A 134,566-nucleotide genomic window follows, 5' to 3' on the forward strand; every position below is an offset into this window, starting at 1 on the left:
TTCACCCCCATGTATTGGTCTGGCGCAACCCGAACCCCAGTGTCAGTTCGTGCCCCGAGATAAGGCGGTCCAGTCTCTCCCGGTCACTGTCAAGGACAATCACCAGAGTACCTTGGATCAAATCCCGGGTGGACATGTCATTCTTATCCCGTGCAGAAAATAAAGATTTATTCACCAATGAAGTATTAACAGCCCAACTTTAGGAGGTTATCAAGAGTTCGTGGGTATTTACTCGTTTTGGGAATTGTCTCCAAACTTACAGACGTAATGGCATCCGGTAAAAAGTCAAAACAACGCAGCGAGTTGCAACACAAGGAAGCGATAGCATCTGACTCTGTGCTTAAGTGAAACACACCCCAAGCGGCAGACAGTCCATTTCCTACAAGTCGCGGGCGGAAAACTAGCGCAAGGAAAGCCCAATTGTTGTTTTACGGCAGAGAAGAAAATACTGCCCAGAGTTGTGTTGCATTCCCCAACGCGATGATGTCAAATAAGTTGGGCGCTTTTATTATGCTGATACCAATTACCTGCGGTTTCATTATGCTACCACCAATTACTTGAAATAACTACAGATTCCCTTCAATAAAATTGTAAGACATCTGACAAATTTTCAATGAATCTCCAAAAACAGCCGACTCTTTGTTGAAATTCCTCATCATAAATATAATCTTAATTTGGTTTTCCAATAATTTTATATATATATTCATTCCAAATACTAAGCAGCGCAATCTCGAGGCTATGTGATTTATTTCATATTATTATCTAATATCATTTGAATTAATATTAATTACGAATGGATATTTTAAAAAACATATATTCATATACGTGTCGCGCTGAAGATCGTTTACAAGTGATTATTAACAAAGAGAGGCTTAAGAAGGAACTGCAATGCTGGAACAACCGAAAGTAGCCAAAATATACTGGAAAAAATCTTAACGAGAGGATGTGATACATTTCGGGGTAAAAAATGCGGACATTTTTATCTCAATAGTCCAGAGAAATTATTTTGGAGTTGATGTGATATCCACCTGCACTTTACAGGTGCGCTCCCCTGGTCCAGGTGAGTTCGTGGTGAATTTCTCGACGCGAAATTTACCTGCAGCAATATCATAGCTGGCGGACTGTGCCATGGGTGTCGTGGGGGGGAATGTAGATGCGCATAGTTTCATCGACGGCCGTTTCACCAGTTTACAGTTTATCTAACATAGTCGTTCTAAAACAAAGTGTTTGTTCTGAGCTGGCAAGCGTGTCGTTTAGCCCGAGGGAGAGGTGTGGGGAGAGATAGATGGTAAATTCTCAGAGGCTGCCTCCCCGGTAAAGGATTGGTGAGGACCCGGAATTAGCTCCCGTTCCACCTGAACCTCCTGGTCACCACTTGGACAAGTTGCCGTAATTGGGCCGAGAGCGCCGCAGAATGGCTGCTTATAGTCGCGTCCCGCACAGGGAACTCACAGAAGTCGACATCTTCAATGGGACCTGTTCAGAAGGGGAGGGGGACTCCTTCGTGAACTCAGTTGGGAGTAACTCTGATGGGCTGCCCGGCTTCGGGGCTTGGACGCTGAGTGCGGGTTGCCCGGGAGGAGTAATCCGAGGGCCCTCGCTTCTCAAAGACAGCGAGGACATCCTCTACTCGTCAGCGTTAGTCCCGGCTCAACTCTGGGCGAGCGGGCTGGCCGCCGCCGAGAATGCACAGGGACCTCGCATTGACCCGGGAGCGGGGACAGTTTGTAGACAGACGTCTTCCATCGTAGACAATCTGCTGACGGAACTCTATGTCTCCTACACGTACAGCGGCAGGAGCATTGACAGCGTCGACAGCTCCACGGAAGCCTCCAGCTCCGATGCTTTTCTGGGGAGGAGTAATTCTGGATCTGCATTCCTGCAGGAATTTCAGGAACAGCACACGACTAAACATCAGGTGCAATACCTGGCGCAAAAAGGTACGTCGCTTATAGACACAAAAAGCTGCAGTAACTCAGCGGGACAGTCAGGCAGCGTCTCTGGAGAGAAGGAATGGGTGACGTTTCGGGTCGAGACCCTTCTTCAGGCTCTTTGCGATGTCGGCGTATAACACCCCTGCACCAAAATAAATGATTGAGAGATCATACAAAGGAACTGCTGATGCTGGTTTACACGGAAAGGCAAAAGTGCTGGAGTAACTCAGCGGGCCAGACAGCATCTCTGGAGAAAAGGAATGGTGACGTGTCAGGTCGAGACCCTTCTTCAGACTGAGAGCAATTATAATTAAGACTTATATTAGTGTGAAGAAGCGTCTCGACCCGAATCGTCACCTATTTCTTCTCTCCAGAGATGCTGCCGGACCGGCTGAGTTACTTCAACATGTTGTGTGTGTGTGTGTGTGTGTGTAAACCAGCATCTACAGTTCCTTCCTACATACAAACAATAGGCGTCGCTGCCCAGTGGCACGGCTGTATCCTGAATGTACATGTACACGAGGTGCGGAATGTATTATACTTGCGATGTAAGATCAGAGCCTCCTATTGTAATGGAATATAGCTAGAAATACTCAGCATGTTTGGCAGCATATGTGGAGGAACAATCCTGCCCCGCTGAGTTACTCCGGCATGTTGTGTTTATCTTCAGTGTAAACCAGCATCTGCAGTTCCTTCCTACACGTTCAGTGCCGTTAGACCTACTGAGTAAACGCAGACCCCTCTGCTTTATTGTAATGGAAGTTGGGAACCTGTAAAATCCTGGGAAACTGTAAACGTGGTCAAAGAGCGCCGGTGGCAATTGATGGCCTACTGACTGAGCCTTCGCAAGCTGTATCACTGACTGAGGGCGGAAAGCGCTCGTCTGTGTTTTGAAGCGTTTGTTTGCTTTTTGTTTGATTAATAAGTTAAAGGTGCAGGGCAGCGCCCGTGTCGCCCAACCTCACCGAAGCAGAAACCGTGTAACCACGAACATTTGCATTCACTGTAGTATTGCCATCAAAGTAAAGTGACAACGCTAAACACCGAGGTCAACTTGCTTTACTGGATCTTACACGGTAGTGTACACCAGCGCGGATAATAGAATTATTCTGTGAACTGAATGCGATTGTATCATAATGTAATATTGCTGGTCGACATTGAGCATCATATACTGTGCCTTCAACCTTGTTATCAAGGCCGTCCTCGTTGTTCGACATTGACCCCTCCCCCCCCACCACAATATAGTTGGAGGAAGAAGAGGTATTCGTGTTGAAGAGGTAAGGGTGAGTGAATGGACAGATTCCTTCTACCCAGAGATGCTGCCTGTCCCGCTGAGTTATTCCAGCACTTTGTGTCTATATTAGGAACAGTTACCATGGCAATGAACCGAGGTAGCCCTTAGCGAACCAAACATCTATCATCGCAGTTGGAAGTTGTATTTTAAGCTATTATCCCATTTCAAGCATCACAAATAATTCAAATTCTAAAATGAACCGCATCTGCTGAAATCTGAAAACAAATCAAGAATGCTGGTAAAACTCGTCGGGTCTGGCAATACCTGTGGAAAGAAATGGCAGTATTAAGGCATTTTTTAACACCCAGAGAAATTGTGGCATGAATCGTTAAATCACTAGCTCCCCTCCGGAGCACATAGAAATGTCATTCATTATAATGACAGGAAGGAGACTATTCAGTCCATGCTGGCTCCTGTCAAGGCACTCCCGATAGTCCCACTCTCCTCTTCTTATTTCCATGTACCATTGCAACCAGTTCCCTCTCGAGCGCCTATCAACTCCCCTTTGATTCTTGTACCACTTACCTCGGGTAACAAAGCATTTACAGTGGGAGGAGGATGCATGTGCATGTCTTTTAAGATGTTGCTTAAGCTCATGCAATCATGAAGAAAATGTGCAATCTCCACCCAGATAGCAGCCAAGGTCATGATCAAACCCCAGTATCTAGAACTGTAAAACAGAAGGCTTTCTGTGTATGTTGCTGTTTTTCTAAAATAATATAATTTTATTCATAAAAAGCTGGAGTAACTCAGTGAGTCAGACAGCATCTCTGGAGAAAAGGAATAGGTGACGTATGAAGAAGGGTCTTGACCCGAAATATCATCCATTCCTTTTCTCCAGAGATGCTGTCTGACCCACTGAGTTTATCCAGCATTTTGTGTCTATCTTCGGTTTAAACCAGCATCTGCAGTTCCTTTCTACACATAGTTTTATACATGACAGATTATGTTTTGGACTGTTTTATGGTCTCCCGAGTCCCCAAGAATCCATTTCATTATTAACCTTGATCCACATCCCTGTACTGAACTAATGATAGAGATAACATCCTACCAATGAAAGTTGCTATTGAACTTGTGACAGTGGAAATGCAACAAAGTGGAAATGCGACTCTTTTTCTTTCATCATTGCATCATCAGGTGGAAAGGGGATATTACAATGAAGAGAATAGCATGATTATTTGAAAGAGGATTCTGATATTACTGGATATAACAGTGAAGAAAAGGGCAGCACAGCAGTAAAGTCGCTCGCTGCCTTACAGTGCCAGAGACCCAAGTTTGATCCTGACGACGGGTGCTGTCTGTATGGAGATTGTACATTCAACCGGAGACCACATTGGGTTTTCTCCGGGCGCCTCAGTTTCCTCCCTCACTCCAAAAACTTACAGGTTTATAGATTAATTGGCTTTTGTAAATTGTCCCAAGTGTGTAGGATAGTGCTAGTATACAGGGTGATCATTGTTCAGAGCGAATTCGATGGGCTGAAGGGCCCGTTTCCACATTGTATCTCTAAATTTAAAAAAAATATTGAAATGAGGCATTCACGAGCTTCCAAGGAGCCCAACCCAGGCAATTATTTGTGTGCTAGCATTTGTCTGCAATCACATATTACAATTGCTCCAGACTTTTTAAATCTCTATTCCTACAGTAATATTTCTTCCCTTATCATGTATCCATACATTCACAACTTATAGGAGTAGAATTAAGCCATTCGGCCCATCGAGTCTACTCCACCATTCAATCATGGCTGATCACTGCCACCTAATCCCATTTTCCTGCCTTCTCCCCATAACCCTTGATACCCATTCTAATGAAGAATTTGTCTATCTCTGCCTTAAAAATATCCACTGACATGGTCTCCACAGCCCTCTGTGGCAATGAGTTCCACAGATTAACTACCCTCTGACTAAAGAAGTTCCTCCTCGCCTCATTTTTAAAAGAGCGGTCTTTAATTCTGAGATTATGACCTCTGGTCCTAGACTCTCCCACCAGTGGAAACATCCTTTCCACATCCACTCTATCTATTTCTTTCATTATTCTGTAAGTTTCAATGAGTCCCTTATGGAGCCTCAGCATTACATCTCTGTTTTTGTATTCCAGTCCTCTTGATATAAATACTAGCATTGAATTTGCCTTCTTTACTACCAAATTGACTTCTTGGGGGTCCTGCACCAGCACTCCCAAGTCCCTTTACACCTTTGATTTCTGTATTCTCTTTCCATTTAGAAAATAATCTACCCCTTTATTCTGATTACCCAAATGCATGACTCCGCACATTGCTATACAGGTACTGCATTTCATTTGCCACTTTTCCGCCCACTCTCCTAACCTGTCCAAGTCATTCTGCAGAGTCCTTGCTTTTAACTACACTGTCTGCCTCTCCACCTATCTTGGCATCATCTGAAAATTTGGCCACAAGGCCTTCAATCCCCTTGTCCAAATCATTACTATATAATGTGAAGACAAGCAGCCCTAGCACCAACCCTTGCGGAACTACACTAGTCACTGGCAGCCAACCTGAAAAGGCGCCTTTTATTGCAACTCTTTGCTTTCTGTCATCCAGCTAACTCACTATCCATGTTAGTATCATCCCTTCAATACCATGGGCTCCCATCTTCCCAAGTAGCCTGACATGTGGCACCATATTGATGGCCTACTGAAACATCTACAGCCTCCCCTCTATCTGTCCTGCTGTTAACTTTCTCAAAGAACTCCAGCTGATTCATCAGGCAAGATCTTCCCTTCACAACATGCCGACGGGCCTATTTTATCGTGAATTTCCAAGTACTGCGTAACCTCATGCTTTATAATTGACTCTAAAATCTTACCAACCGGCCTATAGTCTCTCCGCTCTTCTTCTTTGCTCCCTTCTTGTATAACGGGGTGATATTCGCTATTTTCCATTCTTCAGAAACCAGTCCTAACTCTAGTTATTCTTGAAATATCACAACTAATGCCTCCACAAACTCCGAGGCCACCTCCTTCAGAACCCTGGGGTGCGGTCCATCCGGTCCAGGTGAGTTATCCACACTCGGACCTTTCAATTTTCAAGCATCTTCTCCTTAGTAATCGCCACTACACTAACTTCCACCCCCTGACTCTCTAGGATTGCAGGCACATTACTGGTGAAAGACTGATCCAAAAAGGTTATTCAATTCCTCTGTCATTTCTTGATTTTCTATTCTCACATCTCCTGCATCATTCTCCAGCGGCCCACGTCCACGCTTGCCTTTTTAAAAAAAAAACTCTTTACATATCCGTAATTATTGGCTAGCTTACATTTTCACACAGAGAGTGGTGAATCTCTGGAACTCTCTGCCACCGAGGGTAGTTGAGGCCAGTTCATTTGGCTATATTTAAGAGGGAGTTAGATGTGGCCCTTGTGGCTAAGGGGATCAGGGGGTATGGAGAGAATGCAGGTACGGGATACTGAGTTGGATGATCAGCCATGATCATATTGAATGGCGAATGGTGCAGGCTCGAAGGGGCCGAATGGCCTACTCCTGCACCTAATTTCTATGTTTCTATTCGTACTTCATAATTTCTCTCCGTATTGTCCTTTCAGTTAACTTTTGTTGTTCTTTAAGAACATCCCAACCCTCTGGCTTCCCACTGATCTTTACAATGTTGTATGCCTCCTCTTTCACTTATGTTGTCCTTCACCTCCCTTGTCAGCCATGGTCGTCTTATTCTCCCCCTGGAATCTTTCTTCCTCTTTGGGATGAAATGATCCTCCACCTTCCGAATTATCTGCAGAAATTCCTGCCATTGCTGCTCTAATTTCCTGTCATTCCTACTAAAGCCCCTTTCCAGTCAATCTTTGCCAGCTCCCCCCTCTTGCCTCAATAGTCCACTTTGCTCAGCTGTAATACCGACGCATCCGATTTCACCTTCTCCCTTTCAAATTGTAGGTTAAATCTTATCATATTGTGGTCACTACCTCCTAGTGGTTCCTTAACCTCAAGTTCTCTTATTAAATCTGGTTCATTGCACAACACGGAATCTAGAATTACCTTATCCCTGGTAGGCTCCACTACAAGCTGCTCTAAGAAGCTATCTCGGAGGCACTATAAATTCTCTCTCTTCGGGTCCAGTGCCAGCCTGATTGTCCCAATCTACCTGCATATTGAAATCTCCCATGACCACTGTAGCATTGTCTTTCCTACACGCCGATTTTATTTCCTGATGTACTCTATATCCTGGCTACTGTTTGGGGGCCTGTAAATAACTCCCAATAGAGTCTTTTTACCCTTGTAGTTTTTCAGCTCTACCCACAGGGACTCCGCAACTTCTGATCCTATGTCACCCTTTGCTAAGGACTGAATTTCATTGTGAATAGCTCGATTGCAATCATGTATTGTTTTTCCACTGGTAAGTTAGCACCCAAAAAAAGCTTTTCACTGTACCTCACTGTAGACGATAAACTAAACTTAAACAAAATTAGTGGAACCCCAAATTCCAAGTGTATACATTATTATTACCAGATTTATGTATTATTCATGTGCAGGAAAGATCTGCAGCTGCTGGTTTAAATCTCAGATAGGCACAAAATGCTGGATCAACTCAATGGGACAGGCAGCATCTCGGGAGAGAAGGAACGGGTGACATTTCGAGTCGAGACCCTTCTTCAGACTCGGAATAATATGTATTATTCATGTTTTCATGCTTAGCAGCACTCAAATATAGTGCCATGGCTGTTCCATATTACAATGTTCATTCCTGTTAACAGATGTGGATGAACTGAAGCGAATTGTAGAGGAGCTAAGGTACAGAATTGCCGTGCAGTCTGCCAAGCTGGTTCGCCAACTGAGGAGAAAGGATAACCTTGCACATAAACTGCAGAAAAATAGTGACATTGTGACGGCATGTCTGCAAGCAGTTTCACAGAAAAGGCGTAAGTACATTTGACATCGAGCATTTTATTGCTTATTGTTTGGTATAATATTTGCATTTATATTGCAGTATCTTAAACAATGTTCTGGGAGTGCTGTCATTTAGTAGGTATGCAAATATATGGATTGTTTGATATTTGCTTTTCATTTTACTATTGCACGTAAAATGAGGAAGGATATTACCTCAATGGTATATGTTACGTCTTTTTGTAACAGTGGTGGAATAAATTGGTCAAATTGTTTAAAATACATGTTCAAAGTAAGGAAAAGGTTTTGTATGCCTTTTTACAATTTAGAAATTCAGCCACGTTTACGTTGTGTATTTGTTTTAGGTAGAGCCTGTCAAATGGACCAGCAAATTAAGTGATAGTGCTTTGGTACTAGCATTTATGTGGCTGAAGGGGAAAAAGAGGTTGATTGATTATAAATTATGCTCCATCAAGCATTTTAACTGCAATAAATAGAGGTGTCACTAATGGAAAGAGTGTTTGTTGCACTTTCAAGCCATATTCTATGCCTTGGCTTCAAACCATCTTAATACATGTGCATTCTGAATTCTCTTTAATTACATGCCTTGCAATGTACTCCTTTCAAGATGTTTTTATTTTTGGATCCTCCCTTGTTATGCTTACATTAACATCCTATGAACTTTTGAAAGCATTTTGAAAGCATTATGATTTATGGTAACAAATAGTCAGAAAGATAAAACGTTACTGTTAAACACATGTAAAAAGCTCTGATGATGTCCTTCAGGAGCAGAATTACCCAAAAGCTTTAAATCCCTTCCCTTCCTCCGACACAAATGGCTGCATGGAAGTTGTGTTTGGTTGGAAATTGGAAAACTTGGAATTGTTTTCTGAAACAAATGTACAGTTCTTCTTTCATGTTAGATTTTCTGGATATCACTTCAATTAAATATCGTGAAACTTCGTGAAATTACCCTTTAACTGGAATGTCACATTTTGAATATTTCTACATGATAAATACTATGGTCTCATTTTCATTTTATTTGTGGAACATTTTGTTGCTCGCCTCTCGTCCCCTCTCCCCTCCCCTCTGCCCACTTTCCCTGACCCCTCTCTCACCCCTATATATTGTATTTCCTTACTCCCTAACCTTAATCCTTCTCCCCTTCCCTCTCTCCCTGTTCCTTGCGCTCCCCCCCCCCCCCCCCCCCCCCCCCCCCCCCCCCATTCTCCCTTTCTCTCTCCCCTCTCCCCCTCCTATATTTTATTTCTTTACTTCTCTGAAACAGGTTGCTTCAATGTGGTTTATCGGTGTCAGCAGTCCTCTGGTGACCTTTGTATTTATCTACTAGGGAAAAAACATCCAATCTGCTTCTTTGTAGTCGGAGGAGTAATTTACATTTGCTTCCAATTAAAAGATAACTTCTAGATGAAATAGAAGCTCAGTAGATGAGTCGCTGACTGCTGTGCAGAACACCACCATAACAAGCTAGAATCTCCTGGCATTTCTTCACTGAGTAGCTCCCACCCTTCAACTGAATTTTTTTTCTGCCTGAACTGGACTATTGAGTTGAAGGAGGCCTCGAACTGAGTGAGATCATGGTCACTCCTCTGGTCTGGTTATGGCCGGTTCTCACGGTGTGACCTGACGCAAGATGTCACCAGAGTGAAGTGGTCGTGGTCCAGCACGAGTTCCGCACGATATAAGGGGGGGGTAGATAAAGAGTTCCCATGGTACTTGGCAATTCTGTCATTTGTTCGAGTGACTTGTCCATCTCCCGATCTTTCCCGTTAATCGTGAATGACCATCGTGGACTGTAGTGTAGTTAATCACGTGGCACAAATGATGTCACTTTTTTTCCACACACTATATAAATATCCTCCGTTCGTAGAATTGGCTCATTTGCAGACATGCCTACACAAAGTTGGTTCGAGTACAGGCTGGTTGTTATTTTCATTGTCTGTCTGTCTGCCACTACTTTTACATTGCAGCTGCAGGGAACAGACAGACTTATAAGATAAATTAAAGGTAACTGCAAAAACAGCACTTTTACATCTGTAGCATTGTATGTTTTTAAATCATGGATAACATTAAATTGTTCTCCTGTACATAAACTAATATATTGTTATAGTTACTCACATGAGCACCCGGGATACTCCGCAGCCTTCGTCTCCAGCAGGTTGCGCTTTCTCTCCCTATTTCTATAATCCTCTCTGGATTTGTCATAGAGAATCTCATTGCATTGGTACCACTCCACCAGTTCCCCCTCTTGTTCCCTGTTGAAGTTATATGGCCTTACCTTCTGCCATCTTCCCTTTATGTTATCGTCTGCTGAGGATATTGGGGAGGCAACAGCTACTGGGGAGGCAATCTCAAATCCACCTTGATCACCCTCTCCCTGCTCCAAGGAGCCCACAGGCAGTGGTATCTCTGGCATCTCCTCTTGCCTCTCCACCTGTCTTTCTTGCTGAGTTTCCTCCTCATTTACCTGTATGGCTAAAAACTTTCTGACTTTCTTTGACCCCTTTCTTTGCGCTTTTCTGAGAGGCATCTCTGCAAGTTTTACTGTGAAAAAGATTCTCAAACAATGACAATTGGGTGGGACGTCCTTGATGGACACATGGTCCATTGGCGATATTGAGACCACCTTTTTTACTCACCTTATGTCCCTTCTGTCAAGCTTCGGGTTTACTGTTCGCAGGAGTTCCCACGGTACCCACAAGAGTCATTACGGATATCGCACGGATATCACACTGGCATCTACGTTCATACAATGTTGCAACGCTGCTCAAGTCACTCTTGGAGAAATTCAAAAATGTTTGAATTTTCTCCCGACCTTACAAAGTTACACGACTACCTGCCGTTAGCGCCACGGAGGTCCTCGGTGGTCCACGAATGCCGTACTGCTATCGCAGAAGGTTCCCACGATGTTAAACTCTTGTTAAGTCTTGCTTCAGGTCGCACCGTGAGAAAGCCCTTTTACTCTTGGAAGTAGTGTCTGTATGTCTGCTTTGTAAATATTAGTCATAGCATCACAGAGCATAGAAATTGGCCACTGTCCATGCTGATCAACAAGCACCCACTTACATTAATCTTGTTCTAACCCCATGTTAATCTCCCCACATTCCCTTCAATTTTCTGCCTAAACCTGATCTTACTGCTAACCTACAACCAAGAGGCAATTTACAGTGGCCAATTAAAATAATAGCCCACATATCTTTGGGTTGTGGGAGAAACTGGAGCACCCAGAGGAAGCCCACATGGTTATGGGGAGAATGCGCAGACTTCACTCCATTAGCACCAGAGGCAGGTTTGAACCAGGGTCCCTGGAGCCGCGAGGCAGCAGTGTTCTTTGCTGTGGTGCTCTGCTGCCCACACTAATTGTTTGCCCGAAACATGAGCTAATGAGCTGAGGTACTTTTAACAAATGATTAGGAATATAATGTATGAAAAAGCAGCAGGAGGAGGCCATACCGCTCTGGGCTATGAGAGACAAACAATTCTTTCCTCAATAGACAATAGGTGCAGGAGTAGGTCATTTGGCTCTTTGAGCCAGCACCGCCATTCAATGCGATCATGGCTGATCATCCCCAATCAGTACCCCATTCCTGCCTTCTCTCCATATCCCATAACTCCACTATCTTTAAGAGCCCTTAATAATCTTATATGTTTCAATAAGATCCCCTCTCATTCTTCTAAATTCCAGAGTATACAAGCCCAGCCGCTCCATTCTCTCAGCTTATGAAAGTCCCGCCATCCCGGGAATTAACCTTGTGAACCTATGCTGCACTCCCTCAATAGCAAGAATGTCCTTCCTCAAGGTTGGAGACCAAAACTGCGCACAATACTCCAGGTGTGGTCTCACTAGGGCCCTGTACAACTGCAGGAGGACCTATTTGTTCCTATACTCAACTCCTCTTGTTATGAAGGCCAACATGTCATTCGCTTTCTTCACTGCCTTCTGTACCTGCATGCTTACTTTCAGTGACTGATGAACAAGGACCCTCAGATCCCGTTGTACTTGCCCTTTTCCCAACTTGACACCATTTAGATAATAATCTACCTTCCTGTTTTTGCCACTAAAATGGATAACCTCACATTTATCCACATTAAACTGCATCTGCCATGCATCTGCCCACTCACCCAACCTGTCCAAGTCACCCTGCATCCTCATAGCATCCTCCTCACAGTTCACACTGCCACCCAGCTTTGTGTCACCTGCTAATTTGCTAATGTTACTTTTAATCCCTTCATCCAAATCCTTGATGTATATTGTAAATAGCTGCGGTCCCAGCATCGAGCCTTGTGGTACCCCACTAGTCACTGCCTGCCATTTTGAAAGGGACTCGTTAATTCCTACCCTTTGTTTCCTGTCTGCCAACCACTTCTCTATCCATGTCAGCACTCTACCCCCAATACCATATTCTCTAATTTTGCCCACTAATCTCCGAAGTGTGACCTTATCAAATGCTTTCTGAATGTCCACGTACACTACATCCATTGGCTCTCCCTTGTCCATTATCCTGGTTACATCCTCAAAATTCTAGATTAGTCAAGCATGATTTCCCCTTCGTAAATCCATGCTGACTCGGAACGATCCTGTTACTACTATCCAAATGTGCCGCTATTTCATCTTTTATTATTGACTCCAGCATCTTCCCCACCACCGATGTCAATAATTTTTGAAATGTCTCACTTTCAATAATTTTTGCAAGTCACACCTACCTTTTTATTCAGTGAATAATTTGACAAATTAATTCTCCCACATACAATCTGAGGACATTGGAAAACTTGGAATTGTTATCTCAATCAAACATATAGTTCTTCTTTTGTCTTAGATTTTCTGGATATCAGTTCAACTAAATATCTTCCTGCACTTCAGATACTTCATGGAAATACCTGTAAATTCAGTTTACCGTAAGCTGGCTCCTTAACACATGCAACTGTGCATGGCATTGAAGCAGTCTTGTGTTAAGAAATTGGAGCAAGCGGAAATAAGACCTAATTGCCAATCAATAATTGGTAATAGAAGGTTAAATAATAATATATTCTTATTCAGAAGAAATTCAAATGGGGTTTTGACTGGTGCTGAAGAATTTATGGTTTAAATAAATATCAATTGTATCATATTCATGTTTCATATTCATTATAATCAAAAAGGATCAGCTGGTTTCAAGATTATAGTTATTAGAAATAATGATTCAAAATAATGCAAAATGTACATCTCGTGTTTTGGTTTGGGAAATATATTCAGTATTTCCTAAATTAACATTTAATTGTCTGTTTTGTTAACACGCAGCATGGCTGTGCTCTGTGATAAGGTAAATATAATAGGTTTGTATAATATTTCTATGAAAAGCATGTTGGTTCAATTTTTTGAATATTCATCTATTAGGTGATCACTTTTGTCTTGGTAATGGATAGATTTTAATTTTTTTGTGCTTGTATTAGTATACTGTTTATTAATTTTATGCACTATTATGCTGAGTAATGTAGATTTAGGTACTAAATATAAAAATAATTGTTTAATGGATCGTTTGTACATTGCATTATCCAAATGCCACTGAAATTATATGAAACTTGCCTCTAATCTTTTTAAACCAATTCCTATCATGCCTTGTATAATAGATTTGAGTTCTTTGATTGCCTTTATACCTTCCTTCTGGAATTGCTATTTTCTATTGCTGTGATTTTCTATAATGAAAGGAAATGTAGGATTTTTGTTAACGTGTGCTAAGATAATTCACAGCCTGTTGCACATTTTGACACTCTACATGGATCCCCTTGTCCAAAATATATAATGAGCATATAACTCGTGCTTTGGAAACACAATGTTGTTTATTTAAAATATTTATTTATGACAACAAATACTAGGATGTAACGGCAGATTAAAAAAACAGTATTGCAATATGTTTTTTTTTTTTTACAGATGCCAGTGTATATTTCTGTAGGAAAAAAAACGCTCAGTTATTCATTGTCTAAAATGCAGAGAGCCAGCTGGCATCAAAACTTTGATTTAAATACTTGACTACAGTCAGCAGACTGGAATAAATGGAGCAATGTCACTGTTACACGTAGCTCTTGATGAACATAAACCTTGTTACATTGACAAAGTATAATCTTTTGTGCATTTTCTTTCTACAAAAGTATTTTCTAACTACTTTTATAATTTGCTCTGTTCGAGTGGGTTAATTTTGTTCAAATAAACACTTACAGAAATTGTGGCAGAAATTAATTACTAAGAACAGGCTAGCAGCAGCAGCGGCACATGGGAGACTTTGGAGTGCAATTCCTAAGACGTGTGCACACCAATAAACGCTATTCAGCACCCAATTAATAACGTCTGACTATTAAGCTAAATGTTCATGTTTTCAGAGCATCAAGTGGTAACATGAATATTTTATACTTGTTTTAATAACATTGTGTTTAAAGCATGATTTTGGATGAAGTCTGATCTGAAACGGGACTTAGCAAATGATTGTTGATGCTTGACTTGCAATGATCATTGGCAGACTTTGGTTCGTAGTCAGTACACTATCTTAATTAACTTTCCTTGCACAGTTGCAGGTGCTCTTTGGTGAGAGGATAGTAGCTGGTCTTACTCGCAAATGCAAGCAGATTCTTCATAAAATTGCTCATAGAGAGTCGTGGGATCAACAATTAATTTGCATTGAGTAGGTGATAGGTTCGTCTTCTATAATCTCTATATTTGGAAAAAAGTGTTAATCCAAACGCTGCTTCCATAAATGTTGTCATTTTCAATTGCATGTAAATCAAAATTCAAATTTACTGATGTGAAAAATAAGAGAAGGATAAAATATATGTATTATTCCCAGCCACATTTCTGCAATGTAATTGTCAAATATATAGAGATAAATTCTTAATGCTAACATATCTTTATTATTATTATTATTATTATTATGAATAGAATAGATGTGTTCATTTTCCACGGAAGCTAACCTCTTAAGGAACTAATTAAAATGATAAAAGAACTGGTTCTTGCTGCATGTGATTACAGTAGGGGTAAAGGGACTTGTAAGCGGCATTGATGGAACAATCAAACATCAGTTACTTTGGGTTAGAGGGCTGAATGTGTTCTGGAAGACTGCACCCTGTAGAGATGAGAAAGAAGGTAGATAGCAGATAAATACAGTTGATCCGCAGAAAGGGCAATGGTACAAGATGATCTTCACTACTTAGATTTTGTTTACATTACTGATAACTAAGCCAACATTAGAGATGTACTACAGTAAACAAAGTCAAAATCGAGCAGAGATACAGTATATCAGTATAGGAACATTATTTTTACAGGAAATAAAACAAACTGAGGAAACCTAGTCACACTGTGATCAAATATTGGACAAGGTAACCATGGCATCGTCTACATGAGAACCCTGAGCTCACTTTGATCTGCAACAACATAGAATGCAGTTAATGGATCAAAAATAAAAATCACATTGCCTCAATGACTGGTGCATTTTAACATTAAAATATATCTACAATCAGGACCGAGGTATAACCTTTACTAAATTTGCTAACTTCAAATTCATAAAGAGCTTTCATATTAGTTCATGTTTTCTGACAGTATAGAAGTAGGCCAAAAACAAATTGCTGAAGGTGCTTGGTTGGTTAAGCAGCATCTGTGCAGGGAAATGGTCAGTCTATCTTTCATCTCGACTGGAAGAATAAAAGGGAGATAGCCAGTATAAAGAGATAGATGGATCCAGGTGAGGAAGGATTGGTTGGTAGATGGAGCCACATGTGGGAGGAAATAGGGGAGGTTCTGACAGAGGCTGGGAGATGATAAGGAGAGAGAATAAAGGACATGTACGGAGTTTATACGTTCTCCCCATGACCGCGTGGGTTTTCTCTGGGTGTTCCTGTTTCCTCTCGCACACCAAAGACATACGGATTTGCAGGTTAATTGACTCGATAAAGATTGTAAATTGTGTTTCGAGTGTTGGATACTGCTAGTGTACGGGGTGGACTCGGTGGGCTGAAGGGCCTGTTTCTGCACTATATCGATGAACTAAACTAAACCAAATTATGGAAACTGATAAGAACGGAAGAGGGAAAAGATATGGGTCCCACCATTAATAACTCATTACACATGTCTAATAGCTTAAGATAATAACAATTCAACAATACACCTCTGACACACTAAATATACTCATTCTGTGTCTCTAAAGCACCACGGACTGCTAGAAACTTAAATAAAGAATGAACAATTAACAAAGCAGTAACCAAATAGACTTTTCAGGATGGAGGCACATGTCCCAAAAGAGCATGTGCCACAGGCAATATTCTCGTAATTTTGTCCAGATTAAAGGCGCCAATCAGTTGCTGGAAAAAATGTGTACTATTTTTTAAATAAAATAGAGTATCTTGCTGGATGGTTTCAGAGGGGAGTTAGGAGGTGACTATATGGTGTGGGTATATATACATCAGACTTGGAAATGAACAGCAAAGTTCCTCCCTTCAAGGACTTTAGTGAACTAGAATGGTTTTGCACAATCCAGTATTTTGTTGTCAACAGTAATAATGTGAGCGTTTGATTTACATGATTTTATATTGAATGTAAATTCTCCAATTACTGTGGAGGAATTTGGATTAAAATCTGTTGTTTTTGAGGGTGTGGATATAATTTTGAGAGAATGTTGAAGAATGCATTTTAATCTGTGATTGAATGTGTACAATTTGTACACTTTTTGTAGCAGATAACTATTGTCTTTCATTTCATTTTAATATGGTCAGCTTTTAATTGAGGAAACTTTGTATATAGAGATAAATGTAGGCAGACAATAGGCCAAAGCAGCCAATATGCTAATTTGCAGTATGCCAAATTGAACTAACAGGAATTCATTTACCTTGTCATGATGTTAGTTAGTATTTTCACAAATTTTAAATTACTATTTGTAGCTATGAAAGGGAAAGCTTTCCAACTAAATGTGTGCCTGCTGATTTTAATTCATGGTTTCCAAGAAATGACAAATGATCTAACCACATGATTGTTTGTCATGAAATTTGAACATTTCTATAAAATATCCTGGTCATGGTTTTTGATCATATTTCACATGACATTCAGGATTTACTGTATGTAATATTGGTTTCATTAGTACAGCCCATAATTCACTGTGATGGACGTCTGCATTGTTGCAAATGTGAATTGTTTTAAAAATCAATTTTATATACAACTTTTATTGATATACAACTTCCATGATTGTTTTTGCTACATTGATTTGTTAAATATGAACTTAGCACAAGGTTCAAAACAAACATTGAAACAAGACGTTGAGGAAGTTTACGTGTCTGTAATAAGACATGGGGTTTGAGTAGTGAAGGTAAGGAGGACGAACAGGGATGAACAGATGCCAGCCTAGAAATGGTCTAGCTATACTGTGCAATAGAATGAGAAGACCATCACTAAACATTTGTAGGAAAGAGCTGCGGATGCTGGTAAACATCGAGGGTAGACACAATGTTGGAGGAAGTCAGCGGGACAGGCAGCATCTCTGGAGAGAAGGAATGGATGACCTTTCGGGTTAAGACCCTTCTTCAGACTGAACATTATTGCTTAGTTACGGCTTTCTTCACAGAATAGTTTCTGGGCCCACTGTGTCTGACACATTGGTACATGGAGGTGTCCAGCCATGCAGAGTGACAGCCATTAGAAATCAATGCAGGAAACTTATGCAGAAGCAAAAAAATTAGCTGCTGGATGAACTCGGAGGGTCAGGCTGCGTCTACGGATGCAAAGAGATGGTCAACATTTTTGGGATGTTGAGACCCCGCAGAAACACTGAACGTGTACAAGTGGAGATGGCCTATGTGTAGAGGTGAAGGGGAGGGATGAGACAGGGACTGGCAAGCAGTGGGTGAATCCAGATAAGGATCAACCTATTGCTTGCCCGTAATATAAGCCATTTCCCCTTGTACAGATGGATAAATGGAGCTAGGTGGTAGAGAGAAGAGACGGAGATAACGTTAGAGGTTGGGAGGTAATTAGTACAGATAATAAAGGGCGACATATTACGGAATCTAATAAGAAGGGAAGGCAATAAATGAAACCAGATGGGGTAGGGATGATGGGTACTGTATATGTGAACGTAATCCTACTGGATTGAGTGTGTGTGATAGGAGATGGAACCATATGGAAGGGGTAAAGACAGTGGGGAATAGAGGTTGGGGGAGGGGTGTTGGAAGGGAGGGTGTGTGTGAAGGGGCCTCTGAAGGAGAGAGAAAGGAAGAGAAGGGTTGCAGATTATGTGAAATTGAGGGTTACAATGTTCATGCCAATGGGTTATAGACTACCAGGACGACACAGACAGACTGGTGTGAGAAAGGGAAGATGAATTTAAATGGCTGACATCTGAGTGATCCAGATGGCCTTTGCAAACTAAGCACAGATGCTTGGCAAAGTGGTTGCCTAATCTGGTTTCATCTTGCTGATATCAAGAGAATTGAAACCAATAGACAAGACCAGAGGAAGTGCACATGCTGAAGCAAGTCTTCACAGAGAATGTGAGACGCCCTTCATTGATAATTAAATACACAATACACAATACAATTTATTTGTCACTTGAACCTCATAGAGGCTCAAATGAAATGTTGTTTCTGCAGTCATACACACAAGAAAAAAAGACCCAAGACACAACACAATTTACACAGACATCCATCACAGTGCATCTCCTCCTCGTTGTGACGGAAGGCAAAAAAACTTATCTCTCCCCTGCATTCACCTCCCAATGTCCGAGTCAAAGCCCCCGGCGGGCGATGGCAATTGTCCCGCGGCCATTAACGCCACGCCAGGTGATGCAAGGCCATGCTCCGGGTCTTGTTGTTGGAGCCCCCGGCGGGCGCTAGCAAAGTCCCGCAGCCGTTGAAGCCGCGCCAGGCGGTGATGTAAGGCCCCGCTCCAGGTACTCTTCGACCCCGCGACTCGGGCGGGTGAAGTCGCCGTTGCGGCAGGCCCGAAAAGCGGTCTCCCACCAGGGACCCGCGGGCTCCCGTGTCATTGTCCACCGGACCTGCAGTAAGCCTCCGAATCCCCAGGGTCGGGTCGCAGCAGCGTGCCACCACCGCTCCACCCGCTCCGAACTCGGCCAGCTCTACGATGGTGAGTAGGTCCGCAGCTCCGCGACTGGAGCCCTAGGTCGTTGCTGCTGGAGGCCGCTCCACGTTGCAGCCCCAATGACAATGGAGGCCCGACAGGGAAAAGGTTGGGTTCTCCGTGCAGGGGAAGATTTTAAAAGTCACACACACACACACACACACACACACACACACACACACACACACACACACACACACACACACACACACACACACACACACACACACACACACACACACACACACACACACACACACACACACACACACACACACACACACACACACACACACACACACACACACACACACACACAATCAAAAAATAAATAAAAACTACATTAAAACGGGACAAAAAATAACAAAAAGACAGACGGACTGCAGAGGCCGCTGCGACGTGAGTCACGCCGCCCACCAGAAAAGAGGATCTACTTGACCAGATCGGTCTAATGTGTCCAGCTGGAAGTGGGAACTCTTTAAGGAAGGAGCGAATATTTCAGTGTACATTAGACATTCAAGGCTGTTTTATTGCACACTCTCTGTTGGTTCTTAAGCCATGGAATTCTGAAGCGCCCAGCCACCGTGGGGTCAATCCGTTACGTCTTTGCTAGTGCAGAAGAATTTCCAGGCCATTGTGCTTTTTTATAGCGGAGGAACGAAAGTTTAGAGGAAGCCAATGGCTTATCTTTGGACCAGGAAATTGGGGGTAAACATCCAAAAATATATATTTCCTGCTTTTTTTTTACTGCAGAGTTTGAAGCCTGCAGTCAAAAACCCTCAGTTTAAACCTGTCACAGAATTGTTTCTGAGCAGCTCCCCACTGTGTCTGAGACATTGATGCATTTCTTGCAAACCCTCAGTTTAAACCTGCCCGTGTACCTCAGGCTTTTAGCAGCTTTGTCATGAGGGAAGCCTTGGATTTGCTTGGATTGATGAATAGAATGTGCGAGTAGGTGAAAAAAGCCACCCAGAAGACAATGAGGAAGAATGTTAATATTTGTTCCCAAATAAAGGAATTATTGATCTAAATTTTAAATCTATAGATTTATCTTTAGGAAAATTAATGGCAAGCCCTGCATTCAATTACTTTCCCAAAAGTTTAGTTTAGAGATACAGAGTGGAAACAGGCTCTTTGGCCCACTGGGTCTGCACTGACCAGTGATATACACACACACACACACACACACACACACACACACACACACACACACACACACACACACACACACACACACACACACACACACACACACACACACACACACACACACACACACACACACACACACACACACACACACACACACACACACACACACACACACACACACACACACACACACACACACACACACACACACACACACACACATTTTACATTTACACCAAGCCAATTAACCTACAAACCTTTACGTTTTTGGAGTGTGGGAGGAAACCGAAAATCTCGGAGAAAACCCACGCAGGTCACGATGAGTACAGACAAACTCCATACAGACAGCACCAATAGCCAGTATCGAACGTGTCTCTGGGGCTGTAAGGCAGTAGCTCTACCACTACACCACAGTGCCGCCGTCGATTGACATGCTACCACACTGAACATCGAATTCAACTGTAACACAGAAGTAATTAACTTTGCAGTTTGAATCTTAAGTCCAGATTGTGGTTTGCCAATTCAAGATTGCTTGTACCATTGGTAGATTAAATCTAAATCAAAGATAAAGGAATGTGAATGGTAATTGAGTGCATAACAATGGGACAGGGGAGGACGAAACATCTAGAGAACCTTAAGAAATAATTGACAGTGCATGCTTAAGTGACAGATTGAAAGTACAACCGGTTCAGGTGAAAAGAAAGAAAACAGAATGCTGGCAAGACTCTGTAGACTGGTGATTGGACACAGTGGGCTGTTACACCTCTTGGCAGTTGAAGATACATTTTTTTGGTTGGAAAGTTGTTAATTAATTGCCTTTGCACAACACCATCCCATAAATTAGCTGTGCAGGTGCAAGTTTGGTTTTACGGTAACTTTTTCTTGTGCATGCACAAACTCTTTACAACATTGCAGCATCATTGTAACATTGCAGTACTATCCCAGCATCAAGACGAGGTTTAGGGGTCTAGTAGCCCAGAGGGAGGGTCTCGACCTGAAATGTTGACTGTCCATTTTCCTTCACATTTTCCTTACTAATCAAGTTTTTCCAGCAGTTTCTTTTTTGGTCAATAGAAAAGTGCCTTCCTTTGTTGTGGTAACACCCTGGGATGAAGCCCAACTGATTGCACTCTCACCCCATAAACCAGGCCTTGGGCTCAGGCTTCTGTCTACAGGCTCTCTGAGGTTCTCCTGCTTCACACATCTCTCTCTTTCCGTTTAAAGCGGACCTCTTTCACCATGTTTTTGAGGCAACAGTCATAGAAACATAGAAATTAGGTGCAGGAGTAGGCCATTCGGCCCTTCGAGCCTGCACCGCCATTCAATATGATCATGGCTGATCGTCCAACTCCGTATCCCGTACCTGCCTTCTCTCCATACCCTCTGATCCCCTTAGCCACAAGGGCCACATCTAACTCCCTCTTAAATATAGCCAATGAACTGGCCTCAACTACCCTCCGTGGCAGAGAGTTCCAGAGATTCACCACTCTCTGGAGTCCTTGTGCCATCGCCTTCTGTGGCTTATCAGCCTCTTTGTTTGCCTCCATTCTGACTTTCTGACATACTCAATGCCCTGACCCATGAAGGCAAGCATACCATATGCCTTCTCTACTACTCTATCTACTTGTGTTGCCACTTTCAGGGAGCTATGAACTTGGATCCCAACATCCCTCTATACGTTAATGGTGATAATTGTTTTTCCCCTTATACTTTATAACAGTGTACTTTCCCCTCACATACAACCTCCTAAAGTGCAGCACCTCATACTTGCTACGTTTAAACTTCATTGTCCTAAATCATTGTCTCTCAAATTAATAACAATTTTGTACTTGGGGAATGTCCAGTGGCATGATTTATAATGTAATACGTTCATAAGCTGTAGGAGCAGAATTAGGCCATTTGGCCCATCAAGTCTACTCTGCCATTCAACCATGGCTGATCTATATCTCCCTCTTAACCCCATTCTCCTGCCTTCTCTCCATAACCCTTGACATCCTTACTAATTAAGAACCTATCAATCTCCACCTTAAAAATATCCATTGATGGCCTCCACCTCCTTCTGTGGCAATGATTCACAGATTCACCACCCTCTGACTAAAGAAATGCCCTCTCATCTCTTTTCTAAAGGTAGTCCCTTTATTCTGAGGCCATGGCCTCTAGTCTGAGACTCTCCCAGTAGTGGAAACATGCTGGCCACATCCACTCTGTCCAAGCATTTCACTATTCGCAGCTGCATCTCCCCATACAAAGGTTTATATTAAAATGTGTGAGAAAACATGATTTTTAAATAACCTTGGGATTTGAGGTACAATTGTGCCCTTTTGTCAAGGTCTGGAAGTGTATTTCCCAGCACATGAAATTTCTTACATGCAATTGGATTCTCATTTAACCGGGGCATTTTATGAAGTGCCGCAGTATCTGCAATCTGGAGATGTTTCCACGGTGATACAGTACTGTTGGTTACTGAATACGTCAATGGTTTCAGATAAGTCGTGCTAATTTTTTCAACTTTGCAATAGACTATTATGAAAAGAAGACGCGCGTGTGTGTGTGAGGTCCGGGGGCGGGGGTTACCCCTTGGGGCAGACGAGTTGTTATATTACATGGCCATTACATATATTACATGGGCCATTGGTTTGAAAACCACATTGAAGCGGGATGTGTATCGCAGAGGCCTCGCCCCATATTTATGTAAGGGGGGGGGGGGGGGGGGGGGGTGAATTTGCTGCTGCGAGGGCTGGGGATGAATTGCGTTCTTAATTCCTGGAGGTGCTCTTTCAGAATTTGACGTCTTCCAATTAAACCACATTAATGCATGAGATCACAACATGTAAATATTTCCAAGGTGGCAACGTTCGCTAAAATATAACGGCATTGATACCTGTGCCCAGCACAGTTATTGGTTGCTGTTTTTGGAAAGTTTATTTTATATTACACCAGGATAATCATGTACTCTGTTGCCCGAGCAGGGGGTGAGGAAGGCGCAGTGGGTCTGTGAGGAGCAATACTCGTGTAGTGTGATGCTGTGTGAAGGTGGGCGGTCACAACGGTTGCAGTGAATCCACCGTGTTACGAGTGCTGCACTGCAGATATCCCCCGACAAAGACGCCAAGGAAAGCCGCCGTGCAAACGCCACCAGTGGGTGTCTGTGCCACCGCTGGCTCTGCTAGATTTGGGCATTAAAGCCTAAGGAGGCACAAGAGCTCGAAATGCCGAAGGAGATTGGGCGCCTACCTGAACGATCTGCATACACGAAATCTGTTTCCAGGGAATAAGGCTTCGGGGTTGTGCTTTGAACCAGGATACGGAATGAAAAAGGGTAAACAGTCCCCGTCTTCAGGCAAACGTATTGGGAAGTGTTTGAAAAGGCAAAGCACGGCGAGCATGACCAACATCATCAGTAACGTTCTTAAAAAGCGGAGCTGCATTGCCCGGACCGCTCCCCGGCTGCTCTGCACACTGGAACCAGGTGAAGTATCTTCCTTCTTGTAAAACCCACAGCAGAGAACGGGACCTTGTACACCGTGTGCACGCTCCATTGTCTAGTGCCGAGCCGAGCAGGACAATGCCAGGGGTTCCATGCGCCGCAGCAAACTCCACTTCCCAACATTTAAACATCACCCTCGATCTGCCTTTATTTTTGTTTCAACAGCGGGTTGCAAAGGGCCGCGGGGCCGCAGTAGGAAGCGATCACGGTTATTGACGGGGGTTGGATGCGCATTTTGCGAAGGCCTGTTTGTGCATGAGCAGCTTTGCGAGTGTCTAGAGGCAGCAGCATCTTCAGCGGCGGGGTGTGGGGTAGAAGGGAACGGAGAGCCGTCGCTGCATATATGGCGAAGACGCCAGCGAGCCGGGAGTTTGGACAGGTCTGTACAAAGAGGTTGTACTAGGTTACAGGTGCCCACGCACAACCACCAGTGCCCGGGGCCTGGGCTACACCAGGAAGCAGCGGTCATTAGCAGCCACGTACAGGCAAGCTCTGGAGAACAACGCTGTCTGATCACAATCCGCCCCCTCTTGGCCTGGTGTAATGACGAACAGCTTTATTTATCCCCGCACTGGGGCCAATACAGCGAGACATTCAGCACCTGGTGCTCTGTGGACAGCTCATGGTGGACCTCCCAGCCGCCGCACCCCATCCTGGATATAAAGGGTCATGTTCGCCTCATCCACCTTCCACAGCCCGACCCTGCAAGCGGTTATTGCGAGGAAAACAGGCCGCGGTGTCAGTGAAGGTGGTGTGAAGTTTGGCGAGAGGGCAGGGCAGGGCCAGTGGCTACAACCTGGCGGCGGGCGGTGAACAGACAATTACTGCATTCGTGGAGCTGACAGCTCACTGCCAAATGAATCTGCTCGCCTGAAGGAATGGGTGACGTTTCGGGTCGAGACCCTTCTTCAATAAATAATTCGTGAGCCCTCTCCGCCTTTTATCGATAACCACCCTGCCTATATACTGTGAGGAAAGGCCTCGACCCGAAACGTCACCCATCCCTCCTCTCCAGAGATGCTGCCTGTCTCGCTCAGTTACTCCAGCATTTTTGTGTCTCTCTCCGGGTTAAACCAGCATCTGCAGTTCCTTCCTCCACGTCGAATCTGCTCCTGGTCCTTGCATGCACGCCACATGTATATTTATCTTTGGCATTAATGTTTTCTTTGTCCCCATTTAGGCGTCGATACAAAGTTGAAATTCACAATCGAGCCATCCCTGAGCAAGCACGGATTTCAGCAGGTACTGAACTCCTTTTGACATTCTTCCACAAATGCCAAATATTAACCAAGTGACTAAAGTCAAAACTGGGAATACAGGAAGAGTGGTAGATAACCAGATAGACTCAGTAACTCAGCGGGTTAGGTAGCATCTCTGGAGGGAAGGAATAGGTGCGTTTGGGTCGAGACCATTCTTCAGACTATAAGAAGGGTGGTTCTGGATATGAGGTAGAGAGGGCTTGCTAATTATTCTAACCCACCGACATTACTGTTGGATGTCTTTGTGGTAATATTCTTCCTCCTGTTATGCACCAATAACTTTCCCTTCATTAGAGGATATGTAATGGGGTAATTGATGATTGAGAGGGGGTTTGCTCATTTGACATTTCTTCAGACCATGAAACAATCAGAGCTTCCAAACATTTGCAATCCTGGGTTTTTATGGCTGAGTGCGAAACAACATTCACAGTAAACAATGACCATTTTCAAAAGTAGGGAGATTCCAAGACAAAGGCAACATATCTTAGATGCTAAAAAGCTGAAGTAAATACTCCTACAATTTACTGTAAGGGGGATGCTCCCTTGATATTTAATGGCATTCTACAGAAATTCACCAAACCAGCTAATACCAGCAGGGTTTTCATGATAGGTCCTTGGCCAGGCACTCCGTAGTGAGTAGTTGATCTCCTAACACCTTAAAAGGCTATGTTTCTATTACCCTCCCCCCAGTTAGAACAAGGATAAAGTTCCCCTAGGCAGGGTTTCACCCACCAGCCTCTGAATCCAACACATCATTCTCCAACATTTCCTTCATCTTCAACGTGACCTCACCACCACCCACTTCCCACTCCCACCTCTTTCTGCTTTCCACAGAGACTGCTTCCTCTGTAATTCCTTGGTTCACATCCCATCCCATCCAGTACTTTCCCCTGCATCTGCAGCAGATGTAACACCTGTCCATACATCCCTCCCTCGCATCCATCCAGAGACCACATCAGCGCTTCAAGTTGACGCAAAGGTTCACGTGCACCTCCTCTAACCTCATCTACTGTATTTATGCCCAAGGTGAGCTTCTGTACATCGGCGAGGCTGTGCAGACCACACAACAGTTTTGCCGAGCACTTGCGCTCAGTCTGCCCATGCCTTCTGGATCTCCCAGTTGCTAACCATCTTAACCCACCCCCCCAATTTGCGCGCACGTGTGTGTGTGTGTGTGTGTGTGTGTGTGCGTGCGTCTCTCTCTGTGGCAACTGATCTAAGACGCTGCATTATAGTGGAGTTGAAGAATGGTCTCGACCCAAAACGCCACCCATTCCTTCTATCCAGAGATGCTACCTGTCCTGCTGAGTTACTCCAGCGTTTTGTGTCTATTTAAGGAGATCAACTGGGTCTCAGCACAGTCAATGTATTTCCTACTGTAAAATTTAAAAGTTACATATTGTGCTTGACCAAAGTGCTTTGATATGTCAACCACTTTTATGAACACAATGGTTACATCCACAGAAAATTGATAATTGCACAAAGTCTCACATGGCTACCAGCATGAAAGGCCATCTTCACCGGCATAAACAGTAGCTTTTAAAGCACAGAGAGAGAATCTCCAGAGAATCATTTTACTGAATTGCATTTTCAGTGATTATTGCAGCAGTTTAAGTTAATCTTTTGTGAAACTGTTTTTGCTGAATTAACCCAAGGTTATACCTTGTTTTCAGTGGTATGATGCTCTGAAAGCTGTTGCTAGATTGCCAACAGGAATTCCAAAGGATTGGAGGAGAAGGGTAAGTAGTTTCCGAGTGTATGAGGTCTTCATGTATTGTATGGGCTCGATTGTAATCATGTTTTGTCTTTCTGCCAACTGGATAGCTCACAACAAAAGCTTCTCACTGTACCTTGGTACATGTGACAATAAACTAAACTAAATTATTATATTAAGTCTTTATTAATGACAATGTTTGCAGAAATATTTTTATCTTCAAAGTGGCTATACTACACAATAAGTGGCATAAATAATTTATAGGATTGTTATGTGTAGTTATCGCAGCTTTTGTAGATACAGTGCATTCATCAAGTTTGCTGAGAACTGTTTCTGTGCTTTACAACTTGTAAAGATGATGTGGAAATGGTATTTAATTCAGATCTGTAGGATACTATTATCTCACAAGCGCCTGTAAGAATGAATAACTGAATTATAAACGACAGTCAACTGCATTTTTGCTTTTGTAGCAAAGACCATTTCACTAACAATGATTTGGAAGGAAATAGTAATGGGCCTGTCCCACTTAGGCGACTTTTTAGGTGAGTGCAGGAGACTCTGCGCTTGCCACATGGTCGCCACATGTTCGCTGGTGGTCTCTGTTGAGTCTCCTTTATGGTCGCGAGGAGTTCCCGCATTCTGGGAACTAGTCGCGGCCTCAGTATGGTCACTGCAAATCTTTCAACATGGCCGCCATGGAAATAATCGATAATCCTGTAGTCGTTGGTGCGGTTGTAGTGAGGTCACCATTTAGTTGAAGGTAGTCGTTGGTAATTTTAGTTAATCGCCTTTGCTGAACGGTCATTTTCATTGGCTTATTGGGGGGGAAAAAAATGTAAGCAAGAGTTTTCAGAACCAAGGATAACCGACCGGTAATGTTAAATGTCCGCCGAACTTCACAGTTGTATATCCCTGGCTTATTAAAAGTTGTCTGGCTTCTTAAAAGTTGTCTCCACCCCTTCTACCCGTCTTGTACACCCTCTCTTTTAAAGGACCTACCGTACACTGTGCTAGCCGTCTTAATTACAGCACCAAGCTTCCTGTTCATCGCGGAATGTGTCTGTATCACCTTGACTTTGCACCATGTGCATTTCAGACGGCCCCCCCCCCCCCCCCCCCCCCCAATTTGCGCGCGTGTGTGTATGTGTGCGTGCGTCTCTCTCTGACGGTCGCCGTTCCAGTTCCCCGTTGTTCAGGCGGCTGCCAGTAACTTGACGGTCACCAGCAGTCCGTTGAAAAATCACCTAAGTGGGACAGGCGCCATAAATGTGTTCTTTCACATGAGAATAGATTTTGGGACATTGGATGGAGGGTAGAAAATACTAAAGGAGCAGTTGTTGGATTGAATGAAATGATGTTAACTTAGCCATGGAAGTCAGCAGGCTATAGAAAATAGTCAATAGCCTATTCTTGGAAATGTAGGAAAATAAATTGAGGAAGGGGATGAGAAAATAGACCAGGTGAGGAAGGCAATAGAATATGAGTTGCTAATGTATAGAATTTGGTGACACCAGATAAGCATTCATGAATATACAAAAAAAAGAGATAAGTGGAGTGAAATTAAAAGTTGGTGGGCAGTGGGGTTCAGGTTGTGGTGGTGATGGGGAGAGAAGGGGCAGTGGGTTTGTGGAAATTTGAGTAAAGACAAGAACATTTATATGACACAGAAAAGATTCAGAACCAAGATGAACCAAGGTGTAAGACTGTGTTTATGGAAAGCCTTTAGAGTATTCTCTTGAGGCTGAGAAGTGTTGGGACTGGAACCTCCACTCCTTACAGATGCCAGCCTGAAAGTTATGTCATGTAGCTCAATGTTTCTTTAGAAACATTGCAATAGAACGGTACCAAAGGTGTGTATTACTATCTGGGCATGTTCCCTGGAATTAGACCGGGGGCCTCTGGGCATGAATAGTGACGTCAAGTGGCATTCAAACTTCTTTTTGACATTCCTTGTGTGGTATAATTGGCAGAGATGAGGCCTGCGAATGGCAGAGCAAGCCTTGAAACATGAAGCAGGCATACCTTAACAGAAGATAGACACAAAATGCCGGAGTAACTCAGCGGGACAGGCAGCATCTCTAGAGAGAAGAAATGACTGGTGTTTTGGGTCGAGACCCTTCTTCATCATTCTCCAGCATTTTATGTCTGTCTTTATAGTAAATCAGCACCGGCATTTCCTTCCTACAATTGATTGATTGATTGAAAAATGCAGCATGAAAACCGACCTCATGAGTCTCGGCTGACCATTGATCACCTGTTCAATGTTATTCCACTTTCTCATCCAATCGCTACACACGAAGGGCAAATTATAAAAGCTAATTAACCTACAAGCCTGCACGTCCTTGGGATGTGGGAGGAAACCGGAGAACCCGGAGGAATCCCATGTGGTCGCGGGAAGAACGTGCAAACTCCACACAGAGGGCACCCGAGTTCAGGATCGAACCTGGGTCTCTGGTGCTGTGAGGCATCGGTTCCACCAGCTGCACCACTGTGTGGTCCCAGGCCGAACCTCCCAGTCGTTATAAAGTCCTAGAGTCATGTTGCACAGAAACAAGTCCTTCACCCCTTTGAGCATGAACCATCATCTACACAGATCCCATTATTATTTGCCCCATATTCTCCACTACTTCCTCCAGATTCTATCACTCATCGATACCCTAGGGGCAATTTATACTGGGCAATTCATCTTTCAAGCCGCACACGTTTGGGAGGTGGGAGAAAACCGGCACATTCAGAGGAAATCCACACAGACACTGTGAGACTGTGCAAACTCCACACGAAAAGCAATTGAGGTCGGGATTGAACCCGGTCTCTGGTACTGTGATGCAGCAGTGCTACCCGCTGCACCACCGCTCCACCCACTAAACTCCTGGAGTGGTGCCCAAAGCATTGGGCATCAGCTGTCCTCCACATAGGTGCTGTCTTTGTTTTCACAAATTGCCCAAACCTCTACTCTCCTCTCTCTGTTGCGTATAGTTCTGGTTGTCCATTACAGGAAGGATGTGGAGGCTTTTGAGCGGGAGCAGCAGTGGTTTACTAGAATGTTCCCTGCATTAAACGGTTTCAGCTGTAGGAAGAGATGGAACAAACATGGATAATTTTCTCCTGTTCATAAGAGATAGGAGCAGAATTAGGCCATTCGGCCCATTAACTCGACTCCTCCATTCAATCATGGCTGATGTATCTTTCCCTGTTAACCCCATTCTCCTGCCTTCTCCCCATAACCCCTGACACCTGTACTAATCAAGAATCTTATCTATCTCTGTCTTAAAAATATCCATTGACTTGGCCTCCACAGCCATCTGTGCCAATGAATTCCACAGATTCACCACCCTGGACCATCTGAGGCTGAGGGGAGAACTGATAGAAGTATATACAATTATGAGAGTCTAGGATAGGATAGACAGCCAGAACCATTTTTTCAGGATAAAATTGCCAAAGACTAGGGCGTAGTAATGAATGTGAAGGGACAAAGTTTAATGGAGATGTTCGGGGCAAGTTTTTTTTACACAGATGGTGGTGGGTGTCTGAAATGCGCTGGTGGAGGCAGATACAATAGTAACATTGAAGAGGCTTTTTAACCAGAGAGTTGGATGTGCAAGGAATGGAAGGATATGGATATTGTGCAGGTAGATGACATTAGTTAAGAGTAGTATCATGTTTAGTACAGACATTGTGGGCCGAAGGGCTAGTTCTTGTGCTGTACTTCTCTATGTTCTAGATTTATGGAGAAACCATTTGAAGTGTTAGATATACTCAGAATTTTGTTGTGTTACTTTTTTTTTTTTTTTTTTAAATAACTGAAACTAGACACTAAACATGATCCCTGCCTTTAAACCCCTAATCCAAATGTTTGTTTCATTTTTGAAAATGTTCATCTGCTTTGATCTGGATATTTCCAGCATATCAGCCAAAACTGCCTCTGTTTTGAAAGACTGCGTGTCCTTTAATAAGTACACGGAGGAAGGTTAACTATCTAATGTTTATTGTAATATCCTTTTCACTGTGGAACAATCTGAGTTTGTTTGTATTGTGCATTTGCTTCTAGGTTTGGCTGACGCTCGCAGACCACTATTTGCACAGTATCTCAATTGATTGGGAGAAGACAATGCGTTTTGCTTTTAATGAAAGGAGCAATCCTGATGATGATTCCATGGGTATTCAAATAGTGAAGGTAACGCCTAATATAATTCGTACAAGACAAAATATCTTTAGCTTTTCCTGCTCTTTTGCAGCAGAAATGCATGCAGTCTATGTTGGTGCAAAATTACTTTACAAGTGCAAGTGCAATGCACCTACACTGGTGGAAAGTTTCATTTTACAGCTTATTTTCTGATCATTTTTACATTTTTCATTCATGAGAGTGGAGCAGAAGTTGCTAGGAAATGCCAGCACTTTCACAACATACTAATGAGTTTGGGAAAGTTTGGCACTCCTGCACTAAAGCATAATGGCCCTGTCCCACTGTACGAGTTCATTCAAGGTCTCTCCCGAATTTACAAAAAAAAATCAAACTCGTGGAAGCACGTAGAATGTCCGTAGCGGGTACTTCGGAGCTCGGGGACGTCTCTTAGCGGCTCGTAACGCTAACGGCAGGTACTCGGGAAATGCTGTAAGCTCGTGAAGACTCATGAAGATTTTTCAAGATGTTGGAAAATGTCCACGAGAGCCCAGAGTACCTATGAGCGGCCATTACCGTAAATCTCCGAGTTCGAATCAGGGCAAACTCGGGAGAACTCTTGAACTCGTACAGTGGGACAGGGCTTTAAGACACAGAATTGCTGACTATGGTGTCTTTTCCAATTTGGGTCTGATATTTGGATGTGAGAGCTATTTCCAATTCTCCAGCAGTTATGCTGATGCATCTGCCTGGTGCACCTCACAATGATATGAGCTTATTCATTGCAGTGAGGAGGTGCCAATGAAGATGAGTAAGTGTGAGTTATTTGTTATCTTTTCAATGAAGTAAGTTCAATGTTTTTGTGTTTGAATAATTTCATTTTAAACTTTTTAAAACCGATGTTTAATTGTTCCAATGACTTTTAATAATGGAGAAATTATTTTTAAATGAATCTCTGTAGTCGTTAATATCCAACTGGATCCCGACCCTAAATTAATATTATTGGGCATATCAGAACAATACCTAAAACTCACAATAAACCAAAGAAATTTCCTTGATTAAAGTATAATAATTGGGGGAAAAAACTGATATAAAAATGTTGGAAAAACCCAACAACCCCCACAATCAAGATGTGGATTATGGAGATGTCAAAGACCTTACATTTGGAAAAAATTAGATTTGTCTTAATTGACAAACCAGAATTATTTACTAGAATATGGTCTCCATTTATAGATTATTTGAAGGGGTAGATTGGACCGGCACGGAGGCCGGACTGAAGCCTGAACCCAGGACTAGATGAATAGTTATGTTCTCTGACCCACGGACCTATCTCCTAAGTTGTATTATTGATAGTTTATCCTATGTTTCTAATTTCTTTCTTTCTTTCTTTCTTTCTTTCTTTCTTTATTTTTCCTATCTATAAATATAAATAAATAATTAGAGGCAATGTTAATATGTAACCGATAAAGGAGGACCCCAGCTACTTTGGTAACTGGGTCCCTGGAAACCTGGATATTCAATATGTAACCGTTAAACAAAGTCTGGACTATGATATGCAGATGCCTCTAATAAAAAAAATTAAATAAATAAATAAATAAATAAATAATACGGAAGGAGGCCATTCAGCCCATCAGGTTCATGCTGGCTCCCAGGGATGCAATCCCATTTGTCCTTTTGCCCTTCTCCTTGTTGCCTAAAACAGGTGGATTTATTCTCTCTCAAGAAGGGTGAAGAAGGGTCTCGACCCAAAACGTCACCCATTCCTTCTCTCCAGAGATGCTGCCTGCCCCGCTGAGTTACTCCAGCATTTTGTGTCTATTCTCTCTCACATATGCCCATCAACTCTTCTTTCATTCTCTTTGCCATGAACCTACTGTATTTGGGAATTTACAGTGGTCAATTAACCCATCTTTAAGGTGGGAGGCGTCCCAGAGCAGCAGAGACGTCGCACGCAGTCATGGAGGGAAGGTTCAGGTTCAGCATGGACAGCGCCTGAGGTCAGGATTGAACTTGGGTTGGCGAATCTGTGAGGTAGCGCTTGTAGTTGTTGTGGTACCGCTGCTCTGCTCTGCTTTGTTCTGACATTGTGGAAGCTTCAGAAGCTTTCACAGTTCTTGATGAGTTAAACAGGTAGCAAAGCCTTACTTCGTACAACTCTCAAAGTTTTCTTCTGGGTTGTTCTGTGGATGGAGCTCATTCTGGCCTGCCTGTGTGACAGCATCACTCGAGGCCCTATGTCTGTATTCAGCCTTGCTATTTCATAGCGGTACAGCTTTTGTCAGTACATCAAAATCATTAAATGCAGAAGAGGCAGGTTTGGCCCTGTTGCTTTGGAAGCTCACTACAGTTAGTATATGCTGGCCCAATAATGTTATCATGGAATAAGAAACTGTAATGATAGACAATAGACAATACGTGCCGGAGTAGGCCATTTGGCCCTTCGAGCCAGCACCGCCATTCAATGTGATCATGGCTGATCATCCCCAATCAGTACCCCGTTCCTGCCTTCTCCCCATATCCCCTGACTCTGCAATCTTTAAGAGCCCTATCTAGCTCTCTCTTGAAAGTATTCAGAGATCCGGCTTCCACCGCCCTCTGAGGTATAGAATTCCACAAACTCACAACTCTATGTGTGAAAACGTGTTTTCTCATCTCCGTTCGAAATGGCTTACCCCTTAATCTTAAACTGTGGCCCCTGGTTATGGACTCCCCCAACATCAGGAACATGTTTCCTGCCTCTAGCGTGTCCAAACACTTAATAATCTTATATATTTCAATAAGATTCCCTCTCATCCTTCTAAATTCCAGTGTACAAGCCCAGCTGCCCCATTCTCTCGGCATATATTTGACAGTCCCGCCATCCCAGGAATTAACCTTGTAAACCTACGCTGCACTTCCTCAATAGCAAGAATGTCCTTCCTCAAATAGGGGACCAAAACTGCACATAATACTCCAGGTGTGGTCTCACTAGGGCCCTGTACAACTGCAGAAGGACCTCTTTGCTCCTACACTCAACATGATGTTCTCTTGTACATTATGGAAATAATAAGCAACACATCCAACAATCCCATGTTGGTTTTGCCATGGCTTAATAAGGATGCACCAACAATAGTTTTGCAAAAGCGTTTTCATTTAACCTGCCATCATTTATAAATTAGCATTGACCGCATTCTTAAGTAGCTTTATTGCATGTGTTCGTGTCTTGTCAGGTGCCCTTGTAAGATATCAACTTGTACAATTTTCATTTACTATCCAAAATTCTGACAAGTAATAAGTGGTTTACTTCACTCGACAGTAACAAGTGGACATTAATCAAACAGAGTATTGAGACTGTCGACCAAGCAGAAACATTATCTATGTCCAAATAATTTTGTCAATGGATTGGTCAGGCCCTCAACTGCCCAATTAGGAGGAGTGGTGCACCATCTCTCTGGTATCCAACCAGACAGATAATCCCTGGAACGATGGTCCTAGATAGGGCCATGCGATAACTAAATATCTATGACTCCATCGTCTAGTTATTAATTGTTACACTAATGCCCCAAGCATGTTTTCTGAACTGTGCCTGTGTGAAAAGAAAACTTGTGCCGATCAACGGATTCGGATTCAGTGTCCTCACGGTAGTTTGTGTGGGTCCAAATGGTGATTGGTAACCAATATCCTGCTTGGATCCATATATTTTGCACTAATGTGTTTAAGAAGGAACTGCAGATGCTGGAAAATCGAAGGTACACAAAAATGCTGGAGAAGCTCAGCGGGTGCAGCAGCATCCATGGAGCGAAGGAAATAGGCAACGTTTCGGGCCGAAACCCTTCTTCAGAACGTTGCCCATTTCCTTCGCTTCATAGATGCTGCTGCACCCGCTGAGTTTCTCCAGCATTTTTGTGTATCTTGCACTAATGCTCTCCACCCCCCCCCTTGTTACAGTCACACTGAGATTCTTTCTTTACTAGCATCACGATTCTTTCAGATAACTGGGCACTTCTGCAGAGTGGCCATACTGTGAGAGCAGCAATCTCACCAGAAATGTCACTGATCATCAGGCATTTGATGGGCTGAGAGCAACTCCTGCATTGTTTTTTGAAGAACTTTACAGTAAACGCCAGAGCCAGTATTTGGGACATATGGTTCAGGCTGCAGAACATTGCCATTGTGAGTGACCAGCCAGTACCACAACGTGGCCCACAGTAGGTACAACAGAGGGAGGTGGAGGAGAATCCAGCATGAAGCAGGCAAAGAGCACTAGCATTGAGCGGCCGAGCTTTGATATCTGACATAAGCCCAGTGCACCAATAGGTCTACAATCTACTTGTCACAGTCCATTTATTTTGCCTAACACTACACCCAGAAGCACACTGAACCTTTAACAGAAATAATGGAGAATTGTGAAAGTACGTGGCACTTAGTTAACGACCTTGCAGCTGCCTTGAACCAGAGAGCTAATGAATGGCAGCAAAGTCAGTTGAATGCGTTCTCTGCAAGGATTTCATGAGCTTTCTGGGGCCACATGGACAAGCATGTACAGTGCGTTCCCACCCTGTCCTTGCTCCTTTCCAGCCACAATCACATTGCCACACAGTCACCTTTCCATTACAGGAAAATAGAATTGGCACATAACATTTCCAACAGCTGTTTATTCTTATGAGAACAAATCACTTCATGTTCAATTCAAATGCCTGGTATTCAACTCTAAACCTCTCTGCTTGTCTTGCTGTATTTTTTATTCAGTTGTCAAAATGTAATGGCTTTTCCTTTGTTCTTGACGGTAAGCTGTTAATGCCCTCAATCTGTCCAGGATCCTTAACAGGTAACAAAAACATTTACAGGATGTCAAAGTGTCCAGGCAACACTCCCCTGATGTGACGTATTACAGTGGCTACTGTTCTGACTTGCAAATGACTAATCCACAAGTAGTGTAGATGTTGATGTGATACTTGAGCTGTATTGATTTGACATTTAGAATAAGCCAGTTCGGTATTTCAACTGTGCGACTGCCCAGGTCATAGGTCACTGGAGATAAACATTCTCGGCAATTGAGTTACTCCAGCTTTTTGTGTCTAACTTCAGTGTAAACCAGCATCTGCAGTTCCTTCCTACACAAATGTTTTCACTGGTCTGTTTATTTGGGGAATTGCAAAGGCATCGCTCTGCTGAAGTGACCTTCTTCCTGATCTGAAGAAAGGTCGTGATCTGAAACATAGTCTGTCCTCCCTTCACAGATGTGTCACCTGACCCGCTGATATCCTCCAGCACTTGGTTTTTCACCCTCCCCCTCGCTGCTTACAATTCCTCCCAAACGCTCAACCACAACCTCACAGTGCCTTATTGTTGAAGGGCATTTGGTGGGTTCTTTTTCAGATAGTGTATGGCACCTTACACTTTTGTACCGAAGATAGACACAAAATGCTGGAGTAACTCAGTGAGACAGGCAGCATCTCTGGATAGAAGGCCCTCCTTTAGACGTCACACACATTAGCCTTTTGTGCTGTGGTTGGGATGGATGGGAGCGGGGATTTCCGCGGGCGCAAGGAACAAATGACCTAAGTGTGTGTTGAGTGAACTGAGTGTTCTTGCCGTCCTCGTCCTTGCCTCGACCCCACCGGCGTTTAGTGAGAGTGGTTGGATCCCAGCTTCAGCTCGGCCAACATCAGTCACATTATCCGGACAGCCGGCAGGTGATCAGGAGCTGATGTGAGGCATCGGCGATGCTCTGGAATCCTAGCCGGCCGCCGAGCTGTGGGGTCGAGGAGGCAGCGCCCAACCAGGGGAGTAGAGGTGTTAGTTCTTCCAGTGGCGTGTGGAGAGGCACCATCCACCGTGGGCTCCTCACCTGCCTCTCCAACGTTCGCCACCTCTTCCAAAATAACTTTTCCAAAGCAAAAGCCTTGTGGGTCTTCTATGCTCTCTAGGCTGGCGGGCTCCTAGTTGTTTGGGTCAGTTGAAGAGTTATCTGTGCAGAGAGTCGCTGGCATCACTGTGTCACCGTGGAACCGCCTTGTTGCTCATCTGTGGGTGGTACACATATTTACAATCATTTTTTGGCATTCGCTCGGAGCTGGAAGTTCAGTTGTACAATGCAGTACCACAGAAGAGACCAGTTGCAATGACTTTTATCTCATTGCTGCTTCTCCGTGCGCTCACTGGCTTCGGAATAAAGCTGTGCGGTCGAGACGAGGAGGTTCTGAAGTTGCATTCTCTCGACTGAGGACATTTTCTCAACTCTCCCAGAAGCAACGAGCCATGGATTTGCTAGTGGCTGCCTGTCTAACTGGAACCTCTCTCTTGTCTCCCCATGTACGTCTTTCACCCGCTTCTCTCTCCCCCACCTCTCACCGTCTCTCCACCGGTCCAGTCTGTCCCCCTGTCTCCCACTCGAATCTGCCCCCTCCCTATTGCTGTTACACCCCGATCTCTCACTACCTGGCACCCCCATTTGCTTTTTTTTCCTCGAATGACCTTTGACATCCCATGATTCCTTGCGTTTTTCGGAAAACCGAACTCACTTATTGGTATTGTATTGGATGAAGGCTAAATGAACACACTGACATTAATAAATAAATATAAACAGACATAATTTTATCTTTTATGTTTGCTTCAAGGTTAGAAACATAGCCATTGGTATTAAATCCACTGTTCCAGTCATCGTGTCTGATATTGTCAAGCACTGTTTATTACTTGTCCCTCCTTGCTCTTAAGACATTTGAGTCAGCCAGTGTATTTTGGACTTCAACCCATCAGCAGGAAGTTGATAAGGTTGGATTCCACCCATTGCAGTTGATTTGCAATGTCAACAGGACAGACAGAGTGAACTCATACGATACAATATACCGTATTTCACGGCAATGAAGACGCTATTTAAAAAAGATGCTATTTAAAAATAAGGCACGAAGATTTACGTGCATCTTAGAGGTCAAAGGTTAGGTTGTTAGCCAAGAAAGATAGACTTGGCTATCGCTCAGTACAGCTACATCAAGAACATTGTTGTACTGAGGGATAGCGTAGCCTAGTCTATCCCTCATTGCTGGCAGCTGATGGGAAGCGTCTGTAAAAGGACAATGCCGCTGGGGAGGGGAGAGTTCCTTTCACAGCGTGTGGGGAGTCTGGCCTGGGTCAGCACGGGCAGGAGCGTTGAGAAGGAGGGGGGCCGGACAGCGGAACTGGCCACCACCTCAGCGTCTTCTACCAGCCCGCTCACCTCTGGCTGTGCTCTCTGTCTGAACACCTCTCTCCTGCCGCTCGCCGGCCTCGCTCATGTCAGTTGCTTCCCGCAAATCCTGCCGGGAGCAGGACACGGCCTCACTTACTGCGCTGGGTGACACTGCATGGCATTCACTGCCCGGTCTGTGTCTTTCAATGTTGAACAGACAGTGAGGGGACCAGCTCAAGAGTAAAGAGCGGAGCGGGTCAGCGGGGGATGGATAACAGGACAGCGGGCGGTGGAGCTTACTCCTGAGTCTACCCGAGTAACCTCAAGTGGTATTGTCATTCAATAAGATCACAACTGATTCAACTTGTCCCGGTGTGCTCCCATTTTTACCACCATCTCTCCACCTGCCGTCACTCTCCACCCCCCACCCATTCAGTCATTCAGAATGAAGGAGATCTGGAAGCTTTGGGCAAATGGAATTGTTACTTTCTTTAGTTTTATTTTTTTGAGTGAGAAATTCTGTCCCGCCAGCCTTTTTTCAAAATGTAGCAACTCAAAATGGGGGTGTGTCTTCGACGCAGGTGCGTCTTCATTGCCGTGAAATACGGTAACTTTATTTATCCCAGGAGGGAAATTGATCTGCCAACAGTCATAAAAACACAAAATACATGAAACATGAAATTATAGTGACAGATGGAAAGGCTTGAAGGATGTGCAAAGATTGGGGAGGAGTGGATGGGGAGTCAGTCCCAGTCTACCCCACGACAGCAGGGGGAGTACACATAGCATTGTTATGGTACAGTAAGGGCCATTTGGCTCAGTGTCAACTCTGACTCCTTGTAAAATAATCTCCTCCATCTCCCTTTGTCCATCCCACCCTTTGTTCAATGTTCCGACAACTCTTTGTCAATTACTTATCCAGTACCTTTTTGAATTCAGGTAGTCTGTGGAGTGAGGGAATAGAATTAGTTAAAAAACACAGAAGATAACCTTGTAGTAGAACTTGCTGACCCCGGTACAAACAGGAAAAGTGAGTTATCTGAAATATTGAGCCCCAGGGCTGCAACATGCCACGACAGAAGAGGAAGTGTTCCTCAAACTTATATTGGAACAGGGTAGGAGGTCACAGACATAAGGGGCACTTCAGAAACAGTACTGGGCCACAGTTATTGTCAATTCATATCAATGATTTGGCTAAGAAAACTAACTATCATATATTCATGTTTGTTAATGCAAAACTTGATGGTAGTTTCAGTAAGGACAAGGATCTAAAGGGCGATATGGACAAACTAAGTGAGTGGGGAAAAAACATGGTGGATGGTATATACATGGCGGAGCCTCATGGGTCGACAGAGCCTCGTGGGCCTGACGGAGGTCGGTGTGGCGATCGATGAGGGCGGTGATAGTCCAGGACGGGGCATGTGGGAGCCGGAAGATGCACCGCCGGGAACAAAGGAGAACATGGCTTGGGGGGGAGGGGAGGGACTGCCATTAGAGGGGGGATGGGCGGGAAGAGTAAGGAGGACCTAGTGCGGGGTCCGTTGTGATGGGGAGGACCTGGCATGGGATGCTTTGTAACTTTGTCTGCGCCATTTCTGGGCGTCGCTTTGCATACCTTGGGTACGCAAAACAAAGACTTTCACTGTGACTCGTCATGTGACAGTGAAGTATTCATTCATTCATTCATTCATGTGGAAAATTGTGAGGTCCTTCACTTTGCTAAATAAAACAGGTGTGCTTTTAACATTGGGGCAGTCAGTGGAACGGTGGTGTTAAAGGAACCGAGATGATCTTGCGCACGTCACAGGTAGATGCTGCAAGAAATAAGGGAGGAATATAATATGTTGACCTTTAGTTCAATAGCATTTGAGTGCAGGAGTAAATGTGTCTCACTGAAATTAAATAGGTCCTGTTGAAACCACACCTGAACTGTTGTGTACAATCGTCATTCTCGTGCCTAATAATAGGATGTTCTTGTCTTAAAGGAAATGCAACAAAAATCCACCAACCCGTTTCTTGTGAGGTGGTTTGCCATTTAGGGGCAGATTGAATGGTCTGGATCAATACTCTTCACAGTAGAGATATTTAAAAAAATTATAAATTTCCTATGGGGCTTGATGGAGTGGATGCAGGGAGGGGTTTTGTACTGGATAAGTTTACAGTTTCAGAATAATGTGAATGCCATTTGGGACTGAGATATTAATGCAGATTCTTTATTTAGGCAATGGCGATCTAGAGGGTAGTGGAGGTGAGGTCATTAGGGGAGCATGGCAGTTAGTGCTCCAATCTTACAGATTCTGAGACCCGAGTTTGATCCTGATCTCGGTTTCTGTCTGTGGGGAGTTTGCACATTCTTTGTTTTTGAGATACAGCACAGGAACAGCCCCTTAGCATATTGGATCCCGTCGACCAGCGATCACCACCATACATTAGTACTATTGGCCTTACACACAAGGGACAATTTACAATTTACAGAAGCCAATTAACCGACAAACCTGTATATCTTTGGATTGTGGGATGTAACTGGAGCACCCGTAGTAAACCCATGCTGTCACAGGGAGAACAGACAAACTCTGTATAGACAGCACCCGTAGTCGGGATCGAATGCAGGTGGCTGGTGCTGTAATGTGTTCCTGTGTCTCTGTGAGATTCTCTCTAGTCCTGGTAGAATGTCCTCCCACATCTCGGAGATGTGTTGGTTCAATAATTAGTCCTTCGAGTAGATAAGTAGCAAAATAATAAAAATAGGCAAGATTTATAATAAGTTGAAAAGGTGAGCAGAAAAATAGGAGGAATGGGTCTGATGAGATTCCTCTGATGGGGTAGCAGAAACCTGCTGTGCTGAATAGCCTTCTATGTTACATAAGCTCATTCAAAACAGAGATTGGTAGATTTCTGGATATTAAAGGATATGGGGATAGTACAGCTGGAAGTGAGGTGGAAGATCAGCCTACATTTGGTCCGGCTTCTTATATTCTTACTGTTCTAATACAGGAAGGTGAGTGATTAATTTGTCAGAGTTATAGAGTGATACAGTGTGGAAACGAGCCTTTTGGCCCATCTTGCACACACGGCCAACATACCCCAGCTACACTAGTCCCACCTGCCTGCGTTTGCCCTCGAGACATTATTACATTTTGACAATATGTGCTCCGTTTCCTTTTCTGGAAATATATATCATGATGCAATTTGAAAATCTGTGAATGCCAATACAGCTGTTTATTCATCAATCAATCGTTGCATCCAAGACTTCACAACTGTTAATACTGTCGTGTCTTAATCCACATGAGCTTCATGATTATTGCCCCAAAATAGCTCAAAAATCAGTTTCTAGAATGTGAATAATGAATAACTTAAGCTTGTGCTTGTTTCTTTCAAGGACCTTCACAGAACAGGCTGTAGTTCTTACTGTGGGCAAGAAGCTGAACAGGATCGTGTGGTGCTGAAGCGAGTTCTTCTGGCCTACGCTCGTTGGAATAAATTTGTTGGCTACTGCCAAGGTTTCAATGTTCTTGCGGCTCTCATATTGGAAGTGATGGAAGTAAATGAAGGAGACGCACTAAAGGTAGGTGCAACGGCAAAGGAAATGTTTACTGATACAGTTAAAGATGAACAGTTACATCTATGCATTGCTTTATTACATCCATGGGAATTGTGTTTTCATTGATCAAATATTAACAGGCATTCTGCCTAGCAGGCATTCTGCCATTGGGATATGAAAGCGTTCGGATTTGAACTTTGTCTTTTCTCAAAAGAACGGTGACCCTTCCTGTTCTGATGTAGGAACCCCATTTTTGCTAATGTAACCCCACTTTTTAAAAAGGGAGAGAGAAAACTGGGAATTACAGACCAGTTAGTCTAACATCGGTAGTGGGGAAACTGTTAGAATCAGTTATTAAAGATGGGATAGCAGCACATTTGGAAATTGGTGAAATCATTGGACAAAGTCAGCATGGATCATGAAAGGTAAATCATGTCTGACGAATCTTATAGAATTTTTCGAGGATGTAACTAGTAGAGTGGATAAGGGAGAACCAGTGGATGTGTTATATCTGGACTTTCAGAAGGCTTTCGACAATGTCCCACATAAGAGATTAGTATACAAACTTAAAGCACACGGTATTGGGGTTTCAGTATTGATGTGGATAGAGAACTGGCTGGCAGACAGGAAGCAAAGAGTAGGAGTAAACGGGTCCTTTTCACAATGGCAGGCAGTGACTAGTGGGGGTACCGCAAGGCTCAGTGCTGGGAGCCCAGCTATTTACAATATATATTAATGATTTGGACGAGGGAATTAAATGCAACATCTCCAGGTTTGCGGATGACACGAAGCTGGGGGGCAGTGTTAGCTGTGAGGAGGATGCTAGGAGGCTGCAAGGAGACTTGGATATGCTGGGTGAGTGGGCAAATGCATGGCAGATGCAGTATAATGTGGATAAATGTGAGGTTATCCACTTTCGTGTCAAAAACAGGAAAGTAGACTCGTATCTGAATGTTGGCCGATTAGGAAAAGGGGAGATGCAACGAGACCTGGGTGTCATGGTACACTAGTCATTAAAAGTAGGCGTGTAGGTGCAGCAGGCAGTGAAAAAAGTGAATGGTATGTTAGCATTCATAGCAAAAGGATTTGAGTACAGGAGCAGGGAGGTTCTACTGCAGTTGTACAGGGTCTTGGTGAGACCACACCTGGAGTATTGCGTACAGTTTTGGTCTCCTAATCTGAGGAAAGACATTCTTGCCATAGAGGGAGTACAGAGAAGGTTCACCAGACTGATTCCTAGGATGTCAGGACTTTCATATGAAAGACTGGATAGACTCGGCTTGTACTCGCTAGAATTTAGAAGTCAGGAGAACTGTCCAGCATTTTTAGGCTTAAGCCTTTGTAGTTGCACTTGAACCCACAAGGTGAGACCAGAGCAATTATGCAACTTTTATCCCTATCATCCATCACTTCCCTTTCCTCTTGTCGTTTCCTATTATCTCATTAATCTATTTCATTTAGCTTATTAGAAAAATCACAGTAGTCTGAACTAAATAATGTAGTGAGTCCTGACGCAGGGTCTCGACCCAAACTGATGCCTTTGCCTCCACAGACGCTACTTGGCCCGCTGTGTTTCTCCAGCAGTTATATCTCCAGATTCTAGCATCTGCCGTTTCTTGCCGTTAAATTAAATACTTGCCTTCTTGACATTTTAGTTTTCATAAATAATAGTGGATGTTAATTTGCTGCATTTTGCCTTGTTGATAGATTACAATTTGAGATTTTACATCCGATTTTACTTAATATTAAACTTCACTGTCCTATTTACAGAAACACAATGATAAGCTCATTTAATTAAATTCCAGTTCAAACGTCCCCTAAGTATGTATTGTTAGCTGTGCAATAGAACTTTACATAAGGAGGAATGTTTAAATGTGTTAAACATGGGCACATAGAATATAGGTGCAGGAGAGACCATTCGGCCCTTTGAGCCAGCACCACCATTCAATATGATCATGGCTGATCATCCAAAATTGTGATATGGCTTTCACATGGTTCTGTACCTTATCTTTTTTAATATGCAGATAATGATTTATTTGATTGACAAAGTACTTCCTGAGAGCTACTTTGCCAATAATCTACGTGCATTGTCGGTGGATATGGCTGTTTTTCGAGATCTTCTCCGGATAAAACTACCTGAGCTTTCTCTGTATCTCGATGATCTCCAGAAGGTTGCCAACAAGGAAAGTGCAGGTAAATTCTTTGTTTTAATATGAAATTCCTCTTTTAGGCAGATTTTTCCCAGCAACTGAAGACTTTTATTGTTTATAGTTTCCAAGATTTCAGAGGATTTTATGCTGAGAAAGGGATGTATTTTTTTAATGATAGTACCAGATCTGACATGGCATATACAAGATCAGGAGAGCATTCAGCCCATCTAGTCCATGCTGACCTGAGTCTATTCTCACCTTACTTCAGTGAAGGTTTGCAGCATCTCTGTCTATTCCTTTCATTGTTATTCACCTTTGCCAGAAAAGCATCTATCATTGGTGGCTCTTATGGTAGTGAATGTGACAATTTAATAATCCTCTGGAAAAGTATTTCTCCTGACTGTTCCCATAGATTTATTGGTGGCTGGCCTTTATATATGGCTCCAAGATTCAGTCAGCCCCATTTGAGGAATTCAAATGAAAACCCTCATTGAAAATGCTCAGCAGATCGGGCTGTATCTGAGGAGAGGGTTAATGTTACATGTGGATGACTTTGCATCAGAACTGCTACACGAAGAAAGGCAAATCGCCTGTAACTGGTGCCTTGAAAATTGAATCCTGAGAGCTGCAATGTGCTTTGTCAGAATATTAGACTTGAGACTTTAGAGATACAGTGCAGAAACAAGCCCTTCGGCCCACCGAGCCCATACCGATGAGTAATCACCCCGTACGCCACCACAACCTAACACACTAGGGACAATTTACAATTTTACTGAAGTCAATTAACCTACAAATCTTTACATCTTTGGAATGTGGGAGGAAACCAGAGCACCCGGAGAAAACCCACGTGGTCACAGGGAGATCATCCAAGCTCCAGATAGACAGAACCCATAGTCAGGATGGAACCCAAGTCTCTGGTGCTGTTAGGCAGCAACTCTACCATTGTGCCACCGTGGTGCCATGGAAAGACAAATTACCTGAAATTATTGCATTCAGCATTGAGTCCCAAAAGCTGTAATGTGAATTACCAGAATTTAAATACAGTTTCTTGAACTGGGCATTTGTGGGAGTGTAACATGTAGGGAGGCCAAAGACAGAGTGGGATGGAGAATGGAAGTGAAGAGAACAGTGGTGTTCTACAAAACAATCACCTAATCTGCTTTGCAACGGTGATCCCAGCATGAGGACCAGCAAGGAAACTGGAAGAAGCACAGATTAATTATTGCTTCACTTAAATACATGCTTGTGTCCCAGAATGGTGAGAAGGGAGGCGGTGAGAGGGCAGATTTTGCAAGGCCTGCAGTTGTACAGGAAGTTCTGTGAGAAGTGGAGTGGTTTGTGGAAAGTGAATCAGGGAGTCATGGAAGAAATAATGTCCTCGGTATGCTGAAAACGGAAGCGAGCGGAAGAAGTATCTTATTGAAAGTGGTGGACATGATGGATGATATGCTGTATGCAGAAACTGTGGAGAATTTACTGTTCGTACAAACAATTCATAACCAGTTACTGGCAAGATCTGGGGCAGTATTTTTCTCTATGCACAGATTTTAGTGTAGACATGGGCAGGAGTGAATTCCTATCTTTGCACCCCAATTAGTGAAAGACAAAATATATCCCCTTTGGTGTAATGGTCTTTTCACTTCTGTGGTCTATTACATTCTCAGATGACAATACTATATAATCAAACATCTTCATCACTACTGAAACCAGCAAATGCCATGTTTTTGGTATGCTCGACTGACCCCGAATACTACACTGTGTGTTTTAAATATAAACTCTCTTTATTCCATAGTTAACCATTCTTAATTAACACATATTGGAATTATGTACCACAGACAACTGTTTTTTAAAGTTTATTTTTGCCTGCGCTGAAATGAGTATTGCTGTTATCAGAAGGCCAGCCTTGAAGCGGAAACTAACTCAACAATGTGAGCAAGCTGGAACGGATTCTGATTATTGGGAGTTCATCTACTTGATATTCAACTTTTAAACTCAAAGCCAGTTTCCATAAACTCTGACCGTAAGCACCCACATGATCACATTGCAGTGAATAATATGGATTGACGTTGAGGAGGCATCATGCAATGATCACATTGCAGTGAATAATATGGATTGACGTTGAGGAGGTATTTCGGGCAAAATCATACTGCCAAAGTGCTTTAATTTTCCAACATTAATTGTCAGTATTTATTACCAGATATGCTGTCATTTGATCATTATTTCTCCATGCACCCACGCTTACATTTGACAAAAAGCTGAATGATGTTGCAGTACCAAGACGGAAAGATGAACGAGAGCGAGGGGGATGGGAGGGGTTGGGGAGCAAAATATAAATCTTTGCCTTCAGTGTGATTACATGTATTCTGATCAAACTCAATGTTATTTTATTATTTTGCAGGTAGTTATGAGCCTCCCCTGACCAATGTCTTCACCATGCAGTGGTTCCTAACTTTATTTGCCACCTGCCTTCCAAATCACACTGTCCTCCGAATCTGGGATTCCGTGTTCTTTGAAGGATCTGAGGTGATCCTAAGAGTTGCCTTGGCCATCTGGGCTAAACTTGGAGAGTAAGTTATGCATTCTAATTATTGCTCTGATCGATTTTGTATTGGTCAATCTTAATCATGTGATGTGCATAGAAGATATTTTTTAAATATTTGTGGAAAAATCCATTTCCTTGGTGTCATAACAAGTCATAGCAAGTAAACAGGTCTTTCAGTCCAAAGGTAGACAGTCCATTTGCTCCTTACTCTAGCAACCGTGCATCGACAGATCCATCTTCCCCACATATGTTGGAAGTATGTTGCTCTTCCCTCCTCCACAACTTCCCTATCATTGGCCACACCTTGTATGCTTCCTGGAAACATTTAGGTTCCTCAGTCTTTTAGTTTTTAGTTTAGGTTGGAGATACAGCGCAAAAACAGGCCCTTTTAGGTTGGTGATACAGCGCAAAAACAGGACCCACCGGGTCCATGCCGACCAACGATCCCCACATATGAACACTATCCTACACACACTAGGGACAATTTTTACATTTACTGTGCCAATTTACCTACATACCTGTACGCCGTTGGAGTGTGAGAGGAAACCGAAGATTTGGAGAAAATCCACGCGGTCACGGGGAGAACGTACAAACTCTGTACAGACAGCGCCCGTAGTTGGGATCAAACCCGGGTCTCCGGTGCTGCAAGTGCAGTAAGGCAGCAACTCTACCGCTGCGCCACCTTGCCACCCTTAAGGGCCTGTTACACTTAGGCGATTTTTTTGGGCGACTACAGGCGACTGCCGCTAAATTTTCGACATGTTGAAAAATTTTCCGCAACAGCGGCGACAAATTTTGCTGTCATAGGTTGTCGTAGATGTTGTCTCAGATTGTTGTAGGTGCTGCCGTAGGTTGTCGCCAGGTGTCGTAGGTGAATTCCAGTAAAACTAGTCCCTGGCAGTCGCCTGAAGAGTCGCCTAAGTGGGACAGGCACTTTACACTTCCTCACCCTTCTTCACATATTTGCCGAAGAAGCCTGTGTGAAGTAATAGAAATGAGCAGCTCTGTTCATTCACCGCTGTTAATATAAATCAATTGTGTTTGTTTAACATGAATCAGAATAAAACATTCCTCAAACTATTTCCTCAAACTATTCTGGTACCCTAAGAAGTAGTTTGCTCAAAGGGTTCCTACAAATATAGAAAATATTGATATACTTAAGCAAATCCTGCACTGGTTTCCCACTGAATAATTGTGGACAATTGATCTGTAATTATAGACAGTTAACTAGAATTCTCATGGGGTCATTATCCTCCCGGCATGTTTCAGAGAAACTTATTACATATTGCAGCAACTCTTCCATACAGTGATCTAGATTCAGGCCACATGGAGCTTGCAGAACATTAAAGAATATCATTTATATTGAACTTCATGGCCGCTGTTTACAATTTCCATTAATAGGTGGATTTCCACACCAATTTTATTTTTATTTATTGAGCTCTTACAGTTACTACCTGAAGCTTGCAACAAAAAAAAATTAGATCACTTGAACCTGTTCATAATGTATATTCTGGATTATAGCTTCCAATTCCTAATGTACTACTGCGGTGAGAAAACAGTGCAAGATTAAAATATAAATTTTAAAGAAGCTTGGGATTAAAAATTATAATAAAACCTGGAAAGTTGAAGAATTCCATTCCCTTTGAATAAGCAATTAATTGGACAAAGTTGTATGGAGATACAGCACAAAAACAGACTGTTGAGCACAAATAGTCCACAGCGAACATCAAGCAACCATTTATTAGCTCACCATACTCTCAACTATCAGTTACCCCTGCTTCGACAATTCATCTACATATTGGGGCAATTTATGGTGGACAATGAATCTTCCAATCCGTACATTTTGGGATGTGGGAGAAAAACAGAGAGCCTGGATGAAACCACTGCAGTCAAAGAGAGAATATGCAAACTCCACACAGACAGCACAGAACTCGGTCATAAGTCCTATTACCCACTGAGAATTATGTAATCCTCCAATTCTCGATTCATGCTTATCCCTCAATGTAATTGATGTACCATTGTCAGTGAGACCTTCATCTCCCAAGACCCAATGTTCTGGCATTCCCTCCATCACCCCCAGTTTAGTTTATTCTTTAAGACTCTCTAAAACCGGCCCCTCTCCACCACATATCCAGAACCACCCATCCTATAGTCTGAAGAATGGTCTTGACCTGAAACTGTCCAGCTGAGTTACTCCAGCATTTTGTGTCTATCTTCCTTGTAAACCAGTATCTGAGTATCTACAGTGAGACATTTTTTAATCTATAATGGAGATATCCAAAACCAGAAGCCAAATTACCTATCTGATGTGCAGTGCAATCAGCGAACATTTTGCAAAGGCAAAGGGCTTGTTGCATTGTTGTATGTCGATGAATACACCGTTATTCATTATTTACCTTTTCGTATGCCACAAGCTTGCTCTTTGACTGGATATAAGTGGGTGAATCTTATCAGGTTTCTGTAAATACCACTCTCTACCTTGATGTTTCAGTAGTCTGCCATCGCTGAGGCAGCCAGCTTCCATTTGATGCTATTTATAGCAAGGCAGCTGGGGCTGGTGATACATAATTCATGTGAAGCCAAATTGCATATCTGATGTGCAGTGCAATCAGCCAACACTTTTTCCCAGAGTGAATGTAATGTTGTTTGTCATGTTCATTCTTTTAACAGAAGAATCAAAGGCTGCCAAACTGCAGATGAATTTTACAGCACCATGGGAAGACTGACTCAAGAAATGCTTGAGGATAGTCTAATTGACTGTAACGAGCTGATGCAGGTCAGAGGCTTAAGTACTTTGTGTGTGTGTGTCTGAATTTCTCCAGGGACATTTGCAATAACATTATCCTCTTCATGAAGGTTTTATCTTTTTTTGCTATTTTTACGATCGGAGTATGTTGCCCATTTCAGTGGAAGTAGCAAGCTGGAAAAATCGTAATGAATATATTTGCATACACTGAGTAACTAGAACATTTTAAGTACAGGTGTAGTATAGAAGATTTTTAAAATAGTGTATCAATTTTTGGGCGTCCTTAATGATAGAGAAAAATAGTTTTCAGAGAACTAGCACTCATTTGAGATTTTCTGAAGAGGATCTGCTAGAATCATTGTCATAAATTTGCTGGTGTGGAAATTCTTTTGCTAGTGTAATTTCAAAACAAATCTAATATCCAATCGCTAATGGTAATTATGTCTTTGTGCACAACCTCACAGATCACAATATTTATTTTGCCTCATGTATGCATGGAGATAACAATTAATAGTCAGTAACATGCAATACAAGTCTCATAAGCAATGCAGGCCCTCATACAGAAGCAAAATTACTGAGGAGCACACGTTTAAGATGCCCTTATTATTGATAATGCCTTTGTAGGCCACTAACTAATGTGTGATATTAAAACTGGCAATATGTACAACATTGAATTATTGTCAAAATGCACTTGCCATTTTTTAGGTTGTTAAGTGTAGGAAGGAACTGCAGATGCTGATTTACACCGACGATAGTCACAAAATGCTGGAGCATCTCTTGATAGGGAGAGAATTAATCTCTCATATTTCACACCTTACCCGTACCGAGACCTTACTCATTCCCCTTTCCCCCGACTATCAGTTTGAAGAATGGACTCAACCCGAAACGTCACCCATTCCTTCTATCCATAGTTACTGCCTGTCCTGTTGAGTTACTCCAGCATTTTGTGTCTATCTTTATTCATAGAAACATAGAAACATAGAAAATAGTTGCAAGAGGAGGCCATTCGGCCCTTCGAGCCAGCACCACCATTCATTGTGATCATGGCTGATCGTCCCCAATTAATAACCCATGCCTGCCTTCTCCCCATATCCCTTGATTCCACTAGCCCCTAGAGCTCTATCTAACTCTCTCTTAAAACCATCCAGTGACTTGGCCTCCACTGCCCTCAGTGGCAGGGAATTCCACAAATTCACAACTCTTTGGGTGAAAAAGTTTTTTCTCACCTCCGTCTTAAATGGCTTCCCCTTTATTCTAAGATACTGGGCCTTTGTAGCTTTAGCTTTTGCCCTGTATAACATTACAAGCTGTCTGAACTTTGTGAAATCTATGTGTAACGTTTGTTGAGAGATGCTAAACATTTATACTGCTATGATGAGGTCCTTGAGTACTGATGAAGAAATACTGATTCATGAAAAAGTCAGGATGACATGATTTGGTTGATGTTATCGAGTTATTGTTGCTGTTGAATATATGTTGGTAGAGATCATGGGGTATGGAGATAGATTCAGAATAACCATGGAGAGTTTCAGGGACTGTGCGCAGTAGATTGTATATATTGTGGCCATGGTCTGCTGGTGGTATTGGAAACTGCTGTGTGAGGTGGCACCAGTTGAACAGATTATTCTAGTCTGAATGGTGTTGTGGAGACAAAAGGAACTGCAGTTCCTGGTTTAACTCAGACTGTCAAGCAGCATCTCTGGAGGACATGGTTATGTGATGTTTCGAGTCAGGACCCTTCTTCAGCCAAGTATGTTGTAGTGGGTTGTTTGACTGCATCCACATAGGTGAACGCTGAGAATTCCAGCACTGCTCTGAACCTAGTGGGAAATAAAGAGATATTTAAGAGGTTTGAGACTAAACAGAGTATACAGCCACTTGTAATCACAAGCTGATGTGGATGGTCTATTGGTGGAAGCATGGAACGCCTGATGCTGTTTTACAAAAAACGTACACAAAAATGCTGGAGTAACTCAGCGGGTGAGGCAGCATCTCTGGGGAGAAGGAATGGGTGACGTTTCTGGTCGAGACAGTTCAGCTTTCAGTCAATGATGATCCCAACAGAGTGAGGCAGAACCTGATGATGGTGAAGCCACAGAAGGCCGAGGGAACGTGACGGGTCTTCTCATGACTGAGATGGTCACTAATTGCCTGGACATGTGGTACACGTGTTACTTGTTACTTATCAACCCAAGTTTGTGCAGAGTAATGAGTCCCATTTCATTGTCACAGCAGCTGTGGCTTGAGTCGCTGGGGCTGCTTGTATTGGACAAGCATCGTTTAAAACAATGTTGTTGTGACATACAGGTTGAGTGCAAGATGTGCTGACGTCATGTGACCGGGAGCAGTCTGCAGATGCAGGTTAGAATCCATTAAGTGCAGAAGTCATTAAGCTGGAAGTTGCTAAATGTGAACCACGCCACAAAGTGCTGTCTTTGTGTGGGAGGGAGTGGGGGGGGGGGGGCATCTGGGATGGGGGGTGTGTGGGGCCGGGGAGTAGGGGCGTGATGGGCAGGTTGTTTCGACCGGGTGGGAGAGAGCTCAGAGAAAATACCAGGGTTATGGGGGAGAGGGGGGCAGGAGCCCGCGAGGGGGGCCAGAAGGAAAGGGGCTGGAGCTGACGGTGCGATTGGGACTCGCAGCGGGCGCTGGTCGCTGGTCGTTCGCTGGTCACTCTCCGCTGGGATCAGATTCTCTGCTTTCCGTTTGGCGACATTTCCCCTGCTGGGCTGGGCCATTTCCGGTCCCTCCGATAACTGTGTCCGGATGGAAGCCTCCGCCAGCCATCCTCAGCTCCAGTAAAGACGCGATGGCGCAGGAAGAGGCGGACCATCCCACGGAGTGACAGGAGAAAAGACCAATCCACATGGTGCTGAATGGCAGGAGAGGAGATCGATCTGCACACGCTCAGTTTTTAAGATTTTTAAACCTCGCCAACCTTAGACCACCGATCGGAATGAAACTTGGTGCAATCGCAGCACAGGAGAATGGCGAGTAAGCTGGCAAAAAATTGTAGCGCTATCCGATACCGTTTTTGCGCAAATAGAATGACCACGCCAGCCGTTAGATAACAAGATCAGAGCTTTAGTTATGTATAGACTTTATTATCATGTATGCCTGGGTCCAGTGAAAAGCTATTGTTGCGTGCTAACCAGTCAACAGAAAGAAAATACATGATTACAATGTATGGTGACATTTGATAGAGGAATGACCATGCTTAATCTGGATGTCCACTGTTACAGTATTTGACTAACTTTCAGGTGTTCAGGTGTACAATATAAACACCAGTGAGCCCCTGCTACCTAGGTATCACATCCTTGTACAAATCATGACCTTCACAAAGGCTGAAAAGAGTAATGAAGAAACAAAATCTGTTTATGTTTCACGGTATAAGCATTGGCTACGATCATAAACATGCAAAAATGAAACAAATGCTATTTTCCGTCTAAATAATGACTATCAGCTGATATCTGTCTCTGGGGTTTGTCAGCAATGACGAAGGCTCCATTACCAGTCTAAAGCTAACCATTCACTGCCTGAAAGGAAGCAGTGCTTCCTGAGTAGCAAATGCTAATGTTTCCACGGAAAGCAGATGTTCCCCTGCTGAGCTTTTGGAGCAGCTAACTATCAGCTTCTGATTATTGTGTAAAAAAGAGAAAAGTTAAATCATGTGTAGCTCAAGCCATAACAAAGATCAAGTTTAACTTTTCAACTGAGGGATTAGTTGTTTATGCTAACTTTCTGCATTTGGATAAACAATAATAGTAACTCAAGGATATGGGAAAGTGCATGAAAGATGGGAGAAAGTGGATCCATTTCAAAATATATTTAATGTAAGTGCTGAAAAATGTGTGTTAAGTTACTGAGTCACATACTAATCTCCATTGGTAGATGACTATCTCCATTATCATATTTGTTGATGTTTATTCAATAGACACCATGTGACGAGGTCATACTCAATACCTGGACTGAGTCCCCCCCCCCCCCCCCCCCCCCCCCCCCCCCCCCCCCCCTCCCCCCCCCCCCCACCACCTACCAGTCCCTGTCTCACCCCTCCCTCTCACCTCTTTATAATGGCTATATTCCCACTGCACGCTTAGTTCCAATGCAGGGTCTTGACCCTAAACCATCATCCATATCTTTGCATCCACAAATGCCACCTGATCCAGTGAGTTTCAGCAGAAATTTGTTTCCTTGCTCCAAATTCCAATATCTGCAGTCTCTTGTGTCTATCCGGGAATAGCAATTAGCTTCTGCAGGTATATTAATGTGATGGGTTTAACGCAACTCCTGTCAAGATTAGTTACATTGGTATTAGGTAGAATAAATGGATAGAATTTAATTTCATGATTCACATGAATTATTTAAAGTTAAATGTGATTCTTCTCTACAAACTGAATGCTTCGATTCATGTGAAAATACTATAATTCCTTTAATGTATGGCAGGCATGAGCACCAATTTGATTGTGATTAGGAAAGCAGAGGGTCATGGAATTTGATCCCAAAAAATTAGCCAAAATGTTGCAATCTTTTAAAATACAAAAATTACATTTGTTCTCATCTGTTTATAGCATGCTGAGCAAAATTCAGATGCTGCTTACTAAACACCCTTTTCACTACTGCCAGCTTACTGGGTCCAAAGGAACTATATTAACTTTTAACTTTTACCGCATTTCTTGCCAATCTTTATTCTGTGTAATCTGGGTTCTCACACACAAAGCTGTGTGTACGTTAGAGGAAAAGCGTCTACGAGGCAGTAAGCATTATATTTTATCTACGCTTGGCTTGTCACAGTGGGCAACAACTTGATGAAGACTGAACACATGTTGAATGATTTTCTTGTATCTTCATCCCCTTAATATAGCCAGAGGAGCACAAGTTGTGGATTAGATGGTAGAACCCATTCACTGGTATTACAATCTTATAAATTAAATCAATGCAATGTGCAGTATCTAATTATTGAGTGAGCATCTTTTTTACACAGCATATCTGCTCTGTGCTTAATAAACTGTGAGACTGCAACATTTTATTACTGTGACAAATCTGTTTTCAGTCACTACTTCTGAGCTCATCAGCTTTCACTCATCTTTCACCATCAGAATTCCATGTTTTCCTTAAAACATGTTAATCTATTGCTGCAATTCTTTACACAATGTTTGCATAGTTATCCTTTTGGTTATTGACAGGAAGCTCCATGCTTGAGTTAGGTCATGACTGGAGTTCTGAGTACAGTCCTTGTCACCACGTCACATGAAGAGTGTGAAGATACTGATGAGGATACAGGGGACAGTTAATAGGCTGTAGCTAGGGTTGAATAAACTTATAATTGCAAGGACTGGTGGTTTTCTTTGGTACAGTGGAGGGTGGAGATAAATTCGAGGCACTCAAAGCATGAAATGGGCCTTTGGTTGGAACAAATATTTCTCATCTCATAACCAATTCTAAATCATCTGGTTATTGTCTTTTGTATTTGAGGACCATTTTTATCACCCAGGTTGTGGATGGGAGTGGGTACTGTTTACGTTGGCAGTACTAAAATAATAAAATCATTTCTGACCTGATATATCAGTGTGCTAAATTGTACACAGTATAATGTGGATTTAAGGTCACCCTGATGTATTGTGTTTCATTCCTTCTGTTACAGACCCTGTATTCAATGGCACCATTCCCCTTCCCACAAATGGCCGAACTGAGAGAAAAATACACTTATAACATCAATCCATTCCCAATCCCTGTGAAGTTGTCGGAATCGCAACGGTAAGGGATATTTTTATTATCCAGATAATCATAAAAACGGTTGTATGCACTACATTGGATAATTAGATGGTTCTGCATATAGTGTAATGGTTAACATTTGACGATTCACTGGGTTAATGACTGAATATTACAAATAGTTCAAAGTGTAAAGAAATATTCGTGTGGTTTACAGAAAATGTCTCCGCCATCACATAAAAAGTTGCATAGTTTTGTTTCTCCGCTGTAACTTTGAACAATCAATTATAAGTTAAAACTAATTAATAAATGAGAGCTGTCCTGAAGTAAAACAACACACACTTTGTGCATGGAACTGATGCACTACAATGCTGCAGACTACATTCTGAATGCTGTTTCTTCCCATATCGTACTTAAGTTTGACTTGATTGTATTTATGTGTGGTACATCTGATCTGTTTGGATAGCATGCAAAACAAAACTTCTCATTGTGCCACAATACGCGTGGCAAGAATAAACAGAAACTTAAAGCTGTCTAATCTAACTCTTTCTGTGCTATTTGAGAGTGAGGTATTTGTGAATAACCCTTGTCTCTGTAGAATTAAACTTGACATCATACCTATAATTCTCACGACAGAAGTCTCAGTAAAACCAAAGACAGCGATGAAGAGATTGATTTGGACGATGAAGACGCCATAGCTTCTGCTGTTGGTTGCCTGGGCCCATTCAGTCTTCTTGTTCCAGAGTTACAGAAGTATCAGAAACAAGTCAAAGGTAATCTTTGATGTAGCATCTCTCCTTCTTTTAACAATGATGATATTTTGTTAGAATATCCCAAAGGGGTATTGTTCAGGAAAGGGAAAGGGTCTGAAGAAGGTTCTCGATCCGAAACGTCACATAATCTTTTTCTCCAGAGATGCTCTTTGACCCGCTGAGTTACTCCAGCTTCTTCGGTTTGAACCAGCATCTGCAGTTCCTTCCTTTGCTAGATTCTGTTATTGGTACACGTGGCTCTAGTATCTCACAACCGTAAACCTGTAAGTGTTTGCTGCTATTTTTACTGTTGCTGGGATCAGCTTTAATTATGCATCATCTGGTGGCTCATGCCAAATACAGTATATTATTTAGTTTGGCTAAACTGCCAGCTAGAAAACCATATGCATTCACCATATTCTGAACGTCTAGCCAAGCGTAACTTCATCAAGATCTAATTGCGGTGGGAAGTATTGTCTAGGTAACTGATTTGAACTGGACATGTTGGACTAAGCCCACAGCCAGCCCATCCATCCCTGCACTGACCTGACAAGGGGAACTGTCCTCCATACACTTCAACAAACAGTAAATAAAGTTTAAAACAAACAAGTTCAGCATCACGACACATTTCAGCTCAATTCAACATGATCACAGCAAGTGTCACAGCATATAATGTAAGACTGCATCAAAGGCCAGACATTTCCGCAGAGCAGATCACACTCTACAGCCTTGACTTTACTGGAAGTCGGGCAGAACCGTGCTAATGTGCTTGGCCCAACGTGACCAGTTCCAGACAGTTTCAGGCAGGATTTCCATGACATCTGCAGCTGATGGACAGAATCAACTCTGGGAAGGGGAAGGCACCTGGCCAACGTCTCCACTCATCTAAACAATGTAAAGGTCATTTCCAACATTTATCACCAGGTAAACTTGCCAAGACGGATGTGAAAGAGTTCGGACATATCATGGCCAATTTACCACACTGGGACAGGTGAAGAAACTAAAGATGGCTGCCAGGAGATGGGCTTTTTGGATTTTGTTTTCAGGATGCAGGCAACACTAGCAAGTTTACAATTTATTGCCCACCCCTAATTTCTCTCCGGAATATGAGCTGCTGCAGTCTCTCCATTGATGCTGCTCCTATAGAGTTACTTGCTAACCCGTGTGCAAGCAAAAATCTGCTTATGCTGATGCTGAATTTTTTTCAGCATCAATATACTCTACTAAGAGTGAAATTTCCAAATAGTCTGATGATTTCTAACACAAAGTGCTTAAACATGCATTACTAGAACAACTTGATATTTTATGTATGAGATTTGCTTTCAAACTAGCTAATTCAGCTTTCTTTCAAGTACCACCTGTGTAAATGTGCACAACATTAGATATACAAGTAATCACAGTAACCCAAGAGCAGCATTGTGGCACAGTGGTAGAGTTGCTGCCTCACAGTGCCATAGACCTGGGGTCGACCCTGGCTATGGGTGCTGTCTGTATGTCATTTGTCCATTCTCCCCGTGACCGAATAGGTTTTCTCTGGGTGCTCTGGTTTCCTCCCACATTCCAAAGACATGCAGGTTTGTAGCAAGCAAGCAAGTTTATTTATACAGCACATTCCAGCAACAAGGCAATTCAAAGTGCTTTACACAAAGCATTAAAGAGCAATCAAAAGCAATTAAAAAACAGTCATTAAAAAGAATGGAAAATAAAAAAAAGCTACAGTAGAATAAGACAAGTATAAAATACAAGAATAAAAGTTACAGTACAGTGTAAGAAATTAATAATTATTTAATTTAATTAAAGACAGTGTCAAACAAAAAAAGTCTTCAGCCCCGATTTAAAAGAACTGATAGTTGGAGCGGACCTGCATTTTACTGGAAGTTTGTTCCCTATATGTGGTGCATAAAAACTAAACGCTGCTTCTCCATATTTAGTTCTGACTCTGGGGACAGAAAGCAGATCTGTCCCAGACGAGCTCCGAGGTCTGGATGGTTCATAATGTAGAAGAAGATCAGAAATGTATTTTGGCCCGAGACCATTCAGTGCTTAATGAACCAACAGTAATATTTTGAAATAAGTTATTTGATAGACTGGAAACCAGTGTAAAGACCTAAAAACTGGAGTGACGTGATTCACTTTCTTGGTCTTAGAGAGGACACGAGCAGCAGCATCTGAATCTGCTGCAGCTGTCTAATCAATTTGTTACAGATCCTGTGAAGACAGATTCAGATTCAGATTCAATTTTAATTGTCATTGTCAGTGTACAGTACAGAGACAACGAAATGCATTTAGCATCTCCCTTGAAGAGCGACATAGCAAACGATTTGAATAAATAATAATAAGTGGGGGGGGGGGGGGGGGGGGGGGGGGGGGGGTGGGGGGGGGGGGGGGGGGGGGGGGGGGGGGGGGGGGGGGGGGGGGGTGGTGATTGGCAGTCACCGAGGTACGTTGTTGAGTAGAGTGACAGCCGCCGGGAAGAAGCTGTTCCTCGACCTGCTGGTTTGGCAACGGAGAGACCTGTAGCGCCTCCCGGATGGTAGGAGGGTAAACAGTCCATGGTTGGGGTGAGAGCAGTCCTTGGCGATGCTGAGCGCCCTCCGGACACAGTAGTCAAGTCTACTGAAGATAAATGCATGGACAAGTTTGTAGATATATTGTAAATTAACCCTAGTGTGTAGGATAGAACAAATGTACAGCTGATCGCTGGTCGCTGGTCCACGTTGTATTTCTAAAACTAAAACTGAAGCCTTCATCTCAATGGAGCATTGCCTGAAGCCACGTAGTATATTGTTGATGGGTTTGTTCTTCCATTTAGCCTGCAGGCATGAAAAGTGTGATAGAGAATCTTTAACAATGACATTTAAACCCTTCCATGTTCTGATTGTGATTTCTGTAGAGCAACAGGATGAGCAGATCCTGAAATCAAGCAACATTGCTGAGCTCAGCCCTGGGGCAATCGATGCAAGTCGCAGTGAGCACCACTCTGTTTTTAACAGCATGATGATGGAGCGCATGACCACTGACATCAATGCACTGAAGCAACAGTACATTAGGATAAAGAAGAAGCAGCTGCAGCAACAGGCCCACTTCATCTTAATCAAAGCAGGTATAATATCAAATGGAAACATAGAAAATAGGTGCAGGAGTAGGCCATTCTGCCCTTCGAGCCAGCACCTCCATTCAACATGATCATGGCTGATCATCCAAAATCAGTACCCCGTTCCTGTTTTTTCCCCATAACCCTTGATTCCTTTAGCCCCAATAACTAAATTTAACTCTCACTTGAAAACATTAAGCAATATAGCCTCCTTAAGCAACATAGCCAACCCAACAGGACTGTCTGAGCCAAGATGCTGGAATGTTGGTCATAGAGTGACACAGTGTGGAAACAGGCCCTTTGGCCCAACTTGCTCACACCGGCCAACATGTCCCAGCTACACTAGTCCTACCTGCCTACACTTGACCCATATCTTGGGTTGTTCTGGGAGGACTATGACATCAGTTCATTTCACGTGCCAAAAGATGTGGGGGACTTTGTAGAAGCAGCAGTAACGATGTCTTTCCAATGCTTCGAGGTGCCTGCTGCAGGTAGTCAGTCCATGCCTCTAAAGTGTACAGGAGGCTAGGTTCATTGCTGCCCAGTAGAATACATTTATGCAAATCTAAGGTCCTGATCTTCCACCCATTTATTCTTTGACAGATAGTCACTTTCTAATGTTATATGTTATATCAGTAAATTATTCGATTGCAAGCTTTTCATTATTTACAAAGTAATTATTCAAGAAATATTACAAGATTTCATGTTGTGTACAGGAATTGTTTGTGTCTTTCATTTAACGCATTAGAAAAACCTGGTGATTGAAAAATGCACTTGGGACATCACTTTTTACTGTGGCCCAATTTTCACTCTGAGATGGAGACCAATTTTCCGGTTTGGTTTGATGACCCAATCAATTAATAATCACATTCTGACATTGTTGGACAAGGCATGCTTCTTTTGCACGTCTGATTCTAAATATCTGCCATTTTGCAAAGCTAACTAACACTGATATGGGGGGGGGGGGGGGGGGGGGGGGTTAAAATGGGATGCATGTATATGATCTGGGTTATATCACTGCAAATGTATATTTAGGGATGTGTTTGTGACCTTTTAATGTATTTAAGTTTAAAAAGTGAATTAATTTTTAAATATTGAGTTTGAAAATGAACCAGGATGTCTCATTTGTCATGTAAAAGCCTAAAATGTGTGACTTCCCTTTCAGATCGTGGAAATGCTCACATTTTAAAATTACATCTAATTACTTGTATTAACAATAAGGACATTTGATGTGCCTGCTTTTTGAAGCTGTTAGTCTGCCAGCCACCAGATTTCCAGGTCTAACTTGACAGTGTCACTAACTGATAGGAATTACAATTATCTATAAAACACAACTGAATTTGTGGAAGGTGGTACCATTTCAATGTCTTTAAACAATCACAGGAAATAGTGTTGAATTCACATACTGTCAAGGTTCATAAAGTTTGCATTACTGACAAAAAAACATTCAATTTCATTGCCATCATGCCACTGTTGGCAAGAGAAGAGCTATGTAGTCTAATTGCACTTCCTAGTGATGTGATTAACAGCACATTGGTTATGATGTGTGAAGACCACATGAACACAGGTTTAATTGATTGTATTGCCGTTTTACTGGTTTTACACATGATGATAGAAATATACTTGTGTTAGTAACTTTACTGACTGTAGCAATGGTGTATCTTCACCAATCACCGAATCATAGAAGGAGCATTGGTCCTGGTTTCAAGCTGGTAGACCAGGTCCTCAGTTTAACCTTTGGTTTGTCATGGGGTACATGATAGCTACCAGTATTCATGTAATGGTATATTGGCCATAGTGCCAATTACAATAGAAGGAATAAAAAAAGTCAATCAGACTTCCCACTTTTGATGGCCGTTGATTGTCATATCTGATGGAAAATGCAGAATTGTGGATGAAGCAAACTTGAGGTTGAATATAATTCCTTTCATTACCTAATAGCTTGCTGTCTGGGCCTGTTCATGAAGACCAGCCATTTATATTTGTACTGGTCAGATACAATGTGGAACGTGTTTCACTAAAGGTGGGTGATTCCCATGGATGAGAAAGAATGACAAATAGCAACAACAAAAAAACTGATTGTTTAACACACAAATTATCAGTAAACAGAGGGTGAGGCATTTGGAACAAAGCATTTCAAAACTATAAAATGAATAAATTTCAATATATTAATGATTTCCAATCAACGTACCTGCAATGTAAATTCTGTGCCGATTATTTCATTTTGTCCAGTTTTTAAATTTTGTGTTTCTTTTATTAGGAACAGAAAATGAAATGAATCCTGGGATCATCCCAGATCCTAGGGACCAGATGAATAATGCTATTGAAAGAAGTTAGTGTATTTTGATTTTATTTTTCATTCATTGTTCTCCATCAACTCTAATGTACTGAGGCACAAAATATACTAACACCTTTGCATAAAATATTCCTTCTCTCTCTCATTTTAATGCATTTATCTACTGTCTCCTCCTTCCTCCTTTTTTTAAGCTATGTGCTACCTTTTTTTTTAGAGAATAATAAATCGCAGCAATATATTGAATCTTCAAAACTACATCCATCACAGTATTAGTTTTTGTTAAGGAGGGTCTCGACCCGAAACATTACCCATTCCTTCTCTCCAGAGATGCTGCCTGTTAACGGGCTGAGTTACTCCAGGCTGAGTTACTCCAGGCTGTTACTCCAGTAACTTTTTTTTTTTGTTAATATCTCTTCAACTTTTTTAAGATGGTGGCCATCTTGGCTATAGACCCACTGAGACCCTTACTCAAGGGGAGATAAATAAAAAAATGAAAACGGGTTCCCTTAATTGTTACTGTTAACTCTGATATTACACCCATAGTACAAGTGATCCAATATCAATACAAGGGCTCACATAATGCAAATGATTTAGATGGCATAAATTTGTTAGGGTTCCCTAAAACAATACGTAGACAGCCCAACTTGAGGAGGGACCCTACTGGGCTTGGTATTGGGAAACAAGCCTGGTCAGGTCACTGATGATTCAGTGGAAGAACATTTGGGGATAGTGATCACAGTGTTGTAAGTTTTAAGATTATTTTGAATGTGAACAAGTCTGGACCTTGGGAGAAGGTACTAAATAGGAGTGAAACAGATTACAATGTTAATAGTCAGAAGCTAGGGAGAGTAAATTGGGAGCAGCTGTTGTTGCATAAGTCCACATCAGACGTGGGAGTCATTTAAATGCCAGTTGATCTAAGTTCCAGATCGGCATGATGCTGCAAGTTGGTGCGATATGGATAGTGAAGTAAGCTAACTTTGGTTGACCCAAGAGGTTGTAAACTTGGTCACAAAGAATAATGAAGTGTATGTAGGATTTAAGATTAAATCGGCCAGAGCCTTTGAGGAATATAAAACAAGTAAAAAATAACTCGTGGCCAATGGGAAGGTCCAAAAGAAGCCATGGAATGTCTTTGGTGAATCAGATTAAAGAAAATCCCAAAGTTTATTATGTATACGTTAAAAACAAAGAGGGTAACCAGGGAGAAAATAGGATCATAGGAATAAAGATGGAATATGTGCTTGGAGTTGAAGGATGTAGGTGATGTACTAAACAAATGTGAGTGATCCAATGGGACGCTCCGTGACAGCTGCCCTGCCAGCAGTGTGTTCGTCATTTCTACTTTTTTAGTGTGTCCAAATGTGTGTTTTAATGTCTCTTGGTGCATCTTGTGTGGGGGGGGTAGTGAGGGGGGGTAAGAGGGGAACTCCTTTCGGTCGCCTCCTCCACGTCGCCTCCCTCGCAGCCTAACACCATGGATTGGTGCGGCCTTTCCCGGAGTCGGGCCCAGAGTTTCAGGAGCGGGCGCAGCGTGGACTTTTCATCATGGAGCTGGTGAGCTGGGGTCGCCAGAAGGGAATGCTCTGATCGCTGGTCCGCAGACTGTTACAGCCTGAAGCCGCGGTCTGCGGAGCTTCTAGCCGCGGGCACGGTGCCCGGCGTCTGGGACCCCTCGCTAGGGACCCCAGGGAAGAGCTCTGACCACCAGCCTGCGGCCTATAACATCCTGAAGCCGCGGTCTGCGGTAGGTAAGCGCCGATTCGGGGCTTACCATCCTGACGAGAGGGCCTGTACATCTGGCCGCCCGCAGTGGCGACTGTGGAGGTTTATGGTCCCGACCACGGGAGAACAATGGAGGAGGACTAACTGAACTTTGTGCCTTCCACCACAGTGAAGAATGCTGTGGTGGATGTTTGTGGTATGGTGTGTTCTTTTTTGATTGTACCGCTGCTGGCAAAATAAATTTCGCTGCACTTTGTTGTATATGTGATGAATAAATTGATTGATTGATTGATTGCTTTGCAGCTTCACCAAGGAGAAGGACATGGAGGACAATGAGATCAGTGTTGAGTTTACTAATCTGCAAAGGCAGTTTGAGATCAAAATGGAGGTTGTGTTGGCATACATGAAGATAAATTAAGATGGATAAATCCCAGGCCCATCTATCCCAGGTTATTAGAAGGGGCAAGAGAGGAGATTTCACAGGCCTTGACAAAGCTCTTTGCAACATGTCTGACCGCAGGCAAGGTCCCAGAGGACGGTAGTGCAGCCAAAGTAGACTGCAGAGTAGCCAATGTTTTTATTTTGTTTAAAAAGGGAAATAGATATAATCTAGTGAATTAAAGGCCAGTGTTCCTCACATCAGTAATACAGAAACTATGGGAGAAGATTCTTCTAGCTACGATTTACTCCCATTTAGAAGGGAATGGGCTAATTCAGGCCAGTCAGCATGGCTTTGTACATAGCAGCTCGTGTCTTACTAACTTGGTCACGTGTTTTGAGGAGGTGACAAAGAATGACCGATGAGAGAAGGGCAGTGGGTTTCTGTTTACATGGAGTTTAGTAAGGCTTTTGATAAAGTGGACTGATCCAGAAGATCGGGATGCATGGGATTAATGGTGACTTGCTCAAATGGATTGAGAACTGGCTTACTGATAGAAGATAGGGGGTTGTGGGGTAGGCTGTTTTTTCAGACTGGATGTTTGTGACCAGTGGAGTTCCACAGAGATCTGTGCTGGGACCTGTGTCATTTGTGATTCTTATAAATGATTTGGACATCTGTAAAAAGGTCAGTTAGTGTATTTGCTGGTGACATCAAGGTTGTTGTATGAAAAGGCTATCAAGTGTATGAAAGGCTATCAAAGAATACAGCAGCATAGAAATGGCAGGAGTAATACGAGCAAGTGTGAGTTGGTGCATTTTGTGAGGTCAAATATAAGGGGAAAGTATATTTAATGGCAAAAGCCTTAACACCGTTGATGTACAGAGGGATCTTGGAACCCAGATAGAATGGTAAAGAAGGTTCATGATATGTTCACCTTCATTGTCCGTTAATTAAGTGGAGTAGTCAGGAGATCATGATGCAGCTCCATAAGACTTTGGTTACACATTTGGAGTTTTGCATGCAGTTCTGGTCAACACATCATAGGAAGGATGTAGTGGCATTGGAAAGGGGGTAGAGGAGGTTTATGAAAATACTGCCGGGATTAGATGGTATTACGTACCGGGAGAGATTGGACAGCCTTGGGTTCCTTTCTGTGGAATCCCAGACATTGATGGGAGAACTGATAGATGTATATAAACTCATGAGATGTATAGATAGGATAGACTGTAGAACCTTTTTTTCCCCCCAGGGTGTAAGTGTCAAAGACTAGAGAGCATCGCTTTAAGGTGAGAGGAGCAAAGTTTAAAGGAGATGTACAGGGCAAATCTTTTATGCAGAAGGTGGTGAGAACTCAGAATGCGTTGACGGGGTGGTGGTGGAGGCAGATATGATAGTGGTGTTTAAAATACTTTTAGATAGGCACATGGTTATTCAGCATACAGAGGGGCATGGACAATGTACAGGCACATGAGATTAGTTTAATTTATTTGACACAAATGTTGTGGGTCAAAGGAACTGTTCCTGTGCTGTCCAGTTCTATGATCTATCCCAGGTGATAGAACTCACAGACTATTCCAGAAAGTAGCAAATTATCTCTTAACAAATTATATTTCTTTGATTATATTCATGAAAATGATGGTGCTCTTTGCCCCCCCCCTCCCCATACACACTCGCATACGTAATGTATTTGTGTAAAAAAATTAATGTATATTGAATTGATTGATAGAATTTATTGCCACACAACACACACAGGGTCGGTGGAATTTTGGGTTGTCAGCAGCGGTACAATAATAAAGAACCCACAACCACAATAATAATATAACACAAACATCCACCACAGCATTCATCACTGTGGTGGAAGGCACAGAACTTGGCCAGACCTCCTCCATTTTCCCCCGTGGTCGGGACCTCCACCCTCCCGCAGCCGTTGCTGCGGGCGTCCAGATGGTAAGGGACAAAGTCAAAGGCAAGGTAAGTCCAGGATCGGCTCTTCCCCACCGGAGACCGCGGCTTCAGGCTGGTGTAGGCCGCAGGCCGGCGGTCGAAGATTAAAGGTTCCCGCCGCGCCGCAGCCAGAAGCACCGCAGACCGCAGGGCCGGTGGTCGAAGCTCCCCTCCAGGGGTGATGGCGAGTCCATGCCGGACCCGCGGTAGAAGTTGGCCGCGGGCTGGCAGTGATGGCTTCTTCTTCCCCCGGGTCCCCCACGAGGGATCCCGGGCTGTAGACGCCGTGCCAGCTGGAGCTGTGCAGACCGCGGCTTCAGGCTGCCGGCTGCCCCGGGCCAGCGAAACGGAGCGCTCCCCTCCAGCGAGGGGGCTCACCCGCTCCACGCCGAGAGTCCACGCTGCGCCCGCCGCTGAAGCCCCGGGCGCGTCTCCGGGAAAGGCCGCGCCGATCCTTGCTGTTAGGCCACGGGGGAGGCGACCTGGAAAAAGTCGCCTCTCCTTGGAGGAGGCGGCCAAAATGGTTTCCCCCACACCACCCCCCACACAAAACACACCGAGAAACATCAAAAACATACTTTAAAACATACTAAAAAAATTTAAAAAGTTGAAAAATCTAACGCGCTGCTGACTGGCTGCTGCCACTGCAGCGCCACCTACTACCTACCTACCTACCTACCTACCTACCTACCTACGTCTTGTGTAAAAAAAAAAATAGCCACTCTTATAATTCAGTTGCTTCTAGTATGCAATCATCATTTAACTGCATCTTCTGTACAGAAGAATATTGACTTGCAAGTATTTATTTGCAACCTTCCTGTTCCCATGGGATATTAGATCTTTAGCCCCCTCACCAATCCAGGGCTGGTCAGAAGAGATGGGACTTTAGACGTTAAAGATACAGCATGGAAACAGCCCTACGCCCATCAAGTCCATGTCGACCAGCCATCACCCCATACACTAACACTATCATACACACTAGAGCCAATTTTACAATGTTACCAAATCCAATTAACTTACAAACCTGTACGTCTTCGGTGCGTGGGAGGAAACTAGAGCACATTGAGAAAACCCACGTGGTCACAGGGAGAACGTACAAACTCCGCATAGACAGCACCAGTAGTCAGGTTCAACCCTGGGTCTCTGGCGCTGTAAGGCGGCAACTCTATCGTTGTGCCACTGTGCTGCCCTATTGATCAAAACTATAAGTACGTCACCTTTATTGGAATTTTAATTTATGTAAACTTCAACAGAAAAGAACATTCTGCGTCTGTGCAATACAAAACAAATCGTAGCCTTTTGATTGCTTAACAACGACATTATTCCATTTCCACAAAGAAGAATTTAAATGGCCAATCCATTTTGTTTTAATACCCGACAGGATTAAGGATGGTGTTTCTGTTAATTTGCTGTTATGTAATGGTCAAAAGGCTGAAAAGGGGCATTTATTGCAAAGCACAGTGCATCAAGTCTAATCCTGATTACTGGAATGCACAGTAGTTCCTGGATCTACAATGCTCAAATCAAGTCGTATATAACCAGACTAATGTTATCATATTTTCTCTTCATAGCGCAATATACTTCGGGGTTAAATGTCCTAACAGATTGGATTAATATAATGTTGTTTTACAGTGGTTTACGTAACTATATTTCACTTGTAACTTCTTATTTTTAATTCAATCTTGATTGATTTGTTCATGAGCAGCTTACAAAGACTTGGATTTTAGTTGGACCACAATATTTAATTGCTAGTTTGTTTACATGTTGGTTTATAACTCAAATAAAGTGATAAACATAAATAGAAAATGCTGAAAATACTCAGCAGGTCATGCTGCATCTGTGGGGGGGAAACAGAGTTATGTTTCATTTCAGAAACCATTTCTCCGAGATGCAGCCTGACCTGCTGAGTATTTCCAGCATTTTGTATCTTTGTTTTTGAGTTCCATCACCTGCACTTTTATATTTTCAAGTAAAGCGATTTTCTGTTTGATATTCTGTGTTGATGGTTGTTAATGTTACAAAATGCATCTTATATTTTTAATTTTCTAGTCTGATGATAGTATTAAGGGCCTGTCCCACTTGGGCGACTTAATACGCGAGTTCTGGGGAGTTTGCCCTCGACGCATACTCGCAGCGTGATCGACACGGGGTCGTAGGAGGTCTTCATAACTCTCCTTCATACTCGAGAGTGGTCTCCGCTTACTCGAGGCCTCAGCTAGGTTGCGGCGTTTTTCTCAATATGTTAAAAAAATGCCCGTGAGTGAAAAAAGGTCGCCATGGAAAAAATCGATCCTTTTTTTACTTGTAGGTTTAGTCGTAGTAGGTCGGTATATTAGTCGTAGGTAAGCGAGGGTAGTCGAAGGTAGTCGTAGATAGTCTTCATCATAGTCGAAGGAGATCGAAGGAGGTCGTCTTCACTCTCCACCATTCGGTGTCCAATTTTCCCAAAGTTAGTCGTAGCTAGTCATAGCTAGTCGAAGCTGGTCTTCAACATAGTCGAAGGAGGTGGAAGGAGGTCTTCTACATAGTCGGAGGAGGTCTTCAACATGTCATTTTTGAAGACCTCCTTCGACAATGTCAAACTCTTCTAAACTCGCTACACTGCATATATATTCCGTAGGCTAGACTTGCACAGTAGCTCTTTCACCTCTGCCTCAAACTCAAAACCGCTTCATAAAAATGTGAATGTTCTCTACTATACTTGTGACCTCTGAAGTGTGGCTGCCAAGTTGTGCTGGATTACAGGCAACAATGTGTAGTGGACCCGTGCCCACCAGGATATAAGTTAAAAGTTAGAAGTGCTCAGCCTTTGTGACAACATGCACTCAAAGTTCACCAAAATCGTACAAAACAGGTCATTTATTGTCATTTTTTAAATCGGAGTTTTCAGTATGAACGTTGTGTCCCAGCACTGATTTATTTTGAACACTTTGAAAGAGGATGTGAATTTCCCTGTTGTTTATTAACCAGTTTAATTTTTTTTTAATTGTGTGTTCTTTAGGTGAAGGAACTGCCACCACCATTCTGCCTTCACAAACCAATGACACTCCAATGATGAATCACCTGCTCCTGGGCAAGAAACTGCAAGTCACCAACCGGATCACAAGGAATGCTGTCCTTCACGTGGCCGGATCAAGGGCCCCACACGACGACACAAAGTCTAAGCTGAACTCGCCGTGGCGAACACACATTCGTGTCCACCGCAAGAACCTGGCAAGGAGCAGGAACCAGCTGAGCTACAGCGACACCATCGGGCTGATGGAAGAACAAGGGCAAGTCACTAAAGGAAGAAATACAAAAGCAGTGGAAGAGTCTTCCCTTAGCTCTAGCGAGTGTGCAGAAGCCGGCACTGAAATTGTTGAGGACCGCGTACAAGCACAAGGAGATGGGGAGACCTCCATGCCAGTTTACAAGGACGCCAATGACAACGTGACTGAGATTCAGCACCAGCTAAAACTGTTGGATTTAACCCAAACCGACACAGCTACAGCGGAGCCTCCCAGCCCGTCACCAAGCCTACGGCGTTCCTCTGATTCTTCGGATTCTGATAAAGGAATTCCAGATCTCGGCCACAGGATTAGCGCTGTGAAATCTCAGACATTTAGCCCATTTCCAAGCATTAAACCTCCCAGAAAATCAGCAGCAGCGAGAAATTTGGGTTTATACGGCCCAACTGAGAACACTCCGACCGTCCATTTTCCCCACATGAGGAAAGGTGCACACAGTTCTGGAAGCAGCAAAGTAAACATGACTAGGAAGGAGTGAGGCAGCCACAGACTTTTGGTGATGACCACTTTGATATAATTTATTCTTAAATTAAGATGTTTAAAAACACTTTATATCATGTGCAATGTTACAAAACCTACAGTATGGAAACAACACTTTAAAAATTAACCATGGTCAAATTTGAAGGTATTGTTGGATTAAAAGCATTTATTGAAATTACAGACCAATATTAGAAGCACTGTCATCTAAAATTAATGGATGATTTATGGCAAACCAAAAATTAATGGTGGTAATTCTTAAACCTGTCACTATTATTGTCCTATCTATAACTATTGTATGAAGTGACAATAAACACTACTGTTTACAATTTTAACAGCAGATTCTTTTTCACTACTCACTTAAGGGAAAGATTAAAATCTCACAATAATAATGGTTTCTTACCTGTTACCAAACTTACCCAATTGCAGTTGCATGGGAAATTATGATTCAGACAGAAAATGTGGGACTATTTTAAGAACCCTGTACAGCCTGTACACATTTGGATATTTATGCTATCTCCAGAGGCATTAAGTTGACTATATGTTGTTCCTGGCCATGTTCCATCTCTCTCGCTGACCTTTGCAACTCAGAAATCAAAATGGACTTAATTTTCTATTGAAACCCACATCCATGTAGGTCATATAGGTCTGAAGAAGGGTCTCGACCTGAAATGTCACCTATTCCTTTTCTCCTGAGATGCTGTCTGACCCACTGAGTTACCCCAGCGTTTTGTGTCTGTCTGCCATGTCTTGTTACTTGTGGAGTTGACAGTTCTTGTCGGCGACCCCCTGACCAGTCACACATCCCATTTCTACCTGTTCTGAGTCAAATTTGGGAGTTTATATTCTACCCCGGGTGAAGACTAAAACTTGGCTGAAACTTCAATGCCCTACTCTGCTGTGTAAATCTCCAACGTTGGATGTGCTGGTGTTTTTTTAGAGGTTGAACTGTTAAAACAAATTTCAGCCTGCAATACCACTGGATGACTGCAAACAGCCCTGTAGCGATCTTTTAGGGAGTTAACTCTGGGATCCCAACAATACTTGTGTTTTGATTGACGTCACATTTTTAAAAAATGATCCGGTTGTCATCATCTTGCCGTTTATGGGATTATGCAAATTACCTGCTACATTCCCTACAACATATCAAACGTTTCATTTCTTTTTACCCTTCAACATCCTCTTGTCCATAACTCTGCTGATTTTGCACTGAATTGCAGTCTTTTCACACCTGTGTTTCTCAACATAGATAGCCTCCCAGTTGCGTAGGAAGGAACTGCAGATGCTAGTTTACACCGGAGAGTCTGCACAAGGGTCTCGACCCGAAACGTCACCCATTCCTTCTACCCAGAGATGCTGCCAGTCCTGTTGAGTTACTCCAGCATTTTGTCTCTCGCCTCCCAGTTAAACAGGTGTTTGTTTTTAATGTCCATGTTTAAAAATCACTTCATTGTCTCAGTCCTCATTATCTCAGTTGTCTCCAGCCTCTTGAGTCATTCACTTGGCCTTGTCAACGTTCCTGATTTTGACTATTCTAAGTTAAGATTCCAAGGCCCTTTGTTTTGGAGTTCTTTCCCTAAACTTCTCTCCTGTTCCTCACCATCTTCTGTTCTTTAAAAGTTCATTCAATCCTTCCTCTTACGCCAAAAATATGGTCATCATTTTTTAAATATATTTAAATCCGTGTCAAAATGTGTTTACTGTATCACCTGTGAATCACCACTCCTAATGATCTAACTTGAGTACAAATTTTGGATATATTCACTTAACATCCAGGCATCAGGCTGCTGTGTGAAAGTTTATTGAAGTATTCAAAGAGAAATTTGTCCAATTGCACGTGCTAATTGTGCAACTTCGCAGTGATTGTGCATTGTATTCCAACTCTCAAATTCGATTCCATTGACTTTAATATTGCAGCAACTTTACAGTGATGAACAATAATAATTTATTGATAACTGAGCTTTATAGGGCAAGCAAGTTTCAGGTTAAATCTCTTCTTTCCGGAATTGAATGACCCGGTGGTAGGTCCACTGCTGAATTGGTACAACATTGGTGAGAAAGAAGGACTAAGAGACTCTCAAGGCAGCGAAGCCTATTTAATCACTGTTCCATTTATTTTATTGCAATGCACTGCAACATTTACAGATTTTGGCAAAAGAAAGCTGATTATTTTTTATTATTTGAATACATTTTATTTCAAGTACATGCAACATTTTCTGCCCGGCTACAGTTTTGATATGTGGGACATTTCAGGTGAAAGAGAAAGTGTTGTGTGCTTATTTCCTGATCTAACAACTTAATAATGACATTCTACATGTTGGTTGAAAGTGTTAAGCCAGCCCACATAGTGCATAAAGTATTCCAGCCAGTATCACCCTGTCAACCATATCAGATGGCCATGAAGCAACAATTATGCATGTTTAGCCAACCGCAATGAACTAGAGCAATCTGAATAACAGAATGAGCTGGATCTTACTAACATCTCTGGAGAAAAAGAACAGGTGACATTTCGGGTCGAGACTCTTCTTCACATCTTGTTCTTTGCACAATTCTGGGATTCTCTTCCAAAATGTCTCAGTTCCTCTATTTTTAAGAAACATCTTAAAATCTATCTAATTTACTAGGCTTTTGATCTTTTTGTCCTAATAATGCTGTATGCGATTTTGGGCCATTTAACAAGGTTCTGGTGTTGAGCAATTTCATAGAGCACTCTATTCCAATGTTGTTTGGCCTGCATGATATCAATGCACCCATTGATGCAGAGAACACAGTAAATCTATAAAACAACTGATTTGTGTATTCACTGAGTTTTCAATGAGATCAAAATTGATTACCATTGTAGAAGTCATATTTATCCCCCAAAATATTGCTTGATATTTTTTCTTTTGTATTCAGGGAATTTTTGTTTCCCTGAGTTGCATTGACAGGAAAATGAGGTTAAACCTGTTCCGTGAGGCCTACCCCTCATTTGCATTGTTCACAATTCCTGACACAGCCAGACGTGCGTGAGGACAGACATGGCCAGTGTAGATGTGGAAATAAATTGCTGGACTGCTCACTTTATTTTCATCTATCTGCATCAGGAAGGTCACATTTCATGAGAGTTCAAAGATATTGGCAATAGGGCTTGTGTACGAGTCTGCCTCAGATCAGTCCAAGGAAGGTAAGGACAATAAGAGTGCCACATTTAGCAAAGACATTCATTCATGTGACCTACAATTTATTCTTTAAATCTAAGACAACCAAGCTGCTTCAATAACTCTCAAGCCACCCTAATGACCCAGCCCACTATGTATCGGGTGTTCTCTAATGCCCACCAGTTTGGTACGAACGGAGAGACAGAAAAATTACAGATCTATAAATCTAAGGTGGCTCTTAGTTTTATTTTAGAAAACTAGAATTATTTAAGGTGCAGGACAGTATATTGATTTTTAAACTGCATGTTAATAATTTATTGGCTGTGAAGTCAAGCATGAGAATTTTCACTGCTATTCATTTCCTTTCCCAACAGTTACTTATGGAAGGAGAAGGTTCATTTCTTCCCGATTCAAAAGAGAATGCAATTATGTAGTTATATAAGCTAGCTATTTGTATGCTCATTATTAATATATATGATTTTCAATCTATCTTATTGTGACAGCATAAATGTAACCTCTCCACTGCTATGAAAGCTCTAATTATGTAACAGTAACTTGGAAAATGATCCGTTAATGACCCATTAAATATTAAATAATTCTGGAAACTGGTACAAATAGCGATATTCAAGCAAAAGAGAAACACTCAAAGGTCCCGACACAAAAGGTCACCAAACTATTTTCTCCACAGATGCTGCCTGCCTTCCTGCGTACTCCAGCATCCAGTAGCGGACTGGGTCTAAAAATATTGGTTGCCAGGAGACAAAGGGGGCCCACTTCACCAGGGGCCCACGATATAGGGGTCCCACTTCATCAGGGGCCCACTTGCCATCGGGCAAGCTGACACCCTAGCTAGTCTGCCACTGCCAGCACCTTCTGTTTTGCTCAAGATTCCAGCATCTGCAGTTCCTTGTGCCTACACTCCAGTCATTCTTTAATAAGAAATTAATAATGAAGAGCAGTCATGGTTTACCTAAATGCTAAAACAAGGTAGAGAAGCACAAAAACAGATATGGAAATAACACACTTAACAGGGTTTAAATTCTGTTTAGATGCTACTTCTGTGGTGATTTCACAGATTTTCAATTTCCGTTAGCAGCTGTGGAGAATGTTTGAGATCAGTTTACAACTAGTTTTAAATTTCCAAATTTGTGTAGTCTTCCAACTTTACTTGCTTGAGAATAAATTGCAAGCAACAATCCTTCAGCAAATAAACTGTAAATAAAAAGTTTATTAATCACACTGAAATAAAGTGAATTTATTTGCAATGTTTTAGGAATTAACTTGTGTTTAACAAATCAAAGAAATGGTTGTTCTGTAACTCTAAGCTTAGCAGCTATATTAATTGAAAATAACTATACTGCTGACCTAAAGAAAGAGAATGGTGGACATTCACAGTAATAGCCCTGTCCCACGGTGCGAGTTCATTGCAAAAGCTCTCCCGAGTTTAAAAAAAAAATCAAACACGTGGTAGGCACGTAGAATGAATGTAGTGGGTACGTCGGAGCTCCGGGACGTCTCTTAGCGCTAACGGCAGGTACTCGGGAAGACTCGGGAAGACTCGTGAAGATTTTTTAACATGATGAAAAATGTCCATGAGAGCCCCGAGTACCGACGAGTGGCCATTACCGTAAATCTCCGAGTTCGAATCGGGGCAAACTCGGGAGAACTCTTGGAATGAAATCGTACCGAGGGACACGGGTTTAAGTGTTTGAAAGAGATAAACATACCACTGTTTTAGGCTTACCCTCAAATCATAGACCAACAATGAGTTGCGACATTTCAACAAAATTGTTATTTGGTGGATTGCCGTAACCTCTCTAATTACTTTGAATAAAAAGAGAACAAATCATGACAATTTTACAGTATAAGGTTTTGAGTCATTAGTTGATAGTGATCAGGTTCCATTGGTGAGCAGGATTCTTTCTAGATTAAATGGACAAGTTAAATGAAAATAATCTTCTTCTTGACAGGAGTTTTGTACATCCTGCAGTTTTGTGCTGTTTCTCTTGCATTCCTGCCAATCTGCCACCATAATTATAGCTGGGAACAGCTCCATGGAAATTCTATCTCTACCTGATACATTTGAGTCCAAGAAGATTCATTGGCTCACTATGAACCTGCATCTGACAGAAAGACTTGATTGCATATTTGTGATGTTAATCACGCCTCCTAATAGTGGTCTGAATGTTTCTCGATTAAGGGATTCAGTGTCTGAAATTTGCCTGAATGGTGCTGTTACCAGGGAATTAATATAAAATTCCCCCTGAAATGTCACCTGGATATCCATGTTTTTTGGGATGACATTGCGACTGGATAGCAAAGCCTGGGAAATAAAGCAAGACTGGACAGTTTTCGACTAGTAGAGAGCTTAAGATTCAGATCCTGACAGTGTAGACAAAATGATCTATGTTAAAATAGATTTTGTTGTGATTCTACGAATGTGACTGGACAAAGTCTCAGTATTGGGATTTTTGAGGATATATTACTCATCTATCTGACTGAACAGTGATTAGACACAGAAGTGTGCCGTTTACTCCTTTCCTAGACAGTATTCCAGTCATAATCACTGTTCAGTCACTGCAAATGCCTAGACAGGTGCCAGTGTGAGTACCTATGAGACAACTGTCTGAGATCCCATGCTATGGGTGGTTAAATTGTACAACTTTATCAGCACAATCACCAGTGAATGGAAATGTAGTATTTGTTATATAATAAAGAAATATTTTAAACCAATCTCCAAAAAAAAGTTTGTAATAAATTTATTTTAAGATTCCTAGTAGTTTGATAAAGTTCCATTTGTAGATAAGATGTTAGAGTAACGTTTCGACAATCAAGCAAGTCATCCTGATAATCCCAAAGCTTCTGCAGTGCTAGGGGACTAAGATCAAAGTGCAGATCTGTTGCCAGAGACGTTATGAATTGTGGACTTTTGAATTAGCTAAACTCACAGCCAGTGTCAATCCTATTGACAAAGTCGGATTAAGAGTAAGATTCATCTACGATTCATCTAGCTAATGATCTATTCTTCATTTTCCCTTGATCTCCATCCCCTTTGAACTCGTTTTCACACCCTAGCCTTCCATATCTCCATGTCTCCCTCTCCCCTGACTCTCAGTCTGAAGAAGGGTCTCGACCCGAAATGTCACCCATTCCTTCTACCCAGAGATGCTGTCTGTCCCACTGAGTTACTCCAGCATTTTGTGTCTATCTTTGGTGTAAACCAGTATCTGCAGTTCCCTGCTACACATTAAGATTCATCTATGTCGGTAGGTGTGAAGTCAAGAATAAGGCAGACCAGGTAAGAATAGCTCATTTACTCTCCTGAGAAACAAGGATTCTTTCCAACAATCATAGTAGTTTTGTGGCCATCTTTACATATAAAGCAGACTGCTTCCAGCACTTTCAGTTTCAAATATCCTTTTGCAGTTTTTTTGATTTTGATTTACTTATGATTTTTCAACACAATTGTATAATGAAGATGGTTGTGAAAGATTGCAACAGGATATGGATTGATTGGCAAGGTGGGCGGAGGAAAGTCAGAGTATTGAGTATAGAAGTTGGGAGGTCATGTTGCAGTTGTTTAAGACGTTGGTGAGACCGCATTTAGACTATTGTGTTCAGTTCTGGGCATCATGTTATAGGAAAGATATTGTCAAGCTTGAAACAGTTCAGAAAAGATTTACGAGGATGTTGCCAGGACTAGAGGGTGTGAGCTATACGGAGAGGTTGAGTAGGCTGGGTCTCTATTGCAGGGAGATCTTATAGAGGTATACAAAATCATAAGAGGACTGGATCGGGTAGATGCACAAAGTCTTTTGCCTAGAGTAGGGAATCGAGGACCAGAGGACACGGGTTCAAGGTGAAAGGGAAAAGATTTAATAGGAGTCCGAGGGGTATCTTTTTCACACAAAGGGTGTTGGGGGTATGGAACAAGCTGCCAGTGGAGGTAGTTGAGGCTGGGACTACCCCATCATTTAAGAAACATTTGGACAGGTACATGGATAGGACAGGTTTGGAGGGATATGGACCAAGTTCAGGCAAGTGGGACTAGTGTAGCTGGGTCACTGTTGGCCGGTGTGGGCGAGTTGGGCCGAAGGGTCTGTTTCCACACTGAATCACTCTATGACAATTATTGATTTATTATTGCTAGTATATAGGCATAGGGAGATAGAGCACAGACAACATCCTTTGGTAAATGAGTACAATGACCATCAAACACCCATTACACCAATCTTACTCTAATCTTCTTTAATTCTCCCCACATCTACCCATCTGGATTTTACCACTCACCACAGTAGGGGCAATTTACACTAGCCAGTTAACCTGCTAACCTGCACATCTAGAACACCCAGAGGAAATCCACTTGGTCACAGAGAGAATGTGCATAGTCCACACGGACTGTCGTGGAGGTCAGGGTCGAGCAGGGTTGCTGGACTGTGAGGCAACAGCTACACGAGCTGCACAACGGCGCCACCTACAGGCTTTGGCCTATTTAAAACTATCCTATGCTCAGACTCAGAGGCTGTTTAAGATTCAATCACAATAGTAAGTGTGAAGTCATGTATAAGCCAAGCCAGGTAAGAATGGATGATGTATGAATGGATACTGGTCTTTAATTTTTTGGCTGCTGAAGCAAATCTGGAAAGTGACAGAGATTTGTGAAGGGGAAGGAATAAGAGGCCATGCAATGTAAATTATGGAATCTGCACCTTTCAGTATTCACAACTCCTGTTCAGCTTATTGTCGAGGCAGTCAATTAGCTATTGATCATATTCTGCTGGTTTTCCTGATGAGCAATTTAACTTAAACGTCTCTAAATGTTTTGAATCACTCAATTATATTGATTAGTAGGACTGGATGTTACAATCCCTAAAGTTCTTCACTACACCAGGCACCCGGTATTCTTGGGGGTGACCACTAGGTGATTTTGCTACCAATCAGACACATCTTCAGTTGTGTACCTCAATATCACTGGATGTTTCGACCTTTTATCACAAGACACCCTCAGTCGAGGCAGGCCCACCGCAGGGTGATCAGCCCTGGGTGTGTGTCTTATGGTTAGCCTCTAGATAATCACGTGGCAGCCCAGGCAGCATCTTTTCTCTTCAGCCACAGCCAGTGACTGCTCCATGTGGCTTTTTCCCTTCCACCTTCCTCTCTACCGCTGACTGTGGCTGGTTGGGCTCTGGACTCGTGTCCGTTGGTGGGACAGTACTTGGTTGAGCTTCACCTGGGGTGCTGATACCCTGTGGACTGTGGGGGTTAACCTGCCACTGGGCTTCACTGGACAATGTATACTAAAAGCAATGAGACATTGGCACTGATGTTACCGACAATAACTGGGAGGAAATCCTGTTGTGAGCATCAGATGTTTTCATTAAAAAATAGTTGGTAATCATTTAATAAACTCAGTGGAGAAAAAAAAATAATGTTTTAGATAGAAGTGACTATATTCATAAGTGGAGGTAGACACAAAATGCTGGAGTAACTCAGCAGGACCAGCATCATCTCTGGAGAGAAGAAATTGATGTGTTTCGGGTCAAGACCCTTCTGAGGATTAAGTTTCTTTGGGTTAGAAATCCAGGGACAGGGTAAAGAGAGTTATTGTTCAGAATGGTTTTTAAAGAACTGACTGTCTTCCACAGTTTTATGTTGCTTTTAGGTTTGTATACCTTTTTTGTCCTTTGGGACAGGCAGCATCTCTGGAGAGAAACTGCCTGTCCTGCTGAGCTACTCCAGCATTTTGTATCCACCTTCGATTTAAATCAGCAACTGGAGTTCTTTCCCACACATGTTTTTGTTCTCTAATGGAATTAAATTCCATCCCTTTTCGAGAGTCTTCATAGCTCAGCAGAGAATTTATAATTGTGAAATAAATTGTACACCTCCAGCAGTAGCAGGTACTTTAGAAACTGCAGGGCGGTTTGTGAACGTGCCGGTGACACTGGTCTGGTGTGGGAAAGGCCGCATATTTTCTGTTTAGAAATCTGCTAGTATGAATTTATTAGTAGTGCACGATTTTAGAGAAAAATCTCAATTTCTTGTCGGCAGTCCAGCAGATTGAACTGTTTGTTGGGAGATAGGTTTGTTGTTCATGGATCCTTGACAGGTAGGGGAGCACGAAGAGATTCACTGCCGGAGGATGGGTGTGCATCAGATTGTGTGTGATTGCGGGAGAGAGCTTAACATGTCAGATTATGGGGAGGGTGGAATGACTGGCGAGGCAAGGACAGGACAGGGCAGATGCAGAGGTGTTTGCAAGTAACAATAACCTCTCTTAGACAAGAAGCAGAACTGTAAATGTATTTATTGATTAATATTTCTATAATGCCCACTTCCATCCTCCAGGTGGTAAAGTGAAAATGCGCAGCCTGTTTTAAAGATCAGCTCGTTTTTTGCCAGCGAGTTGGTTTTCAATTATTGACCCAGATGTACAACTAGAAGGTTCTCAGTTGAGCAGCATTCACAGAGAGGGAAACGCAAGGGATGATACGGTTAATGACCTTTCATTTACAGCATTTTCTCTTTTTCTTGTTATGCTGTGAGTTAGGATTGGGTCGCCCTTTGTCTTAACCAGTCCACCAGCTGAGGTGAGGGATTAAAATGCTTTCAATGTCCTCTTTCTGAATTTTGCTTTCGTGAATCTCAATATTGTACCACAGCACCACCTGTAGGTTGGATGATGCCGACTGCGTCAAAATGAATTTACTCTCAGTCTGAAGAAGGATCTCGACCCAAAATGTCACCCATTCCTTCTATCCAGAGATGCTGCCTGACCTGCTGAGTTACTCCAGCATTTCGAGTCTATCTCCAGCTTTTAAGGAATTTTCTTCCGTGTCCTATCTGTAGTTTGTCTCTCCTCTCTTGATGATGACATTCTAGGGGTGCATTTGTACACTTGTTTCAAGTTTTTTGTGCACCTTCTTAATGTTGCAATTAGCTACACACGTGGCCAGTGCTTGTCCCCTTTCCCACGTGTCTGTCCTGTTGCGGGATGTAAGCAAGCAAGTAAAAGCTGAGCCCGGCGCTGCTTTAATCTAATGTTCACACATCTGATGAGCTGCAACCGGAGGAGATGGTGTTCCTTTCCATGCCTGCAAGCATTAGACCACTTGTAGTTTCCCACTGGGACCATTTCAGTTGCAACCATGAAATTTGTAAAGGGATGGCAACAAATGCAAGAATCACTGCGATTCAAAGCCTGTGACCAATTGATATGCTGGGACCATTTCTGTTTGTTAGATATGAAGGTGGGAGGTATGATTGGTAAGTTGCACATGACATAAAAATCAGTATTGCAGTTTTGTGGATATTGAGAAGGATGTGACCTTTGTGAGGACCAATAAGGTAAATAGTATAGTTTTAGAGAATATTTAAGAACGGAGAGAACTGTGTGTACGTCCAAAGATCCCTGAAGGTGGCAGCACAGGTAAATAAGTAATAAAACGGGTAATAAAACAGGTGGAGAAGGCATATGGGATACTTGCCTTAATTATCCCGAGAATAGTTTTAGCTTTAGTTTTAGATTTAGAGAGTCAGTGAGGAAACAGGCCCTTCGGCCCACCGAGTCTGGACTGACCAGTGCTCCCAGTATATTAACACTGTCGTACACACACTAGGGACAATTTACATTTACACTAAGCTAATTAACCTGCAAACCTGAGATAGACACAAAAAGCTGGAGTAACTCAGCGGGACAGGCAGCATCGCAGGAGAGAAGGAATGGGTGGCGTTTTGGGTCCAGACCCTTCTTCAGACCGACCCGAAATGTCACCCATTCCTTCTCACCAGAGATGCTGCCTGTCCCGCTGAGTTACTCCAGCATTTTTGTGTCCATCTTCGGTTTAAACCAGTATCTGCAGTTCTTTCTTATACAACCTACAAACCTGTACATCTTTGGAGTGTGGGAGGAAACCGAAGATCTCAGAGTAAACCAATGTATGTCACGGGGAGAATGTACAAACTCCGTACAGACAGAACCCGTAGTCGTGATCGGACCCGGGTCACCGACGCTATAAGCACTGAAAGGCAGCAACTCTACTGCTGCCCATAGAATATTAGAGCAGGGATTATATGTGACTAACTTTATAAAACATTGGTTAGATCACTGCAGGGGTACCATGTACAGTGCTGGTGACCACTCTATAAAAAGCATGTACTATAGAAGGAACAGGGGAGATTCATCAGGGTGTTTGGCATGGCAAATTTCACTTACAAGGGGAAACTGGGTAGGCTGGCTGAGTTTGTTTTTCTCAGAGCAGTGTAGTTTGTGGGCAGGGGTATGTGATAGAGGCTTACAAAATTATGAGGGGCATAGATAAGGTAGATAGTGGGAAGGCTTTCCCCATAGAATAGAATAGAATGCAATTTATTGTCATTCAAACCTAGGTTTGAACAAAATATCATTTCTACAGGTTTTTACATTACAAAACAATCCAAGACCCACACTAAACACAGTTTACATAAACATCCATCACAGTGAGTCACCAACATCTCCTCACTGTGATGGAAGGCAAAGTCTTTATCTCTTCCCTTTGTTCCTTCTCCCGTGGTCCAGCAGTCCAACTGCAGTGTCGAGGCGAACTGGGGCTCCGATGTTAAAGCCCCCGGCGGGCGATGGTAAATCCTGAGGCCGTTTAAGCCACGCCGGGCGATATTAGGCCCCGGCTCCATGTCCTTTAAACCCGCGATTCCAGCGAGAGAAGTCGCCGTTGCGGAGCTCGGAAAAGCGGTCTCCCACCAGGGACTTGGAGCTCCCGATGTTCCCGTCCACCGGGTCTGCAGCCGGTGCCTCCGAACTCCAAAAGTCGGGTCGCAGCCGCGCGCCACCACAGCTCTTCCCGCTCCGAAGTTGGCCAGCTCCGCGATGTCAGTTCCGCAGGCTCTGCAACTGGAGCCCTCACGTTAGTCCCGGCCGGAGGTCGCCGCCGGCTCCACGATGTTAGGCCCAACGACATCCGAGACCCGACAGGGAATAGTCGGGTCCCCGCACAGGGAAGAGATTTAAAACGGTTTCCCCCACAGCCCCCCCACCACCCCCCACATATACACAGCTAAAAAAAATAATAAAAACTAACTCAAGACATACATTTAACAAGACAAAAATAAAAAAAGACAGACGACTTAGCACAGATATCGAAAACAAGATAGCATCTGTAAGGGGAAATGGTTTTACAGGGGATCTGTGGAAGAGGATGGATGGAATCTGAAACACAATGGCGGTGTGGTGGGTGGCATTAGACACTTGGAACAGAAAAGGTTGGGTGAAACTTTGACAATTTCCACACGTCTAGATTAGCACTTGAATCATCAAGGTGCAAAGGACTGGAGGCAAAATGGTGATAAATGTGATTTGTACAGATACTTACTTGAGAATCAGCATGGACATGGTGGGCCCAAAGCCTTGGTTCTGTCCTGTATGACTCCATAACGGTATTAGTATCATTGTTCTCAATCTGGAGTTGTGAGCCAATTTAGTTATAATTTTTTTTTTAATGGTGTTTTGTAAAATATTTGACAATGGAATTTTACTTTGATATTTTTCCATTAACCCGTGGCATCTTTTGAGGTTGTAGAAAATATACAATTTTATGGTTATGCTCAGGAAAGGGTTGAGAAGAGATGGAATATTGTGTAAATAACGCTGAGGGTGTGTGGTTGGGCCAGTTATTTCAGCCTGTAGATGGCGCTGTTTTAGCTGTGTATTCGCTATAGATCAGACAATTGAGCACCAAATCATACAATTGTCACCCAGAATATCGCAGTAAAGTAATCTCTTTTATCTCTAAGCTCACCAACTGACGAAAACGGAGTTTTATGGCACTTTCTGTTATTCATTGTGAGTTGTTCAATAACATGGTGATGTGGTGAGATCCAAGTTGCCATGCATATCTGTTGGTGAAGCAGCGAATGAATATGTCAGTAAGAAGATGGGACAAGAAATGCAAAAAGAAGACAAGAAATTGCAGATGCTATCATCTTAAATGAAAAACAAACTGCTGGATGAACTCAATAGGCCAGGCAGCATCTGTGAAAGGAAAAGGACAAATTATGTTTCAGGCCAGGATCCTTCTTGAAGCTGTGTATCACTATTTAAAAAAATATTTTATGTGTTATTTTATATTCTCATGTAAAATAAACCCTTTGGCCCATTGAGCCCATGCAATCCCATCAATCCCATTCTTCCATTTATTTCCCTGTGACCAGAGGAACAGCCTCAATCCAAAGCCTCGACTGTCCATTTCCTTCCTCAGATACTGTCTGACCTGCTGAGTTCCTCCAGCAGTTTGCTTCCAGTATCCACCAGTTGCTTCAAGATTCCTTTATCTGCAGCCTCTTGTGTCTCCCTGGCACACAATTCTCCCAGAATCTCCTGCCACCCACCTTCATTGGATGACCAGTTCAAGTCAAGTCAAGTTTATTCGTCACATACACATACGAGATGTGCAGTGAAATGACAGTGGCAATGGTCGCGGACTTTGTGCAAAAAGACAAACAAACAAACAACCAAACAAACTATAAACACAATCATAAACACACACATATTATTTTACATATTAAATATTGGAAGGAAAAACGTTCAGTAAAGTTAGTCCCTGGTGAGATAGGCGTTTACAGTCCGAATGGCCTCTGGGAAGAAACTCCTTCTCAACCTCTCCGTTCTCACTGCATGGCAACGGAGGCATTTGCCTGACCGCAGCAGCTGGAACAGTCCGTTGCAGGGGTGGAAGGGGTCTCCCATGATTTTATTGGCTCTGGAGTTGCACCTCCTGATGTATAGTTCCTGCAGGGGGGGCGAGTGAAGTTCCCATAGTACGTTCGGCCGCAACTCTCTGCAGAGCCTTCTTGTCCTGTGCAGAGCAATTCCCAAACCAGATTGTAATATTTCCGGACAAGATGCTTTCCACAGCCGCTGAGTAGAAGCACTGGAGGATCCTCGGAGACACTCTGAATTTCCTCAATTGCCCGAGGTGGTAAAGGCGCATTGTATTAACAGTTCTTGGCAAAGCCTGATCCATTGAGTTCCTCCAGCATATCTTGAACTGATCGGGGGCGGGGGTGGGTGGGGACAAGAAAGGGAAAAGGAGGAGTAGCCAGAAGGCTGGGGGATGGGAGGAGACAGTAGGGGGGCTGAGGAAGGGGAGGAGACAGCAAGGACTAACAAAATTGGGAGAATTCGATGTTCATGCCCCCGGGGTGCAGACTCCCCAAACGGAATATGAGGTGCTGTTCCTCCAGTTTCCGGTGCTGCTCGCTGTGGCCATGGAGGAGACCCAGGACAGAGAGGTCGGTGCTGCTGCACCCGCTGAGTTTCTCCAGCTTTTTTGTGTAACCTCCGAGTTCCTCCAGCATGTTGGTTTTTTGTTGTAAGAATGTCTGTGCCTTTGAAAAGGACATAGTCGTTCACCAGGGTGGTCATCAATGCTTAAGCTCTGCTGCCCATTAGGGTGCAGTCCAATATATTATTATAAAACTAAAAATAATATTGAGTGGCACATACCTTGTGAATCTCTCGACGTCAGTACATTCCTCTTGCATCCGAGCGTGGGTGGGGTAGCACCTTCCCATTGATTTGTGTCCTCTGGTGCGTTGGGTGCTGATAAATGGCACCAAAGAATTCTCCATTATTTTCACTACGTCTTCCTGCCAGATCACCAAGGCTGTTTAAAAAAACACTTCTGCCCTTCAGCAGGAATGAGCTAGTACAAAGGAAATGTTGCAGAAACCTACCTTGGTGCACTTTATGCATTGTACAGCTGCCAGCCTCAAGTTACGTGCAAATAAGTGACTTTACATGAGGTGGACCATTTATAACTTTTTAAGGATATCACTACCTGTTGAACCATAATTTTACTTCGGAGTCACGTGAGTGATTCCGTGAAGAACCCAGCTCCACTGCGCATGCGGCATAATCGCACAGCTGTGCAGAACGCGGCCAGCGGGAGTCGGCAGCTCCCGCATCCAAGGACGAGAGGTAAGTACTTACCTTAATCGGGCCTTGTGGTTTTTGCTCCAGGGGGAGCAAAGTAGAGAGGCATGGTGAGCGGCCCCCGTTTCGACTCCAGCGTGGAGCCGACAGTGGAGGGGGAAAAGGCGCTACCCGGACCGCAAACGCTGCGGACCGCTGCAGGGAGCTGCGCTGATGCCGGTCCGCTGAACAGCTGTTTGGTGAACAGCAGCAGACCGGCGGGAAGTTTTAAAAACTCGACCGGCAGCCCTGCAGACTCCTGACAAGGAGAATCGCCGCCCGGGAACCGCCACAATGCCGCCTGAAAAACGGCAGGCAGCCTCTACATACAGGTAAGAGAAAAATCTTCCCAATTTAACAGGTTCTACAGGAGCCAACTTCCTCCAAAACTGGAACAGGTTGGAGACGGCAAAAATAAGTATGTCTGTCTCCCCAAGCCAGAGGAGGTCATGGAATTCACCTACGAGGGGAGCTGATTCCTACCCCAGTGCTATTGCACTAGCCATCTCCCTTGACGAGGGATTGATGCAACAGCGGAGTTTGAGCTATGCCTCCTCCAATTTATAGCACACCCTTTTGCTCCCTCTTTTGAGGCTAGCTAAGGAGGCCAGGGCTGGGCTGGCTTAAACGCTGGGCAGGCGGACGAGAACAGCAGTATGCCAGGGGAGCAGGATCAGGAAGAGCTACTGGGTGTCGTGGGCCACTACATGGCTCCTCCACGCGACCATCTTCCCAACAAAGCCCTGCAGGAGCAGGCCTTTCTAGAGGCAAATCCGCAGGCAGCTGGGTCAGCAGACTCGCAGACAAGCAGCGAATTCTGAAGCTCCTAACAGAAGGGTCAAGATGTTACCGCCTTTGCTCGTTTTTTTTCCACGGATCATACTCTCCCAGGATGAGACTATCCCATTGCACTACCAGGGTGCTGACGCCTAAGATGTTCCCAAATTTGGGATACTCGACTGAACAATGGTGCATATAGACCTGCCCGCAACCCCAAATATATGGGGCTATGCAAACCGCTGCTGCGGGAAGAGAGGCAGCTAAACCTGTGCGCCTCATGAAGGCAGGCCATGGAACGAGCAGGACATCGCATCCAACACCCAGCTGGCAGCACCCCTCGGCATCCACCAGCAATATCAAACAAGGACTGGTGAAAGCCTGGTGACCGCTTCACATTACCCCCAAAGTTCTTTTTAGACGGGGCCCAGAGCGGAGCCGTGGGAAGATGCGCCGCCCCACCGACAGCACCAGCATACCAGCAAACTAGGCCTTCATGAAAAAACAACAAACATGGAGGTAGGTAGTCTGGTTCCTCCCAGTTTACACTAAACAAGGGTGTTCTACTAACTGCGGGGGGGGGGGGGGGGGGCGGGGGGGGGGGCATTTACACTTGTTAATAAGCATGGGATGCTGTCACAAATAACTAAAATATACTCAACAGTATTAGAGGATAAAAACGAATTCAAATTGGGCATATTACCGCCAGTTCAGCAATGCGCCCAAAGGGCATTTTCTCCCTCTAAGAAAAGAGAAGTGAGAAGGTCAAGCTGAACTAGGAAGGCTCATTACTAAACGGATCATGGGAGTAAACATGAACCATTGGAAACTACAAAAGATGGTGAATGTAGCATCATCATTGATCTAATATCACTAAATAAATCTGTTGAGTATATATACACGTTAAGATGGAGATGGGTTTTTGTCACTGCCAGACATCTGATCTCCCAAGGATACCTAAGGGGAGCATTGATATGGAAGATGCTAACTATCTTATACCCATACACTAGGATCATTATAGATACCTAAAAATTTTACCTGGATAATGGATATCCCGGTTAGGGCAACCATGGGAGCATAGAGCAGTCCCTATGGCCTAACCTCAGCCCTAAACTATTAAATATTAAAACGGCCATGAAAATATTAAGAAAACAAGCATAATCATGGCATATATTGGATGATATCCTCATATTAGGGGAAACAAAGGAATTAGCTGTGGCAGCAGTTCTAGCTACGAAACAGCTCCCTAAAGCTCTGAGGTTTATCCCACGCCCAGATAAACCAGAATTGAAGCGTTAACTACCAAGGATTATCTGGGCTTCAATAATAATTCCGTCCATATGACTGTTACTTTGCCAAGGTACTTGGGTCACTATAATCAAATCATGAATGTACCCACTGAAGCTATATCACAACTAAGGTGGTGGGTAGACATCTATTTGGCATAGTTTTCAGCCCTATTATCATCACCAATCCCAATTTGGTTATTAAAAACCGATGCCAATACTTTAGGCTGGGGAGCAACTAAACTCCATATCCAGCACAGGTAACAGATGGACCAATTCACAAACATCGTTACTACACATACCGGGCATCAACTACTTAGGATTGGTGAGCGTCTATTGGGCTAAAAAGCATATGCATTTCAAATGCAGCACGTACATATGTGGTTACGGATTGATAATACTATGGTGGTGGCTTATATCAACCATATGGGGAGCATAATAATCATTGTTGTGCATCAAATTGGTCAAACAAATCTGGCAATGGTGTGTCAAAAGACATTTTAACTATCAGCTGCCTATGTCCTAGGAAGCTAGAACACAGTGGGAGACACCAGGTCACGGGGTAAAATTTATGATTACATTGAATAGATGTTAAACCCAAAATATCTGCTAAAGGTATTAAGCAGTTTGAAAGCCAGATATCAATTTGGTTGCACAAGAAGGAATCACCAGTAACCTATGTATGTGACTTGGGAACCAGATTAGAGGCAGCAGCGATAGATGCCTACACGCTGGAAGGGGGAATTTCTGCTTTGCCTTCCTCCCTTCTGCCTCATCAGACGGGCACTTCGCAATACAGATGGGAGTCTCCGAGATATTGAACGTGCCCGACCGGCCTACACAGCCATGGTTCCCAGTTCATCACGACACGGTGGGCGAGTCACCTATGGATTTCCCTAGTGGACCATGGTTGCTGACTCAACCCAGTATCAGGCACAAGCCACCCATGCCAGGGAAACATCAAACTCCTGGGTGCAGGGTTTGAATAGACCTTACCAGGAACTGGGATTATCCAAGGGACCACCATGTCGGCATCCCTGCGAACAGTCACTAAAAGCTAACATGGGTAAAATACTGCCACGACGCAGGGACAACATACCGAACTATTCAACCACTGACGTATTGGAGTTCCTGGAACATCTACACCATGACCAAAAGGTGAGTTACAATGCCGTAAATACAGCATGAAGCGCCTTATCTGCTTATCTAAAACAGCATGACAGCAGAGCATGGGATCCCATCCACTGAAGGTAAACTTATGAAGGGCAACTATAATATAAGCCCCAAACACCCAGGTATATACCCATGTATGGGATATTGGTGTGATATTGACATATCTCAGAGAATGGCACCAGCCAGATCCCTCAGCTTGCTTAATCTATGTTTTAAAAAACGCTCATGCTTATGGCTCTCGTACACGCTCACAGAGTCCGGTCACTCCATAAACTAGACTGGATAACATGGTAATTACCCCAGACGCATCACGTTCATATTTAGGTCTGGTAAAATCTAACTCGCAGGTATATGGGACTAGGCGAGATTATGAGTTCGGCACGAACTAGTAGGGTCGAGATCGCCTGTGTTTTCCGTGCTGTAGTCGTTATATGGCTATATGGACCAGGAACGCCCAATTCACTGGTGGGATTCCGGGCCTACCCACCAGAGTCCAGGTTGAGTGTGGTGACCCATCTACTACTATATATAGACACAACCCACAATCTTAGAGGGAGAGGAAAGCCTATGGGTCAACCACAGTAACCCAAGACGGGGTACGAGCCAAACCACTCCAAGGTGGCTCAAACAGGTACTGAAAGCTGCCGGAATAGATAATAATACATTTAATCCCATTCCACTAGGGCAGCATTGGTATCAGCGGCTGAACGAATGGACATCCCGGTTGACCACATTTTCAATACAGCAGAATGGTCAAGGGAACGACGTTCAGAACATTTTTTATTATAAACCGTTGATAAACCTGATTTAATTGCAGGAGAATATTACAAACTGCAATATTAATTTAAGCTCAGAGGAGCTCTTTATGTTGTTATTGTTAACAAATACCTTTCTGTTTCTTTTGAAAGCAGATCCACTGGTTGATTACGATAACACTTCCTCCCTCATAAACTTCGGCAGTGAGTGAAATAAAAACTGTTACACGGTTTGAAATCACAGACCTTTGAAGTCTTCACGGAATCACTCACGTGACTCCGAAGTAAAATAGTAGGATTAAACGAGTACTTACCAGTATGAAGTTTGATCTGTATTTTATGAGGAGTTACGGTGAGGTATTACGTGCCCGCCGCTCCCACCCTCATTATATAGATCAAACTAATAAACTGATGTCTCGTGATCTTTACTATCTTACTTCAAATATTGTGTCTATCCTGTGATTTCACACCGCTGCTTCGAAGTATGCCGCATGCGCAGTAGAGCTGGGTTCTTCACGTAATACCTCACCGTAACTCCTCATAAAATACAGATCAAACTTCATACTGGTAAGTACTCGTTTAATCCTACTATTCTGATGCATTCCCCCTGCACTGGCGTTTGTCATTTGACAATCTGTATCTGTACTTTAAAAGGATAATATTATGATTAAGGAAATCTGTAATAACACAAACAGTAAATATTGGAAAGTCTCTGCTACTCTGGCAGCATCTGTGGAGAAAGAAATAGAAAAGTGGTCATTCATTTTGTTTCTCTTGTCAGTTGTGCCTTACCTGCTGAGTATTTTCTACATTTTTAGTGCCTTGATAATGGTTGAGCTGCCTCACAACACCAGAGACCCGGGTTTGATCCTGACCTCGGGTGCTGTCTGTGTGGAGTTCGCACGGTTCTTCCCAGTGGATGCATGGCTTTCTTCCGGGTGCTCCAGTTTCCTCCCGCATCCCAAAGACGTGCGGGCATGGAGATCGATCGGTCACCATAAAATTATCCCTAATGTGTAGAGAGAGTAGTTGAGAAAGTGGAATAGCATGGAACTAGTGTGAGCAGGTGATTAATGATCGGGGTGGATTCGATGGGCCAAAGGGCCTGTTTCCATGCTGTATCTCTAAACAAAACCAGGCTAAAACCATGGCAGGCATACAACTCAAAGTTAATCAATGTATAAGATTTTTTCTGTGTGTTTATCAAAAGCTGAAATCAAAACTTTGTTTCACTCGTGGTCAATTTTGTAATTATACTTTGCGATCAGAGGTCAAGATAAGGCAAGGAAACAGAATCTTGTGTGAACATTAACTTTTCCTTCCAATGTTTAAAAGGCCTGCACCATATCCTATCTGAATCCTATTTAAACCTCAAAAAACAACTGTAACTGTATCAGTTTATCCTCAGGCATTTTGGGGGGGATTTTGGTACCAAGATTATCCTTTGTTATTTAAAATCTCTCAGCAATAATCATTGGAAGATAATCAGTTAAAAATTAATTTTCCAGGTGAAAAGGAATGTGCTGGGGCATCCAATTTGGTTTCTGAAGGCAATACTTGCCATCTCAGTACAAAGCCTCATATTGAATTGTATATCCAGGCCACACGTCAGAACTATTTAAAATCATGATTAGTCAATGTAAGTAAGGCCCTGTGCTCATGATAGGACATTAGTTATAGTATTTGCCAGTGTCACATGATAAAACCGACCAACCTACATTGTGCCAACAAGCAGGAAGAACTTTCAACAATCAAAAGGATCGTGTGCTGATCATCGTAATTACTTCAAGCAGTGAATAACAAGTTGAACCTTGGGCAACGCAGGTGAATTCTGCAGCTCTCTTATTAGTTTAGTTTAGAGATACAGTGTGGAAACAGGCCCTTTAGCCCACCGAGTCCACACCAAGTAGCAATCATCCAAACACTAGGAGCAATTTACAGAAGCCAATTAAACTACAAACCTGCACATCTTTGGAGTGCAGGAGGACCTGGAGAAAACCCACACGGTCTCTTGGAGAACGTACAAACTGGGTACAGACGTCACCCGTAGTCGGGATCGAACCCGGTTTCTGGCACTGAGAGGCAGCAACTCTACTGCTGCACCACCGTGATGCCCAATGGTCTTGTATCATTCAGTCATGGAGTTCATGGAGAATTAAATCTAGTCATTCAACCCTGTGTGGTGAGCCATCAACACCTGCTGACTGACAGACATCTTCTCAACATTTAACGCACGACTTTCTTTTCAAATGGATGCCAACCGATTGTGTTATTTTGTGTTCCTTATCTCCAGACATGCTGCCTGTCCCGCTGAATTACCCCAGCACTTTGACTCTAATATAGGTAGTGAGAGGAGAGGAGAGGTTGGGACAATTAGTGAAAACAAAGAAGGCACCTATGTGGACGACAGCAGATATTCTTCAGACGGGCCTTGACCTGAAACGCCAGCCATTCCTTCTCTCCAGAGATGCTGCCTGTCCCGCTGAGTTACACTAGCATTCTGTGTCACAATATTCTGTTTGTACTATGTTACTCTGCTAGGCTCAACCACCACATGAGACAAAATGACGGACGCATGTCGTGCTGATCTAACCCAGCGAAGCAGAACTACTCGATCTTAAATTGCGTTTAATTCCAATTTGCAGCAAAGTTGCATGATTGAGGCAACCGATGCTGTAAAGTCTTGCTATGAATATATAGGATTTCATTCAGTGATCTTGAGACGGCCAGCAGGGGGAGCACCAGTCCTCCCGTGGAGAAAAGAATAGGTGACGTCTTGCGATGAGACCCGTTTTCAGACTGAAAAAGGGTCTTGACCTGAAACGTCATCTGTTCCTTTCCTCCAAAGATGCTATCTGACTCGCTGAGTTACTCCAACATCTTTGTGCCTGCATCCAGCATCTGCACCGAGAGGGCTAGGCTGGAGAAACGGAAGCTTTTCGCCTTGGAGCAGAAAAGGTTGGGAGAAACTTTGACAAAGGTGCACAAGGTCATGACTAGTTTAGAAATGGTCAATAGAAGGAAGCTTCTATTGGAATTAATCAGTAGTTCAAAGCCCATGTCTAACATTTTGAAGGAAATATATGTGGGGGATGCAAGCAATTGGTACACGGAGGGCAGTTATGACCTGAAGCTCACTACTTTTAGGGATGATGGAGCCAGAAGCAATCAGGATGTTTAAGGTACTTAATGGGAAATAATTTGCAGGGATACAGGGAGAAGAATGAATCTTATAGAATTGTTCTCCAAACACTGACATATTTGTTAGGCCATAACCTGCATGGAATCTCCAATGTGCCCTTTTAGCATCAGTAACAGGTTTACAGATGTCTAAGGAAATTGATTACAGCTCTGTGGGCAGCACGGTGGCGAGAGGGTAGAGTTGGTGCCTTACAGCACTTGCAGCGCTGGAGACCCGCGTTCAATCTTGCCTGCGGGGTGCTGTCCGTACGGAGTTTGTACGTTCTCCCCGTGACCTGTGTGGGTTTTCTCTGAAATGTTCGGTTTCCTCCCACACTCCAAAGACATACAGGTTTGTAGGTTAATTGGCTTGGTATAAGTGTAAATTGTCCCTGGTGGGTGTAGGGTAATGTTAATGTGTGGGGACCGCTGGTCGGTGCAGACCCGGTGGGCCGAAGAGATGTATCTCTAAACAAAAACTGAACCACAAATGTTATGATAAATGGAAAACCAGTTTTGCCATTGCCAAGGGAATGTCAAACAACTGTCGTGACATTATTTTCTTGGGCAAAAAGTTGAATATCTGTTTCATGAACACAACCCAGGAAGGTGTTGCAGGAACCTTCACCAATATGGCAGGCGGCCTGCTACACATATAGAATGAGCATCCACATGCTACCCTTCACGTTGGCTTCTAAACAAGGATGGAATAGTATAGAGGTCTGAAGGGCCTGGACCCAGCACCCAGGGCCCGGCACCCAGGGCCCAGCACCCAGTGCCCCAGCCAATCAAGAGCCCGATGGGAGACACAAAATGCTGAAGCAACTCAGCGGGTCAGGCAGCATCTCTGGAGAACATGGTTTAGTTTAGTTTAGAGGTACAGCGCAGAAACAGGCCCTTTGCCCCATCGAGTCCGCACCAGCCAGCGATTCCCGCACACTAACACTATCACACACCAGGGACAATTTACAATTTTACTAAAGCCGATTAGCCTACAAACCTGTACGCCTTTGGAGTGTCGATGGAAACCGGAGCACCCGGGGAAAATCCACATGGTCACGGGGAGAACATACAAACTCCGTTCAGACAGCATCCATAGACAGGATTGAACCGGGTATCCGGCACTGTCAGGCAGCAACGCTACCGCTGCACCACCGCGCTGCCCTAACGGAACAGTAGATGGTTGACGTCTTGGGTCAGTTGGTGGAGCTGCTGGGGATGTGGTTTTGCACCCAGGTATGTCCGACATGGAAGTAAAATTGTTTGTCCCATCTAACTTTGGTGCATGACTAATTTCCCCACACCAACAAGAAAGACAAAGCTACAAGGTAATCAAACTTCCATACATGAGATAACTGTTGTTGTCATTCTGCACTTAGTTACGTGTTGAGACTGCCAATAAAGTCTAGATGTAACAGAGTCCTATCCCAGTGAGCACAAGACTCTAAATGGCTCTTATTTCATTTCAAAACCTCTTGCAAACGTCCAAATATAGAATGATTCTTTAAATGACTCTCCCTCCCAGATCTAACCCTTATTACTAGAGACAGGCACAGGTCTCGACCTGAAACATCACCCATTCCTTCTCTCCAGAGATGCCACCTGTCCCACTGAGTTACTCCAGCATCTTGTGTCTATCTTCGGTTGAAACCAGCATCTGCAGTTCCTTCCTACACATGTAAGTGAACAATGGTTATTGAGGGGAGTGGGCAGTGTGGCCAACTTCCTGACTTGGGGGAATGGGAAATGTTTCTCACCTTGAGAGGAAATAGGAAGATATGAACACTAACTTTTCAAAAACTCTTAGCTTTTATGCATTTGTTTCTGAATGTCCTCAGGTGTTGCCTTTAGAGTTTCTATCAAATGTAACTTTGAGAATTGTGTGGTTGTCATCGAAAGGTACGATTTCAGGAATGGGCAAACTGAAGAATTCAGGATTATTGCTTCTTTTCCCTCTTTCATTGATATCATTTCATACAACGTTTTAGTCAGATCAAACGGAGTTTGGAGACTTAGACCACCTCATTTTATTGTGAAGTTGAACATCTCTGCGCTGCCACTGCAGTTATGGTGCAGGTAAAGTCTCGGGGAAATCATTTGATTGTGCAGAATTTGATTTGTTTCATCTGCTAAGTTTTGAGATGTCCCACTTTACAAAAACGAAGAGGTAATTCACTCTGGATTCATTGCAGTTGCAGATTTAATCTTCCACCGAGAGAATATAGGTACATTTGGGAGAACAACCATGAGTTTTCAATCAGTATTTTAAATTGGATACCGTGAACTGTGGTCTGGTGTACGCTTGGCTAAGTAAAACGACCTGCCAAAGGTAAAATTGGTAAGTGATTTAGTAATATGCCACCAATCTATCTGTTGTTCAAGGGGAAATGAAAATCGTTCCCATCTGATATGATTATATATTTGTAGTATGGTCAAGGTAATCTAGCAGAGTTTCGAAGCTTCAGGATCGTTTTTCTCTCAATTACCCAGGCAATAGATGGTATTCCTTTTCCATTTCATGAACTGACTGAGATCATCCATTTGAGCACAATTTCAGATTATGGCAAGATGTTCCTGGAGAACACCTTGTGCTAAATCCATATAGGATAAAAATCAGTGCAATTCAATTCAATTGCCCTTGACAATAGTCATTCAAACGTTATTTGAATGAAATTTTGTTCCTGCAGCCAAAAAAAGACCAAAACACACAATTAACACAATTCCACATAAACATCCATCACAGTGAATCTCCAAACACCTCCTCACTGTGATGGATGGCAAAAGTATTATCTCTTTCCTGTCCTTTGTTCTTATCCCGCGATCAGGCAGCCAAACTGCAACATCGAGGCGACTGGGACTCGCGATATTAAAGCCCCCAGCGGGCGATGGTAAGTCCCGTAACCGTTTAAGCTGCGCTTGGCGATGTAAGGCCCTGCTCTGGGCCGATTCAAACACTTGATTCAGGCGGGAGAAGTTGCAAGGACACTTAGATGGTGACAATAACTCAGGAAACATCTCTTATTCAAACATATCATCCAGCGTGCTTCCAATCTGTGATCAGCATCTGCCCTGGGACGAATTTTCCCCTGAATCACCAGCAAATAATTTGGGATAATCCCTGGAATAGGTTAAAGGGCAGCTGCTGCAAAGTTTCAAATGTTTCATTCATCCCAATTTGATACTGAATCCATTTGTAAAACTACCATGGATTTGAACATGTAAACAGAATGTTAATGTTCATTTGAACAAGTTATGTTTGGACAAGGAGAAAGTATGGATGCCAACAAAGCAACAGACCACAAGGGTTCAAGTCTTCTTGTATCGCAAAGACAATGTGATTAGCATCTTTGAATTAATACACCAAATTAAATACCACCAAAGTTGCTCCACTGCTTCAATATCCATAAAATACATTAATTTCTTATGTTGGCAAAGGTTTAATCAACTTTTCCTTGAAACAAACAAAAAAAAACAAATAACAAAAGACATTATGTGTAGGAAGGAACTACAGATGCTGGTTTAAATCAAAGATAGACACAAAATGCTGGAGTAACTCAGTGGGACAGGCAGTGCCTCGGGAGAGAATGAATCTCACCACAGGTTCTGTCTGTCCCGCTGAGTTACTCCAGCATTTTGTGTCTAAGATTTACTTGATGGAGTGAAACTTCTAATTGGTCAAGTATAATTTGGATGGTCATAGATTTGAATACATTACTTACCCAGCCTATTTATAAAAGGAAGGAAAAACTGATAAAAACTTCCAATATTTCTCAACAATCAAGAAATGACCAAGAAGATTTCAGGATCTACATTATTCCAACCTGGGCTGTTACTCACGTGGTGTCAGTAGTACAGGAATAATCCCAAGAGTCAAGAATGCTTAATTGTCAGATGTACTGAAATGTAACAATTAAATGATTACATGCAGCATCATAACAGGTCTATAAACACAATATATAACATAATTAACAATAAAAAAGTTTAATAAATAAATTAAAAGTTTAATAAACCTGAAATGCAACAAAGACATTTGTAGTTCAAAGTTTAGTTAGAGTTTGTAGTGTTCAACACAGTGCTTCTTAAACTGCTGAATGGTTCACCCAAAGGTGAATGAAATTATTTTAGGTGTTTTTTTGAACATGTGACTAAATAAATTGTATATCAAATTTTACACAATGGAGAATAAGATGAAAATTGCCAAAAAAACATAAGAAAATTTAGTCGAGGGTGAAATTTTGTGATAAAGACTCCAGGGTGAATGACACTGAAATAGTTTAAGGAATGATATGTGCTGGAAAGAAGCTGTTCCTGAAACTGGATGTCACGGTTTACAAACTCCCATACTTGACTGCTCCTGATGGCAGCAATGAAATGAGAACGTGGCTAGTGTGCTGTGGGTACATGATGATGTTGGCTGTGTTTATGAGGCAGTGGCTCTTATAGATCCCTTTGATAGTGGGGATGTCAGTAGCCATGATGGAGTGGGAAGTGTCCACTGCTTTTTGCAATCTCCTGGGCATTCAAGTTAAACCTCCAACATTTTCGCCACCTCCAACGGGATCTCACTAGTGGCCACATATTTTCATCTCCACCCCTTTCTACTTTCCGCATAGACCGTTCCCTCCGCAACTCCCTGGTCAACTCATCCTTTCCCACCCAATCCACCCCCTCCCCAAGGACTTTCCCCTGCAACTGCAGGAGGTGTAATACCTGTCCCTTTAGCTGCCCTCTCGACTCCATCCAAGGACCCAACAGTCTTTTCAAGTGAGGCAGAGATTCACTTGCACCTCCTCCTACCTCATCTACTGTATCTGCTGTTCCAGGTGTCAACTCCTGTACATCGGCGAGACCAAGCGCAGGCTCGGCGATCATTTTGCTGAACACCTCCGCTCAGTCCATCTTGACCCACCTGATCTCCCGATTGCTCAGAGGTTTAACTGCCCCTCCCATTCCCAATCTGACCTTTCTGTCCTGGGCCTCCTCCATTGTCAGAGTGAGGCCCAATGCAAATTGGAGGGACAGCACCTCATATTTCGCTTGGGTAATTTATACTCCAGTGGTATGAACATTGACTATGAACATCGAGGGGATCTGTCGCAGTCGCTGCCTCAAAAAGGCTGGCATTATCATCAAAGACCCACACCATCCTGGCCACACACTCATCTCCCTGCTACCTTCAGGTAGAAGGTACAGGAGCCTGTAGACTGCAACAACCAGGTTCAGGAATAGCTACTTCCCCACAGTCATCAGGCTATTAAACTTGGCTCGGACAAAACTCTGAACATTAATAACCCATTATCTGTTATTTGCACTTGATCAGTTTATTTATTCATGTGTGTGTATATTTATATAATAGTATATGGACACACTGATCTATTTTGTAGTCAATGCCAGTTCACCCATCAGTCTTACTGTCTCCGACTACATTCAAAACTATGTCCCGCCCACTCCCCTGACATCAGTCTCCACCCGAAACGTCACCCACTCCTTCTCTCCAGAGATGCTGCCTGTCCCGCTGACTTACTTCAGCATTTTGTGTCTACCTTCGATTTTTTTCTTTCCTACACATTCAAGTTAAACCCTTTGATGCTTTTGTGTACATTTGTGTTGATAGTCTAGAACCTTGATCCTAAACATATTATTTTCCATTTACTTTAATTGTCACACCGCTAACTGCTTTTTCCTAACCGTCTGCATTAAAAATATGGTTCATGGATTTGGTTTCTTGTAAGGAAAATACCTCCTCTACAGTGTTACTGAAAGTTTGCCAGGGTACTCCTGTCCTCCAGCACACTTCAAAAACATTTTGACTGCAAGCAGATGAAGGCAAGCATACGAATCAGCTCTGTTACACAATGGACAGCTGGATACAAAGCAACAAAAAGGATAAGAATGTCCAGATGCTGTTTCTTTTCAGACTAATTGTTTGGTTTTGAACAGAAAATGTGACGGGGGCCCATGTCCCCAATTCACACACACAAGATGGAATTCCTGGTACATTTTAAATGATTCACACAGCCAAGTGCATATCATTTCACATCATGCACAATAAATCCACATTATTTCGCAACATGTTTTGAATCCAAAATGTCAGATGAATTGATGATGAAGAGGTATAAAACGGACTAATATCAATTTTGCTTGCCATAAGCACTATCCTTAGTAATGGAAATTTTTTGGGAGAAATCAGGTAAATATCAATCAACAAGTTTTAAACCTATAATTTTGTCCTGCACATAATACTTTGGCAGTATTTTAATATTGCTTCATGATATTCGTACTACCTGTAATATGAAAAATTATATTCTTTAATAGGATTGAACATCAGACTTGTTCTACAAAAATTGTTCTTTTTTAATGGGACACAAATCAATTTTGAGTTGAAATTTTAACTCAATCCATTTAATTAGAAAAAGTCAAGCATTCGGTAATGAGAAGAATCTTTCCTGTTTACTACTGTATGGAGGCAAACAACTGCACAACCTGAAGACGGCCAACTGAGAGAACTTGCAGCTTTCCAAACCAATATCAGAATGAGACCTTTAAGAAGCGGACAGGAGCTTGCAATGCTTCAACTATTTCACTGTTAGAAATCAATGCTTGTGTCACTTGGTGACACGCAGAATTTGGTGAATGCTGAGTGAACTGTGGGAAAGGTCGAGATAGGATTTGGTAACAAATGGAGATTGGCTGTCCGAAGAAGGAGCTTTCGAGAATGTTTGAATTGATAACAACAACCATTTACTGTTGCCTGTAAAATACGAAAACATTCTGAGATAAGAAATATATAAGGGACCAATGAGCACTAAACCAAAAAAAGGGTTTCTTGGAAATAAATGGTTGGAAGGTTTGGAAAGGAGCTGGATTTTAAGAAGTAAAACATAGAAAACAGAAAATAGGTACAGGAGTAGGCCATATGGCCCTTCGAGCCAGCACTGCCATTCAATATGATCATGTCTGGTCATCCAAAATCAGTACCCCATTCCTGCCTTCTCCCCATATCCCCTGATTTTGTTAGCTCTAAGATCTATATCGAACTCTCTCCAGAAGGAAAGAGGGGGAAAAAACATTTGAAGAGGGTTAAGGATAGAATTCCAGAACTAAGGGTGGAGGCAATTGAAGGCAGGGCTATCTATATATTACACTGGGAGGAAGAGTGGACAATGGCTAAAGGGTAAAAGTCGTGAAGATGATTACAGAAGAGAAAGGAAAGGACGAGCTCGCAACACAACTTGGAAATTGTTGATTTGCGGCACCAATAGGTCAGGGACATTAGAACTAATTTTGTGGGGAGATGTCAGCAGCTCCCTGCATAAGTGCTGCCTCATTCAGGATTCCTGTGCACATACAGAAGTTCTAAGTCATAGAAACATAGAAAAATAGGAGCCTTCGAGCCAAACCCAACCATTCAATATGATCATGACTGATCATCTAAAGGCAGTACTCCATTCCTGCTTGTCTCCCATATCCCTTGATTCCGTTAGCCCAAAGAACTAAATCTAACTCTCTCCTGAAAACATCCAGTGGATTGGCCTCTACTACCTTCTGTGGCAGAGAATTCCGCAGATTCACAACTCTCTGGGTGAAAATGTTTTTCATCATCTCATTCCTAAATGGCCTACCCCTTATTCTAAAACTGTGACCCCTAGTTCTGGACCCCCACACCAGGAACATTTTTCCTGCATCTAGCCTGTCCAATCCTGTAAGAATTTTATATGTTACTATAAGATCCCCTCTCGCCCTTCTGAATTCCAGTGAATACAAGCCCAGTCGACCCATTCTTTCATCATATGTCAGTCCCGCCATCCTGGGAATTATCCTGGTGAACCTATTCTGCACTCCCTCAATGGCATCACCATTCATTTAATAGTGAGCAACACGGGCAGGTAATCGAGGTGGGCATTGCATAACTAACATATTTTCATATTGACGTAGCTTGTGCCTTCCCTCACAGTGGGAACCATTGTGCGGGGATGTTTTTATGTTTTAATGTTAAACTTTTTCTTTAATACTATGTTGTATTTTTATTAGTGTGCTGCAAGGACATCAGAATTTCCCCTGAAAAGAGGATTAATAAAGTATTTATTATTATTATTATTATTATTATTATTATTATTATTATTATTATTATTATATGTTTAATGTTATATGTTTAATGTAATATGTTTAAAAGACATTTTAACTTTTTTTTTCTTTTTTTAATACTTATTAATTATTTGTTTTGAAAATCCTTTGAATATATCTGAATACCAGAAACTTGCTCTGCCCCTCCCCTGACCACAATGATATTTATTATATCACACAAGGCCACAAAATGGATTAAAGCAAATCCAAAGCGTTTTATGCCTATATTAAAAACAAGAGGGTTAAACAAGGAGAGGTTAGAGCAATTTCCCTCCTGGGATAAATAAAGTTCTATTGTACCGTATCGTGTCGTATTGTATCGTATCGTATCATATCGAGAAGGTAGGACCGCTCAAGGTTAAAATAAGGAATTTATGCTTGAGTCGTGGATGTAGGCGATGTATTTTATATCTGTTTTCACCAAGGAGAAGGACATGGAGGACAGTGAGGTCAATGTGGTGAATATTACAATCAGAATCAGAATCACACTTTATTCGCCAAGTATGTTTTACAACATACGAGGAATTTCATTGGCCAGGTCAGTCATACAATTAAAAGCAACAAATCACTCAAAAACATATTTTAACGTGAATATCCACCACAGTGACTCCTACACATTCCTCACTGTGATGGAAGGCAAAATAAAGTTCAAGTCCTTCCTTATGTTCTTCCTCGGTCGGGGGCCTCAAGCCTCCGTTGACGAGATGATCTTGACTCCCGTAGCCGGTGGCGTTCGGGCCCTCCGCATCGAGGCGTTCAGCTCCTGCATCAGGGGAATGTCAGCTGGGCAGTTTGAGATCAAGATGAAGGAGGTATTGAGCTCTTCAAGAGCATTAAGGTGAATAAATCCCCCAGGACCTGATGGCATTTATCCCAGGTGATTGAGAGAGACAACAGAGGAGATTGCAAGAGGCTTGATGGAGATCTTTGTGACTTCGCTAGCCAGAGGCTAGGTCTCGGAGGACTGGAGATTAACTAACATTGTTCCTTTATGGAAGAAGGGAAGTAGAGAGAATCTAGGGAATTATAGACGGGTGATCCTCTTATTAGCGATGGGAAGGTATTGGAGAGAATTCTTTGAGATAGGATTTACTCCAATTTGAAAGAGAATGGGTTTATTAGGGACAGTCAACATTGCTTTGTACATGGCAACACGTCTTACTAAATTGATCAAGTCTTTTGAGGAGGTGACAGAGGTGATCAATGAGGGTGGAGCAATGATGTTATCTACATGGATTTTAGTAAGGCATTTGATATAGTTCCTCTTGGTGGGCTCAGCCAAATTAAGAGGCAGACTAAAATGGGATTAACTGATTTGGTCACATGGATTCACAACCGGCTCGCAAATAGAAAAAAGAGTGTTCTGGAGGAAGATAATATTCAAACTGGAGGTCTGTGTCCAGTCAAGTTCCGAAGAGATCTGTGCTGGGACCTCTGCTTTTTGTGATATATATTACAATATTTTATACAGTCCTCCTCCGCTCCAGCCACCCAAAGGTTTTCCTGATTACTGAAAAATAAAAAACTTTTGTATAAAAAAATCGTGATATCAGCTGATTGGTCCTCTCACCTGTCAATCACCAGGATGAAGGTAGCACCCCTTCCGGGGGGGCAGGAGTATAAAGCTGTGGAGGTGGGACGTGAGTCAGTCACTCTGGAATATCGTAAGTGAGAGTCCACAACTATGATTCTACGCTGTTAGTCAACTGAACTGTGAATCTACTGAACTGTGAGTTTACAATGTGCTTGCAATAAATGATTTGTTAACACTAAATGAAATGAAATGAGTTTTTTGGCCTGCCCTGTGCTTGTAATTGAAATGGAATGAATTGTTTGGCCTGCCCTGTGCTTGAAATGGAAATGGAAATGGAAATGAAATGAGTTGTTTGGCTTGCACTGTCCTTGAAATTTAAATGAAAATGGAAATGAAGTGAAATGAAATTAATTGTTTGGCCTGCCCTCTGCTTGAAATGGAAATGGAAATGGAAATGAAATGGAAAGAAAATGAAATGAAAATAGTTGTTTGGCCTGCCCTGTGCATGAAATTGAAATGGAAATGAAAATGAAATGAAGTGAGTTGTTTGGGCTGCCCTGTGCTTGAAATTGAAATGGAAATGGAAATGAAATGAAATGAAATGAAATGAAATCAGTCGTTTGGCCTGCCCTGTGCTTGAAATTGAAATGAAAATGGAAATTAAATGAAATGAAATGAAATCAGTCGTTTGGCCTGCCCTGTGCTTGAAGTGGAAATGGAAATGGAAATGGAAATTAAATGAAATTAGTTGTTTGGCCTGCCCTGTGCTAGAAATTGAAAAGGAAATGGAAATGCAATGAAATGAGTTGTTTGGCCTGCCCTATGCTTGAAATGGAAATGGAAATTAAATGAAAAGAAATGAGATGTTTGGCCTGCCGTGTGCTTGAAATGGAAATGAAATGAAATTAGTTGTTTGGCCTGCCTGAAACCACTAATTTCGGCCCAGAAGACCCCTATTAGACGAGAAACCAGCACATTTTGCCCCAAATGCCCACATTCGCACAGGAGGGGCATTTTGGCCCAAAAGGCCCATGCCAGGCCAGGAAAAGTCCAGAAAAGTGCCTTTCACTGAGATTTCACTTGGGTTTTTAATTTTTTTTTACAAAGAGTCCCTTTGCTCCATCAGGCCTGTACTAGCCCAGGAGGAGTCCCTTCAGCCCAGCAGTAAGTATTCCCCCTGCAATTATTAAACCTCACCCTAGTATTTTTCTCCCTCCCTTCATTGGCTCCCTGTAAGATCCAGCCCAGGATAGACTTTCCTCCTTCATTGCTGTGATCTGCAGAAAAAGATGAAAAATGTCTAAAATTGATTCTCTACCCTCTCCCCTTTCTCTCTCACAGAGTTACTGACCTGTTTTGGGCAGAATTTCTGTCAATTTCTGAGCTGCCAGTTCACCAGCCCTGAGTGACTGAGCTGCCAGTTCACCAGCCCTGAGTGACTGAGCTGCCAGCCCACCAGCCCTGAGTGACTGAGCTGCCAGCCCACCAGGCCTGAATGACTGAGCTGTATTTTTATACAGAGGGTGGTGAGTGCCTAGAATATGCTGCTGTCAGTGGTGGTTGATACAGATACAATAGTGGCATTTGGTAAGAGACTTTTGGATAGGCGTATGGACATGCTGGGAATGGAGGGATATGAATTATGTGCAAACAGATAAGATATGGTCTTGGCATCGTGTTCGGCACAGACATTGGGCCAAAGGTAGACACATAAAGCTGGAGTAACTCAGAGGGTCAGAACCAGGGCCAAAGGGCCTGTTCCAGTGCTGTACTGTTCAATGTGCCATGTTAGGGCTTAGCTGCATGTGGGGGCTGTTATATTAAGGATCAGGTTTGGGATTACAAGTGGAAAATAGTGGAGCCATGCGAGCAAATAGCAAGAATAGGCAGCTCACTGTCAGCGAGAAATTATGTGTCAATATGTATCAACGAGAACAAGGCCAATGATTCAGTGACTCTTGATGTACATTGGGACAAATGTAGCACAACATCGTGTGGCCTCACAGTTACAGCCTTGGGTGGAAAATCCAAGACTAACCAGAGACCTAATATTAATGGTGAGACCCTGAGTCATCAACTATAATACAGATCGTTAAATACTGAGACGACCATCTTCGCCATCATTCCTTGATATGCAGATCTTGATCTTTGCGAGCAACGTTGCATCTTGTCTGAGCTGTCTTTGTGGTGGCTTGTCCTATCCAACGTGACCAGGCCAGTAGTTTAGTTTTAGTTTAGAGATACAGTGTGGATACAGGCCTTTCGGCCCACTGAGTCCATGCTGACCATCGATCACCCGTACACAACTTCTATTAACCTCCATACATTTGCAGAAGCCAATTAACAGTTTTGTCACAAATATTTAAGATGAACAGCAAACTGCTGTGTTATTTGAACACAATATCTTATGGATTCCATCCAAGTCACATCAATGAATTTGTTTAAATTTAAAATCCGTGCATCTAAATTGCTTGTACAATGACAAGTACCTCGAGAAAACCCATGCGGTCACAGGGAGAACGTACAAACTCCACACAGACAGCACCCATAGTCACGATCTAACCCAGCTGCCTGGTGCTGTGAGGCAGCTGTTCTAATGCTGCGCAACTGTGCATTAATAGAATCTCAGATTGTTGCTGAATGATGCCTTTATGTCACTCTTCTCGTAACTGATACCTGACACTGTGTAGCTACTGTAAATGTGGCCTGTAACAGAGAAAATATGAAAAGGTATAAAATAGAGTAATATATGAAGCATAACTAGCAATGGTGGTACAGAGGTAGAGCTACTGCTTTACAGGGCCAGAGGCCCGGGTTTAATCCTGTCTACAGGTTCTGTCTGTGCGGAGTTTGTACGTTCTCCCCGTGACCTGCGTGAATTTTCTCCGAGATCTTCGGTTTCCTCCCACACTCCAAAGGCGTACATGTTTGTAGGTTAATTGGCAGTGTTACTAATGTGTAGTACCGTAATACAATGTAATGGGTGGCACGCATATATGTGTAGAGGAGATTATAAATGGGATGGATTAATAAGGGTTAATCTACAGCTTGGTATAAATGTTAAGAAATATATCCCTAGTGTGTGTAGTATAGTGTTAATGTGCAGGGATCACTGGTCGGTGCGGATCAGTGGGCCAAAGGGCCTCTTTGCGCATTGTATCTCTAAACAATAAACGATAAGCAGTGGAGTTCTGAAAGACAAATGCTTTTCACTGTTTACATTTTTATTTGCGGCACGGCAGTTTCGTGGAAGCGTAGAGGGTGGGGGTGATTTCATAAACCAGTTTTCTTCTTAATTTTCTGCCGTCACTGTTCCCTTACTCTTCATCTGGAATGTTATTTTCCAACTCATTAGAATTCTCCTGCAACACATGGCGAGGGAAGGGGAGGGGAGGTGTGTGAGAGTGTGAGTGACATACACCAGAGTGACTCCTAAAGCAGAATTAACAATGCCAGAGGTCAGGGTTAAATAATATTGCCCTAATCCAATGTCTTCCCTGGCACATGACTTCCTTTCAGTTCACAGTGTCTTGTATTCACCAACCGGCATTCTTCCAGCAGCACATTTCCCTTTATATCCGCTGAAAATATTTTAATTTTCTATGTGTTTTTGCCAAATGACAAGTGCCAAACGCGGGGCAATTTTGAGACAAAATATTTTGAGTTCTGATACATTCTGATATTCGAATAATGATTTCTCAAAGTTTAATGTAAAGCATGCTCGAATTATTGATTGGGTGCATTAACTTTGCAAAGAGTTTGTCTTTATTCTGAGTTTATCTAATCTGTATCTTTTTGGGTTTTTTCCCGCCGTGACCTTCTGTTTCTGATTTCATTTTCCCTTTCTCCTTATGAAGTATTTGTGCTCTCTGAAGTTGTTTGTTTCCATGGTGTTTCTTTCTTCCCCTGGGTGCCCACAAAGTCCCTTGTGTTTTTTTTTCCCCTGCTTCTATCTATGATGTTCAGCTCACTCTCCCCTTTGATGCCTCTTGTTCGTTTGCCAAGGCCTGGATCTGCCTTATGCATGAAGCCCTCAGTTCATGCAGAGGAATTTTGTTTTAATGCAATCCTCGCCTTTGGCTCTCCCGTCACCAGACTGCAGCAAAATGAACGCTGCTGCCACTCGGTTTTCATGTTTTACTCATTACTCCCTGCTCTCCCGACGACGTGCCTTGCAGACCATACGTTTAAAGGGTCGTTGTGGTGAGAAGCTCAGGAAATATGGGAATGCACGTTATAGATGGGAGCTCAGCATTCAGGGCCTCCCCCACTGAGATCATATCCCTCCCGCTGTGTATGAAGCGGAAGTATTTACTTGTTCAAATTGCCATGTGTTTGTCTTAATAAACCACTGGATTTCAGCTACAAAGGGCTCATGCAATCTAACTGCAGCTTGGGGAGCGAGAATCGTGGTAAGTAGTAGAACTGGGGATGCGAGGAAGGCGTTTCATATCGAGCAAAATGACTTTCATTAAATAGCTTTCTTCTCCTGGAGCTTCCTGCTTTCTATTGTTACCAATGCCCCACAATAATATCCGATCTGTAATGGTTTACAGGGTCCAAGTTGTTTTATTGTTAAAACGTGACAAAGAAACAGTTACGATGCAAACTCTTGACCTCTTCTCCCTCATCTGGGAAGAGGCGAGCATGCCAGGGGATCTCGGAGACAGCATAATTGTGACCATCCTCACCACAGGAGACAGCTCCAATTACAGTGTTTACACAGTGGTTTCTTTGCTGTTGGCCACAGGGTAGTCAAAGCAAGAAATATTTTGCAATCCTCTCCCTCTCCTTCCAATATGCATAGATCCTCCCACATTCACAATAAATACACTGTCTATTAAGAATGGAAATCTTCCTCCCTGAGCAAAGAATCCAAGAACAACGAACGGAGCGGCATCAATTTTTTGTTTTGTGTATTAAACTCTTTGAATTACAATGAGAATTATTTCCTCAAATCTCCACATCAGGAAGCAATGAAGAGGCTAGGGTTAAACAGTGGAAGCCAGGCAAATATACTAACCCACCTGACCCATCACACAGCTCCCTAGCACAGATCTCACAGGGTAGACAGAGTGTTGGAGTAACTTAGCGGGACAGGCAGCATCTCTGGAGAAAAGGAATGGGTGACGTTTCGGGTCGATACCTCAGTCTGAAGAAGGGTCTCGACCCGAAACGTCACCCATTCCTTCTCTCCGGAGATGCTGCCTCACCCACTCCGGCACTTTGTGTCTAGCTTCGGTTTTAACCAGCACCTGCAGTTCCTTCCTACAGATCTCACTGGGTACTCGTCAGGCACCTTAGAACCCGCGGAACTGGCATGGAAGGAAGCAGTCCTTATCCTGGAGTTTTTAACCCAAGAAAGGTGTTCATCATAATTCAGGGTGCTTGATTGCACAGAACAGAAATATAACATAAGATGGCTGTTTTACTTCGGAGTCACGTGAGTGACTATGTGAAGAACCCCGCCAGGACGCATGCGTGCCATATCGCTATCACGCTTGCGAAACGGCAGACGGGGTGGAGCGCAACGGTAAGTTTGAAACCACGACCTGCAGGTAAGTGATTTACTCTGCGGTAGTTTTTGTCCCCGCGCTGTTTTTACACAGGGGGAAAAGCTGGACAAAATAGTGTCCACAAGTGCCGCGAGTGAAGCTGGCTGGGGAGGACCGCGAAGTTGCGGGAGCCAGCAGCAGCTGAAGGCACAAGCCCCGTAAGTGGGATCAGCTGTGCCGACTTTCGATCCCGCGCCGGCCAGAACACCACGGCCGGGCGGGAGACTATTCAGAATGGGGCTGTCGACTTTGACAAGTCGAAAACGGCAGGAGGCGGGGTGGAACGATGTTCCCCCGTAGCGACAATTTAAACCAGGACCCGCAGGTAAGAGCTGCGGTCTTTTTGTGTTTTCCCATGCTGATTACAGGTAGGGAGCATGGAAAAGTCGAAGAAACCAACGAGGGCTGCGACAAAGCTGGTGGGCCAGTAGCGGCCAGCGGCACTTGAATCACCTATAATGGGATCAGCTGTGCCCGATGTCGCCTCTGCACCGGCCAGATCCACTCCGCGGCCGGGCGGTAAGGCAAAACAAAAAACCATCAAAGTCGTGGACTCAGATCAGTCCGACTTTGAGCAGCCGCGGGCGGCCAGCGACCATGAGCGCTGGAGCCGGATGGAGCGGTGTGTGGAGCATTTGCTCCAACGTGACAGGCTCCGGGAGATGCAGTCGAGTCACTGTGGGCTCTATGTAAAACCCACAGCAGCACCTCTTGTAGGGCTGCACAGTGCTTCTCCCTCGTCAGAGGGGAGTACTGGGGGTCAGTTCTGGGCTGATCCTGAAGAGGGGTTTGCAGAACAGAAATCAAGTGTGCAGGGGGTGCAGGAACGTGAAAATCTACTGGACATGGTGTCCAACTTCATACAACCAGACCAGACTGGCCAAAACCTGGAGGACACCTGACACCGGGTAACTGTATATCCCTGAATGTTCCTGTAATAAATAATTGTATATGGAAACTCCTAACAGCGGGGATAACAGCTTTCACCCACACGGTGGATGAGAAGGACATGTCGCAGGACCAACAGGATGCACTGGCACTGCTTTGCAACTCACGGCCATAGACAGCACCCTTACACACCCACCAGTAGAACAAGACCGACTGGTGAAAGCTCGAAGGTCCGGTACACCAAACATGAGTCTTTCTTAGGCAAACCACAACATCAACCAAACCACAAACCCAGACACCGACGCCTCAACATCAATGAAGGATTTACAAAAAGAAGTAAACCTGCCACTGGTAACTATGGAGGTAGGTGGATCTGGTTCCCTACAAATTGCAGGGAGCATGGAGGTTGGGGGGAGATTACTCTCCTTTCTGGATGCATGGAGTATGTTAACTACCGATACTTATATTTAAGCAGTATCCAGGGATATACAATAGAATTATACACAAGTACAGCCCTCCAGTTCAACATATACCGAACCGAATGTTCGTACTTTCCGGTAAAGAAAAATCAGAAGCGCAGGCTGAACTGGAGCGGCCTTACGCAAAAGGGGTAATTGAAAAATCCCAACACGAACCGCTAGAATTCGTGACCAATATCTTTACCAAAAACAAAAAAGATGGTGGTTGTCGCATCATCATAGATCTGAACAAATTGAATACATTTGTACAATATATTCATTTTAAAATGGAAACCTTTGTTACTGCTAAACAATTGATTTCCAAAGGTTACTTCATGGCTAGCATCGATTAAAAAATGCTTACTATTCAGTGCCTATACGAGGTGACCACAGATGTTACCTACAATTCAACTGGATGGGACAGCTCTGGCAGTATAGAGCGCTGCCAAATGAGTTAACATCAGCCCCCAGGCTGTTCACTAAAATTTTGAAACCAGCCCTAGCGTTTCTACGGAAACGAAAACACATGGTCATGGCATATCTAGATGACATACTTATTGTGGGCAAAACTTTGGAATTGGCCAAACAAACTGTAACAGCCACAAACACAGTTATTTGAAAAACTGGGGTTTATTATCCATCCAGTTAAATCTAAATTAACGCCTTCCACTACTATGGATTATTTGGGGTTCACCATTGACTCAGTTCACATGTTGGTGACTTTGCCAAAGGGAAAGGCTATAGACTTAATAGAGGCTTGCAATAACCTCATTGACATCAGTAACCGTCCATCAGATTGGTAGCAAAAGTAATTGGCAAAATGGTGGCTGCTTTTCCAGCCACACAATTTGGACCTTTACATTACCAAAATTTACAGAGAGCAAAAATACAAGCACTCAAAATCAATGCTGGTCATTTTGACAGACCAATGAAGCTACCAATCAAAGCTATAATGGAACTAAAATGGTGGATAGATAACATTTGGCTTTGTTTCAATCCAATCATTATCAGCAACCCTTCTATGGTGCTACAAACTGATGCCAGTGCACTTGGTTGGGGTGCCACCAATTCCATCTCCAGCTGTGGAGGTAGATGGACTGCTCAGGAGGCATCATTATTACTAACACTGGGCATAAACTACCTGGAAATGTTGGGTGCATTCTATGGCCTAAAGTCATATTGTACTGGGTCATATCACCAGCATGTTAGACTACAGATTGACAATACCACCGTGGTAGCATATATCAACCACATGGGTGGAAACAAATCGACATCATGTGACAATCTGGCTAATACAATTTGGCAGTGGTGTATCCAGAGAGATATTTGGATATCAGCTACTTACCTACCAGATAAACTAAATTTAGTAGCAGACACCAGGTCACGCAAATTTAATGAAAACACCGAATGGATGTTGAATAAAAAGTATTTGCTGATATTACAGCACGATATGGAACACAAGATATCGATCTATTCGCATCCAGGCTTAATCACCAGTTATCAAACTATGTTTCATGGGATCCAGACCCTTGGGCAGCGGCGACAGATGCATTTTCGCTGCATTGGGTGGGGGGGGGGGGGGGGGGGGGGGGGGGGGGGGGAATTGTTTATTTATGCATTCCCTCCTTTCTGCCTCATCAGTCGGGTATTAAGGAAAATACAGCAAGACTCTGCGTCTGGTATTTTGGTAGTACCCGATTGGCCTACTCAACCATGGTTCCCAGTGATACTGAACATGGTATTAGAACCATGTATCACCATCCCGAATAGACCAGACTTATTGGTTCATCCCGTAACAAGGGATAGCCACCCATGCCATAACTATTTGAATTTATTAATTTGTAGAGTTTAAAAATACCACTACTACAGCTGGGACTGACGGACCGAACAGTGAACATGATTTCGGCGGGCCACAGACAGTCCACCAAAAAACAGTATCTGGTCTAAGTGGGAGATGTATTGTAACAAAAACAGCATCACCTACAGAGATATGAACATCCCGTCTGTTCTGGAATACCTGGCAGGCCTCCATTATGATGAGGGGCTCAGTTATAGTGCCATCAACTGCGCCAAAAGTGCCCTATCAACTTATCTATGGCAAGGAACAGAGTGTCACTCTGTTGGGACTCACCCACTGGTAACAAAACTTATGAGGGGAATTTTTAATACCAATCCCCCAAGAACCAGGTACTCCCAAATATGGGATGTGAGTATTGTCCTGAAGATGCTCAGGAATTGGTCTCCAGCAACAGCTCTGTCCCTACATAGACTGACATTAAAAACAGTCATGCTAATGGCATTGGTCAAAAAGAGTACAGTCATTACATAAATTAAGACTGGACAACATGACTTCTACAACTGAAAATATTACGTTTCATATTTATGAATTAGTAAAGCAGAACAGACAGGGATCAGCAGGCCTCAATATAGAATTTAGGTCTTAACCAACAGATGATCGTCTCTGTATAGTAAGACATTTGTCGTTATACATGGAGAACACGAAAATCATCAGAGGCAATGAGAAGGCACTTTTAGTCAGCCATAAGCAACCACACAAAAGAGTGACGGTCCGGACCATCTCAAGATGGCTGAAACAGGTTCTAATACAGGCTGGGATGGATACTAATATTTTTAAATCTCATTCCACCAGGGCTGCAGCTACATCGGCAGCTATGCAGTTGGATGTACCAATGGACCAAATCCTCAAGGCAGCAGGATGGTCAGGGGAAAAACATTCCAACTATTTTATCATAAACCAGTCATTAAACCTGGAACATTTGCAGAAACAATTTAAATTCTGTAATTTAATTACCCCATAAATAGGGGCTATAATTTGTGTTAATCAATTCATGGATTTCAATGTCGGATTCATGTCTAAAACATGTTGACACAATTCCTCCTACAGTCATTAAGGCAGATGTGATGCATGGACTCGTTTCCACGGCATGAAATCACAGAGCTTTGAAAACTTCACGTAGCCACTCACGTGACTCCGAAGTAAAATAGTAAGATTAAACGAGAACTTACCAGTTCGAAGTTTGATCGTTATTTTATGAGGAGTACGTTGAGGGAATACGTGCCCTCCGCTCCCACCCATGATCATATACTCAACTGGTATTTCTTCTCTAATCTTACTATGTTTAAGCCATTACAGTTATCTGTGATTTCACACCGCTGCTTTGAAGAATGACACGCATGCGTCCTGGCGGGGTTCTTCACGTATTCCCTCAATGTACTCCTCATAAAATAACAATCAAACTTCGAACTGGTAAGTTCTCGTTTAATCTTACTATCTTTTTGGTTCCACCTTTCAAGCAATGAGATTGAAACATTGTAACGTGTTTCCAGGTAGCATTGGGTTTTTTTTCTATAGCTTACTTTGGGGTTGTTAGGGGAACCTGAACAATAGAGGGTGAAAGGTTATTGGGGGAAGGTGGGAATGTGGAGGTGAGGTTACAATCAGGTCACCCGTGATCTTTTTAAAAGGTAGAACGGTTGAAGGAATTGAAAGGCCTGCTCCTAATTCATGCATTTAATACCAATGGCAATGAAAATTTAACCTTGCAATTTACCGTCAGACGACATTCTTCACAACACCCAGAGAAACAAAGTGTCCTTGGTATAAGAAGTCTGTACATTTTGTCAGAGTTATATTTTAATCATTTTAAACATAACCATGTGAGAGGTAAGATGACATAGTTTTAGTGGGGGGGGGAGTACGGTGAAGGTGCTCAAGTTAAAGTTATGAATTCTGTTTCTTTGCTTTGCAGAAGCACGCCGCACAGAAGGAAAGTAAATCAATTGAGTTCTCCTTTCATTGCCTAGCCGAGCGTTAGTGTTTGAAGTTCTCCTCCTGAGCGATAAGCTCACACTCAATAAATGTACCAACCGTGCGTTAAAAAAACCTCCACCAGAACCTATCTCAGCTGGAAGAGAAGAGACCTAAAATTCCTTTTAAAATTCCAGCAGAGTTTTAGAAATCTTAGCCAGCTTTGAGAAATTCCAGATGGATTATCCTAAGCTTTGATCTTTGTGAAATTTTCCCCTCAGATCTTCGTACTTGTTTATACAGTAGATGGAGGGAGGGGCAGGTGGCTTTAGTCACCTGCTATGTGGAAACTCTTGATAGCAGATTTCTTAACAAAGACATTGCAAAAATTTGTCACTGACTGGAAATGTTTGACATCGAGTAGCGCTTTTCACAAAAAAAGGAATCACCTTTTTTGTTGAAACTGTTGCTTTGACTAGTCCGAGGCAAGTTTAAATTCTTTAGTGTCCTCAGGAAATGACCCTCACCTGCTGATTGAAACCTCTCCAAAGTCACTCGGGTTCTTCCGAGAGTGCTTGTAAACACATCCTTCAATCAACTTAATGGATGAACAGTTTTGTCTTCTTGACACTGAAAGCAACTGATGGAAAAGCTGAAAGAAAAACATGCATCAAATAGCAGCCCTGAACAATGTGGTCTGAAATCTCCGTTCTAAAGATTCAGCTGCTTTTATAAGCTTTGTATTCATCGATTAAACAAAGCATTAAATGTATATCACTAAGCTTGAAGTATACATTTTTGTAACAAATATTGAAGATGAACAACAGCAAGCAGCTGTGTTATTTGAACATAATACCTTGCGGAACCCATTCGAGACACATCAGTGAAATTTTTATTTTGATCTAAAATCTGTGTCTCTGAAATGCTCGTACAATTACAAGTAAATTTGATAATCAAAACCAGAAATGTTGCAGTTTCTGTTTTAAATACTAAAAAGTAATGGTACAGATGCTTGTCAAAACGTATAAATATCATTTCATTTTAATATATTTTTGAAGTATATTTAAACAAGGTGGGCATGTGATGGCCTTACTTAAGGCAACGGCTTCTATGATCAGGTTTTATATTTTCCTTCCTTTCTCCAACGTTCAATCCTCTTGCGGCGAGCACATGCTGGGGTGCAGCAGGGTGGATGGTAACCGCTAATGACCCATCACCCATGTGAAAGTTGTGCAAGCGCTGGGCTCAACAATCACGTTTAGCAGGTTATTCCATTGTGGCTGTAAGTGCTTTTGCAGCTGAGTCCAGCACCCCTCACACACACAGAGGAAGTGAGAATGCGGGGTGATTTATTTTTGTTCTCGTCCCTTACCCCTCCCCACCCCCCCCTAAACTGTGGTCAATTGCAGGGCCCCTGCTGTGACCCCAGCTGAAAGTAGTTAACTCTTCCACATCAAAATTGGACCCCAAATGCTCTGAGCCTGCAATGTTCACAAACAAACCAGACAGCATATTTATCAAACTCAGCTATGAGAGAGAAATCTTTAATCATTTTACAATAACAACATGAAGATGTAATTAGGTTCTGTGGCTTTGTTGCTGTGCAGAGTTTAAAGAACAATATGCCAAGTGTCAAGAAAGAGATCTCTAAACTCCGACCTGATTATGCTGTGGGTATTATAATGTTGCTGGAAATATCGACTGTACTTATTCCATAACTGCTTCGGTTTAGCATTAAAAATGGGTTTAATTAGTGCAGGTTTTCACTCCTGACAGCAGCCATCCTTCTAAATTCATTCCATACTAGTCTCGGTGAAATCCCAGTTTGAAATTGTACCCCACCATTTAAGGTGCGAATTGCACCAATTGATAATATCACCCAGACAGAGCAGAGAAAGATTAGTGTGCAAAATAGAGCAGAGGCAGTGGAACTGGATGGGACAGGGCAGAGGGAATCTTATTTTGGATCAGAAACTCTTAACCTGGGATGCTGGATGTCTAATAATCATGAAATAAAAACATAGATATATAAAAAGACCTCAGGTTTGGGGCATCATTGCTTGGGATTAGTTTGCTGGGGATCTGGGAACAACTTAAATACCATAGAACATAGATCGGTACAATAGAAACAAGGAACTGCAGGTGCTGGTTTACACAAAAGGACACAGTGCTGGAGTTACTCAACGGGTCAGGTAGGATCTCTGGAGATCATGGATAGAAGATGTTTCGGGTCGGGTCTGAAGCAGGGTCGTGACCCGAAGCGTCACCCATTCTTTCGCTCCAGAGATGCTGCCTGTCCCGCTGAGTTACTCCATCTTTTTGTGTCTATCTTCGGTTTAAACCAGCATCTGCAGTTCCTTCCGACACATAACAATCCCTTTGATGTTTCTTTGCTAAAAATGAATTTCAATGAATTTCAAGTAACTGTTTCACGATGGAATCATCAAGTAATAGGTAATGTCCATATTAGCTGCATCTCATGTGGCCCACTGGCGTGGAACCCCTTCCCTTATTTTGAGGGGCTGATCACAAAGTTAATGACAATAAAGAAACCATTGACCATTGAAGTAACCACAAGGCAGTAGCAGATAGTGCTGCTGGTGGAGTTGCTGCCTCACTGCTCCAGTATCCTGGGTTCAATCGGTTTCCAGGGCCCACTGCATTGTTTACTCATTTTCTCCATGAACAAGTAGATTTTTTCCAGGTGTTTTAGATTCTTCCTGGATCCCAAACACATTGACAGTTTCTCTTTGCAATGGATACTGGAGGATATTTTAATTCTCGCTGATGGGCCGGAAGGGAGGAGGCAAACAGCTGAACTTTGATTCGTCACATTTCCAGCGAGCCTCTAATAATTATGCTGTCGATTTTGACAGATGCAAATGGGAGCCTCATTCGTAAAAGATGATCAGATCGCTATTGCATCAAGTGGCTTCCCAATGCTTCATTAACAGGGGCCTGTTGGGGGGAAATCACTGTTTAGTCATCAAGGCTAAATCATCTTTACAGCTTGTGAGAAGTATATGAGGATACTCTAGGAAAGGGAATTGATTCATTTGAGAGACCATGAGAACATGAATGCTTCTCAATCATTTCTCAACCCTCTTGAAATTTTTGAAGAGAATGTAAATGTAGGCAAAGATTTAAAATTTCTCACTTTTTAAACATATTTCAAAATAGACTTTATTCAGGTAATAAATATATACAATACATGAACTGTGCAAAAAAAAAAATCCATCCGACATTTTCGGAGGCTATATCAATTATTCAATACAGTCTACATGCATTGCTCAAATTTTACAAATTTATCCCCCACCCTTGCCACTCATGTGGCCCCCTGGCGTGGAATCCCTTCCCTTATTTTGAGGGGCGTCTCCACCACACCCTGCCCTCATGTCCAGCAGTGGAAGGAACCTAGACTGTGGTCCTCCCCCACCAAGCCTTGGCGTTGGCTGCACCGAGCTTCAGTGCGTCCCTCAGCATGTACTCCTGCAGTCTGCAGCGGGCCAGTCGGCAACATTCCCTGACGGACATCTCTCTCTGCTGAGTGGTCAACAACGCTCAGGCTGACCAAAGATCGTCTTTCACCGAGTTGATGACCTTCCAGCAGCACTCGATGTCAGTCCCTGAATGCATCCCTGGGAACAGTCCGTAAATCACAGAATCCTCTGTGACGGGGCTGTTCGGAATAAACCGTGTCAGGGACCCTTGCAGATCTCTCCAGACTGTCCTTGTGAATCCACACTCTGCAAAGAGGTGGGCAACCGTCTCTCCATAGCAGCCGTCCCAAGGGCAGTGTGCGCTGGTAGTGAGGTTCCGACGGTGCAGGAAGGATCTGACTGGGAGGGCTCCCCTCATTGCCAGCCAAGTCAGGTCTTGGTGCTTGTTGGTGAGTTGTGGCGATGAGGCATTTTGCCAGACAAGCTAGGCAGTCTGGCTTCCCATGACTTCATTAACAGGGGCCTTTTCGGGGGAAGTCACTGTTTAGTCATCAAGGCTAAATCAGCTTTACAGCTTGTGAGAAGTATATGAGGATACTCCAGGAAAGGGAATGGATTCATTTGAGAGACCAGGACAACATGAATGCTTCTCAATCATTTCTCAATCCTCTTGAAATTTTTGAAGAGAATGTAAACGTAGGCATAGAATTAAAATTTCACACTTACATAAGGTCCATCTTCCCAAAAGACGCTCGGGTTTAAAATTGCTCCATTGTCTAAACACTAACATTCAGGCACACACTTTAGGCACAGGGATGAGCGGGTATGATGGTTTTATTTGGGTGGCAAACACGATCATTATACCCATTTAATCTCATCGTTATCGCATTGTTGGTCATGGCACAAATTGCCTGCCACTCCGCTCAGATGGTTATAATGACTGGACTTTAAAGGAAAAACACTGATCTGCATGTCAACCATTTGAACACCCTGAGACCATGAAAGAAGTTATATAAATGCAAGTCTACAGTTTCGTACAGCAGGTTTATTCTGCTTGGATTACATTTGTGCTGGCAATCACCTCCGGTGTAGAGGCCAACTGGCATGTGCTCTAGCTCTTTGATGTCCAAACACATTCAAGCTTACTGGGAAATAAAGTTTATCATCAGGATTGATATCCATTACGTATGCTTTGAACCTACAATTATTGGATCACTTATGTATGATTTTGTCCAGAATGCATGATTTTTATAGGTACAACCAAACATTTTAATATATATTGGAATAATTCCATTTATTTAAAAAAAAAGTGCATTCCAAAGTTACTGCTATTTGGTCTTGTTAATTTAAGAGTACTATTCCTTTAATTAAAATTGTGGGACACTTTAATTACACTTTAATTAGTGCCTGGCCTATTCGTGTCTGCATGTTATTTATTTCTCAATTAAAAGTTATATTTACACTTCATGGCAATGATTCTAAATGTTGCTTGATGCGGTTTGGCCACAAGAGATGATACACGTTACTAGCCTAAAGAATTCTTGAATAATATTAACAGATCATAGAAATATACGGTGCAGAGGTAGGGGCCTCAACCCATTATATCAGACTGCCTATCTCCTTTCCCATTATATCATAGTCTAAGCAAAACCTTCCAAATAACAGTGTGGAGATGAAACTTGACATTAATATACATGCAGGCTGTTTTGCTGGTTTTGAACTAACAAACAAAGCAAATGTCGCCACTGGACTTGGTCATCATCTGGTCTGAAGAAAGGTCTCGATCCGAAACATCACCTATTCCTTTTCTCCAGAGATGCTGTCTGACCCGCTAAGTTACCCCAGCTTTTTGTGACTATCAAATGTCACCCCTGTTGTCTTCAGGACTTTACTCATATATCAGTTTCAGTTTATTTCATTGTCACGTGTACCAAGGTATAGTGAAAGGCTTTTTATTGCCTGCTATCCAGTCAGCAGAAAGACAATACGTGATTACAATCGAGCCATTTACTGTGTGTGGATACATGATAAGGGAATAAGGTTAGTGCAAAGTAAAGCAAGCAAGGTCCAATCAAGGATAGTCCGAGGGTCATCAATGAGGTAGATAGTAGTTCAGCACTGCCCTCTGGTTGTGGTAGGATGATTCAGTTGCCAGATAACAGCTGGGAAGAAACTGTCCCCGAATCTGGTGGTGTGTGTTTTCACATTTCTATACCTTTTGCCTGATGGAAGAGGGGAGACGAGGGAGTGGCCAGGGTGTGACTCGTCCTTTTTCTCATTTCAATGCTTAAGGTGGCTGTGGGTGAAGCTTATCATTCATAAACTCAGCTGCTCATATTAGATCACCAGCCTGTGCTTTATTCCCTTCATGCCCACCTCATTACAGCAGCCAATGTTTTTTTCCCTGATGCCCGTATATGTAGTAATTTACATTTGAAATGAAATTTGTTTGTAGTCATGATCATTAACATCATTATTTTATCTCTTTTCATTTTCATTTCTTCACAATGTAGAACATAAACTGGTCATGAGAAAAGCTGTGGTAAACCATATAATGTATCTTTTTGGATGTTCCTGGAGTCTTAATAGTTAAAAAACTAGACTGTCACAAAGTGCTGGAGTAACTCAGCGGGTCAGGCAGCTTCTCTGGAGAACATGAACAGGTGACATTTCAGGTTGGGGCTCTTTTAGAAGGACTTTGTTCTCCAGGGATGCTGCCTGATGTGCTGAGTTACTCCAGCACTCCAGGTCTTTTTTTGTAAACCAGCACCTGCAGTTTCTTGCTTCCTCAAGAACTAGACTCTCTTTTGACTGGAAGTTTTCTTTTATTTGAATCTGGTAAACATGCTAGAAAATAACAAGTATTACTTGTTAAAAAAAAAAAAGACACAACGTGCTGGAGTAACTCAGCAGGACAGGCAGCATCTCTGGAGAACCTGGATAGGTGATGATTCGGTTCGACATACTTCTTCAAACTGTTTCTAAACTATTTTGCATGTCTTATTACTAAATGAGATTGCCTCTCGTTAATTGAAATTGCTGTAAAATGACGTCAATTGCAGACAATATTTTTTTTTCTTTGACAAATAAATGATGTTGCCTCCATATTTTCCTTTTTATTTGGTTAAAAGTGAATGGGTTTTTCAACCCTTCATCTCTTTGGTCTTGCGCTCACTTCATACTTTCATTACAGCACCATCAACATTCAGCCTTCCTTTGAGCTTGGTGGAGGACTGATGTATTATTAATATTTGAACGATCCAACTGACAACAAAGCATTCAAAGTACTTTTCTCCCCGATTTGCAGGCGTTTGATCATTGAACCACTTTGTTATCTTCGGGTCGATAAATCACAACTTTAAATCATGGAACTGGCTGTTCTACCCAAAGAAACTGCAGATGTGGAAAGCAGTCACAACGTCTTATCCTTCAGTATGAATTGCGTGTGTTTGATTTATTTTATCACTCTTTAGTAAGCAAGGAAGAACTGTGGTAGAAACTGATGTAAAATTAGTTTGGTAAATATCGTCACAGAAGGGTGATACTAATGTTGCTTAATTAACAAGGGCCATCCAATATTACACTTCCATAAATGCAGATAAATCCAACATCATGCTGCCTGCTACAAATATCAGGGAGGGTCACAGTTAACAAATCAACACCAATGCAGTCAATCACGCCTGTAAGCATATCCCACGTCTCTTGCATTCTGGAGAGAACTTTGTGTCCTGCCGTTCTCTTCTATGGGAATGGAATCAAAGAAATTGAACAGCGCAATGTGTTTTTCTGCTGTGTTCTCAAAGAAGGGAGAAGGAGAATGTACTTGGAGAAGTGTGCCTCACAGCTCCGGCGGTCTGTCTCATGGCCCCACACCATCTCGAGCTTGGCTGCGCAGTCAGCGGGGAATTTTCACATTCATCCCATTATAGCAGAAGTTTCCCAAGAGTGCTCTCATTTCCTCCCACTCCCCAAACATATTAATCATCAGTGAATTACCTAAGAGAAGGGTGGTGGCAGGAGAATTAAGTGTGGGGGGTGGGTGGGGGGGGGGGGGGGGGGAGCACTTAGAGTCATAGTCAGAGTTATACAGCGTGAAAACTGGCCCATCGGCCCAACTTGCCGACATCAGCCAACATGTCCCATCTACACTAGTTACACTAGTCCGAGGGTCACCAAAGAGGTAGATAGTAGTTCAGCACTGCTCTCTGGTTGTGGTCGGATGATTCAGTTGACTGATTACAACCGGGAAGATACAGAGGGCAGATGCAAAATGTAATGCTGCTGTACATTACGTACACAGTGTACACAGTGGCAGAGACAGGGTTAGAGAGATAATCTGATGATTGGGGAGAAGCACCAATGAAGTGTTACTGAATTGATTGCCCATGAGACATATTTTCCACATTTCCTTTCGCTAGACCAGACTCTTGGACCTTGTAAACCTATTTCAGTCCGTTAATCCTCTGACAGTTTTAATACATGGCTCCACAAAATACTGACTCCAGGAGAAAAAATATCTTACATACTTGTACAGAAAAAAAGATGTTTGACAGACCATTCGATGACATAAGGCCAAGCGGTTTGAAATCGATGCCACATTAGTATGGAACTTAGCCGATTCCTTCAAAATCTCCCCGCCTGCTTTCATCCTACCCATCAAGATGGATAACATTCGAAAACGGTCAGAATGCTAAAAGCTCTTAAGCTCCAAGCAGATGATGTGGAAGGGCACCTGTCTGAAGTGGTGCTGAATGCTTTGGAGTGGGGTGAACTGCAGCAAAAAGTAAGCCAGCATCCCACCGTACAATTATATCCCACCGACAGCTGTGGGGCTTAATGTCCCCACAGCTGGTTTGCTGATTGCTGCTCACTGCCACCTGTTCTTCATTTCCCACATTTCATTTCGGAGTCGCTTTTCAAAGCCAATTAGTGGATATTACTTTGACTTTAAAAATCCGGTGGCAAAGGGCTGGGATTCCAGCTGGGCACTTGCCTGTGAGGGGGGACAAGACTTGCTTTGCAACGGTACATTTCCGACCTCGGGCCGGGGCAGCTGCTGCCTCCCTTCACCCACTCGTAGAGTCCGAGCTGTGACCAGTGTCGGCTCACTGCTGGCCCATCAGATCCCCCAAATGAACAATGTGCAAGCCAGCCAGCAAGGCTGAGCTCAACAGGACAAATTCAGAACCACTGCCTATATTTTATGTCAAATTCTTTCCACATTGACCATTCGAGTCTCAACTAAAGGCATCTTCAGTGCGGGGATTGAATACTTCTCCTGTTTGGGAACTCTCTATTTAAAAGCCAACGTGATAGCTCAGGAATTGCCCAGGAGAAAGTGGGTACGAAGCACTCTGGTAATCCTCCGGTTGTGAAATGTGCTTTAGTGGTACTTTTCTAATTGGATACAGAATAAAGACCTGATTGCTCCTCCAAACCAAACTGTCAGGCTCCTGCCTTAGACGACTACAATAGCTACTGTTTGAACTAAAATCTCCTCTGACAGAATTATAGAGAGTCATAGAGTACTACAGTGTAGAAACAGGCCCTTTGGTCCAACGCCCATAACGGCTACCATGTTCCATCTACTCTAATCCCACCTGCCTGCGTTTGGTCCATAACCCTCCAAACTTGTCCTATCCATGTATCTGTGTAACTGTTTCTTAAACCTTGAGACAGTCCCTGCCTCAACTACCTCCTCTGTCAGCTTGTTCCATACACCCACCACCCTTGCGTGACTTGCCAATGAATTTCATAAGAATCTTATCACCACGAGAGAGCCTGATTTAAACGTGACTCTAGTTCCATGCTATATTTTGACAACTCATGGTGCCTAATGAAATGAAATGAAATGAAATGATTCAATTTATTGTCATTGTCAGTGTACAGTACAGAGACAACGAAATGCATTTTTAGCATCACCCTTGAAAGGGAGACACAGGGCGTCGCGGTGTGCCCGCGCCTGCCGCCGTAATTACATTCCATTACAGGCAAAGGTGGGTGAAGTGTCTTGCCCAAGGACACAACGACAGTATGCACTCCAAGCGGGATTAGAAACACTATCCGGTCGCCACCGAACTCTTACCCATTGTGCTATCTGTCGCCATTGCCTATCATCACACACAGCTTGCCAGTGCTGTATGCAGGCTGGGTATAAAATCTTAAAAAATAAATATTGGATATCAAAAGTTACCAGAACTCACTAAGAGTAAGTATCTGAAAAAATAGTCAAAGAGCTTTACACCTTGTCTATGCCGACCAAGTTGCTGAGCTAGACCCAATTGTCTCTACCTGACCCATATCCCTCCAAATCTTTTCCATCCACATACTTTTCCAAATGTCTCTTAAATATTGTAATTGTTCTTACCTCCACCAATTTAGTGTCATTCACAAACATACTAACTATAACACCTATATTCTCATCAAAATTGTAAATAATTGTAACAAGCAACAGTGGATTGAGTACATATCCGCGTGGCACATCACACGTTAGAGGCCTATATATTCTGAAAGGCATCCCTCTATTATCACCCTCTGACTCCTATCTTCAAGTCAATTGTATTCAGTGGCTAGTTCGCCCAGGATCGCATGTGATTTAACCTCCCAGACCAGCCTTACCATGCGATAACTTGTCAAAGAGTCCATGGAGACAATGTCCTTGGACTTTAGACTTTGGAGGGACAGCGTGGAAATGGCCCTTTGGCCCACCGTGTCCGCGCAGACCAGCGATCCCCGTACACAAGCACTATCCTACACACCAGCGACAATTTACAATTTTACCGAAGCCAATTAACCTACAAACCTGTTCGTCATTTGAGTGTGGGAGGAAACTGATGCACCCGGAGAAAATTCACGCGGTCACAGGGTAACTGCTGGAACCCCAGCTATTTACAATATATATTAATGATTTGGACGAGGGAATTGAATGCAACATCTCCAAGTTTGCGGATGACATGAAGCTGGGGGGCAGTGTTAGCTGTGAGGAGGATGCTAGGAGGCTGGGTGGACTTGGATAGGCTGGGTGAGTGGGCAAATGCATGGCAGATGCAGTATAATGTGGATAAATGTGAGGTTATCCACTTTGGTGGCAAAAACAGAAAAGTAGACTATTATCTGAATGGTGGTTGATTAGGAAAGGGGGAGATGCAACGAGACCTGGGTGTCATGGTACACCAGTCATTGAAAGTAGGCATGCAGGTGCAGCAGGCAGTGAAGAAAGCGAATGGTATGTTAGCAATCATAGCAAAAGGATTTGAGGATAGGAGCAGGGAGGTTCTACTGCAGTTGTACAGGGTCTTGGTGAGACCACACCTGGAGTATTGCGTACAGTTTTGGTCTCCTAATCTAAGGAAAGACATTCTTGCCATAGAGGGAGTACAGAGAAGGTTCGCCAGACTGATTCCTGGGATTCATTCATTCATGCATACATTCATTAATTCATACATTCATACATTCATCATTCATTCATACATTCATTCATTCATTCATCATTCATTCATACATTCATTCATTCATCATTCATTCATACATTCATTCATTCATCATTCATTCATTCATCATTCATTCATTCATTCACAATAAAGAGATTAATTCATTCGTGTCAGGACTTTCATATGAAGAAAGACTGGATAGACTCGGCTTGTACTCGCTAGAATTTAGAAGATTGAGGGGGGATCTTATAGAAACTTACAACATTCTTAAGGGGTTGGACAGGCTAGATGCAGGAAGATTGTTCCCGATGTTGGGGAAGTCCAGAACAAGGGGTCACAGTTTAAGGATAAGGAGGAAATCTTTTAGGACCGAGATGAGGAAAACATTTTTCACACAGAGAGTGGTGAATCTGTGGAATTCTCTGCCACAGAAGGTAGTTGAGGCTAGTTCATTGGCTATATTTAAGAGGGAGTTAGATGTGGCCCTTGTGGGGATCAGGGGGTATGGAGAGACGGCAGGTACGGGATACTGAGTTGGATGATCAGCCATGATCATATTGAATGGCGGTGCAGGCTCGAAGGGCCGAATGGCCTACTCCTGCACCTATTTTCTATGTTTCTATGTTTCTATGTAAAGGTACAAACTCCATTCAGACAGCACCCATAGTCAGGATCAAACTTGTGTCTCTGGCTCTGTAAGGCAGCAACACTACTGCTGCACCACTGTGTGCCACTTCTTGCTCACCTTGCTAAAGAAAAACATATCCATGACTTCACATACAATAGAAGTAATGCCAGGTAAACAAGGGAGATCTGAGGTAATATCGCTGTTCAATATTAAGAATGCTTTTTGTAGTCCAGCTCACAGATATGATCCACTGACTCAATCCACTGTTGCTTGTTACATTTATTTACAAGTTTGATGAGACAGGAACAAAAGTTTATACTTCTCTCAAGATGGGTAGGATAAACTATCAACTGGGTTTTCATATCCTGATTCCTAAAAAATGTAATCTGATTGAAATAGTGTGTACTGCCTGTATATGGACTTGCTGGTGCCATTAAGCTCAATGGGATTTGGAGTTCTGAATACCACTTTTCTATTATAAAATATGTCCATCCAGTAAAAAAAATATTTAATTAAGTCATTTCTTGATTTGCTATACCACCTCCTTTTCTTTGAAGCTATGAGTATTCCGAATATAGCCTTACTAACATTAATCACTTGCAAGCTTAGTTTTTTAAGAACTGTTTGATTTGCTAAGTAGTAAAACTATTTGTACTAAGAAGTTAGTCTAACGTAGACCAAAGCCAAAACAAACTAGTATTAATATAATGATAAGGACCTAATTTTTTTTTCACAGTTTTTACTCATCTCAATAATATCTGTTAATGCTGAGAAAATTGAGAACCTGTCATTTTAAACTTTGTTTGTCATCTTAACCACACAGTCCCAAAATGTCACTCACAGCTAGATCTTTCAGCAACGTTCTTTAATCTCTCATTGTTTGAAGTGGTTCCAGCATCTTCAAACATTCGGGCAGTTCAAACTCCCTAATACTTAAAAGGAAATAGTTCAGAGACAGATAAAGGTCTCATGTTGTAATCAATTATCACAACAAAGAAGGTTTGCCGGGTAAATAGGTTATTGGATTCACATTTGGAATACTCACTGGTGACCAGGATCCTTTTCATGGTGAAACACCAAAAAGGTGCTACTTACAATTACTGTGTATTTATAAAGTGACTAGAGAATGAATGTAATAAAAATCAAATTATGATTTAGTTTTCTTAAATTATCTTCAGTAGAAATATGATCTGTCCTCATCTCCAATTTAACATGGGTTCCTGATAGAGATGATTCAATGTCATGGAGTCATAGTCATAAAGCATGGAAGTAGGCCCTTCGGCCCAACTCACCTATGCTGACCAAGATCCTCATCTAAACTTATCCTTTTTACCCTCATTTGACCATATCTCTCTTTTTGTTTCCTATCCATGCACTTATTCAAATGTCTTTAAATGTTGTTATTGTACCTGTGTCAACCACTTCCTTTGGCAGCTTGTTCCATATATCCAACACCCTCTGAGTGAAAAAGATATCCCTAAGATGTGTTTAAATCTTTTCCATCTTAACTTAAACCTATGCCCTCGATTTCTTAATCCCCCAACCCTGAGGCAGTAACTGTGTGCATACACTATATCTATGCCCACCATGATTTTATACCTCTAAAAGATCATCCCTAATTCTTCTGTGCCCCAAGGAATAAAATCCAAGCCTGCCCAACCACTTGCTATAACTCAGTCCCACGAGCCCTTGCAACATTCTCATAAATCTTCTCTCCACTCTTTCTAGTTCAATGGCAACATTGTGATCAAAACTGAACACAAAAGTCTGTGGCCTCACCAACATTTTGCAAAACTACAATGTTTTAACACTTATTGGCAAAACCAATTTAAGTTGATGAGATTTGCTAAGGCCAGAAGTCAAAAATACAGAGAAAATATCCCAAAGACACAAAATGCTGGTGTAACTCAGTGGGACAGGATCCTTCTTCAGACTGATGGACAAGTACCTCTGTCAGTTCACTGTCCATAGCGAAGCTAGCAGGTTAACATTGGATTTGATACTGATTGGGCAGTGGGAGCTGATGTTGGCAATGTAGAAATTTAGGAGCATAAAAACCCTAATGTTTTGTGAGACTTTCAGCTTTTCTTTTTGAATGGCCATTCCTTCCGAATGCAGTATCGTCATGCTGGATTATGGTGGAGCCCCAAACCGTAATTACCCTCACGGCCACTGATTGAGCTGGTTCCAAAGTGCATCACAGCAAAGTTTGTTCTGTCCTCACCTGTGTACCTTTCAACAAAGGTCACTGCCAAGCGAACGGTGGCAGGAACTAAGCCAGATTTTTATCCGCAGCTTAGTTCTGGGCCTTCAAAGTTATTTTTGATTAAATCAGGACTTTCCTGGACACAGGTGGTCCATTCGTCGGAGAAGCTGTTTGTGCTGGTTTGTGCAAATATACACAGCTCTACGATATGACTAATTTCATAATCGCAGCATGATATCATTCTCAAGTATCCATACGAGAAGTTTTAAATTAACAAGTATATGTGGGTTATAATACTTAAATGATATTTATCTAATGCAAATCTAATGCAAATGTGCTATAGTAAACATTGGTTTCGTAAAGTCAAAACTTTACACAGAGCTGGATCAGCAGTTAGCGACCATAACTTTTTGAATGTTTCTTTTCCCTAAAAATGGCTGGGAAGTATGATGGAAACCACTTGCCCCCTCAAGTTCTCTGTAATCTTGCCAACATGCTTCAAACACTGGCTATCCTCATCTCAATCTTTTTCAGATGGTTTGAACTGTGCAACGAAGAGTTTAGAAACTTCAACTCTGACAGGCACACGATTGTGCGTTAACATCGGGTATGCTAAACCACACTATTGACTTCCCTCACTTCTTGGACTAAAGCTAAACAACATGGCAGTAATATGCTTTTCATCTCCAATATTATCATAATAAACAGTGTATGTCTGATGATTTCACCAAATAAAGAGAGCACTTGTAAGGGGGAGTTTAATTAAACAGCCTGCCTTTACAGGCTGAATTGCAAGATTGCAACCCACATCCAGATTGTGATTATTTGTCTTCACATTCTTTAATTAACAGATAGGCAGGTCAAGCTTGCAATAGCAATAAGTTCGCAGGCAGGACTGTTTAAGTAAACATTGTAATGACGCCTGATGTTATTGGATCTCCTTTTCAAAAGCTTGAATTTTCATCTCGTTGAAGTCGTCACATTTGTCTAATGTACAATAGTCACAGAATAGACTTTTCTTTTGCAGTTATCGGAAAAAAAAATCTTATTTTATCATAACTGTCAAAGTGTCTGATTCACATTTTTGAAGTGCTTTATTTTGAAAGGCGTTAATGCTGTCTTCCAAATTTATGAACTGGAAAAGTGAGTCCATTGGGAAAACGAATTTATTTTTAGAAGATTTTGGCTGTTGACAGATTGCAGAGCCTGCGGGTTTGTTTTATTCACACTTTTAAGTCATTTTCTTGCTTTTCATTAGATGTCTCTTGACCACATACTATAAAATTGGCCAAAGACACAAACAAGGCAGCTTTTTTGCCAAATCTATTAATGGCCAGTTTTTGAAGCAGCCACAAGATGTTGCATAACACTGAATGTCCTTTCATTTTGTCTTTTGACCTTTACTCAATACGCTTCCTTGGTACAAGTATCGGGACTGGGAACTATTAGAAATGTTTCCTCTGGTTTTCTTGTGTGGTGACATTGTAAACATTTCCCAAAAGAACTGAGCGTAGGTTTGTCTTCGCTCTGGTCGGCAATTTCGTTGAACAGATTACCCAATGATTTGGAACCTTCCCAAATTTCAATCTGAATTTTCTGACAGCACAATAATCACAAAACACTTTAGAATAGACTATAACACTGCTTCATCAAATAATTACCCACAATTTTTAAGTGAAATTTCATTCCATTCCGTCTATCATAGAATTTTCCTTGCATTGTCAAGAAGCGAAAATCTAACCACAGCATGTAGCAAGAAGAGAGAATCTTCTCTTTCAAATTGCACTACTTTTGCCTCTGAACACCAAGTAAATACAAATTATTATTATTTACAATTAGGGCTAAATGTTCCATGCTTTATCGCATTTTAATTTAATCTATACCTAAAAAAGAGTTAAAGAAATCCCACATAAAAATCACTTGTTAATGGACACATTTATTTAAGACTAGACTGCATTTTTGGTTAGTAAAAAAAGATAGTTACGAAATATTTCACAAATACGTGTGAATTGTGGATCAAGTCTGTCAGAGGAGGAAACAGACCGCCAGCTATAAATGTTGGAATAAAATGCTAACATTGTCACTTTAATATTGTTAAAACATTTAAATGTGTTTATTTAGTAGTCATCTACAGCAGATGTAAATCAGAACAATGAAAGTCTGGCTTGCTGCGGCTTTACAGCCTCATTAGAAACAACAGCTACAACAAATAAATGCACGATAAATTATGAGTTATTTTATTCAAACCAGATCATGATCGTGAAAAATGTTCCAATCTATTGATGATAATATAGTATTACAAATAAGGTCACTTAGCAACAGAACAGTGGCTTCAGGAATTATCCGTGCATGGTGGTGCAATTCATGTTATCCAACCAAACAATAGACAATCCTTAAGACGGACCTTCAGGATACTGCGGACATTTTCCAAGCAACTTTTTGGCTGTTGCTTCTCTCTGCACTTGATATATTTAATGTGACTGTTGATCTATGTTCTTCAAACAAATTAATAACAAAGTCCAAGAATTGTCCCGTTTCACCACTTGAAATTTTTGGGAAGTCCGTTAAAAATTGTGGAAAGCTGAGACGCTACTTCATGCATACAGATAGTACATTGGGTTTTAAATTGATATTCTTCAGTCGTGGCTTGTGTGCAGCTAAACAGAAAAGCAAACAGATTATGACATTTCTAACTTTCTTTGTTAATGTCTGCGTAGATTTTTTTTTTTCTTATATAAAATTAGTTTGTGCTTATTATAGATGGCAGTAAGAATCTTGGTTGCTGTGTGGCAGATCCCGGGGACAAAGACTTCATTTTCTGCTCAGATGAATTCTGAGCCATTGCCATAAATGCAAGGACTTGTCAAGCAGTGGCAAGGTAGCACCCTATAAATGGGTGGGCTGGAACGAGAGGAGGGAACTGTTTGCTAGACTGCTTTCACAGGTTTCCTGGCACCTAACGAGGAATGAGTAAGGACCTGCCTGGGAGCAGACCACATGACCTGGCCATTAAACAACAGGAAATGTGTTTCCTGGGGAAGAACAAAACTGAATGAAATAAATAGGGCAATAAAATGATAAAAAGTATTTAAGAAATTATTAAAATTTAGGGCTGGCAACATAAATAAATCACATTGAAAGTTTTGGTGATCAATTACGGGCCTCAGATTTAACTCTCCGTGCTGTACAGCTGTACTCCATTAACAACTTCTAATGGACCAGATGTTTTTTTAAGAATCTCCATGTTTGTTACAAGGTGAGATTCATATATTTTCTTTTGATGCTGTGCAATTATTTGGATCATGGAAGCTGCCTGGTTACAAAATAAAAGTGAACTATGCAAGACTGATCCAAACTCCTCAACCGATAAAAGCAAACAAACCTCACGCACACACAAACTTGTGTGTCCACGCAGACAGACATGGATGCAGGCACACGCACAAACGCACACATGCAAACTCACGCTCACATGCACAACCATGAATACACTAACTTGTGTGTGCGCTCACATGCAGACATGCACACATATAAACACTCATACATGCAAACTCATAAATACACACACACATAATATACACACAAACTCATATGGCCATTCATACATTGACATACACACACTTAAACACACATACAAACTCACACACATGCACACACACACACAACTGCAGAAGAACCTCTTTGCTCCTATACTCTTTTTTGTTTCAAAGAACAAATAAGTTGTTCATTTCAGGGTAATTCAGGAATGCGCCAACCACCAATCAGAGCTTTCATGGACGACCTGACTGTCACCACTGAGTCAGTGCCAGGAGGCAGGTGGATCCTGCAGGGGTTGGAGAAGCTGATTGGATGGGCAAGGATGAGGTTTAAGCCAGGAAAATCAAGGTGACTGGTGCTGAAGAAGGGCAAAGTCATGGACAGGTTCCGCTTCAACATCGAAGGGACACCAATCCCAACTGTCTCCGAAAGGCCAGCGAAGAGTCTTGGCAAGGTGTTTAACAGCAGCCTGAAGGATACAGCATCTGTCCAGGCAACCTGTCAGGAGCTGGAGAGTTGGTTGAGAGCAGTGGACCGGTTGGGGCTTCCCGGCAAGTTCAAGGCATGGATTTACCAGCATGGTATCCTGCCAAGGATACTCTGGCCACTGCTTGTCTACGAAGTCCCAATATCCATCGTAGAGAGATTGGAGAGGAAAGTCAGCAGCTTTCTCAGAATGTGGCTGGGACTGCCCAGGAGCCTTTGCAACATCGCCCTTTACGGAAATAACACCAAGCTCCAGCTGCCCCTGAAGTCCCTGGAGGAGTTTAAGGTGACTCGGGCCAGAGAGGTGATGCTGTACAGGGACTCCAGCGACCCCAAGGTGGCTCAAGCAGGGGTGGAGGTGAAAACTGGGAGGAAGTGGAGAGCAGGCGAAGCCGTGCTGCAAGCAGTCCTGGATACACCACAGAGTCCTGGTGGGAGCAGTGACTCGGGGAAGAGCAGGCCTGGGAATCTTCCCATCTCCCCAGTTTGACAAGGCCAAGGGGAAGGCGAGGCGCAGGCTGGTCCAGGAGGAAGTGAGGGCAGTGGTGGAGGAGGAGAGGTGTACCAGAGCAGTTGGATTGAGGCAGCAGGGAGCCTGGACAAGGTGGGAGCAGGCCATGGACTGAGCTCTGGCAGGCTGAACCACAGCGCATCAAGTTCCTGGTCCAGGCAGTGTGTGATGTCCTGCCCAGCCAATCGAACCTCTTCATCTGGGGCAAAGTGGAATCTCCAGATTGCCCGCAATGCTCAGGCAAGGGGACGTTGGAACACATCCTGAGCTGTTGCCCAAAGGCTCTTGGGCAGGGCCGGTACACATGGCGTCACGACCAGGTTCTCAAGCCCATTGCAGAAGCCATCAGCATGGGAATCAGCAGCTGCAGACGAGAACGCCCCACCACCCAGATGATCACCTTGGTGAAGGCCGGAGTGCAGCTGCCAAGAACCACAGCAGCCAGGAATCAGTCAGGAATCCTGGCGACTGCACAGGACTGGCAGCTTTCCGTAGACCTGGTGAAACAGCTGAAGTTCCCACAGCACATTGCCACGACCACCCTGAGGCCAGATATCCTCCTGGTCTCAGAAGCGACCAAAAACATTGTCTTGTTGGAACTGACAGTGCCGTGGGAGGACCGTCTGGAGGAGGCCCACGAGAGGAAGATGGCCAAGTATGATGAGCTGGTCATAGACTGCGCAAGCAGGGCTGGAAGGCAAGGTGTATGCCCATCGAGGTTGGCTGCAGAGGTTTTGCAGGGCAATCGCTCTACAAAGCCTTGAGTGCACTGGGCATAAATGGAGTGGCGAGGAGAAAGGCCATCAAGAATACCACAGAGGCAGCGGAGAAGGCCTCGAGATGGCTCTGGATCAGGAGAGGAGGTCCATGGGGAGGAGCGAATGCCACCTGAACACAAGTCGCGATCTGATCAACCACGGCTGGGTCGCCTGGGTGAGGGTGTCTGATGTTGAAAGCCCCGAAACACCCAATGACCCCAGGTTACATCACTATCGATGTATTTGTATCAATGAAATAAAGAATGGTGCTTTCAATTTTTTGTTTGAGTTTACCATTTACACGTATGCAATGTACAGTGAAAACGCTTATTTATTGCGTGCTATCCAGTCAGCAAAAAATAAAATATTTTAAACTGTTCCCTGCTCTTTAGGAATTTAAGGATTATACATTCAATCTCCCATTTTGTGAAAACCTTTGTAATAACTAACAAATTTCTACCCCAAGGGAACAAGAGTAGAGTTTAAGCTCATGTTGCCATTCGATGAGATAACGGGTGATTTGTGCCCCAACCAGATATTCATAAAATATTCTACTCTGCCTTCATCTTTCCTCCCATAATCACTTGCAAGATCCTTGTTATACTCTCTAGAATTTAGGAGATTGAGAGGGGATCTTATAGAAACTTACAAAATTCTTAAGGGGTTGGACAGGCTAGATGCAGGAAGATTGTTCCCGATGTTGGGGAAGTCCAGGACAAGGGGTCACAGCTTATCCTTAAGGGAGAAATCCTTTAAAACCGAGATGAGAAGAACTTTTTTCACACAGAGAGTGGTGAATCTCTGGAAATCTCTGCCACAGAGGGTAGTTGAGGCCAGTTCATTGGCTATATTTAAGAGGGAGTTAGATGTGGCCCTTGTGGCTAAGGAAATCAGGGGGTATGGAGAGAAGGCAGGTACGGGGTACTGAGTTGGATGATCAGCCATGATCATATTGAATGGCGGTGCAGGCTCGAAGGGCCGAATGGCCTACTCCTGCACCTAATTTCTATGTTTCTATGTTTCTATCCCTTCTGCCCTTTCCCTCTCATCCCTGAACAACCACGTCTTGGCAGTGGTCTTTCACACCCAAGACAAGCATAAACAATAACAATTGTTTTAATTCTCCACCATATTCTGACACTTCCATCAAAAGACCACTGAATCATTCCAATGAATCTTAATGTAGGCCAGCACTCACATTACTTTCCTTTGGTGGAAACAGGTAACAATCCTCCTACCAGTTACATCTCCCCCAGACTCATCTTACGCTTCATTATATTTTTCTATTAACACCTTCTTTGGCCTTGCACTCTCAACGATTTTTTGTCATTTAATCTCTTGCATTCCATTATCGGTCCTTCCTGCCATTCACTCCTCCTCTCCCCTGTTCCTCTCTACAATAAGCCTATTTATTTTCAACATTCCCCATTTCCAATGAAAGGACTTTGAATCTCTCTCCCCAGATGTTGCCCAGCAAGATAAGTATTTCAGATATCAAAGCTCCATGATCCATCGTTTTATTTTTCTCCCCCTTTTGCAGCATTTGGTGCTGCGACAAGTGATTAATGTCCATCTTCTTTGATGTCAAAGATCACAAACTTCAACATGCTTTGAATTCCAATACTGCTCGGGATTTCTCTCCACAGTTCCAACCCCTGCTGTATTTTCAATATCACGTCTGATCTCGCATGCTCTGATCCCAAACAATCATTCCTCAGAGAGTGGCCTTAGCTTTCACTTACTCCTTGTATCCACGTCTCAATAATTTCCAAGCCTGACCTGATGTTGAACTCTTCTTCTGCCACCTCTGCTTTCATTTCACCTCCTCCCCCGGCCTCATACCTTCACTAGATCTATTCATTGCTAAATGCTGACATGACATTGAGATTCTTGACCTGTTCCCTCTTACCTTTTTGGACTCACAGCACTCCATTCACTTAGTATCAATCCTGATATCAAAGCTAGTAGTGTACAGCACAAGAATAGGCCCTTCGGGTCACAATGCCCCTGACGAACATGATGCCAAGACCAACTCTTATCTACCTGCACTCAATCCATTTACCTCTATTCCCTGCATATCCATCTGCCTATCCAAAAGTCTCTTAAAAGCCACTATTGTATCTACCTCAACTACCACCCCCAGCAGTGCATTCCAGACACTCACCACCCTCTGTGTAAATAAACCTGCCCTGTATATCTTCTTTATCCTTTGCCCTCTCACATTAAAGCGGTGCCCCCTAGTATTTGATTTTTCCACCATGTGATAAAGGTTCTGACTGTCTATCCTATCTATGCCTCTCATAATTTTATATACTTTGATTAGGTCTCCCCGCAAACTTCGGCATTCCAGAGAAAACAACCAAGTCTGTCCAACCTGTCCCTGTAGCTATTACCCTCAAATCCACATATCACTCTGATAACCGTCCGGTACACCCTTTCTAAAACATCCACATCCTTCTTGTAATGGGCTGATCAGAACTGCGTGCAATATTCCTAACCAAAGACCCATAAAGCTGCATCATGACTCATGACCCTTCTGCTCGCTGCTGAGACTTATGAAAGCAAGCATACCATATGCCTTCTTTACCACTTTATCTACTTGTATTGTATAGCGAGACACGTGTTGTGAAACAAAGTGATCTTTATTGTTCTAAACAGAGAACAGCTCACATGCCACTGGGGATGGGAGACGTCGGCAACCATGAACGTCCAGGTAAAATGGCAGTAGCCAAAGATGAGCGGGACCGTGCGAACCCCATACGTCCATATGGAGCTGCCATTTACTGCAGTGAATGTGGAGCTGGGCCTCGGCCTGCTGAAACCACACATGGGATGCGATGTCCAGAACACGGGCAGCTTAAGAGCGACAGCGTTCTGCTGGGTCGGATCCACGGCAAGTTCGAGTTGAGCGTTGGCTGCATCCATTATTCAAATCCAAAATAACCGCTTTGGATTGTCGGGGTCACCAATATAGTGAGACACGTGTTGTGAAACAAAGTGATCTTTATTGTGTTAAACAGAGAACAGCTCACACGCAACTGGGGAAGGTTCACCCAGAGTTCTCTATATATATATATATATATATCAAGGCACACCCCGAAGCCACGTGACATCTTCTTCCCACCCAGTACATGACCCTGCCAGTCCTAGGGTCGAGGGTTCACCCAGTAAGTGGCCTAATCCAGGTGGCGCCACAGTTGCCACTTTCAGGGAGTAATGGACTTAGACACCAAGATCCCTCTGAATATCATTGTTTGCAAGGGTCATGCCATTAATTGTAAATATTTCCCCTTACATTTGACCTCCCAAAGTGCAACACCTCACACTTGCTCGGAATAAACTCCATCTGCCATTTCTCTGCTTATTTCTGTAGCTGATCTATATCCCGCTGAATACATTGACAGCCTTTATCAAAGATGACAACCCCAGCAATTTCATCTGCGATCCTCATCAAACGCAGGTACACAGTCTGGCAAGCAATAACCAAATATCAGCTCTCAGGCCCTTCCTTATTTCTACCTCTGCAATTGGACATCAGCCCACTGCCTCCCAGACAGTTGTGGATCTCATTTCTTTGAGATATCTTTTTTTTCATAGCTCCCAGACTTCTATGCACTCAAATCTGTAAATTCCATTTCTATCTTGTCCCCCAGATTCACAAGCAAAACAGACAGGATATGTTAATTTCTCAACGTGCTGATTTGCTCCTGACATTATCTCTCCTACACCTCAGCTCAGTCCACCTAAACATACCTGATCTCCCAGTTGCTCAACACTTTAACTTCCCCTCCCATTCCCATTCTGACCTTTCTGTCCTGGGCCTCCTCCACTGACAGTGAGGCCCAGCGCAAATTGGAGGAACAGCACTTTTCACGGGCAGCTTACACCTCAGCGGTATGAATATTGACTTCTCTAACTTCAAGTAGCCCTTGCTTTCCCTCTCTCACTCCATCCCTCCCCCTTCCCAGTTCCCCGACCAGTCAGACTGTCCCCTTGATTTAACTTTATCTCTGTATGCTTCGTTGTCACCCTCTCCCAGCTGACGACGAACTATTCTACATTTTCCTTGACCTGCATCCCCTTTGATGTCTCTTTTTCACACCTGGCACTTCCTTATCTCTGTGTCTCGCTCTCCCCTGACTGTCTGAAGTAGGCTCTTGACCCAAAACGTCACCCATTCCTTCTATCCAGAGATGCTGCCTGGGTTGAATTAGTTGAATTACACTTGGTTCCATGCTTTCTCTCATA

The 134,566-nt window shown here is 42.9% G+C and overlaps 1 protein-coding gene across 4 annotated transcripts; it reads left to right on the forward strand.

Annotated features, from left to right (window-relative positions):
• The first annotated feature begins 1,346 nt into the window (after positions 1-1,346).
• On the forward strand, positions 1,347-70,382 carry tbc1d30 (TBC1 domain family, member 30). 4 transcript variants are annotated; one of them, XM_055650784.1, is made up of 14 exons: positions 1,347-1,940; positions 7,955-8,119; positions 25,014-25,075; positions 26,766-26,831; positions 30,855-30,980; positions 41,453-41,638; positions 43,639-43,807; positions 46,163-46,331; positions 48,977-49,082; positions 54,697-54,809; positions 55,401-55,537; positions 58,410-58,619; positions 60,871-60,942; positions 67,959-70,382. In XM_055650784.1, the coding sequence occupies exons 1-14, from the start codon at positions 1,415-1,417 to the stop codon at positions 68,720-68,722; spliced, it is 2,871 nt and encodes a 956-aa protein (XP_055506759.1). In that variant the 5' UTR covers positions 1,347-1,414; the 3' UTR covers positions 68,723-70,382. The 4 variants fall into 4 exon arrangements, with proteins under 4 accessions (XP_055506759.1, XP_055506760.1, XP_055506762.1 ...); XM_055650785.1 differs by lacking the exon at positions 60,871-60,942 and having other exon boundaries at positions 1,349-1,940; positions 67,959-70,189; XM_055650786.1 differs by lacking the exons at positions 1,347-1,940; positions 7,955-8,119 and adding an exon at positions 23,264-23,815 and having other exon boundaries at positions 67,959-70,172.
• The last annotated feature ends 64,184 nt before the right edge of the window (positions 70,383-134,566 follow it).

The sequence above is a fragment of the Leucoraja erinacea genome, chromosome 19, assembly GCF_028641065.1.
Source record: "Leucoraja erinacea ecotype New England chromosome 19, Leri_hhj_1, whole genome shotgun sequence".
Taxonomy (NCBI): domain Eukaryota; kingdom Metazoa; phylum Chordata; class Chondrichthyes; order Rajiformes; family Rajidae; genus Leucoraja; species Leucoraja erinaceus.

Bases quoted from the DNA above. Each gene is read 5' to 3' on its own strand.
- tbc1d30 (XM_055650784.1), top strand. From the start codon at position 1,415: ATGGCTGCTTATAGTCGCGTCCCGCACAGGGAACTCACAGAAGTCGAC. The intron at 1,941-7,954 runs GTACGTCGCTTA...TCCTGTTAACAG, and splicing joins GCAATACCTGGCGCAAAAAG to ATGTGGATGAACTGAAGCGA. The intron at 54,810-55,400 runs GTAAGGGATATT...TTCTCACGACAG, and splicing joins AAGTTGTCGGAATCGCAACG to AAGTCTCAGTAAAACCAAAG.